This window comes from Lissotriton vulgaris, chromosome 1_2 (genome assembly GCF_964263255.1).
Source record: "Lissotriton vulgaris chromosome 1_2, aLisVul1.2, whole genome shotgun sequence".
Lineage (NCBI taxonomy): Eukaryota > Metazoa > Chordata > Amphibia > Caudata > Salamandridae > Lissotriton > Lissotriton vulgaris.
The window spans coordinates 135,493,495-135,637,673 of NC_141686.1; positions in this window are offsets into that span (position 1 = coordinate 135,493,495).

A 144,179-nucleotide genomic window follows, 5' to 3' on the forward strand; every position below is an offset into this window, starting at 1 on the left:
CCCGGCCGGTGTTGAGTGGTGGAGGGTGATCCAATTGGTGAAATTCTTGCCGGCTTTGGGAGGCTTTGTTCAGGTTAGTAGGTGTTGAAAACAGGGTAACAGTCCTTGTCAGTGATGCTCTTCCAGTTTCGGCAGGTTGGCTCTGTGGTGGCCAGTTGGTGGTGTGTGTGCATTACCATGGGGTGGGGATGATGAACTTGATGAGTATGTGGTCTGCCCAGGAAACTGGTGTGGGCGCATTGACTCTGATGCTATCAAATGTGGTAAAAATAGGGTTCAGAAGATGTCTGATAATGTGGGTATGTGTCTTTACTTTTTGAGTGAGGTCCAGACTTCCAAGGGGTGATGCTATTGGATGCCGCCGCTGGTGAGGTGAAATCTTTCACGATCACAAAAATCGCTTTACTGCTGTTGGTACTGGAGCCAATGCAGTGCATTTGGTGTTCTGGATCTGTTTGTGGCGGCAGATTTGAAGACTTCTTTTCCCCAATGCCTTGGCTCATTCTTTATCTGCACTTCAGTTGTTTGCAGTAGCACTTCGTCAACCTGAATTCCTCTGTGTACCAGCTGGCCTGTGGTCAGGACGTCATGGTTTTGCCTTGCATGGGGGGGGTGTTGGAACAGTCAGTGATCCAGCTGCTGAAGTTTTGATGGTTTCTGGCAGGCTTCTAGTGTGGTTGCGCCCGTGTGCGGAAAAAAGTGGTCCTGTCTTTTTCTGAGATGTTTTTCTGTTGTACAAGTCATACTTTCTAAGTAAAACTATGCGTTTGTTGGACAACATAAATGTCAAACTGTGCAAGACCAGCACAGAATCAGAATATGTTGGCCTGAATCCTGGCTAGCTCACAGTGCACCATCTGTAGCCCTAAGCCTAACAAGGTAACAGGTGGCATGTGCACATCAGAACAATGCAACCCTGACTCTCCAGGGAAATCGTGGAAACAGACCTAGAACCCTATAGTTTGATAACTCATGCATGCCCAAAGGAAGACAAAAGAAATACTTGAATTGGCATTTCAAATATTTATTGAGGCAATAAGATTCTGGTGTAAAATACCTGCTTTGCAATTATCAATAGAAGAAACCAAAACAGAGTAATCAGCATCACGAGAATGGTAAAGAAAGTAACCAATTCCACCATTGTGTGGTTACATAGACTATATGCTTGCATATAAGTACAATTACATTCTGCTCCTACCTAGCACTCCCTATCCTAGTGTGACTAGGGTGGGTGAATCTTCATGTTCCAACATGGCGGCCATCCTCTGGCATTTACACAGTCAACTCATGTTTTGCATCATACTCACATTCGGATTGCATCAGCGCTATAAGAACGGCGATTTATTTCCTTCCTTCACCGCTCCCATCTCAGATGTAATACGGACGAGTTTGCAACCCGGTCCAGTCATGACTCCTGCATTTTCCTTTTTCAGCTGGTGAGAATCTTGGAGCTTTACCACCGTTCTCCTTCTCATAACTTGTCCCATTCAGGAGGTTTAGGGGTTGTTCCCTTCCCTATGGGATTCATGACCGATGGAATGTGGCCCCTGCTTTTAACTCTTGCCTGGTTAGCAGAGTAGGCTACAATGGACACTCTGCCTCTCACTCCAGTTTGCTAATTATATTTAGGTTATCTGTCTGCTTCTCCAATATTGTTAGCTCTGTATCTAGATTGCTGTTACATATCAATCAGGGACACTTTGTTCTCTACTTGAGCCTGTTCTACATATACGAGGTCTCCCCTTGGATTTTATACAATTGATAGGCCTCTGTCTGAGTTTTGAGTGTTTGAGCACGTTATGGGGAATATGTTGCCAATTTCTCCCCAAAATTCCTGATTCCTCTCCGGTGGGGTGGTATTTGCCTCATTTTTACCTGCTTTCCCATGACATGGGCATGCATATCGTTTGTGTTCTAGAGCGTTTGGTATGCTAATGATTTGCAATTGTACTGTCGCCCTGGTACTTGACCTGAGGGACACCTATTTCTCCTCATTCCTTGGACAGGAGACTCCTTTGTCCATTTCTGCCACCAGTGTTATGTAGTTGGAACTTCATTTTCATTCATTGTGGTTTGTCAAGTCTTTGTATTATCTCATCTGGGGATTCTACCTGAACTGGCCTAGGCATTGGTTGCTCTAATACCAGTGTCCCTCTATTTTATCTAACAAGGTAGCCTCTGCTCTAGAAGCCCTACCCATGAGAGAAGCCTCCTCATTCGGTGATTGTCAAGCTTGTACTATCCCAGGCAGATTTTAAATTTGTACTAACACAACAGTGTGTGATCATGTAGCTCTTTGGGCAACTGATGTGTCTTCTTATCATTTTATTCCATCACTTTTTCAGATAGGACGTTTCCATTACTCACTTACTTAGGGTTATAAGGGTCATCTTTTTCTTCCTCTGCATGTCTCTGCTTCGCTGTCATCATGTGAGATTCTCCATTCCCGCCCCTAGGGCATCAATGTTCTTGTCCTTACCAGTAGTAGAGGTGCTTTAGCTGTGCATTTTATTATTGTTTCAGGTTTCCCAGGCACCTGCAGCCTCTGCATCATTATGTTTTTAGTGCCCTGAAGAAGGTGTGGCCCGTAACTTGGGTCTTTCATCAAAACTCGCGTTAGTGCAGGTTCCCAACTGATCAGCATGACCTCCTCATTATAATCATTATCTTATGTTTCCATTTTGTCTGCATTAAATTAAAAATAAAAATTGCTTTAAAAACCCTTCGGATAAAAATTGTTAAAACCCTGCAATTGTGTTTAATGAAACAACAATAATGGTTTTTGTATGAAATTATTTGTATTACACGTTGGACCATTTCTTGTTGAGGGTATTTTGTCTGATGTAGTGGGGTGCCATTGCGCAGTGTTGTTGTGTGTCAATGAGAATGGTTCTAAACGGATTGCATGGTTAGTTGGTAGTATGGTGTATTTGACATGTCTGTTTTTGCGCTTGGGTATCATAAGTATGTACAGCAGTTTATCGATTTTCTGTCATTGTATTTATTGTAATATTTATTAATGTAATATTCATATTTTGGTATATTATTATTTTGCATATTAAACTTAAGGCACATGGCCCAAAACAATTGCTACATGGTTTAGTTGTACAGTTTTCGCTCTTCTCTTCTGCACACGGTTTTATGCCTTACGTGGATGGGATATTTATTTTCCCTTCCTTTGATTCTTGATGTATAGCATAGTTAGGCAGTAGGTTTGTGTGTGATTGATAGGGTGGGTGAATCTGCCAGAATCCCTGTAGGGTGTTCTAACTTCCCCGTTACTTGTGGGTATGTTTCATCTGTGAGCCTGTCTTGGTGTAGAGCTAGGTGCCATTCTTCTCAGGAGGTAAACAGGATTCAGCCAGGCTGGAAATCCGGCTAGGGGCGACCTCGACAGTGTCAGTGAAATGCTCCTGTAACTAAACAAAGGAGTGATGTCAATTATTTAATAAACTTCACCCATTAGGCCATGGCTAAGTCCCAATCCGTCTGTCATCATTGATTCTATCCTGACAATGCTATTGCTGAGCGAACAATAACAGACATCAACATTTTGCGCAGTGAACTTTAGCTTTGGTACAGAATGTTCAACGCTATGATATATGTCTACGAAGAAATTTAAATGTAAGTAAAAGTAATTTCAGAGAATATTATCCATACAGGCATGCAAGCAGATGTGTAGACTAGTCAATTTGTTGCCGAACCTAGAACTAATTGCAATACAATTTCTGTGAGTGGATTCTTATTGAAACTTTTCCGTTGAAAACGATGGTGAAAAGTCTACCACTCTATCATGACGTGTTAATCCAATATGGTGGACTTTTTAAAATGGCTGCCCATTATTTGAGCTATAGGGTATAACTGTTTATATGCCCATGTGTGGTATCATTTTATATGTTTTTAGGGATGGGAAAGTCAAAAATAACATCAAAAATGGTTTCTGATGACCAGAATATCAAACAATCGCGGAATATGTCAGATAGACAAAGTTTGTATATTGTTTTCATTGACTTATATGACAAAGTGTGAAGGAACGTAAATATTACAATTAACCTTTGAAATAAGAAGTTTGCTATTGTTTGTGTTTTGTTCTGTAACTTTGTTTTTATTGTTTGTTTTTTTGTTCATCAAAAATGTTTCATTTATGTCTTACAGGTTCTTGCGAGTTGCTGTGAGATACAGTGAAAATGGACGTAGAAAAGAGTTTCATTTGTGATGTGTTGTTTCAAGAAGATGACAATGTATCTGTACTCACTGAAAGAGGAGTGACTGGAATTCAAAAAACATACAAGGAGATAAAAAAATTTAAGTTTCACGTTTGTGTTAGGCAGAAAGTTCACAAGAAATGTAGAGCGCGTTTTGTTAACTTGAAAACTCTGTTCCAGGAGACAGAATCAGGTCCACAACTTCTCGTGTTTCCATGTTGGCTGCACAAGAGTATGGATTGTTGTGTGAGTGGTTGCAGGATTGGGTGACTGCAAGAGAGAGTGGGGTGTTGGGTGTTGTCTGTGTGGGTGTCATCAGTGTTGGATGTGGGTAATTTTCATAAAAACGTGCAGGAAGCAGAGGAGAATTCTCCCTTGATGTTGTGTGGTGAGGTGAGGCAGCAGCATATTGATCAGAGGCCAGGGCAGAGAGCACAGTTGATCAGAGTGGGATGGTGGCGGGATGTTGGATGACCGGGTTTCCTGGTCCTGGGCAGGGTTCAGGCACCGATGGGCGCAGGCAGGCTTGCCTTTGGTGCACAAGTGGCACATCTGTTGCGCACACCCACAGTGCACATGTGCTGCCGCCACAATTAAGTATGTCCTAGTAGGGGAAAGGAGTGATGTCACTTCCTGTGACAGCAGCAAGAAACTATGGGGCATATTTACAAGCCCCTATCACCACCACAGCGTCACTTTTCATGATGTTTTGGTGACGATAGGGGCTTAGCCTTATTTACACGGCAGTGTTAAGCCACTTAACATGGCTTAATGCTGCCTTCCAAATAAGGCACCCTTTCATGCTACTCTTAACGTGTAAGGGGTAAGCAATGGGTGTTGAGGTGGGTGTTCCACCGCAATATCCATTGATTTTGACCCTGCCCCATATTTACAAGGGCGGCATAAATATTGTGCATCTCCAAAATTAAGACCAAGGAAAACATGGTTTTCCCCAAGCGCAAAGAGGAGAAATGTTTAATTTCTCCTGGATTTTGCTGCTGGTTCCATGTGTGCTGAGTTGTGCAGCACACATGGGAACAGAAAAATGCCATTTTGTGCAGGAAGGTGTCCCTTCCTGCACATAAACAATCATTAAAAAAAATGACTTTTTGCAACTTCTATGTGTGCTGCATTAAGCCATTTAAAAACACTTTCCTTCCTGCACATTAACAATCATACCCTGCAATGCAGGCACCCTTGCATTATGATGCAAGGGGGCCTGCATTGGCGCTAGACAGCTAAATGTAGCATCAACGCAGGGGGGAACACATGGCTGCACCATATTGTTTAAATGGTGTAGCCCTGATTTTCAGAAGTGGCGGAGCTAACACCGCACTCTGTCACATATTACTTCATGTTGAGATAATGTAAACTTACCGACTGTCCCACGTTAAGGGGCTGGCCGTCCGTGTCTTTTACAACATGCTTCATAACTCCCAAACTGGCAGATCTTTGAGCATGGTACCAGCACATTAACAGGTTCCTGTAGCCTGACTCTTCCAATGAAATGCTAGACTGGGCTGAAATTAGAGTCTAGTGCAGCTATGCCAGAATTATATTTATGTGCTCCAAGGACTTATGGGCTCATCTTCAGGAAGATGCAGACTAACCATGCTCTAGAAATTAACATGTGGAGAGCAAGAAGTAGTTTCTCCTCACTGAAAAACTAAGGGGCCTCTTAAAAAGAGTGATCTATTCTGGGGCAGTGCCCATTGTCTCAACTGAAAGAGAAGGTTCTATAGAAGTTACCCAGACCACGCCAGTGTTTTACATTCATATTTTTATTTTTAGTTATATACTTTTTAATTTTTTGCATTTATATTTTGTGATTTGCATACAATTCTGCCTGTTATCTTGGTGAAAGGTCATTGGCAAAGGGGTGAAAGAATCATACTCAGTGATAAAAACAAACGGTAATGATACCAGCACATCAATTGACTTGTTATTCTGTATATAAACTTGATTGAATACCATACAAATCGAATTGTTAGTTTAGTTTTCACTGTATAGTTAGTATGTTATAAATCAAAAAGCTGGACAAGCAATTGCAGTTTTTATATTTCAATCAGTTTTTAATGTATTTGTTATTTTAGACTTCGATGAGCAGATATTGTTCCTAGATCCTTACATTCAAATCTTTTTTGGTTTCAGAACAAGCTCAATTTAAAGATCCTTTCTGCTTTCCTTCACTTTTTGGCATGTATCCGCCTTGTTCATTTCTTCCTGTTGTGCATCCGTTCACCCTCGTGCATTTCTCCCTTCTTGCATGCCTTCATTTTCTGTATTTCTTGTAGTCTCCTTTTTTTGTCCCACTGTAGTATTCCTTGTTCTCTGTAGTTCTTTCAGTAGCTACATCTTCTACCTCATTGCATACCATTTTACAAACCGTTAATACAAGCATTTCTCCTCTTTTACATTCCTTAAATCACAGTATTTTACCCCCGTGCATATTGTTTTTCTTCTGCCACACTTTCATTCTTTTGCATTGTTTCCCCTCCTCAAGATATCACAGTCACACGTTACTTCTCCTTTCTCCGTCTATGTCTTTCTCTCCTGCTTTAATTTGCCTTTTGAATTTATTCCAGTCTTGCATTTCCACGTCTCAGGCGTGTTAGTCATATTCTTTTTGTCCTCTGCCTTTCTCTTTTCCATTCCTGCCACCAATCCCTTAATGCCGTTCCCTCCTGTGTTCCTTCACATAGTATATGTTGGCCCTACTTCCACTCTTGATTTCATTGCCCTCTTATCTTGTCCTCTGTAGGAACTCTTTAACATGTACCTCTGTTCTCTCATGCATTGTTTCACTCTGATGTTGTGTCCCCTCCCCAGCATGCCGGTCCTGCCTCCCACCATGCTGTGTTACTTCTAAAAGAGATGCAATTGGTGGTCTCGGGCGGCCAGGCCTACCCGGCCGTTCCCATCTCGCCTTCAAAGGCTTCTCTCGAAGATGGCTCTTTAAAGGTTCACGTGACGTCTTCCGCTTCCCGCCTTCCCCCTGACTCCAGCCCACTAGAAGAGCATAATAACCCTTTGGGACTTCGCAGAACATTACCAGTCCTCTCTTTGAATTAGCAGCACATGCAGGACACGACTGAAGTGTGGCCCAGGGGATGGATCCCACGTCTACCCTGGGCAACCCCCCCCCCTAAGTTATCATCAGAGTGAGTGGTGGGAAATGAGCACGTCTTAGAAACAAGCATTGAGATCAAATGCGCCATATGCCAGTGATGCAAAATAGAATCACTTATTTGGAGATGCAGTGAAGGAAAGGGAGAACAAGAATAGGTTGTATATGCATCATCTGTGTACAAAAGGTGTTGATTTATGTTGTTGATACTCATATTTTATATTGCATATCAAGCTGGTTTATAGTTGCACCAGTATCCCTAGCTATGGTGTTAAGAAACAGGTGCACTGGTCTCTCTGAGACCCACCCACTCAGTCCCAGGGAAGGAGATTCTCTGGACTACCCTCACCAGCCTTCCTTACCCCAGTGACCCAGTCGTATCTCCACCAGGGACTGGCTCAGTGAAGGCCCCAGATTCGATTGGCGTGCACACAGATATGCACCACCAGTGATCAAGATAGCTATCCCAGGCTTTTGTCCCAAATGCATGTCATTATTGTAGGGGTTTTAGGGAGAAGAGCTAAGGAACCTCATGGAATTGTTCTGGCTTATTAACCCAACATACATGCTAGACTGAGCCATCCCTCCAGCGGAGAGACCAGCAAACAGTTTCATTAGCACTAAAGCCCTGCTGAACAAGTCCTGGAAAACTGGAGTAAAGAAATTTGTCACTGCACGAAAATTGCCCCCAACTGTGCTCTGTAACTCCCCACAAATGTGATAGTGCTAGTTCACCCTCCTTTATATATATATTATACAGAACTACATTATATTACCTACGGACAGTCGGTTTATAGTTAGGTTGTAGTTTCCATAGGAAGAGTGTTTTTCATTTTCCAATAACTTTAGCGTTTGATGAATCCTCACAAAAATTTCAAAACTAGTTTGCCACTCACTTCAGCTGCTGTCTTGTAAGTTTCGTACTGATCCGTCAAGTTGAGGCCGAGAGCAAGGAGGGCCACATAACACGTTTTCCCGCCATGTTAATTTGCATAGGAAAATTTAGACACGGCTACAGCCCGAACTGCTGAACGAAATGACACCAAATTTGGCAGAAAGGTAACTGATGGTTCAGGGAAGTGCCTTTTTGTGATTTGGTGTAAACCCGTTCAGTAGTTACGGAGTCATTTAAAGAAATTTCCAATTGTATATATATGGGGATGCAGAGGATCTGCGACCCCTCCCGATCTCGTGCTGATATCTGATTGGCTGCCACCACTTCAAACCAGGAAGTGTTGGCAGCCATCTTTCGACTCGGCTTTAGCCAAGCCGGAAAAAACAGTAAAAAAAAAAAAAAAATGGGGGCAGGGTAGAAATACCTGGACCCCTAGGCCTCTTGGGGAATCCAAAGGGACCCCGCAGGGCCCCAAAAACGTAAGTTAAGAAAAATATATAAAATAAAGCATGAGCTTCTGTGCTTCGTTGATTATCGGGCCCCGGTCTGCCAGTCCCGGGGGCTTTTATTTAAAAAGGGAGGAGGATGCATGCCCCCCCCCCCCACGGGCTTAATATTGCCCCAGGATCCACCACCGCCTCGGTGTTTCCTAATAATATGAATAAATGAATATGGGGAGGCCATATGGCCTCATCCACTGCGCCCTGCCCAACCACCTCACGGGGCTTATTTACTTTTTAAATGGGGGGCCTCTTGGACCCGCCAGCCCTGGGGTTTGTCACCTCCCCAGAGCCTTACCTGAAAAAATACGGGGGCTGTACGGACCTCAGCCCCGGGGGCCCCATCTCCCAAGGGCTTCAATTTCTTTTACTGTGGTGGGACCATGCGGAACGCCTGCCAGAGTCCCGGGGACCGTCACCTTGATGGGTCTTTTCTAAAATTGAATGCGGGGCGTGTGGCCCTAGGCAGCCCCAGGAACAACCGCCTCCCTGGGGCACAATTCAAGAAAGGAGGGGGGCAACGGGCCCCCATCCTGGAGCCATAGATGGCTCTGGGGAGCATCACCTCCAAGGCCAGCTCCTGCTATGTCCCAGGGTGCCCATCTCTGGGACATTGCTGGGTGCTCTTTCTTGACTGTAACTTTACCACTCCGCCCAGCCATAGCAAACACTCCACTCCTATCAAGGCATTGCATAAGAAATGCTCTCACTTGCTAGAAGCGGAGTAGAATGGCTTTCACAGAAAGTGTAAAAGCAATGCCGGCTCCCGCAGGAAGTTGGAAGCTGCCAGCGACTGCAGGGGACTTCCGGAACCTCCCGGTCCCCAACAGATGTAAGTGGGTGCCCTGGGTGGGACCAGGGCACCCACAATAGAAGCCGGGCCCCAGGGGATGGGGTCCCTGGGCCCCAAATTGGCATGGGAGGTAGGCCCTGTGGCCCTCCTCTCCCATTGAAAAATGGCCTGGCCTCGGGGGATGGGGACCCTGGGGCTGTATTCAGCCCAGGGAGGGGGGCCACGCAGCCCTACTCCCATAGTAAATAAAAAAATAGAGGACAAGCAAATTGCCAGAGACCCTGCTCCCTTTCACCACCACTCTGCAAACACGCCTCAGCAAAACTGGTTGGGGATTAAGTTACCTTGGCAGCAGAGGGGTCCTTGGGAAACAACAACCCCTCCTGTTACCTCCAGTAAGTCCCATACAGCGGGATTGCTGAGAGGTTGTTGAAGGCTACTCAGGATTTCTTCACCAATCTGCAAACAATCCTCCTGCCTCAGTACTAGTGGGGGATGAATTCCCGTTGGCTCTTGAGGGTCCTTGGGGCACAATGACCCCACTTGTTAACTCCAGTAAGTCTCACACAGCTGGATTGGTGAGAGGATGTCACCCTTTTTCTCTACCACTCTGCAAACAATCCTCCTGATACAGAATTGTTTGGGGGATGTAGGCACCTTTAAAGATGATGGTCCTTGAGGGCCAACTTCCCCTCCTGTTACCTCCAGTAGGGCCCACACAGTGGGATTGCAGAGAGGTCTTCAGAGCCCATTCTCCTTTCTCCACCACTCTGCAAACATGCTTCTTGGCACACCACTGGTTGGGGAATTAAGACTTCTTGGATGGTAAGGGACTTTGAGGGCAAAGAACTCCTCCTGTTAGCTCATATTAAGTCCCATACTGTAGGATTCCTCGGAGCTGGTCGGAGACCCGCCCCTTTCTCCACCACTCTGCAAATAAGACTACTAGTTAAAAAAAACATAGAAATTCATTTAAAAAAACAAAGGTTACAGAGACATTATAGTTCGGAAATAAAATTTGAAAAACCTTAGAAATTCACTTAAAAAGCCAAAGTTTACAGGGACTTTATAGTTAGGAAATAGAGTTTCCTAGTTTTTTTTAACACTATTCTCTAACTATAACGTCCCTCTAACCTTTGTTTTTTCCAGTGAATTTCTATGTTTAAAATAAAATCTATTTCCTAACAATGACGCCCATGTTCCCTTTGTTTTTTTTAGTGAATGTCAATTTTTTATATTTAATTTCCTAACTCTTACTTGTAACCTTTGAGAGCGTGTGCTTGAGTGGCTGTATGAGTCTCTGGGTGGGTGTTTGAGCGGGTGTTTGTGGTTGTGTGAGTGGCTGTATGGCTCTGTGAGTGGGTGTGTGAGTGAATGACTGTATGGTTGTATACATGGATGTGTAAGTGGGTGTAGGAGTGTCTGTGTGGATCTTTGAGTGGGGGCATTATTGTCTGAGTAGGTCTATGACTGGATGCATGAGTGTCTGAGTGGGTCTTTGAATGGGTGTTTCAGTGTCTGAGTGGGCTTGTGAGTCAGTGTGTGAGTCTCTGACTGGGTCTGTGAGTGGGTGCAGAAGTGTCATTGAATGTCTGTGAGTGGTTGTGTGAGCCTCTGAGTGGGTCTGTGAGTGGGTAAGTGAATGTCTGAGTAGGTCAGACAGTGGGTACGTGAGACTTTGAGTAGATCTATGAGTGTGTGCATGAGTCTCTGAGTGGGTCTATGAATGGGAACATGAGTGTCTGAGTGGGTCTGTGAGTGGGTTGATGAGTGTATAAGTGGGTCTGTGAGAGCATGACGGAGTCTATGAGTGGGTTTGTGAGTGGGATCATGAGTGTATGAGTGGATCTGTGAGTGAGTGCATGAGTTCCTGAATGGGCTGTTGAATGGGTGCATGAGGGTTTGAGTTAGTGTGTGAGGCTCTGAGTGGTCATGTGAGTCTCTGAGTGGGTTTGTGAGTGGGTGAATTAGTGTTTGAGTGGGTGTGTTAGCCTGAGAGGGTCTGTCAGTGTGTGTGTGTGTGTGTGTGTGTGTGTGAGAGTCTCTGAATATGTCTGTGACTGGATGTGTGAGTCTCTGAGTGGGCCGGTGAGTGCGTAGATAAGTGTCTGAGTATGTGTGTATCTCTGAGGGGGTTGTGAGTGTGTGTGAGCGTTTCAGTGGGTCTATGAGTTTGTGAGTGAGTACTTGAATAGATCTTTGAAAGGATGCATGAGTGTCTGAGTATGTCTGTCAATGGGTGCGTAAGTCTCTCAGTGGGTCTATGAGTGGGTGCATGAGTGTTTGAGTGGATGTGTGAGTCTCTGAGTAGGTCTATGAGTGGGTGCATGAGAGTTTGAGTGGGTGTTTGAGTCTCTGAGTGTGTCTGTTAGTTTGTGTGTGTGAGGCTGTCAGTGGGTCTGTGAGTTAGTGCGTACATCTGTGAGGGGGTCTGTGAGTGGGTGAATGAGTGTTTGAGTGGGTGTGTGAGTCTCTGAGAATGTCTGTAAGTGGGTGTGTAAGTCTCTCAGTGGTTCTGTGAGTGGGTGCTTGAGTGTATGAGTGGGTCTTCGAGTGAGTGCATGGTAAACAAGCATTGGCATAGCCAATAGGTCTCACCTTTGGGACCTTATAAGTATTTAATTATGCAGCATAATATCCCTGGTGCAACAACATCAACTGTTGCATGGCTAAACACTTATACGGTCCCAAAGGCGAGACCTTTTGGCTATGCCAGTGCTTGTTTTTCTTTGTGCTACTTGCATTCCTTCCTGTCTCTTCTTGAACAGCACAGACTTCAATATTAAAGAAACGTTGGGAAATTAATAGCCTGCTCCGTTAGGTATCCTGTGAAATCATGCATCCCTGCACTCAGCCCGAGCAGAGATGGACTGCTTCTGTCTGATCCTGCCCAGGCTGAGTGTATTCTCCCTAAGAGCAGGGGATACACGATCCCACAGGGATACCAGATATTACGTAACACCGGAACCTAGCAACTGACTGTGCCTTCGCTGGGCTGGATTCGCTGTTTTCTGCACCCCGTGTAACTGTGAAGTACAGAGTCAAGTAAACATAAATGAGTCCAATCACGTTAGTGTAACGAAACTTGAGGGCCCCCTGCAAGGTACATGGCGGGGCATGCGAGGCGTATTTAATCAGAAGCCCTTAGTCGCCCCCCTCCTCCCTGCAACACAGGGGCTTGTGTTACGCCACTGCCACAATTCCACCTGGATGAGGTGGAATATAGTGGGTCAGGTGAATGTAACAAGTTCAAGCATTGTGATGCGGCCGCAGTGTCAGTGGAATGATTAAAGAGTAAGGGACGGTGATGAAGGACACCTCATGCTATATTTCCTCCGCCCAAAGAAGTTCTGTGTGCATGAGTTATTTTCAGGGGCCTGCCCTGGGATCCAAGCAGCAACACTACTCCCACTTCAGGCACAACAACAGCAAACATTGGTGTAACAACCAAAGCTGCCATCTTGAGAACTGGGGTTCCGAGTTCGAGTCTCAGCATCGCTCAACATCCTTTTAATGTGGGCAAATCATTTAATCTTCTCGTGCCTACAAAAATACATGAATAAAAATGTGCCCTTGTGTAATATACCTGGTGATCATGTAAGCGCTCCAATACCTTCGGGTCGACGTCATTCTAAATAAAACTGCAAAAAATATAAAAACATCTCTGAACTGCGAGGAATCCATGACGATCTGTCGGACGGCTGCAGTATGAGAGGACTCTACAACCAATGACCACCACTGCATTCTACATAAAGGCACTTGGATTGGTTGAATTGCCGACAAACTGCAGTACTAGTCCCGGTTTAACGCTACGAGCTCCACCTTCTTCCAGATGACACCTAGAGTGAGTAAAGCTATTTGATTGGCAGTCGTACGACCCGGAAGTTATGAAAGACATAAGTTTCGCCTCTCAAACAAAGGCTAACTGATAACTGTGGTCTGGCTAAATTTAAGGACAGACCATGTAATTAAAGAAAGATGGTGTCTTTAGTTCAGCTTCTGGTTAGCAATGGAGAGCAGCGGACTTCTGCACCAGATTCTCAGCCTTAGCCTCGTCCCCTTCATTGGAAATGCTACTGTCTGTCCCAACTCTGCTTCACTCTGCTAGTTCCCTGGTGAGACTTTGTTGCCTACAGCATTAGCAAACATTGGCGAATAGTTAGCTAACTCGATATCAGGAAGTATGTGCAGATAAAACAAGCACGGCTGCACGAAAGTAAAAGCGATCACGCTAAGGCCACGCTATCTAAAAGCACGTTGCCATGCGCATGCCGTGACGGGAAGACCAGGGCGAGCGCATGTTTGCGACGGGAAGACCCAAGCTACAATAAAATGGCGTGGGACTGTCCACTGTCCCACGGACACGACTATGCCGTCTGCATTTGACAGATGGTGTGTGCATGAGCCCAAGGGGAGAATCGATTGCAAAAGGTCCTCTCTGGCAAGAGTAGCGCATGCGTTGCTTTCGCCAGGCGAGACCTACAAAGTAGGAGGCACACTGGAGCAGGTCCGTGTGCCAGCTCCCCCTGTGATGGGCCTCCTGTCCAGCTTGCCTGAAGTCCGCTACCCTCTGCTGCCTTTGGCTTTGTGCCTCCTCTGCTTGTTTTCTGCCTCTTCTCTGCTCACTCCTGCCCTCTATGTTGACTATTTCTGCTCCTTCTGCCCATAATTGTTTCTCTTTCTTCTCCTTCTTGCCCCTTATTCTTCCTCTTGCTGATCATTTCTGATCTCTATTTTGCCTCTTGTTGTTCATTCCACCCGTTATGTAGGCTTTTTCTGTGCGCTCCTTTATTTTACCTATTCTGCTTGTTTTTCACCTTTATTCCTCCTCTTTCTGCTCTTTTCTCAGCTTTATTCTGCCTCTTTGTGCTCGTTGCTGACCTTTATTTTTCCTATGCCTGCTCATTTCTCACCTTTATTTTGGCTCTTTTCTGCTCATTTCTCACTATTAATCTGCCTCGTCCTGCTTGTTTATCACCGTTGGTCTGCCTCTTTCTGCTCATTGCTGACTTTTATTTTGCCTATTTTGGCTAATTTCTCACCACCTCTTTGTGCTAGTTGCTGACCTTCATTTTGCCTCTTTCTGCTTGTTTCTCACCTTTATTTTGCCCCTTTCTACTAGTGTCTGACCTCTAATTTACCTCTTTCTGCTTGGTTCTCACCTATATTTTGCCTCTTGCTCCTTTTTGACCTTTATTCTGCCTCTTTCTACTCATTTCTCACCTTAATCTTGCCTCTTTCTGGTTGTTGCTGACCTTTATTCTGCCTTTTTCTGCTCATTTCTGAACTTTATTCTGACTCTTTCTGCTCGTTTCTGACCTTTCTTTTGTCTCTTGCTGCGCTTTCCCCCCGGACTGTGTGGGGAGCCACAAGGCTCCGTGGTCCCAACCAGCTTCCTGACTCCTTTTGGGGCCAGTATTTCTCTCACACAAAGGAAGCTGCTGGAAATGCAGCTCCCTACGTGCAAGAGCAATACTTTATCTTTTTCCTTGACCGCATGTCTGCCGGCAAAGTAAGAGATGACATCTCCTTTACCAGCCAGTAGGAGCACTTTGACAGCTCCTGTTTGCTGGAAAAGGAGCATTTGCTTTTGCTTGGCGGAAGTTGTCAGCTCCCTCCAAGCAAAAGCAAACAGCTATGACCTGGCAGGAGCCGGCCTTGGGGGGGGCGGAGGGCGGTCCCCAGGGCTTTATTTGGCTTCAGCACAGGGGCCACATGCCCCCTCGGTCACCTTGGTTGTGGGGGTCTGTGCAGCCCCACGCAATAATATAAAAGTAACTTTTGGGTTGGTGAGGCTTTATTGCCCTGTCGGGGTCTGTCTAGGGCCCCACCTCTAAAGCTAGAGGGTCAGGGTATTCGTACCCTTTTCTTATTTTTAATGTTTTTGGGGGACTTGGCTGATGCCAAATCCCAAGTTGGCTGCCAACATTTCATGGTGAAAGTGTAGCCAATCAGAGCTCTGTAGATCTCTGCATGCGATCGTCATTACTCACAAAGTAGTGGAGATGTCAGATGTATACATTTTAATTTATTTACATTTTTTAACAACTACTCAACCGATTTACACCAAATAAATGAACCCGTGATCTGCGAACCAAAATCTGCCTTTCTGCTTTATTCGGTGTAATTCCGCCCAGTGGTTCAGGATGCAGGCAAGTCTAAGGCTCCTATGGGAATTTACATGAGAAACTCACTTTTTTTACCTCCTCCTTTTTCTTGGCCCCCTCCTGACAGATCGCCCTGAAACTTTCCATGTGTGACAAGCACAACCAGCACACTTATATGGGCACATTTCATGAAGATTCATCAACTGACGCCAAAGATAAAGGCAAGTGCAAAAATTATTTTCTTGTGGAAACATGGACCTAACTATAACTACCTACTGGCAATATCCAGTAGGTAAAATATATAAATGTAGATATAGATATTGGTCTTTGGCTGAATGAGGACTCCTTGAAGGGTTGGGGTATGAAGGCTTGACTTCCCCCCAGCATCGCAAGGATTGCAGGGATCTGCAATCTGCTCCCATGATTGCATGGTTGGGAAGTGGTGCCACGTCGCCCAGTTCAACCTTTTCCAGCATGTATATTCCTACAAGTGGATTTGACAAGAAATAACTGTTCCCATTGGGCGCAGGGTCAAGACTGATTTGCAAATGGCTGGGTCCAAACTGGAATGTCATGGTGAGCAAAAAACGATGGATTTAGGCCCAGATCTCTGTACTCGGGTGAATGTATGTATCATTCATTTGAAGTATCGCTATGTGAGGGTGACATCATTGGAGAGTGTCTCCAGCACCGCCTATCTTTCCAATGCCATAGCCAATGGGTCTGGTTTCAGTGCGCGCTCCATGCTCCGCCTCCCCATCACCTTCTGCCATCGCTCCATGGGAGTCATGCTCTGTGAAGACGTTCCTTCCTCCGACTGTGGAAGGTCGATGCCTAGGATCAGGCAAGTGTCCCGCAGTGAGCGAGGCTGGTGTAGTTTGCCCTGACACTTAAAGATTAGCCGGAAGGATTGTCCTCATGAGTATGGCACCCCCTGACTCTGAAGATGCACCATGGCCACCCTAAAGTCTCTCTGCTTCTGAAGTGTAATCAGGGCCAAGTCTTGGTATAGGGCAACCTGGTAATCCTGGTATGTAAGAGGGTGTTTATCTATGGCTGTGCGCAGTATACACTCTTTCAGTCGGAAGTCCGGTAGGTAAGCGAGGATGTCAGGTGGGGGTGCCGGCGCTCTTCGCTGGAGTCCCTCTCGATGATCCCTGTCGATACGAATTTCAAAGTCCTCAGGCTCTCCCAGAACCTTCCTAAAGAGGCCCTGAAGGTACAGTGTGACATCTGGCCCCTCTGCCTGAGATGGAACCCCCTTAACCTGTATGTTATTCCAACGTGAACGATTCTCCAAGTCTGTGGCATGTGACTGGAGATCGATCTGCTGCTCCTTGAGTAGGAGAACCTCTTGCTGTAGATGTTCTATGTCCGCAGCCCTAGCTTGATACTGATCTTTGAGCGATGCCACATGTTCGCCCACTGCATCAACATCCCTCAGCACCTCTCTGATCTCTCAAGAGATGTCATCTTCACAGAGGGAGCTGAAGAGTGTCTCCAGGAAAGCATGGGTAACTAGGGCATCCTGGGGATTGCCATCCGCCCCCGCATGTGCTAGCGGGGAAGCTCTCCCATCCCCCCAGCAGGCTGCAGCGGCTTACCCAGCATGTCCTTAAGGGACCTGTCCTTCTTCCCTCAGCCCGCTGTCATGTTTGTTGCTGGATCATCCACCCCGCAGGGGCTGCTGTTGGTGGGGGCGTTGGCGCGGGCTGCGGTACCTACCCAACCTATGTGGAGAGGTGTGGCTCACTGGTTAGAGGCGGCAGACCCGAGTGCAGAGAACGGCCCGGGACCAGGGTTCGATTCCCGACGCGGCAGGGTCTTGGACCAGGATCAGCGGACTGATAATTCTCGCATCGGTGCCTACTCCGACCAGGGAGCACTCTCGGCAACTCTGGGCATTAGCTTGCCTCATCTCCACAACGGCCCCACACAAACGCCGGGGATGCCTGGTTTCACCTTGGAGACCCCCAGGAGGGACTATCTCACAGGGAAAGCCAGGACGGGTTCCCCAGCGGTCTATAGCGCTACGAGGCCTCCGGGTAGCAGTGCGCTTTACAAGACACAACAATTTACAATTAATTTACTCTGCCTCACGGCTGACTCGGAGGCTAGCCACTCTCTGGGCTTTGCTTGCTGGGACCCTCTGTGTGCACCCCCACACTTCACTCCTCTGCCCATTAGGTTTACTCCACGAGGCACCTCCGGGCCCTGGTCCGCCGCTGCCCCCAGTCCCAGGCCACCAGCGCCAGCCTGACTCAGATCCGGGCCCCCGGCTCGCTACTTGTATGCCTCTGGGCCTAGTCGCGCATCTCTGGGCCCTCCTGGTATGGTCTGCTGAAATGTATCTTCCCCTGCGCCTAGCTCGGGCTCCGGCAGTCACCCCGGGGATTGGGGGATCACCATTTCTCACCACTGCAACCCAAGGACTTGGTGTGACATTCCAGACCCCCAGTACCTGCTCATGCGGTGAGTCCTCTTTTCTCCTCCTCAACGGGCAGCCTCCAGGACTCTCTAGCACCTCTCCGCTCCCCGGGACACAGGTGGGCTGGCCACCATCTCGAGTGCTCTGACTGTCTCTCCGTCTACTGCCAGTGGGACGCTAGTGCCATGCAGCACCTGCCAGACGGCGTCGCACTCCTCCCATCAGTCGCTGCTAAAGGAGGCCCTCCGCTTCGGCTGCCCGGCCGGTCACCTTTGGGCGGCCACCCGCTCTTCTGGCTCCGCACCACCGGGCAGGGTCCCGCCGCTTTGGAAACAGGCTCCCACAGTCCCTCCAGGATAAGGCTTCTCCTGTCTCATTCAGCCTCCGCAACAGTGGCGGCGTGCCTAATCACTCGGCTGGTTGTGGGACTGCCACCATTTTGCAATAGCCGGCCTCGCGCTGGACCGCAGCACTATGACCTCCGTAGGCAACTCTGGGGCTGATGGAAGCTGCCGCCAGGGTCTTTCTGGTCTGCCCAGTCGTGTGCTGCCAAATCCGCTCAGCTGAGAGGGGCAGATCTCACCTGGATGGCTGGAAAGGCGCTCAGAAGCGGAGAGATGATCTGGACATGTCTCACTCATTCGCCATCTTGGCCACGCCCCCCGAACGACCAATTTTTGCGGTCGCAAATGGAAAATTGGCCTGTTTATCAACTGCAAAATAGGTCTGCCCTATCTACAAACCGAATTTGCGACTCGGTAACCTATTACTGACTCACAAAATAGAGTTTGCGACTTGCTATTAGGAAGGGGCATGCCGAGGGCGTCCATTCCTATTAGCAAGTCGCACTTCAATGTAAGATTGCGACTCGCTTTCTTTTTTTTGTTTGTGGCCACAATACACCACAAGTTTACCACCCATTTCAAATGGGATGTAAGACACTCACAAACTGGAAGGGGTCTCCAGGAGACCCCCTTCCCATTGTGACTGGCATTGAAAATATTTTTTAAGAGCATGCAATGGTCCCACAGACCACTTCCTACTCTTGAAAAATGAAACAGTAACGTTTCATTTTTCATTTCTATATGAATCCCATTTTCCTTTAAGGAAAATAGGCTGTATTTCTTTATTTAAAATGCAGTTACAGACACGGTGGTCTGCTGCTCCAGGAGGCCACCATCCCTGGGAGTGCTAGTCATTCCCTATGGCGTCACAAATTGCATGTGCCTCATGAATATTAATGAGGAAGGCAATTTGCTACCCCATTAGGAATTGCAAACAGTGTCTGAGACAATGCTGTAAATTCCCATTAGTGAGCCGCAAGTTGCAAGTCGCAAAACAATGCAAATTGTGACTCGCAAATTTAAAGGCATCGGGCTCTACATCTTATATACCCTAGATGGATGTGAATTCCTCCTTCACACAATGTAGCAGGGCTTAGCAGAATGCAGTGCAATCTACGTACTGTGAGAGGGAATACCTTCTCAAGCAGCGGCATAAAACAGTTCCACACACACATCTCCTAAAACCGCAGTGGGATTTGTACATGCCTCTTGCACCTGCATGCTCACACATTTGAATTCCCCCTGGCCTTAGTCGTTCATTGATTTCCTCCCTGACGTACAGTATTATTCAAACTGCGGGAGCCAAGAATCTGCCGAAGCTTACAGTATTCTCATGGGGGCACCAGGCGAAGATGTCCCTCTCTTTGGTGTCAAGAACATGTGAGATTTTGTTTTGGACTAGTAATTGAGACATCATAAACCTCTTCTCCCAAGGGAGGAAAGAAATTATATTTTACAGAATCAACAACTGAAGAAAAAGATGGGGTTTGTACCTCCACTGGTGATTTGTTATTTACAGTAAATCCCACATGTGTTGACCATTTGGTCGGGTGTAAAGCCAGTCTATCAAAATGTGGAATACTTTTACAAGAGATGTATTATTTTGCGTGCTTTAGATATACTTCTTAGCTCCCTTAGGTACAGCCATCGGTCAATGGTTGATGGCTGCACTCTTCCTCCAGTACGTCTGTCAGCAATTAGCTGACACGAAAGAGGGTGAGAAAGGACCATTTGGTGCTTTGTACCAGAGGGTTTTCTTTTTTTACCCCCCACGGCTCAGGCTGCTTCCCTGGCAGCCTGACCTTTTTAGGTTTCGACTTTTGGCGAGGGGCGAAGCCCCTCCCAGTCGAAATCTTTTGTCTTTAGTAGTGAGGTTAGGACAGCCTCTGTTTCCAATTCGCTAGCTCCATAAATGGAGGCTAGCAATTGGGAGGCAGAGGCTGTCAATCGCGCTTTCTCACGAAAACGCGATTCGGGGGCGTTTCTGGTGCTTTTTTTAAGCCCCGCCCCTTTGTCCCGGGCCGCGCTGCGATTGGCTGCCGGCCCGGGACACCCCCGTGACGTCATTCCCGGGCCGCGCTGTGATTGGCTGCCGGCCCGGGACACCCCCGTGACGTCAGCCAATCACAGCGCGGCCCGGGACCTGACTTGTTCTGATTGAGCCGTTGCACTAAAAAGTCTAGAAAAATTAAAGCAAATGGCATCCGCATCATACTGCTGGTGAACGTTTGTGTTCGAATACAAGAATCCGTCAGAGGAAGGATGCAACTGCCTTGGCTCGCTCGTTTTTTTACGGTGCTGCAGAGGGTCCCAATGCATGTGGCAAAGCCAGTAAGTTCCAAAGTCGATAACGATTGGATTTGCAAATGCTTGCTCTAATTCGTGTCTCTCACAGTCTCTGCCTCCCCGCCCTCCCCGTAGCCCACTCCTCTTAGTACCTGCCCCTGTCCATCAGCCCTTCATTCGCACGCGCCCCTCCTGCTCGGGTCAGCCATTTCCATCACTTCATTCAATTCTTCTCCACATCACTCCACACTCTCCTGAGCACCAGTTACGTCACACTAGGACTCCTTTCCATGTTTCCTCCTCAATATCCCCTCCGTCTCGGCGTGCCGGTGCTTGCCGGTGCTAAGCACCGGCACCTAATTACCAGGGCCGGGTCTACACACTCTGGTGCAACGTGCACGTAAAAGTTGCTTCACTATCGCGACGCTACGGGACAAACTCAAGTGTTGTATTTCTCGTCCGACTCCTGACTGGACTCTGGAGACACTGTATGTCTGCAACTCTGTACTTTCTGTTCTCCTCTCACTCGCGGCTGGAATATTGATGCAGTGTCACCCCTGTCCCAGTGGGTGGGCCGCGGGACACTGGGCAGGGCTGGATTTTGGTTCTCGGGGGGTTGGGGCTGAGCGTGGCTGCGGCAGCGTGCGCACTCCGCAGATTTTTTTTCAGTCTGTGGCAGTTTTGATTGCGCACGCATTTGCCTCAATCAGTCCCGCCCCAGCATACCCGCCGCACCAAGGCTGGTCGGCCGCATCTTGTGATTGTCGTTAAACGGCCAGGCCGGACGACGTTGTGAGCCTTTAGTTGGTCTGGAAACAGCTGCACCAGGTGAGACAGGGACTTCTGGCAGGGGCAAGCAAGCAAGCCCTTCACCAGACAGTTAATTAAGCTGCGGAGCCTGCAGTTCACAGAGAGAGTCTCAGTCCCGAGTTCCACGGCCACCCACCCACGTCCCACTCAACTGGTCCCTGTCACTGTCCCCGGTGCCCGGCAGTCTCTCGTCCGAGCCATGCCATCTCCAACTCAGTCCCAGTCAGTTCGTGAAGTGTGTTGGGGCCTGGGCGGGCGCGCCTCTGAACCTCAGCCTGATCTGTGCCCTAGTCCCTGGCTGAGTCAGTGGAGACAGGCAGGCCTAATAGTACAGCAGTCACAGTTAATAAAGCTGGCAGAGCACAGAGTCCCACGGCCACGTGACACGTCCAGGTCCCACTCAATGTATAGTCTGGTCTCTGTCCCAGTCACTGCTGTCCTGTCCCCTTCCCAATTCCGATCCCATCCACTCATCCCAGCGCGAAGTGTGTTGTGGGCGCGCCTCAATGAACATGAATGATCATAACCATGAATGAATCTCGTGAAATGAAATGAATATTCTTTCATTTTTTTGACTGATATTTTGATCGTTGACTGGTGTGGCTATGGCGGCCGTTAGTTCGGTGTCAGGGGTGCGGGGGTTGGGTTAGGTTTGGTTGGGGCTGTGCGTGGATTTTTTTCAGATTGCACATTCGCCGAATGATGTGGTTAAGGTTTTGGGCTGGCCGGACCCTTATACTTTAAGGTCTGTTTTACATTTCTGCTCTGTATACTGCAGCATTTTGGTATTCTACTTTCTTTGTACAGCGCTGACGGTTTCAAGTGTTTGGTGGTTTAGGGCCCCTAGGGGTGTGTTATTTTAAAGGTTTCAGGCTCAGAGTCTCTGGTGTTTTGGTCTCTGAAGTACCCACGGACGGAGTTTACATCGTTATGATCTCTGGGGGCAGTAAGAGTGTGGCATCACTGATGCAATGCAACAGTCAGCAACACCACGTGACTTGAGGCAGGGCCAGCCGGTCACCGTGTGGTAGTGTAGTACAAATGATGAGTAAGCGCTACATAAATGCAATAACAATATTTGATGGAAGTCATTCTTTGTAATGGGCTAATGAACACTTCTCACAGCTGCATGAGGCAGCAGTAATCACGTATGCAGTGTAAAGAAGTGACAGTGTAATCACAAATACATATGTCACATTTATGTGGCAGCTGGAGTGCAGGAAATATTGACACTCAGTCAGCACTGGACTGGCACTGGTGTAGTCCGGGCTAAACCAAAGCGGAAACCCTTTGGCTTACACTCGCTGTTCCCCAAAGAAACATCCTATAACTAGGTATCCGAATCGTAAACATGATTATGAAACTCTATTGGAAAAATATTATGACACTAACAAGCATAAATATGCTTCAGAATGCACGCACCACTTTATAAGAAGATCTAAATAATTACCTTATATTGAACATCCACAGAGTATTTGGGGATGATATGGGGGTGGAGGGCAGAGCCCAAAAGACACTTACAAAACCCCAGCAGCGAAATAAAGACCAAAAGCCATGAGGCTCAAAGTACTTGAGAGATCTGATATATATATATATATATATATATATATATATATATATATATATATATATATATATATATATATATATATATATATATATATATATATATATATATATATATAGTGAATCAGACCCAGGACAGTTCTCTGCTGTTAGTGGCAGCTACCTCTTTATTGCAGCTGTGTAATAAGTAAGAGGCGACGACTAGGAACACCTTTATTTAATATATAGCAGCGCCCTGTAGGGCCTGGCCAGGGTCCCCGACCCCTCTCGCTTCTTCACTGTGTCGACGTATCCCCTCCACCATTCCGAGGGCTATGCCATCTCAGCTGTTTTCAGGTGCACCAATTGGAACCAAAAAAAAACTAGTGTCCCGGCGACATGGATCATTTGGTGAACCTGGTCTAAGAGGATTGTCCTCTGACGCATCTAACCATCTCAGTAACAGGCGCCCTCTCTGTCTAACTCCCGGCTGAGCCCTGCCCGGCAGGGGTTAAGAGGCTTGGAGCGATGTCAGACCACCTCAACCTCATTTCCTGCAGCTCCTTCCCCGCCTGTGCATTATGAAGTAAAAATGAAAACCCAAAATGTAACAACCGCCGACCGTATCTTTTCTTATGTGGAGAAGCCACTCCTCGTAGGGCTGGGGCAGGGCGTCTTCTGCACGGACCTCCTTCTGGACTTTGTTTTACAGGAATATCTGCTGCCTCTTTCCAAGAGGAAATTTTAGGAATTCCCGGAAAAGGGCCATTGCTCTTTGACCCCTGATTCCCCAGTATTGTCCTTTCCCCAAATCAGCACATGGAGCACTGGAATTGTCCCTTTTCAATGCATTAGTGATTTTATCTAATTTATTCCAAAATTGTGCTTTAGATGCACTTTTGATTTAATCTTTTTCAAAATTTTCACAGGGCAGGAGAACCTCCTATCAAAACCTTACTATGAGGAAGGCAGGCTCTCTTGTTACAATTCATTTGACTTTACGCAGTGCCAGTTGAGGATGTGGGTGGAGCTAATAGAGGAAGTGGGTGGAGCCAATGGAGGAAGTGGGTGGGACCAATGAAAAGTAGGTGTGGCCTCCGGCAAAGATTTGAGCACCTGCACTTCAAATTTTACAAATTAAGCACTGCGTCTCGCCCTCCGTCCCTTTCCCATTACTCTCTCTCATACCCAAGCCTTTCCATCCTTCTTTCTCTCACTTTCCCCTCTCCCACCTCCTCCGTGCCCCCATGTATTGCTCCTTACCCCCTCTGAGTCTCTATGCCTCCCCGGAGCTCAGGAGACCTCCCCGCCTCTGGTTTCACGCTGACCCCGGTGCCTGCTCCCCAGCCCTGTCTCCTGGATGTGTTTTGTTTCCTGCTGTCTGTGTTTGCAGAGTCGGGACGGGAGCCCGTTCCCCACGAGCATCATGGCCGGGCAGCGCCAGCATTGTGTGGCTGTTTATTTTTCTTATGGATGATGCATAGGTGCTTTCATTCCCCCAGTCGCTGAGCGCGAGCCGGAGGGGCTGCGGCATCGCCGAGTGGCGTTTCCAGTGCCTTGAAGACACTACCGCCTGGTTGCCTCGTTTTGGGACTTGCTGCAATATACGGAGCCTGGACTCATGGAGGCGGCTGTAAATCCAGAGACTACGGGCTACTGCTTACGACGAGGCACTTCATGACTTGTCCCAAGGCTCCTTGAGTATTTACAACGTGAGGACCCCTGGACTGACGCATTGGTCCTGTGATACGCTCTAGTCGTGCTCACAATGCTGGGGCACTTCCACAGTGTCCGTAATGCAGGGGTCACCGACCTCTTTCAACACTCTTAAAAAGCACTTTAGTGCTCACGACTCATGGACGCTTCCACGATGACCATCATTTAGGAGTGTCTGCAGCGTCTCAAGAAATCTAGGAAGCACTTAGGTGCCGAGAAAATGCGTGAACTCCTGTCCTGTTTCATGTTTTTTTTTTTTTACGTATGCAGTGCTTCACATCGCAGACGAAATTGGACTGTACCAACTCCAAGACTCCTATGAAACCTTCAGGTGCCCACGTGCAATGGAGCTTTAAAATGCTTCAGTACTCACAGTGCAGAACCCACTAACCTGTGCAATGGTTCATATAATTTTTTCAGTGCTCACAATGAAGGGCCCAGTGCGGCATCTCGCCGTTCCTTTGAAACACTTTAGTGTTCACAGTTTCTAAAGATGTCCTATTTGTAAACTGCAAATCTACCAGAAAGATGGCGGAGTGCAGGTAGGGTTGCACTGGCCTATGGGGCAATCTAGCAGTACCCGAAAGTATGGTCTGAAAGTCAATGTGTGGGCCTATTATTTTAAGCATTTGTGTACCTGTTTCTGTTAAGGTGAGCAAGATTTTACTGTTGATTTCCCTGATAGTACTGCAAGCATTGCCTTAAGCAAGCACAACTGCATGCAAAGCACCTTTACAGCAGATCTTTCGAAATTCAAAAATGGCCTCATTTGCAAATATAGTCCCCAATTGTAGCTGTCCGGTCCGCTAATGAGGGCTAATTTTATTTTGGAGCTCATGTCTAGTTTTTCTCTCAGTCTGACCCTGTGTGTTGGGGAGGGTCATAGGCAAAAGACAGAATGAACTAGTGATTGGTGGATAGCTTGTTTTGTTTCCATAAGCATGAGCGGAATGTAACTGCATTGTCATATAGTCGTCTTAACCCCTCCCATGCTCGTGACGGAACCGTTCCGTCACGAGCCTCGGGTGGGTTGTGCTGGTGACGGAACGGTTCCGTCACGGCCCGCTCGCCGCGCCTGCGCTGATGTTCTAAAGAGCAAGCGGGGCCGTGACGGAACCGTTCCGTCACAAGCACAGCTCACCCGCGGGCCGTGACGGAGCGGTTCCATCACGAGTACAGGAGCGCCGCGTGGCCCTGCCTCCCCCTTAGCGCTGCGGCGGAATAACCGCCGCAGCAAAGGGGTTAAAGAGGCATGTCTTCAGCTTTTTCCTTTATTGGATTAGAACTGGGGAAGTCCTGATGGTAGTAGGGATGTTGGTCCAGATTCTGGTTTCATGGAAGTGCATCTCTTGTCTTGTTTTTTAAACTTCTTTGTCTACAGTCTGATGTTGTTCTTGTCATTGGTGTCCCTGGAGCAAAGCTGCTGTAACAATATTTGGAGTGTGGGTCCTGCCTTCAAAACTCCCGTCCAGCCCCGTCCTGTGTGTGCGGGGGTGTTTGGCTGTGTGTACCTCCCGTCCAGCCCCGTCCTGTGTGTGCGGGGGGGTGTGGCTGTGTGTGTGTGACTGTGTGTGTGTGTGTGGCTGTGGCTGTGGCTGTGTGGCTGTGTGTGTGGCTGTGTGTGTGGCTGTGTGTGTGTGTGTGGCTGTGTGTGGGTGTGGGTCTGTGTGTTTGTGTGTGGCATTTGCGAGAGATTGGCATTGTAAATGACAATGCCATTTATTTATCTATTTTCAAAACCAGCACAAAAATAAAAATTTTGTCATTTACAATGCCAATAGCTCGAACTTTTTTTTTCTTGGTACAAAGAGAGAGCGCGGAAGGGTAGGAGGAAGATCTAGGACAAAGAGACAACACTACCTCAAAGGTGCCCTGTGTGTAGCCAGAAAATAGATTACCACTTCTTCTCTGATCTAGAGCTGTTTGACTTCTTTTTCTTTCCCCAGTCTTATTTTTTTTCTTTAAATTTTCAAGCTCCTTACTGTTTATAGGCGCCTTTTTTATTCCTTGAGTTAGTCACCCTCCCTCCCCACCTCTGGAGGTTTTTTTTATGTCTGACAACAGTCTTTGAAGATCCTCGACTTCAGAGTAAGCTACTGATGGGCTGGTTGTACTACAGAGGGAACAAGTGGCGCTGCACGGAGTGCGACCAACTGCTCCCGCCAAAGGCGAGTGCCGGCAGGGAGGATGTCGCTCCATGAGACGACAGGACGTGGATGATAAAAACCTGGTGCTGGCCATGCCCGGCTGTGCTCTCTCTCCGCTTCATCTGTTACGCGCTGGCTTGGCTCGCTTAGTCGCTAAGACTCTGACTCATGTGTTTGCTTCTTCCTCTGCTCTCACAGTTGTACCGTTAAGGCATGGCCTCTCTCTTGTGTCTCCCTTCTGCCGTCTTCAACCAGCGGACGTGGCCGCTCCGGGATGCCGGTTTGAAACTTTCGAGTTCGTATATTCCTCATGTAATGTACCTTTTGCTACCTCGTGTATTTTGTTTGCTCACAATTGTCACTTTTGCCTCATGTAACTTAACGTCTGCTTTTGTAATTTGTTCACTCGTAATCTTCTCATGTATCATTTCTGTTTCTATTGTGAAGCGCTGGATTTAGCAGTGTCACTGTTGTGTTATAGAACTCGTCTGCAAGTAATTGCTGTCTGCTGAGCTCGTCCAGTAGGGTACAATAGGTCTCACATTTGCGAGAGAAGAAGCTATTGGCAATGTAAATGACAATGCCATTTATTTATCTGTTTTCAAAACCAACACATAAATAAAAACAATTTCATTTACAATGCCAATAGCTCTAACTTTTGCAAAGGCGAAACCGTTGCATTGTAAATGCTTGTTTTTGTAATGCCGCTGTGCACTGACATAATTATATTCTTAAAGTGAAAGTAGCACTAGCCAATGGGCTCGGTTTACTTTCACTATATCAGTGCTTTCATGGCATATCTCAGCCTGATCACTGATTCTCATGGGAGAGGTATCGCTGGAAAGGGGAGAATCTCTCCCTCCCAATGGTACCCCTGCCCAGTGGATCCCTACTTTGGCTTTGTCACAGGAGAGTGACCCAATTAGACACCATGGTCGGGGGAGCTGTCGCCCCTTGGGCAAGGGCTTGTGCTCCCCCAACCCAACCTACACACCTTCAGCCATTGTGTGCTCCACTGGGGACCCGGTGAGGACAAGGGCCCTGGATCGGCCCCCTGAGGGTGGGGGGCAGAAAGCCCACTAGACATCGGGGATTCTTTTTCTTAATAATAATATAGAGGCGGGGTGCTCCCCACCCCCAGTACAAATGAAACAGTCTTTCTGACCCCATGGGGGCAGATGGGGTGATTATGCCCAATCTCTCCCAGGGTGGGAAGGAAGCCCACAAGACACCAAGGTTTTAAAAAAAACAATAAAATCCAAGGTTGGGAACTACCCAACAGGGCATGACCATGCTCCACCCCCAATGTATATGGAACATTATTTCTGCCCTAACGGGGGGGGGATAGGGAGGTGATTTTCCCCAATCTGCCACCCCATAAAAGGCACAGACAATGTTTCTGCTCCCATGGGTGGCAGTTGGGGTGATTGCCCACATTCTGCCCCCTTGGAGGCAGATGATTCACGCGACACCAGGGGAAAAACATAGGGGTGGGGGCGATGCCTAACATGGGCATGGTAATGCCCCACACTACACAAAACAGCTCAACATTCTTTCTGCCCCTCCTTGGAGGTGGAAGAGGCATTTACCCCCAATTTGCTTCCTCTGGAGGGCAGAAAATCCACTAGAGAAGAGGGCTACATTTATAGAATTATGTTTTGGGAGGGAGGGCCGTCTTGGGCATGGGCCTGAGCTCTCACCACCCCAAGACCAAATAGACTTTTTTCCCCCCGGCGGGATGGATAGATAGATGTATTCACTCCCAAAAACACACTAAACACCACAGATTTCAAAATGGCGCCAAAACAAACAAAAAGAAGTGGCTGCCTACTCAGGCATCAAACCATTCCCCTTTCTTCAAAGGGGGGCATATAGGGTAGTCTGTCACAATTGGGACGGTACCCCATATCTGCTTTCTGGAGGGATAGAAAGCCCAGTAGAGATCATGCATTTTGCTTTTGGGGCAAATGAAAGGAGTGTGGGCATTGCACTCTGGCATGAGCCACACCACCATCCCAAAAGGGACAACCCAATCTTCCTGTCCCTCCTCCAGAGGTAGACTGGGGGTTTGCCCCCGGGGGGAATAAAGCCCAGTAGATGACAGAACTATTTTAAAAAACATGGAGTAATGGAGTGGGTCTGGTCCATCCTGACATCAGGCCACACACTCACCCCTAAAGCCTCAGCAGTCTTTCTGCTCTATTAAGGACTATACCACCCCATCCCACAGACAAGAGAGAGGCCATTTGATGTTATTGTTTTTCCATATAGGCAGAAGAGTGAGGCTAAATTCCAATATCTTCCCAGTTGCCATGATGAATGGCGGCACTTTTTTTGGGCCTGGGTAGGCCACCATCTGGAGATAATTACCACACCTAGACAATTTTGGAAAACTAGACATCGAGGGAGTCTAGGGTGGTTTGCTTCACTTCTTACCCACAATGCCCTAACCACCTCAAACTTTGCATATAATCACAAATGTTCCCTGCATTTCTGGAATCAGGAGGTAACCACAAAATTGCTTCCACCTGGTAATGTAATTGTAATGTAATTGTGCTTTTCTATAGCGCAGCTATCTCTCCAGGGAGCATCTTGGCACTGGTGGTGTTACCCCACTTGGGGTGATAAAAACAATGTTCCACTTGTGTGGCTGAGTCTCATGCTTGCTGCAGGAACTGACCAAACCAAGGACAATGGGCCTCAGTTTGATATATTTATGTCAATGCACTAGGCCCTGCCACATAAGCGGTGCAGCATTTTTATTGGCACATGTGAAGTAACGTTGGGTGATAGGAATTTTGTGGATTCCTCTTGAATCGGGAAGTTTCCATCACAGAAATGCAAGGAAAATGTGTGATTTCAGTCAAAGTTTAAGATTTGCAGGGTATTGTGGGTAAGAAAACCTCATTGGTTCTTTGCAAGGATCCCGAATACCCTAGTTGTTTTGCTTTCAAAATGTCTGTGGTTCATAGGTTTGTGTGGGTGGCGCCAAAGCACTGCCACAAATACTGCATCTACCCCTATTGCTTATCTATCAATGTAGCGCTTTAGCACCTTTTGTGTCATGATCTTTTGGTCCACCCACATAAGTAAGGTAGATTTCTTATTGGGGGAAAATGTTGCAACTCAAAGTGGTAGGACATTTTTGGCTCCCTACATCCAGGACTTTCCATCACAAAAAGTTGAGAACATATTTCAGGTTTGCAAGGGATTCTGGGCAAAACACACCTGGTGAGAGCTGTGCAAGCCACCACACCATGCATGGCCCCAAGTATCTAAGGGCTGATTTACAAGAAACTGATGTATCTGTAGAGATGCGTCAGTTTCCCTGCACCAGCCTGCGATACCCTTGCACCACCATGGATGCACTGTATTTACAAGTATTGACAGATGCGTCAGAAATTCTGACGTATCTATTAGCCAAAAACGCACGCATTGCTGAAGTTGTGTCACAAGCACGATGCAACTCCAGCAATGCATGGTGAGGCCTATGCTTATTATACTGAGTCACTCCTGTGTGGGGAGGAGCAAGAGTCATTAAGCCTTTTCCTATTCTTCTGCCCTTTGTATACTGCCCCTAGATCGTTGTGGATCAAGCCTGTATGCAAACTATTAGGTATACAAAGAAACAGGGAGGCTTTAAGAATTTTATGTACAGACTCGACACCCCTAATTGCTTTGGCTGTTGCTAAATTTTTGAAATGGGCTTGGGTAATCCGCAGAAAACATATAGCGGTAGGCATGTGACTTTTAAGCTGTCTATACCCATAAATATTGGGGGCTATTGATATGAGATTTTTGTTTAATACTCCTCTGGCCCCAAATGTACTTTATCAGATTGTTTTTAGGACTCATGAATTAATGTAAAATGATATTCGGCATTAGTCTACTGTAGTTTAATATCTTTTTAATATTTATTGTATATGTTTTAATGGATTTTTTTAATCAAAACTGTGATTTTATGTACACTTTTATGACCTAAATAGTCAAATGAAGTTTATAAATTGAAATTGAGTCACTACTTACTTCTGCTTCAAGCAGGCGTAAGGTTTTGACACAGCGGCATCCTAGAAGTGGCGCAGTACAATCTTGTCAATTTCACTGTGTCACTTCTATGAGGCTTTCCTGCATGGGAACGCCTACCCTGCATACATTATACCTGACACTGGTATAATGTGACGCTGGGTTTTACAATGTGTCGCATCTCCCTAGCGGTGTGGCGTTGTAAATTGGCTGCATTGTTTACACCGCCACTGAGTCACAAAAGTGACGCAACAGCGACACAAAAGGGTCACAAGGGGCTTGTAAATCTGCCCCCTAATTTTTTAAAATGTGGAGGTTTGCTAGGTTTCCCTAGGTGTTGGCTGAGCTCGGGACTGAAAACCACAGCTACCCACTTTGCACAAAAGGGTCAGTTTTTTGTGGAAATATGTGATGTATCCATGTTGTGTTTTGGGCAGTTTCCTGTCACAGGCACTAGGCCTACCCATACAAGTGAGGTTCCATTTTTATCAGGAGACTTGGGGAAATGCAGAGTGGAAGAAGGTTTGTGGTTTCCTGCAGATTCCACAACTTTCCATCATAGACATGTGAGTCAAATGTGTTTTTTTAGTCAAAGTTAGAAGTTTGCATGGGTTTCACTCCTGCAACCATAGAACCATTCAAGACCAAACAATTTGACAAGCTAAAATCAGGAATGAAAAGGATAAAAACAAATCCATTGATGAACAAACTCTCCTTGGGTCCAATACCGTTGTTGTATGCTTTGCTTACGATTGAAATCCAGGCACTAATTGGAATATTGAATTCTAGTTGTAAGTCAGGAGCACTATTGGTTTAATCCTGAAACTCAGAGTATTATAATGAAAAATAATAGCAAATTCTTTACGAATCAGGCTCTTATATAGATACCTGAATCTCAGCCTATGATTCTACAGTGCAGGAGCAGACAGAACAATCTACTGCCACAACAGAGATAATCTCATTTTGACTCCCAGTAAAATAGAGAGCTCTATCATTCACCATGACTACTTGCCCAGGAACATGGGGGTATAGTATCAACAAGTAGCGAGATTTATCGCTAAATAGTCTTAGCGACAATTTTTTTATCGCTGCCTATCGCTGGATATGTTAGCGGAGAAAACCTGCTATTAGCAACGTTTTTCTCCATTGAGCTCAAATATCCAACGATAGCGGCGAAATGCGTGAATATCGCTGAGAATACGGAGATATTCACGCATTAGCGATGAAATGCTCTTAGCCATGTTATCCACCTCCCATTGGATAACATGGCTAAGAACTGGTCTGGGCAGGTGTTAGTATTCGCTTAGCGCGAATATTTCCAACGCTACGCCTGCCTTGCTAAGAGGCAATAGCGACGTTAACGACTGCTTTCAGTCGCTAACTGGTTGGGTACGCCCACTTTGCATGTCATTAGCGATAAACATCGCTGACATGCAAAGCGGGCCCCAAACCGCTCGCTAAAAGCCTAAAAGCTGTCGCTAACATCAGTTAGCGACAGCTTGCTAATAGGGCGATAGAATTATCGCTGCTTAGTGGCCAAAAACGGCCGCTAAATCGGCGATATTTGGCTATCGCCCCCCTTGGTAATATGCCCCATGATCTCCAAATCTGCAGTGTTTGCCTGGTGTAGTATTGTGACTCAGTATGGCATGGGAGTAGCAGCAAAGAAGCAAAAACACATGCTTTATTCAGTTGTACCACATGCACAAATCTCAGATCTACTTCATTGCAGTCAAATGCTTCAGAAGAGTCGCTAATTTTTTAGAAGTAAGATTCATTATTACTGGGAACTAGCATGGGAGGGTATTGATTCATTTAGTCAGTGGAGGGGAGTTTGAAGTATGCTGGGGCGAAATTTGACATAGGTTTGATCTAAAATCAATTAGCAGGAATTACATGATGAATGGCCATAGCTAAAGAATGTAAGCAGATGCTTGAAGATTCTCTTCATTGGTTGGAGGGCAAAGTATGAATATTGCCAAACCAATAGTTCACCTGAAGAATTTGAACACCATAGCTAGCATGGCCAACCTATAGCTGACTTTTCTCTCTCAGAATGTTGAAGAATCTGCTGGAAATTAAGCAATTTTCCTGACACTTTTTCTAAAATTTCCAGTGGATGTCACCATCTTGAAAGAGGCTTTAACATTGACAAATTCAATTTGCAGTCTGTTATGGGGTCCTAGGGCACCCCTTAAGGCCAATAATTATTTGACTACAAGGCAGGGACATGGTTGTAATGATCTAGAGGTGCTGCCATTCACTAGGAAAGAGCAGGCACACAGAGTAGGTCAACAGGAACACAGCAGAGAAGGTAAGACAACCCTAATGTTTACAAGCAGGGAGAGGAACCAATATATAGACAAGCACACTGGTATGACTCAGAACATCTCACATCAATAGGATAGTGTTGGACTTAGCCTTTTTTTGCAGGGTCATTCCTGAACTTGTTGCCTTCCTCCTGTAATTGGTCTGACCTGTTTTTGTTGGTTTTATGACTCTGGGCACTTTACCACTGCTGATCATTGCTAAAGTGCATATGCTCTCCCTATTGTAAATGGATGTATGGATTGGTGACTCCATGATTGGCTATTTGGTTTATTTATCAGACCCTAGTACAGTGCACTGAGTGTGCCCAGGGCTTGTAAATCCAAATGCTGCTGGTGGTCTTGCAGCACTGGTTGTGCCACCCACAGAAGCAGCCTTGAAAAGTGTGTCTAAGGCCTGCCATTGCAGAGCCTGTGTGCAGTCTGGGACCACCATGCTGACTGGGCAAGTGCAGCCACTTGCCAGTCCATAAACCTTCCCTTTTCTTCATATTAGTCACCCCTCAGACAACCCCATGGTAGGCCCAGGGGCAGGGTGCATTGTAAGTATAAGGTAGGACATGAATGTGTGTGGCATGTCCTAATAGTGAATTACAGCCATTTTCGTTTTTCACTATTGCAAGGCTACCTGTTCTCCATGTGCCAGAATGGGCAGTTAGATTATTACATATAATCCTAACTGACTCAGGGAACATGATAGAAATTCAAGTTTAGAATGCCTGAACTTGGAATGATAAAATACATCTTTTAGTGAAGTTGGTTTTAACATTCTGTGTCTGAAAATACCTCTTTTATAAAGCAGGTATTTTTTTAATCTAACCTTCCATGCCTACCTCTGCTAGTTTGTGTAATCCTTGTCTGGAGTTTGAGTGACAGGGCTGGGGGATTCCAGGGGACAGGATGAGTCCGCCCAGTGGTGAATAGAGAGATCTGCATCTAGATGGAAGGGAGGAGTTGCACCTGGTACCTGAATAGGACAGTGCCTGCCCCCATAGTGCTGGCTCAACCCCCTGTGGTGCGTCTGATGTCTCTGCCCTGCACTGTGAAAGAAGAGAAGGAATCATATCAACAAAGTGCTCCAGGGCTATGCTTTCCCTCTACAATGCTGGCTCCACCTCTGTGGGGCGTCTGATGTTTCTGCCCTGCACTGTGAGAGGAAAGAAGGAGTATTGTAAACAGAGTGCTCCAGAACTGGTTTGGACTGGGCAAAGGCCACTCTGCCCTCAGAGGACAAAGGATTTTGGGGTATAAATATTGGGACCCTGATCCCAAGAAATTAGATCACTTTTGGACAAACAAGAAGAAACCTCTGCTGAGGAGAGGAACCTGAAGAAACTGAGGAGAGGCTATTCCCAAGATGAAGTGTTGCTTACTGGATTGGCCTGCAGTGGTTGCCTGACTGCCAAAGAGAGGAGAAAGAACTTTGTGTGCTTTGCTTTCAACTTGTGAAGGATCTCCAAGGGCCTGGAAAAGAGCTTGCCTTCTGCTGAAGTCTCAGGGACAACAGACTTCAACCCCCAGCTCCCCAGAGTTCTTTGGAAGTGCCTTATGCAGTTTTGGGCCTTCTGAGGGACTGCCTGTCACAAGGAGCTGCAAGCGCGACTCAGCGAGGAAGAAGCGTGTCGCCGTCGCTGCTGCTGCCGTCGCATTGTGAATGTCGGCGCTGAAGCTGTCATATTGCACCGCATCGAGAGAAGCGTCTCGCCCCGAAGAGGAAGCGTGTCGCTGTCGCTGCTGCTGCCTTCGCAACTCCAAGGGAGGGTGTCGCCGCTGTAGCTGTCATATTGCACCGCATCAAGAGAAGTGTCTTGCAACAAGGAAGAAGCGTGTTGCTGTTGCTGCTGCTGCCGTTGCATCGTGGATGTCGCCGCTGTAGCTGTGGTATTGCACCACATCAAGAAAAGCTCCTCGCACCCTCAGAGAAGCGCTCCGCCGTAGGAGCTGCTGCCGTTGCATCTTGGATGTCGCGCTGTAGTTGTCGCATTGTGCGGAAGCCTCTCGCAATGTCGTAGAAGAGCGTCGCAGCCAAGGCTGTTGCCATCGCATCGCTCAAGAAGGGTGTCGCCGCTGCAGTCGATGCATCGAATCGAGACTTCTTGCATCATCGGAGAAGCGTACCGCTTCTGGAAGATCTTCACCTCTTTATTTCTTTGCACGGAACTTTGCTGCATTTCCATCGCTGCAGCATTACTTGTTGTGGAAGCGCAACACATCGTAAGGTACATTGATGCAAAGTGTTGCATCTTAAGAACTGAACTGAAATAAGCTAATACTACAATTTTTAAGTATAGTATTGTGGATTTTTGTAGTTTGTGGTCTTGTGTTAAGTCTATATAAAGCATACTTATTTTTGATATAAACCTTGTGTGGTGTCCATTTGTAGTGTTGTTACTGGGTTACTGTATGTGGTCACACATGCTTTACACACTGCCTCTGAGTTAAGCCTGTCTGCTTGTGCCAAGCTACCAAGGGGCTGAGCAGGGGTTATTTTAGGAGTGTACCCTTTACCCTGACTAAAAGCAAGGGTCCCTATCTGTCAAAAGTACCTACCTGTGCCTACTTAGAGACCCCCAAATCTAACAGATAGTTTCCACTCATCATTACTGTGAAGATTGTTCTTATAGATAGACACTCTGCAAAGCCTATCAAGGGGCCAGCAGACGTGGATCTGCATCTGAACGCTAGGGGAAAAATGAGGTTTGTATTTACCTACACAAGACAAGCCCCCGCCCCCTGGTCCAGATAGAAACAAACTGGAATGTCCTACAAAAATAGCAAAATAACACTGCCACATTTAAAACACTGAAGACTACATATATCACAAGAGAGAGAATGGGGCAGTGATTGATTCCTGGAATCCAGGAGCCAATATCTGTACAAAGTAACAGAGTAATACAAAGATGGAGACAACATTTACCCAGTTATCAAACCACCAACAAGGAGTACAAGCACACAACAGATAGCCCATTCGTTTAGGAACAAAACACACAGAAGACAGAAGAAACTGGAACTCTGGTGTGGGACTAGCATGACAAAAGAGCAACACTGGATACTGAATGGAGTACAGCAAGAGGAAGGAAACTTAGAACCATGGCAATCACACACGAGTAAGGTAGCATGAAAAAAGCTTCACAGCAAACAGAGCCTAGGAATTGTAACAAGTGAAATAAGGCAAACCTGGAAACTATATACAGCAGGATAGCATAAGGAATTCAAACCTGCAAGAACAAGGTATCGTAATAAAGCTGGAGAACAAACATGGGGGACAGCAGGAGAAGCACAAGGATACTGAAACTGTACTAAGCAAGCCATGGCAAAGTGGAGACTTAAATATGTCTATAAACTGTAGAAAAAGAAACATGGTCTAAAAGGTCATTTAGAGACTTTAAGAGAAGAAACACAATAAACTGAAAGATAAAGCAAGGAGCAAACAAAAGTGAATGGGGAACGCATACAATGGTGCAGAACAGAAAACGCAAGGAATATGTATTTATTTTTATTTATTTTAGGAGTTTTATATTGCTCTTACACGATCGAAGAGTATCAGAGCGCTTTACATCAAAGAACATGAATAGAAACATAAACCGTCACAGTGCATTAAAAAACCTAGCCTCTAGATCGTTCTCATTACAATATTTTGTGGGAAAAAGTTCCTTTTTAGGGACAGTAGAGGAGTTTGGCTGTGGAGTTGAGGATCAAATCATCGAGAGACTTTGTGGTGGGGGAGACCATCCTTAGTAGGGATTACGAGGAACGAAGAGCGACTATTGTCCAGAGGGATAGAGATGAAAGTTGAGAAGAAATTCTTTTAGTTGTCTCTTGAAGCTCGTGAAATAGGGGTTAGTTCTGATATTAATTGGGAGAGAGTTCCAGATTTTGGGGGCATTGCCTGAGAAAGAGCAGAAGTGGGATTTTTGTTAATGTCTTTTGGGTGGAATGAGAAGGAGCTTGTTGGAGCTACTTTGGTTTCTTGATTGTCCTGCTTTAGTGAGTTTGGCCGCGAGGTAATCTGGTTTGCCAGTGTGAAGGGCTTAATGTGTGATAGAGGCCGTTTTGGAACAGCAGCATGCTTCGTTTGGTAGCCATTTTAAGTTTTGCAACACAGGGGTGATGTGATCGTGTTTTTTGGATCCTGTGACCATTTTTGCTGCTGCAGTTAGGGTGGCTCTCAAGGGGGGTACATGTGTTTTAGCTGCTCCAGTTAGAGTGGCATTTCCCTAGTCTAGTCTGGGCAGAGCTACTACTTGTGTTGCGAATTTTAGGTCATTGGATGGTAGAAAAAGGCTTGATTTATTTGAGGACTTTAAAGCTGTAGTAGGTGCCCTTCGTAGTGGATCTTATGTGAGAGCGCATAGGTAGTCTTGAGTCCAGAGAGATCCCAGAGATTTCGCTGTTGGCGGGGTAAGCTTGCAGTTTAGGGAGTCTAGGTTGTTTAGCCATTATTGGACCTGAGGAGGTTGGTCACAATTGGAGAGGACAAGAAATTCGTTTTTTTTCTTGGTTGAGTTTGAGGTTGTTGAGTGATAGCCAGTATTCTAATTTTAGAAGTGTGGAGTTGAGTCAGTGAATTTCATTAAGAGAGGATATTTCTAGGTAGAGCTGGGTGTCGTCGGCATAGAGGTAATAGGAGATAATTGCTTGTTTTAGGATGGTAGTGAGAGAAAGTAGGGGAAATAAATAGTAGGGATAACTGTCAGAAAGAAGACTGCAAAACTGGAAGCGAAAACATATGTTATATGGGACAGAAGGAATAAACTAGGAGCAAATTAAAAGTGGAGTCGCTCAGTCATGCACCTTGCTGCCAACTAAAGACATAAAAGACAGCAAAAGAGAGTGCAAATGCAGTGCAGCTTGCCTTTATTACATACACAAAATGAATGGTGTTTATAATTAGGAGAGGGAGAAACATATACATTCTTTAGAGATGACTGCTGGTCTGTTAACTGATGGCAGTTTCAAGAGTCAGTTAAAAGGTAGGCAGGAGTTACTAAGAATGGACAATGTAACAGCAGTGACTTATATGGATAGGTCATAGGGAAGCAGGCCAAAGACATTGTCAGAGATTGTGAAAGAGTTATTGAAGTTTTGTCAAGAACAAAAGAAACTTGTACTTGCCGGGGAAGAAGAATCTAGTAGCTGATAGGAATTTACACAATTTGACAGATTGCACCAAGTGGAATAGAATAATTTGCTTCCAGAAGATGGAGTCACGTTTTGGTCAAATAGCGATAGATTTGTGTATTTCCTGGTGAACTTGTCAAAAGGACAAATGTTTCAGTTGACGTCCAGATCCAGGCGCAATGACTGTGAACATTTTCACTCAGAGTTGGCTTGGTCTCAAAGGTTATGTTTTCACTCATTGTGTGATGATTCAGAGGGTGTTGGTCCAGCTGAGCAGACAGAGATGTCAAATAGTATTGATGACACCTTTTTGGGTGATGCAGATTTGGTTTCTGTCAGTGATGGAGATGGCTGTGGAAGTTCCTCTTTTAATTCAGTCTTGCAAAGGAATGTTGGACTCTGTAGAAAGAGAGGAGCATCCTATGGTGGGATAAGGTATGATCAACCTTCTAGTTTTGAAGATAGCAGGAGTTCTGGAAAATTTGTTGGTCTTTCTGAAGAGTTTCTCAATGAATCATGGGCACCAGGAATTAGGAAGGATACAAGTGAGCATGGAATGTCTTGGTATGGCGGTGCTTGGAAAGGGAGTTGATTACCGCTGAGCTTGATGAAGTAGAGGTTGAAAACTCTTTGGCCATTAGTTTTTCCTACAGTACGAATAACTGTTATAGGTCAGCGATTACAGCAGGTCATTCTTTGTTGATTGGGTTGTCTATTAGGAAAAGTTCTTTGATCTGTTGAGTTTTGAAAGGGATTTTTATTTGAGGAGGGCACCAAGATCACGTTATGAGAGTCTTTGGTATGTCAGAATGGTTTAGAAGTTGTTTGAAACTTGGGCAGCAAATTCGTACTTACCTTTAAAGGAGTTGACATGGAAGTTAACAACTTTGCTTCATTCAATTTCTTTCAGAAGGATGTCAGAGGAACAAACTTTAGACCTTACAAGACCTCCCCTCCTCCCGGACCTTGCCAGTTAGAAACCTGCGAGTCACCTTTGGTAACGACCTATCTTTTAAGACCCAGATTCACTCAGTTGTTAGAAACTGTATGTGGATACTCAAGGCTCTCATGAAATTCCTCCCCCTTCTTTCATGGGAATCCCGCAAAGCCATTGTTCGACCTATGATCCTCTCTCGGCTGGACTATGCAAATGCCCTACACCTGGGTTTACCTGCATATTTAATCCGGTGACTTTAGTTGGTCGAACTCACTGTAGAGGGCCTCCTCTTCAATTTGCGAAAAGGTAACTGCACCTCACCCTTCCTTACCAAACTGCACTGGCTCCCGGTCTTTAAAAGAATCATCTTTAAAGCTCTCCCTTTAGCACACAAGGACATGTATAACAACAGCCCCATTTATCTGAACAATCCAAGCACTGAGCACCAGCCTAGTAGAAATCTACGTTTTAGTAAGGGCTGCATCTGAGCAGAATCACCGACAGAATATCAACTACAGAAATATCGACGACAAAAATATTGGAGCTGAAATATCGATGTCTGCAATATCAAAGTCCTATCTACATTATGGTAAGTACAAGAATATTGAGAAAAAAATATCGTTGTTAAAAATATCATTTTTTAAAAATGTTTATAAAAAAGTAAAATAAATTATTAATACATATAATTAATAGAAACACAGTTAAAAATAGTTTAATATGTTTAAAATTATAACTAATACATATGTTAAGAATAAATTAAACATATAGACGTATAAAATATTGTATATATATTTATGAATAATTATTTTAATAACGTATAAATTATTAAAATGTTTAAAAAAATATAAATACATATATACAAAAAAACAATAGTATAAATTAAAATATAAAATATATAATTATTTAAAAAACTACAATATTTTTAATCTTTTTAAAATAAATTATACACTACATTAACTAAAACAGTAGAGAAAATATTGTATAGCGGAGGGGATAAAATTACTATTACCACTCCAGAGAGTGCAACAGTAAGGAAAGTGTTGGATAGCGTAGGGGTAAAAATTACTATTCCCACTCCAGAGAGTGCAACAGTAGGGAAAGTGTTGGATAGCGTATGGGTACAAATTGCTATTCCGGCTCCAATAAGTGCAACATCAGGGAAAGTGTTGGATAGCATAGGGGTGAAAATTACAATTCCAACTCCAGAGAGTGCAACAGTATGGAAAGTGTTAGATAGTCTAGGGGTAAAAATTACTATTAGCACTCCAGAGAGTGTAACTGTTGGAGTTCTGGACTTTTTGGTTCCGTCCAGAGGTGTCAGGGAACAACACCCAAAGACCCCGGAGTTCCACCTGCCTTGGTGCACAAATAAACAGAAACACGGGCTTCTCGATGGTGGCGTCAAAGACCAAAGGTTTATTACTGCAGGGACACAGAAGTCACAGAAACTACACACGGGCAGAATCTAGGAGCCTGTTCGATTTGTACAAAGAGGGTTGCTCCTTATATACTGAATTTTAAGCTGGGGGCAAATTCTTTACATGTAATACATTCCCAAAACCTTTGTGTCTAAAACAATAAATATTTGGCGTTACACAGGAACCGTCGATAATATCTGATGCCAAAACATTACGAAGAGGGGTTCCCACTAGTTCATCACAATCCCTTGTCAATATTGCATTCAAGAGCCGGACCGCCTCATCGTAAATTTCGTTACCTCCCCCTAATAAAGATTCAGAAAGAAAAGGAACGGAGCCAGGTGTGGAAGATAGAAAAGTGGGATAAGGGATGTTTGTGGGTTGTAAATGGGCAAGGCTACCGGCTTCGGCCGCCTAATCATGATCGGGACAATGGACACGAGAACCAGTTCGGTAGGGCTGGCCTCGAGCAGAGGAGGCAGCCTTTGTTGAGTCATGCAGCTACAGCGTGTTCTGTTCCAAGGTGCACGTGTCACTTGAAGAGGTGAATCTCCGGCTAAGGCTACGTGTCCTTAATTGAAATGAAGTGATCAGAGGTTATTGCTTATGTGAGGGCAAGAAACACAAAATGGCTGCCATGATCTAAGATGGATGCCATGGGTAGATCAGAAATGTGTTTGTAACAGGAGTACTCTTGCTCGTAGCATAGCGAAAACACCAGGATATGCTAAATGGATCATTTGCGGTTCGCTGATACCAATATTATGCATTTCCGACAATATTGAAAACACGGGTTCAAATCGTCACGGAACCTCAGACCCTCCTTTTGCCCTTACATAGGCAATTACTCAGTCTATGTCAGAGTCTAATTCTATGCTCATCAGGTCAGTGACATGCTGTTGTATCATCATCCTTTCTCGCGCCTTTTCTCCAAACGCAGGTGGTTTCCTGAAACAGGTTGCAGCACAAAGACTACACAGAGCTGGACCACACTGGATAATCAGGCAGCATGAGAAGAGGAATACTAAGATGGCACCAATGACCATCAGAACCTTCCATCCCCACGCTGATATCAGAGTCCAAAACCACTCCATGAAGGACCAGTTTCCCTTGTCTACATGAATAGAGTCGAAAATCTTGTGTAGCTTCGAGATCGCCTCATAGACTGTTGGAGCATTATTAGGAATAAAGACACAGCAGCTCGATTGGATCATTCTGCATACCCCACCTCGATCTGCAAGTATAACGTCTAGAACCATACGGTTCTGCAACGTCATGAGTCTATCCGCCTGAAGCTCAGCTGTCAAATTGCTAAGGGCACCAGCAGTTTCGGTAATAGTAGATTCAACTACCCGTGTTAGCTGACGTATGTTTCTACTATTGGCCATAGGCCCCCAGAACGGAAGGAAGCCTTTGAAGAAGTCTCCAGCTTCCTGACCAGCAGTATCTTCCTTGCTGAAGACACCTCTCGCTACTCTGGTCCTGTGGTAGTCAGATGAAGCAGTGTATGTTGGAGGCAACAATCGAGCAATATAACATGACCCTGAAAAGTCGGCAGGCAACCATGTATAAGCTCTGTCTCGACAGATGAAGTAGGTACCCCTAGCAGTAAGAAAAGCAGGGGAAGAGTTAGCCGGAAACACGTAAGTCTCTACGCACTCACTCCTCCCTAGCTGAGCTCTCGGATTTCTCCCATTACCTTGCAAACAGACCTGACCTCGGTGAGGTACGACCCAGATTGGAGTTGAGCTTTTACGCTTGCTTTCTCCCAAACTAAGGCGATACTCTGAAGAATTCCAACTTAAATATACTCGCAATTCGTCTCTAGGGTAAGATGGAGTATTATTGACGTCCTTGATCATGTCAATAATTCCCTGGACTAAAGCTTTGTTGGCCGAGTTATATTTAGTGGAACGTGGTGGACGTGGAGGATAGGTTTCAAGGGCATAAGCAAAGATGGTTTGAAGGGCCTGAAATGATCCATTGTAGCTGAAAGGCAAAACCAGATAGGGAATGCCTTTGTCCATAGTGTGGGGTATCAAGCCACACACCCAGCAGTCTGTAGTGTTAACTACCAGTTGGTGTTGGTGCAAGAGTTGTACAAAAGTGTTATTAATGAATTCTGAGCGTCGAGCTTGCTCGTGTTCAGGAAACGAGTGAAAAGAGTGTATAGAAGAAACAGTAGAAGTAGCAGGATCAAGGGGAGGTACTGTGGTTACTGGCATAAAAATCAAACCCATACCAAAGACGATTCCACCCACCAACGTTATCAAAACAATCAAAAATGTAATGGCACATTGTATTAAAAAGCATTTGCTGTGAAGAATTCTGTAAAGTCTGTTTCTGCGAACATAAATCACATTTTCTCGTTGCAGCGCAGGAAGCTCCATCTTCTACAATCCGCTCGCGACCACTGATGATGTGTACGTAGATGAAAATGCCTCTATCAGCCCTGGGAGTTCCCAGAACCAACAGAAAGATCGACCTTGTGTCAGACACCCGCAGATTCAACTAGGCACACAGCCACGACCCTACGGCTACCCAGACGGCAAGGCAATTTTAAAACAATAAAACAATAGCAAACTTCCTGGCTGAAGGCAAAAGTTCAAAATTTCAAAATATCACAATGGGCAGTTGCCTGCTTTATTTGTCCATATTACGAGGTCGTAAATTGTATCTTTGCTTTGCAGGAACTGTTTGATCGGCAAATAGCATATCACTAGTAGTTGTTGCAGTGTTCAAGTTCGCAGATGACAGAGTTTTTTCTGATGCAGAGGACAAATGTTCAGAGTTCAAAGGAGTCTTTTCAGGAGGAGAGTCAGATTTCGGAGTGTCGGTAATCAATTCGGCATCGCTGAAAGGGATGAACTTTGGCGTTTTTTCAAATTCGGAGGCACCAATTCCCTTCTTCACCCAGTCGTCGTAAGGAAGTGGCAAAGGCACACGTTTGACATGAGACGCATGCACCCAATGCTTGCGACCAGCTACACGAACTGCTGTTCTCGTTGCAAGCAGGACCTGGAAGGGGCCGACGTATCTGGGCTGAAGGTTCTTCGTCCTCGCGAAGTTTCTGATCACGACTTGATCGCCGGGTTTCAGCTGATGCCCTGGACTCTCCGGAGGCTTTGGCAATGCATCGAAAACCTGTTGGTGAATAAGACTCAATTTAGCAGTCAAGTCGTAAAGGTAGTCGATCAACATAGGATATTCTAGAGAACAAAACTCCTTTGGCCTAGGCACACCCCACACATTTGCCGGGCGGCCAAAGACAATCTCATAGGGGCTAAGCCCTACTCTAGAATGTACAGTTGCTCTCGTTGATAACAAAGCCAAGGGAAGTGCATCTGGCCAGGACAAACCTGTGGATGTTTGAATTTTGGCTAGTTTTAGTTTGAGGGTGCCATTGTAACCCTCAACTAAACCAGCAGACTGGGGATGGTTCGCACTATGAAACTTCTGTTTTATGCCCAGACCGGCACACACACTCTGCATAACTTTCCCTATGAACTCACTTCCGTTATCTGACCATACAATCCGTGGTATTCCGAACCTAGGGAAATATTCTTTGAGAAGAATTTTGGCAGTTGATAGGGCAGTATTGTCCTTTAGTGGGTATGCTTCGATCCATCTGGAAAAAGCACAGACTACCACCAGGACGTATTTCAAATTATTACACCGATCCATGTGAATGAAGTCTAACTGAATCACTTCAAAGGGGCAGGAAGGAGGAGCGAAGTGACCAGCAGGAGTTGAAGTTCCCTTGCCAGGATTATGCATCAGGCATACCATACAATTTTTCACCACTCTCTCTGCACATTTACTGATCCCATCATTCTTCCAGACTGGAGCCAACATCTTACAGATTCCCTTAGAACTTATATGCGCTACTCCATGCGCCATCGTCACCACTGCAAGCACATACGCATCAGGCAACATCCAACGCTGTTGTTCTGACAAATCAATCCAACACCCACTCGAATCCAACTTGCCCGTACTTTCTCTCCATGCACGTTTTTCCTCCTCAGTTGCCTCTTTCTGAATCTCTTTCACACTTTCCATTGTATCCTCACACATTCCAGACTCAGCAATCCACCTTGCAGACGTAGCAACATACATTCTACTCATCATATCTCTAGCTGTCTGTTTAGCAGTTTCATCAGCAAAAGCATTCCCACGACCAACATCATCCGTGATTGCTTTATGAGCACTGCACTTTACAATCGCAACTTCAGTCGGCAAGGTTAGAGATTCCAACAGATCGTTAACTAGCTGACCATGTTGAATCTTAGTCCCATGGGACGTAATGAAACCTCTTTCTTTCCACAAACGGCCAAAACTATGGGCCACGCCAAATGTGTACTGACTATCTGTAAACACATTCACTCTCTTTCCCTTAGCTACGACACACACTCTTGTTAGAGCTATTAATTCTGCAGCTTGGGCAGAATTCTGACTCACTCTTGCAGTCTCCACAATCGTTCTTAGAGTCGTTACCGCATAGGCAGCAGTCACATCACCATTCTCCAATTTAAAACATGATCCATCCACATACAGCGTGCCATCTGGATCTGACAATGGAGTGTCCTTTAAATCAATACGTCCTTTTGTCTCTTCCTCCGTTCTAAAACAACAATCATGGGGCTCGGAATCACTCGACTCTTGATCAGCCGGCAACAACGTTGCTGGATTCAATACATTGCATCTTTTGATCTGAATATGACTCGCTAGTAATGTCAGCTCATAACCAGATAATCTCGCACTGGTAAGGTGTTGTGTCTTAGTTCGATTCATGAGTGTATCCACAGCATGAGGAACCATGACCACTAGCATGTTGTTCATCACCAAACCAGCAGATTGTCGAATGGAAGCCGCAGCTGCCGCTGTAGCTCTCAAACAACTAGGTAACGCTCTAGCTACCGGATCTAATGTTGATGAAAAATACGCACAAGGGCGTTGTTTATCACCAAATGTCTGTGTCAGAACACTCAACGCGCAACCTTCTCTCTCGTGAACGTAGAGCGTGAATGGCTTGCTGTAATCAGGTGTACCTAATACAGGAGCTGAACACAGTGCATTTCGTAACTCAGAAAAGCTCTTCTGACATTCATCAGACCATGGCACCGGACTCGGAACATTTTTCCCAGTCAAAGCTACCAACGGTTTTGCTAAAAGAGAAAAATTTGGGATCCACTGCCTACAGTAAGAGGTAATACCTAAAAAGGCACGCACTTCTCTCTGCGTGCGAGGAACACTCATCTGCATAATTGCTTTTATTCTTTCTGGGGTCAACTTCCTTCCCTCCTTTGACAAGAGATGACCTAGGTAGGTCACTTCTTGGCAGCAGTATTGCATTTTCGAAGGTGACACCTTATGATTCAAATTAGACAAATGATGCAATAACGAAATCGTAGCTGCTTTGCAAGTTTCCTTATCATCAGCAGCCACTAGAAGATCGTCTACATACTGTACTAGAGCAGAGCCCGGAGGAAGGACAAAGGAATCTAACTGACTTTTTAATGCCTGACTGTAAATTGATGGGCTCTCACAATAGCCTTGTGGAGCGCGTTTAAATCTGAAGCTTCGACCTCCTAGACAGAAGCCGAAAATGTCTCTGCTTTCTTCTGCTATCGGAATGCTGAAAAAGGCATTCTTCAAGTCGATGACTGAAAACCAAGTAGCTGTAGCAGGAATCAATGTTAACAAGGCAGTAATGTCTGGAACTACAGGAAACTGAGGAACTACAATCTTATTAACTTCTCTGAGGTCGATGACAAACCTATACACTGGAGGCTTTGTAGGATCAGTTCGTTTCAAAATCGGTAATACAGGACTGTTACAGACATTTCCTCTAGTTTCTTCAACCACACCCTTTTTAATCAAATCTTGTACAATCAATAAAAGTGCACGCTCACCCTCACTAGATATTTTATATTGAGGAATTCGTGGAAATTTTACATTTGCTTTCAAAGTGACTACATATGGTGGTATTTCTAAAAGGCCTACATCATTAGGACCAGTCGCCCAAAGAGTATCAGGGAGTGAACGCAGCTCTGGCGGGAGTGCATCCATTGACAAGTACATCGGAGAGGTGATTCTTTTACCCAATGTAAGCTGTACTCCTTCCGGAGAACAGTACAATGTCGCATATAGTCGTTTTAACAAGTCTAAACCAAGCAGATTTTCATTACAACCCGTTGTCAAAATCAGGGGTGCTTTCAATTGACATGGTCCAACAGAAATAGACAAAGGACCAGATATGGGGTTGTAAACAGGGGCGCCTGAAAAACCTACGGAAACATTTGTTGAGCCGGACAAAGGTGCTCCAGGGAGTTTCGCATGAATGATAGAACTTTTTGCTGCACCAGTATCCAACAGAAACGGTTCGACTACACCTGATGTTGCTACTGCGACATAAGGCCCACTCTGATCCACTGGAACTGATACTACTCCCTCTCTCTGTCCATGGCTGTCCTAGTACCCATTTTGCTGAAATCCTTCATCTACTTCACAATAGTCTTCAACAAGATACTGTTGAGATCTATTTTGCTGGGCAGACTGTCCATTTCGTTGATCAAAGTGATTGGAAGGACGATCATTCGTCTGTGGAGGCATAGCACCTCGCCCTCGACCTCTAGAATTTTGCACAAAACCACCACGACCTCTCTGAGCTGCTGCTGCGTTATTTTGCGCTAAGATCGGACACTCATTCTTGTAGTGACCCTCTTTCTTACAGTACGCACACTGATTCCACTGATATTGAGGCCTCGGTGAACTATAGTCTGTTCTTTGATACGAACCCTGTTGCGTATTAGTCTGATTCGTGCGAGGCGGATACGCCTGTTGCAAGAGAACTTTAGTCTTTAAATCTTTCGTTTTCTTATCTGATTTTTCTTTTTCCTCTTTATCCCTATTTTCATAATACTGTGCAGTTGCAAGTATTTGCGCAGTTGTAGAGACAGCCCACGCACTCTCGGAATCTGTTAATTGCATAGCTCAGGTAACAAATTATGCACGAACTTATCCACAAACAGTCTCTGTCCTCCTTCTGTGCTCATATCCTGACCACTATGATCTACAAAAGTCTCTTCGAACCTCGTGAAAAAGTCGGAGACACTTTCGTCTTTCTTTTGCCTGCATGCGGACAACTTGTCCCAATTAACACGCAATGCGGGCATCAGAGTCTTCATTAAGTCAATTATTCTACCTGGAAGATTAGCAATTAGAGGTTCGGGTTTTGCACCACCTACTTGCTGACCATCCGCTGCAATGATAGCTGCCCAATCACCACCTAGGGCAACTGGATGATTCTCTTTACGAATTTTAGCCCAAATTGGTTGCGGAACTACATTACCAAATAACATATCAATGTCCGCTAAGTTCATTATACAAGCTTCAACTGTCTGTGTTAATTCCTTATAGTATCCGGCAGGATTCTTACGCGGGTCTGGCAAGGCCTGTTTCACTGCTAGCACTTCAGCTCGTTTCCATGGAATGTGTATCCACACTCTTTGGAATTGCGCCGGAGCGGCTACAATACCATTGACATTATCAGCTTGTACAGCATCGCGCCAAATTGGAGGAACCTCCCTCATTGGATATTGGCGACTTAGCTTCGTCTTACTTTTCTCTAAATCTCTTGGTGAACGAAGTGATGGGTCATTTCTATAACTTAATATCAGTTCCATCGCTTCTTCTATATTTTGACCTACTATCATTCCTGCAGCAAACTCTTTCTGAACCTTAATTAAGTCTTCTAGATTCGATTCAACATCATCTTCTTCTATTTCCTCACGTAACAGCGAGCACATCTAATCAAAGACATACCGTTGCGTTGGTTCTTTCCACTGCATAAATGTATCTAGCACGTCTCTCGTACTGTATCTCCTACTCTTCGAAATCCATCTGAGAGCCGTGGAATCTAAAATTCCCCGTTCCTCAGTACTCGGAAGCTGACTACGTCTTTGAACAGTGTCAGAAGTAGGAGTCTTGATTAAAGTTTTATAGAAAGGGGTCAGAATGCTAGAAACAGAATCAGTGATTCTTCGACGAACAGAAAGTGGAGTCAACACACTAGCAGACGCAGAGAACACAGTAGAGGTAGGAACAGATAGCGGGACAGTAGGAGTGTCGAGGAAAATAGTTTGTGGAACAGTAGATGTAAGCGACACAGATACAGGTATAGAAGTCGGCAATCCAGGAGGAGGAGGAGCCGTAGGAACATTCACATTGACTACAGGAGGTACAGGAGCTTGATTCTGAGGGGCAGGAGCAGGAATACCAAGTTGTCCAGCAACCGGCAATTGAACATTCGGTAAAGGTGGAGCCGTAGCACCTTGTGCATACGGTGGAGGTGACCTTAACAAATAAGACAACAGAGGATCATTTTCGGGGTCCTCCAGTATCTTAGCTGCTTTCGATGGCAAGGCAGGATAGCACTTGTCGATCGCTAAATTATGCTCTCTAATGGCTACCTCTATGGCCTTTTCAGACTCGTTAACTTGCAGCTGCTTAGCCGCTTGTTCTAGAGTCAACTCTTCTTGCTCTTTCTGTTCCTTCTTTAATCTTTTCATTTCTCTTTGTTTAGATTCTTTTCGCCAGTAACGGAAAGAATCAAACATTGCCGGCCGGGCTTTCTTCCTAAACAATTTCGCTTCTAAATTGTCAAGAATTTCGGGTTCAAAACTACCATGCAGTGGCCAACTAAGGACACCATCTTTTTTCGTACAGCAGACCCACACCTCATTATAAGATATAGGACCCACACCATGTTTACAGTACAAATCATATAGGGGAGTCCCAATCGGAGGAACCAGACATGAGTCCTCCAATCGTGAATCACTGTTGCAACCAAAGCAAGACAACATACAATTTCTCCGACTTACCATTTTGCAATCCGGAACACAAAACAAACAAAACACGAAACAGATATGTGCACCTGAACCAAGAACTTTAGGCCTACCAAAAGCGAACTGATGTATCGATACCCAAACTAAACCAAATAGATTATCGCAACCAGAACAACCAGTGATAATCTTACGAAACCAAACCAAACCAAGAACCAAAAAGGATTTTTAACAACCCTTACGAAGTAACCAACTAGCAACCACTAAATACTTAACTGAGGCACTGAAGACGTCACCAAGGAGAAACCCGTCACGTTTCGCCGTACTAAGGACTGCACCTCGGGTCCAAGACAGGGCGACGGTCAAGGCAACGGCCCACTGCAGCCGTCCTGAACGGGAACCCTCGTGGAAGAGAACTTCGGGCCACTTTTGCGATATGCCGGGATCGATGAAGTGGGGCGCCTCCCTCAGGAATCTTCACACGAAGCTTCTCGAACTCTTCAGGCTTTTGGACCGGTACCGAATGACGTCGCCCCATGTTGGGCGCCAATTGGAGTTCTGGACTTTTTGGTTCCGTCCAGAGGTGTCAGGGAACAACACCCAAAGACCCCGGAGTTCCACCTGCCTTGGTGCACAAATAAACAGAAACACGGGCTTCTCGATGGTGGCGTCAAAGACCAAAGGTTTATTACTGCAGGGACACAGAAGTCACAGAAACTACACACGGGCAGAATCTAGGAGCCTGTTCGATTTGTACAAAGAGGGTTGCTCCTTATATACTGAATTTTAAGCTGGGGGCAAATTCTTTACATGTAATACATTCCCAAAACCTTTGTGTCTAAAACAATAAATATTTGGCGTTACACAGGAACCGTCGATAATATCTGATGCCAAAACATTACGAAGAGGGGTTCCCACTAGTTCATCACAATCCCTTGTCAATATTGCATTCAAGAGCCGGACCGCCTCATCGTAAATTTCGTTACCTCCCCCTAATAAAGATTCAGAAAGAAAAGGAACGGAGCCAGGTGTGGAAGATAGAAAAGTGGGATAAGGGATGTTTGTGGGTTGTAAATGGGCAAGGCTACCGGCTTCGGCCGCCTAATCATGATCGGGACAATGGACACGAGAACCAGTTCGGTAGGGCTGGCCTCGAGCGGAGGAGGCAGCCTTTGTTGAGTCATGCAGCTACAGCGTGTTCTGTTCCAAGGTGCACGTGTCACTTGAAGAGGTGAATCTCCGGCTAAGGCTACGTGTCCTTAATTGAAATGAAGTGATCAGAGGTTATTGCTTATGTGAGGGCAAGAAACACAAAATGGCTGCCATGATCTAAGATGGATGCCATGGGTAGATCAGAAATGTGTTTGTAACAGGAGTACTCTTGCTCGTAGCATAGCGAAAACACCAGGATATGCTAAATGGATCATTTGCGGTTCGCTGATACCAATATTATGCATTTCCGACAATATTGAAAACACGGGTTCAAATCGTCACGGAACCTCACTGTAGGGGAAGTGTTAAATAGCAGAGTGTTAAAATTAACATGCTTAACAATTACATTTTTTTAATATTAAATAACCAATTAATAATGAAATAACAATACATTATTTATGAATACCAATAAATTAAAATTAATAATACATGTATTAAAATCTTTTGTGATCTATTCTGTGTAAACCTTGTAACTTGCTCACCTAAACAGCCGAGGGACGCTCTTCAGCGCCGGCTGCAACGCTCGACCTGACAGACGCCAATCGGCGACTCCTTGGGCCACGCCCACCTCGCAGGCCACGCCCCCTTTACCGCCTACATCATGTGCTGTCACCGGAAGCGCAGCGGACGAGCGCAGCGGGAGCGCCGTTTGCGCGCCGAAGGCGCACCTAAGGCAAGCCCGTCTGCGCCCGTCATCGCCAGACCATCGCCTCTCGCCAGTCCCCCTGGTCATTCCAGGCCATACCCACTCATACGCTATGACGGTAAGGAACTCTTACACCTGAACCCTACCCAAAGATGTTCTGATGCTACTGGCATCTTGGGTCTCACGCAACTCAACTGCAACCGCTGCCATTTCTCCACCAACACGCCCACCCGCGTGTGGGGTGACCGTCTCAATACAACAACCCCGCTGCTGAAGATACTACAACTTAACTGCAGATCCCTCACTAAACACCACCTTGAGGTGAACTCGCTTCTTCAGGAGGAAAATCCCGACGTCCTGTTTCTGTGCGAAACATGGCTCCGAGACGGCATAACTACCATCCCTAACCTAACGCTCCCAGACGAGTTCCAACTGGTCGCCATTAACCGCAATTCTCGTGGTGGTGGCATAGCAATTATCTATAAAAAGCACCTGACCTGCTCTTTTACCAAAGAACCGCTCCTAGACTGTGAATGCGCCCAATTTAAAATCAGCGTGACCCCTCAATTTACGCTATCCGGCCTATACATCTATCGCCCACCAGGCCAGGCCACTAGGTTTATTGACGCCCTCCTCGAAACGGCCACAGCGCTTACTACCAAATACGCTAACTTCACCATTTTAGGTGATCTCAACCTACACTTTGATGCGACTGGTGACCATACAATCACCAACCCTCTTGCAGACCTCGCGGCATTACAACTTAACTCTTTAGTCCATGCCTCTACCCACATAGCAGGCCATACCCTAGATCCAATTTTTACTAACATTCAGGAGGCAGTTACAGATACCCCCACTCCGATGGGATGGACAGACCACCACCTTATTAAACTGATGGTTCCGACTCCTCAACGTCAGCATAAAACTGAATCCAACCAGCGTTTAAAAAGACCGTGGCATAAACTCTCCTCCCCTGCTCTTCATGAAACCCTTGGAGAGTTCCAATTCGAAGCTAACCAGGAGATTGACGCAATCTACACCTCGTTCACTACATGGATCAGCAATGGCCTTGACACTCTCATTCCGGCTAAACTGACCAAAGGACGTAATACACCTTCCAATCCATGGTTTGACGATACCCTTAAATCAATGCGTAAGGAGTGTAAAAAAGCCGAGCGCCAATGGAGAAAAAACTACAACAACTAAGCATGGGCGGAAAATCCGTTTCGCTCGCGGATTTTGCGGATTTTCGGTAAATTCGCAATCCGCGAGATTCGCGAATCTCCCGCAAAATCCGCAAATCCGCGAGCAGCGGATTTTGCTCGCACTGCTCGCACTGTTCGCGTGAGTTCGCGGCTTCCCAGTACAACTTCGCGCCCCGCGAATAAGTGCAAAATTGCAGAAATACGATCTTAGCAAAACTGAAACTACTTACCAGGTTCAAAAGTTCAGGCTCATCATTAGTAGCCATTTCCTGTAGTGCTTCCTGAGGGGCCCCTCCAGAGTTCAGTTGCCAGTTGCAACTATTATGTGACCCTGCTCTGAACCTCAGAATAGTTACAAATATGCCACAAAGGTCCTGAATTACAGCTAAGGGAGACAAGCAGGAGCCAGGCTGGAGGTTCAAATCCATTAATCAGCCCCTAATTCATTATTGTCAGTTGGGGCAGGGCAGGTGTTGTAACTAATTTTGCAACAATGAAAGCACTTAGCAAGTGCAAAAGATCACTAATCAGGAAGCACTAAGGAAGCAGGTGCCAGCTAAAAAAATATTCTGTGACAGATTAATCAGCCCCAAATTAATTCAGGTCACTTGAGGCAGGGAAGGTGTGCTTGCGTTGCCACAATAATGTACACTGACTGGACAACCAGAGGGTGCTGTGATGAAACAGAGGGTGGCATGGGTGGGCCAGAGGGTGGCATGAGTAGTCAGAGAGTGGCAGTGGTGACAGAGAGTGGCAGTGATGAAGAAGAGTGTCCCAAACAGGCTGGACACGTAGAAACAACAAGTTCGCGAAACTTGCGACCCGACAGGTAAGTTCGCAATTTGCGACATTGTACAAAACCCTCGCGAACTGGCAGAAACCCGCGCAAACACAAAAAAAAAATCCGCGAATTCGCGAGAATTCGCGGATTTTGCGGATTGCGAGTTCGCAAATCCGCAAAATTCGCGAACGCGAGATTCGCAAAATTCGCCCATGCTTAACAACAACCAGGATAAGGCAAACTATCTATCCAGGCTTAAAATCTATCATAAAGCCATTAGATCTTCCCGTGCCTCTTTTTATGCCAACAAAATTAGCTCCAACCCGAATCCAACTAAAACCATCTTCAAATTAGTTAAAGAACTCCAAAACCCTAGGGCGCCCCCACCTAAAATTTCTTCCAACGAACAATGTGAGCAGCTTGCAACATATTTCGTTGAAAAGGTCCAAAAAATCTACGCGACCTTTCCACAGATCCCTCCTCCCTCTGGATTACCTAAGACCCCAGCCTCTAAGCTCACTCCACTTTCCAAAATTCCTGCCATCACTGCTGCTGACCTGACCAACCTGTGTAAGAAAGTGAAGTCCGGCTCCCCAGCTGACCCCATGAACCCCTCTCATTTCCTGGACTCGATTGTTTTTTTTCTATCCCCCATGCTGAACATCCTTAACCTTTCTTTTACCTCTGGATCTGTACCCATAGCTTGGAAGCAAGCGTGGGTATCACCGATAATTAAAAAACCCACCCTCGACCCTTCTAAACCGGAAAACTTCCGGCCAATATCCCTCCTCCCCTGGATTTCCAAGATAGCTGAGGCCCATGTCAATGGTATCCTCTCGAAACATGTGGATTATCACGGAATTCTAGACCCTTCCCAAAATGGCTTTCGCGCAAACCATAGCACTGAGTCTGCCCTACTGGCCACCACAGAACATCTCCGGACGATTTTAGACTCCGGTCAAAGTGCTGCGCTGATTCTCCTAGATCTCAGCACAGCCTTTGACACGGTATCCCATGACATCCTTCTGAAACGTCTGGAGATGGCCGGTGTGACTGGCCTCGCTCTTGCATGGTTTCAATCCTTTCTCAAGGATAGATCCTTCAAGGTGTCGGCCCCTCCATTTCTCTCCAAATCCCATCCCATAGCTCAAGGTGTCCCCCAGGGTTCAGCGTTGAGCCCATCCCTCTTTAATCTCTACGTCCAGCCACTTACTGGCATGGCAAAAGAGTGGGGGCTCACGCTGGTCTCATACGCCGACGACACCCAGCTGGTTGTCACCCTCTCCGAAAGCCCGTCCATCGCGGCATCCAAGTTTAAAGAGGGTATGGCAGCAGTGGCACAACGGATGACGGACAACTACCTCCAACTTAACGCCGGGAAAACCGAGGTACTCCTCCTTGGCCGAAACACCAGCCTATGGAACGAGCACTGGTGGCCGTCATCCCTGGGCGCCACTCCACTCCCTAAAAATTGTGTTAAAAATCTGGGAGTCTGGATGGATGCCAACCTCAGCTTCCAGTCCCACACTAAAAAGGTGGCAGCCACCTGCATAGGTCTCCTAAGGAACCTCAGGCCTATACTTGGGCTCTTCGACTCTAAAGCTCGCCAGCTAATTATCCAGGCTACCATCTTATCACGCCTGGATTACGCTAACGTCCTCCTTCTGGGAGCAAACAAAGCGGAAACAGCTAGGTTCCAACGTATCCAGAATGCGGCGGCCAGAACGTTGGTTGGCCTACCACGTAGATGCTCTGCTAGAGCCACCATCCGTAAGCTCCACTGGCTGCCCGTGGAACACCGAGTCAAATTTAAGGCTCTTACCACAATCTTTAAGATCGTTAAACAAGGAAATCCCCCTCTGTTGCGGAATCTGGCCCGACCGTATGTCCCAGGTCGTGCACTCCGTTCTTCCAATCAACTCCTTCTGACCGTCCCCAGGATTAGGCTTTGCCGAACTGGAGGCCGCTCCTTTAGCGTCCTTGGTCCCAAACTATGGAACGATCTCCCCCTCAGCATTCGTTCCTTAGATTGCCTCTCAGCCTTCCGTAAAGCTATCAAGACCTACCTCTTCCCTGCTCCTTAAGCCCCACTCCCCCCTCCCCTCCTTCTTTTTCTGTCTTCTGGTGCGTGCTTGTCTCATAGCGCCGGGACGCCCCATTGCTGGGGTAGCTGCTGTGCTTCACCAAACCTAGAAATAGAAAATAGAAATAAAATTAAATTATTTCCCACCCTATTCCCCTATAAACCCACAACCCACTCCTGAAATAAATTGACAGAATTATTATAATAATAAATTAATAAATTAATAAAACATAATTACCAATTAATAGTTCATTAGCAATACATTTGTTAGAAATACCAATAAATAAGAAATAATAATTCCTTTATTATAATTAAATTACTTCCCATCTTATTACCCTATTAAACCACAACCCGCTCGTAAAATAAATTAACACAATTAATATAATAAACAATTAATCAATTAATAAAAATGAATCGTCAATTAATAATTGATTAACTAAAAATAAATGATCAATTCGAATAAATAAAAATTATAATTACTTAATTATAATTATTTACTTCCCACCCTATTCCCCTATAAACCCACAACCCGCTATGGAACTAAAACGGCAAATATAATTAAAAATAATTATTTATCTCTAAAACATTTTATTTAACTTACTATAATTGAATTATTTCCCACCCTATTCCCCTAGAAACCCACAACGCGCTACGGAACTAAAACGCTAAATTTACTTAAAAAAATTACTTACTTCAAAATTTTTTATACATATATTATAAAAAAAACAATACTTAACAAAAAACATCGAACACATACATATAAAATACATACTAAAATACATAACACTAATATCAACATCGATATTATTAACAGCAATATTTTTGCAAATGATATTACTGACTTCGATATTAACAAAAACAACATTTCTTACCCTCATGTCGATATTCTGGTCACCGATATTACTTGATTTCGATATTCTGTCCCTTCAATATTTAAAACTCAATATTTCTGTAGTTTAAAATAAAAAAACTCAATATTATGTGCACAATCTGAGCAATCCCCCGCTTTAAAAAAAAAACTAGATGTGGGGGACCTCTTTTTTTAGTTTGCCTTGCCAAAATCTGGAACCGCCTCCCCTTTCAGCTCAGAAGCACAGAAACTGAACCTGCCTTCCGCAAATCTCTAAAAACCGATCTGTTTAGCATATACCATCTTATCTCTCTAATTTTTCTCTTTATCTCTTCATTGGTAGCGACGGAACACTCAATTTTGAGTAGCTGTTTGTGTTATATAAATATTCATCATTCATTTATCATTGCAGCACGTTTTATCAACTGGATAGAGTGATTTTTGAAGTCTGGAGAAGGACCAAGACTGTGTCAGAGAACATTTCTTTCTGAAATTAGAAAGTTATCAACATTTTTGTGTGGTAGATTGCATGACAGAGTATGACTTAAGGGTGTAGAATTTCAGGAGCAAAGGTGTGAATCAGTTATTCATTTCATATCTAAAACCGCATAAAGCAGTTTCGTAGCTACTATTGCTAGATGGGAGAAAGAAGTTATGTAGGAGTCTGGAGTGGACATTAATAGATTTAAATCTCATTCAGATAGAGGAGCAATGGTTTCAAGGGTTTTTGACAGCAGGAGCACTGTTGGACGAGGTAATAAAAGTAACAGATTGGTCAAAAGCTGAACCTATTGGCCATGTTAAGAGCTGGAAAATACACAGAAAAAAAGACCCCGTTTACATCTTAACTGTAAATTAGATGTTCTTCCATGTTAGTATGGACACACTGGGGCCTATTAGGATGGCGGTCGGAAAACAACCCGACCGCCATGGAAGCGGAAAACAAAACTGGCAGCCAAATTAGGATCACCCGCCACAAAAAACCAACCGCAGCAGAACTGGGCCAAGAAAAAACGCCCGTAGCGGGCGGTGATGTTCAAAATCCGACCGCGGCGGGCAGAAATGCAGCAGAAAAACAACAACCTGCCGCGAGCATAGCGGAGGCAACGCACGGGAAATTAGTATATCATATCCCTGATGGTCCCGCGGTACGCTCTGCTGTTTCCGACCGCCGCAGTCGCACACTGGAATGAAGACCCAGCGGAAGAGCTCAGCATAGCTACCGCTGTGGACGACACGTGGAAAACATGGCAGGCGATGCAAAATCCCCACAATAAGGCCAAACAGTGCACACGGCAAACTACCCATGCCCCCCAAATACACAAAACACATCCCAATGACACAAACACATGCCAAAAAGAAAAATACAATTCTCAGGACAACACACACAACACACCTGACAGGAACACCCCATTTGGACACATCCACATAGCTGAGTATGAAACCAGCCCTTTCCTTGACACCAATCCTTTGCAACACTCTAGAAGAGAAGGGCATCCACCAGATCTGAGAGGAGAGGCAAAAGAATACAGCACACACACATCACCACCACCACCATTACACCTGCACCACTAACCACCGACCACATAACACACCATACATACCACTGCCACCCCACCCCTTACACCAGCACTCACAAACACTTTGCTCACAACACACCATGGCAACCCACAAAATGCCCAAATTCACAGAGAGTGAGTTGACAGTCATGGTAAATGAGATAGTCAGAGTGGAACCTCAACTGTTTGGTAGCCTGGTCCAACAGACACCATTAGCCACAAGACACAAATGTAGGTCAGGATAGTTCAACGGCTCAATGCAGTAGGGAACACCCCGTGATAGAAAAAGGAGATCATGAAGTGGTGGTATGATCTGAAGAGGATTGTCAAAGAGAAGCAAGAACCGGGAGCTGGCTGACAGAACTGGCGGTGGCCCTTCCATTCTACTAAAAACATTCACACCATGGGAGAAGAAGGTGCTTGCCATACTGCATCCAGAGAGTCTCACAGGAGTAGCCGGGAGAGTGGAGGCTGGTAAGTACAAACAAATGACTACCACAACACTGATGTGTACTGTCTTGCTCAACTACAAAGCCACACCACCTAGGACAAATCCCATTCAACTGCACCACACACTCACAAAAACATGTCTCACAGTTCCAACATTTACACACTCCCATTCACCCCAAACATAGCCAGCAACATCACCATAGGGGCATGAGTACAGGCAGCCAGCACTACAACTCCCACCAGGCATCCTTGTCCTTCAGCATCAGCAAGATGGAGCCCTCCCCACCCGCACCTGAAGCATGTGTCAGCCACTACATTACCCACATCAAACTAACAGGTACGTAGCCATCTTCAAAGGGAGGGCTGTCTGGGGGTGGGAGGCCTGCAATACAACTCCCAACAGTCCCCCTTACCCCACCCCTAAGCAGGATGTAGCACTCCCCCCACCCAGAAACACATGGAACCATTGCAGTACAACAAACAAACTTACAGCAGGAGCACTGTTGGACAAGGTAATAAAAGTAACAGATTGGTCAAAAGCTGAACCTGTTGGCCATGTACGGAGCTGGAAAATACATTGAAAAAAGTCCCCATTTACAACTCAACTGTAAATTAGATGTTCTTCCATGTAAGTATGGACACAATGGGGTCTATTAGGATGGTGGTCGGAAAACCACGCCAACCGCCATGGAAGCGGCAAACAAACGCGCGCCAGGACCGTGGAAAAACCGGCAGCCAAATTTGGATCACCTGCCACAAAAGACCGACCGCAGCGTAACCGGGCCAAGAAAAACTGCCCGTAACGGGCAGTGATGTTCACAATCCAACAGCGGCGGACGGAAATGCAGCAGAAAAACAACAACCCGCTGCAAGCATAGCGGAGACAGCGCACAGGAAATTAGGATATCCCTGAAGGCCCCGCTGTACGTTCTGCTGTTTCCGACCGTCGTGGTCGCACACAGGAATGAATGGTAGACCCAGCGGAAGAGCTGCAGCATAGCTACCGCTGTAGATGACCCGTGGAAAACATGGCAGACGATGCAAAAAACCCACAATAAGGCCAAACAGTGCACAAAGCAAACTACCCAGGCCCCCCAAATACACAAAACACACTCCAATGACACAAACACATGCCAAAAAGTAAAAAAAAATTCCGAGGACAACACACAAAACACACCTGACATGATCACCACATTTTTACACATCCACATAGCTGAGTATGAAACCAGCCCCTTCCTTGACACCAATCCTTAGCAACACCCCAGAAGAGAAGGGCATCCAGCAGATCTGAGAGGAGAGGCAAAAGAATACAGCACACACACATCACCACCACCACCAACACCATCACATCTACACCACTAACCACCCAGCACATAACACACCAAAAAACAGGCAGCCAAATTGGGATCACCTGCCACAAAAGACAGACCGCAGCGTAAACGGGCCAAGATGGAGCATTCACTCCCACCCAGAGGCAGGGGCATTCATTGCATTGTTCACCTTGACCTAACAGGTAGGTAGCCATTTTCCCAGGGAGGGCTGTCTGGGGGTGGGAGGCCTGCATTATAACTCCCAACAGTCCCCCTTGTCCCACCTCTGGGAAGGATGTAGCACTCCCCCACCCAGAAGCACTTGGAAGCCAATGCAGGTCACCAAACAAACTAACAGGTAAGTAGCCATCTTCCATGGGAGGGCTGTCTGGGGGTGGGAGGCCTGCAATACAACTCCCAACAGTCCCCCTTGTCCCATCCCGGAGAAGGATGTAGCACTCCGCCACCCAGAAGCACTTGGAAGTCATTGCAGCAATGCACATGTGCAAGAAAGACTGGGCTCAATAATGCACAGCACTCACTGATTACTGCATCACCATGGGGCCCAACCAACAGGGACCATTTCAAAAACGAGAAAGCATGTGTGGTGGTAGAAATCAAGATATGCACATGACAGGACAAAGGAATGCAGGAGAATACAATGGCTAGATGTGACGTCTGCCAGGTCAGACAAATAAACAATGTATCAAACACATGTTGTGCTGGTCCTTACACGGCAAAAGGTCCCTGTGAACATGAATTTAGCAAGAGTTGCATGGAATGCATTGATACCACACACCATGGACTAGTAATGTATGTACCACTGCATCATGTCAGGGGGCACAGTAGTGCACATAGCAAACAATGTGAAGACCAGTCAATTGTGTAAAGTACAAACAGCAGATGACACACAGCTAACACAAAGCTTGCGGAGTTCACCACAATGAGCATTTCCCATCTGATCCACAGGTGATCAAGAACTTACTGCAGAGGACAACACCAGCAACCGGCAGAGCCAGTCTCCCCCCGGTACATGGGTGCTTGGATGTAGACTCCCAGGATTCTCAGGACGATGAGCTAGAGGCCGGCCTATCTGATATGCCAGGGAGCAACAGGTCTCAGGACCCCATCCTCCCCACCCAAGCACATCTGCTGCATCACCAACTGCACAGCAGACCCCTGCTGTTACGGTCTGTGCATCCACCCCCACTACTACCACCACCACCAGTACCACCTGCAGCATCCTCCCTGTCACAGAGGATGACCACTCCAGACCACCAGCTGAGGACCGCAGGGAGAGTGTGCGGGGACCCACAGTGGCAAGGCAACAGGTCCGTGGCAGCAGGGTAGGTGGGAGGGCCAGGGTCACCCAAAGACACCAGGAAGCTGGGATCGAATCCCTGGACCACATCACCAGAGACCTTGGGGCATATGAACAGGCCCATGGACAAAGTGGCTGGTCAGACGACCTGGTGCGTGAGCTCATCCTGCTGATGAGGTCCATTGACACCCGCATTGGACAACTGGTGGACCTCATGGGGCAGCAAGTGGCGTTACTAAGAGACAGGCCTGCGCCACAACCAACACCTCCACCTCTCTCTGGTGGGCTGCAGGATGACAGTTCACCATTCTCCCCTGTGCCCACGGAGAGGGGTGAGTCCTCAGATGCCACTGGCGCCACAGCAGGGCCCTCACCTGCCAAGCGACCAAGGGGCCATCCGAAGAAGAGCCTGGGAGTATCTGGATGCAAAGCACTTACCAAACGCCAGTCACGGACCCAGCTCTGATGGCAACCCTCTTCACCACTGCATTGACTGTTGGGCTGTCCATCCCCACACTGCCTTGTGAATGGCATATGTCTGTTGGACTGGGTCACCACATCAATGTGGTAACTACTCTTTCATCTCATTTAGCATGACTGTCAACTCACTGCTCCACCACCACCTCAATGACATGTAGATCCCCCCTCACATGTCAACTTTAAAAAAAAATACCTTACACACATTTTTTGTGTCACCTCTGTCTTTAGTGCTGGATGTACAGTCTTCAACATGTCTACAATGTATCAGGAGTACGTACTGTATGTAGGCAAGGATAAGTTCAAGGCACCTAAGGAAACACAACAGAACAACAATAGCGGATGTGAGTGTGGCATCACAGACATTACACAAAACCTACCATCTACATTAGCCAACATGCAGACGTCACAATGTGCAACAAGTGTCAACATATACGTCCCGTATACGTTCACAAATGACATGTCCCAGTAACATAGCCAACCACTGCTGAGTTTACAACTGGCTGTTGTTACAATTCACACATACCCCTTCACAACAAAAGCAATATCACCGGACAATGAGTATGTTGTACATTGTCACTTACCTTCAAGTGAAGTAGCGGTGATGAGCTGTTGAAGCATGTCAACACCTTCCTCCTCTCCACTGTCCTCATCACTGGACTCAGGTTGTTGTGCAGGCGGGAGCCTTCGGTCCTCATCATCCTACAGAAGCAGGGGAATCTCCTTGCCCATGGCCAGGTTGTGGAACATGCAGCATGCCACTACGATCTGACTCACCTTCCTTGGTGAGTATGCCAGTGCACCTCCGGTTTTGTTCAGGCAGGGGAAACGTGACTTCAGCAGACCACAAGTACGCTCCACCACACGACGTGTCCTCCCATGGGCCTCATTGTAGCAGACTTCAGCCGAGATCCTGGGATTCCGCAGTGGCCTCAGCAGCCATGGATGGTTGGGATATGCAGAGTCACCTAGGTATGACAAATAGACATTGCAATGTTGCACAGGCAGAGGTCGGCAGTAGGTCACACACCCAGCACACCATATGACTAGGCATACTCACCCACAATCCATGCACGCTCGGGAAGCAGACTAGCCATCATCCGGGGCACAATGCTGTTACGCAGGATGTAGGAGTCATGGCCTGAGCCAGGGAATCTGGCACACACATTCAAGATGATCATATCACCCAGGCACACCACTTGCACATTAATGGAGTGGTAATGTTTGCGATTCCGGAATATGTGCTCACTTGCCTATGGTTGCACAAGACTGACATGTGTGCAATCAATTGTACCAACAACCTGGGGGATTTGCCCAAGGGGACAGAAGTCTCCCTTCACAGCTGGCAATTCAGCACCCCTGGGGAAATGGATATATCTGTCCTTGTATATCATCATGGCGGACAGAACATCACGCAGCACCATGCTGAACATGGTTGATACATCCCACCAGCGCTGACCACTGTCTCCTGGAACAATCCAGTGGCAAAAAAAATAAATAGAGGGCTGCCATCACTTTATAAGTTGGGGTGAAGGCTGTTGAATATGTCCAGAAGGCTGCAGGTGGGGCTCCAACATATCACAAAGTGTTTTCAGGGTGGCTCTATCAAGATGGAATTTGCGGATGATCGCCACATCCTCATGTCCTCCAGCACTGTTAAGTGATGAAGCAGATTTGGCCTCCTCCTAGTTGAGATGAAAGGGGACACATTTCAATGCAATACATCTGAGATGTGCACAGCAAATCATATTCTGGATGACAAGGGGAAAAAAACATTCTGAATCAATAATTGAGTGACACACCACCTTACATGTGTGGACGTTTGAGCTACACAAAGGGCACACCTCTCTAACTACAATACACAAGTACCTCAAACATCACATAGGTCCATGTGTATGTTCATTGTGATATGGCCACATTTCACATGTGCACGCCTGGGAGCATGGCATCCAGCAACTGTGTAACAAATCAACACCACTGGCTCAGAGCTGGCTGCTGCACCTGTCACACCTTAATGCATCATTTCTACCTGGCACACATCCACAACACAATGACCACAGTTGGCGCAGAACTGACAATTGTGTGCAACAGCAAACAAAAGAGACCCTGCAAGTGACTACATCATACAGTGAGACGAGCATTGCCGTGAATATCTCTGCAACTCACACATTGACATGTGCAAACATTGTAGAGTCCACAATAACACTGTCCTGCCTCATTGACCATCAAATTCATATGTGACATGTGAGGAGTACATGCCAATCTACCACACACATACACACACATGGCATGTGTAGTCACCAGTGGAGTCAATGGAACATTGGCATTGAGTGCACAATAAGGTGCCATTGACCATGTGGCCAGTGTGCACTGTTGATGTGCACCAGATGGCCATTGCCATTGTATGGCACCCAAATCACGGTAGCTACTGCCTGGCTCCAGCGGTGTGTCACCAGCACCCTTCGTTCACACAAGTGGAGTAGTCATAGCCATATACACATGCCCAACTAGCAGTTGGCATGCTCTGCCACCCATATTGCGGTAGCTACCGCCTGGCCCCGGCGGTGTGTTACCAGCACCCCCATTCACACAAGTGCGGTAGTCATAGCCATATATGTACATGCCCAAATGGCGGTTGGCATGCTCCGTCTCCCAAATCACGGTAAGTACAGCCTGGGCCTGGCGTTGTGTCACCAGCACCCCCCATTCACACAAGTGCGGTAGTCATAGCCATATACACATGCCCAAATGGTGTTGGCATGCTCTGCTACCCAAATTGCGGTAGCTACCGCCTGGCCCCAGCGGTGTGACACCGCCATGGAGCATGCCCTAGAGCAAATGGGAACGATGATTGCCGTGGCATGATGCAATTTTGAAAATCGCGGTAGGTGTGCTCCGCCACCGCGGAGGCGTTCATTGGATGCTTTTGAAAGATGCACCATCGCGGTAGTGCCCACCGGGCCCCTGCGGTGTGTCACTGCCATGGAGCATGCCCTAGAGCCAATGAGAACGATGCTTTTGAAAGAGGCAGACCTGGACCACCAATTGCTTCAGCTTGGCACCTTTGACTCAACCCCAGGGGGCTATATATGGGTGGAAGTGAGCCTCACATTTCCACTGCTCACAGAGCCTGCTGCCAGAGACCCCTGACCTGCTGCTGCCTCCAGGGACTGCTCCCAGAGACCCCTCATCTGATGCTGCCTCCAGGTACTGCTGCCTGGGGTCCCTCATCTGCTGCTGCCTCCAGGGTCTGCTGCCTTAGACCCCTCATCTGCTGCTGCCTCTAGAGATTGCTGCTTGAGACCCCTAATGTGCTGTTGCCTCCAGGGTCTGCTGCCTGAGACCCCTCATCTGCTGCTGCCTCAAGGGACTGCTGCCTGAGATCCCTCATCCGCTGCTGCCTCCAGAGACTGCTGCCTAAGACCCCTCATCTAATGCTGCCTCCAGGGACTGCTGCCTGCGACCCCTCATCCGCTGCTGCCTCCAGGGACTGCTGCCTGAGACCCCTCAACACCCAATTCTCCTGCAGTTGTTTCATGTCCACAGAGATGGCAAGGACAGAGAAGATCTGTGCAAGTCCATTCACAAGCGAGGAGCTGAAGGTCCTGGTGGACGAGGTGCTCACACAGTACCCAAAGCTGTATGGTGCCCCAAATGGTGTGGTAAGTCTTCAGAAGTGGAGGTGTAGGGCAGGGGGACACAAATGTAGTTGGACTGATGAGGTATGTGCCTGAGGGTGTGGGGTTGGGTACAGAGCGGGAATATCGACGGAAAAATATCGTGTGACATAAATATCCCCACAGAAATATTGAAAAGAAGAAATATCGACAACAAAAATATAGTTTGACCAGAATATCGACTGACAGGTAAGTAATATTGATAACAATAATATAATTGTAATAAATATCGTTTACAAAAATATAGATTACAAAAATATCGATTTTTTAATAATGATATGTATTTTAGTGTTTTTAATGAGTGTTGTTTGTCAATTTATTATATGTTGTAGAATTTTATTAGTTATTAATGTATTTTATGATGAATTTTGTGTTATTAGTTCCGTAGCAGGTTGTGGGATTATAGGGGAATAGGGTGGGAAGTAATTTAAATATATAAAATTAATTGATTAATTAATGTGATTATTTAATATTAATTGTTTAATAATTATTTGTTAATTAATTTCAATTAGTCAATTATTAATTAATTATGTTAATTAATTATGTTAATTGTTTAATTAATTTTAGGTGTGTGTAGTGGAGTTTATATTTGAAAATGGTGTGAAATAATTAAATGTTTATTGAATAATTATTAATTACTTTATAAATTATTAATTGTAAAAGAGTAAATAATTGTAGGTTTGTGTTGTGGTGTTTATAAGTGTATATGGTGTGAAAGCTGTCAATTAATTAATTGATTAATTAATTAAAAAATACATTATTTTTCATTAATTAAATAGTAAATATTAAATGTAATTGAGTAATTATTTTAGGTGTGTAGGTGTTTGTTAATAATAATATATTTAAATGTATATAATAATTATGTTTATATTCTACATTAAATTTTATAAAAAATTTGATAGTTTTTAGTTCCAGCGCTTTCCCTACTGTTGTACCCTGTGGAGTGGGAATAGTAATTTTTACGCCTACGCTATCCAGCGCTTTCCCTACTGTTGCACCCTCTGGAGTGGGAATAGTAATTTTTACCCCTACGCTATCGAATGCTTTCCCTACTGTTGCACCCTTTGGAGTGGGAATAGTAATTTTTACCCCTACAGTATCCAGCGCTTTCCCTACTGTTGCAGTCACTGGAGTGGGAATAGTAATTTTTACCCCTACGCTATCCAATGCTTTCCCTACTGTTGCACCCTTTGGAGTGAGAATAGTAATTTTTACCCCTACGCTATCCAACGCTTTCCCTAATGTTGCACCCTTTGGAGTGGGAATAGTAATTTTTACCTCTACGCTATCCAGCGCTTTCCCTACTGTTGCACTCACTGGAGTGGGAATAGTAATTTTTACCCCTACGCTATCCAACGCTTTCCCTACTGTTGCACCCTTTGGAGTGGGAATAGTAATTTTTACCCCTACGCTATCAAACGCTTTCCCTACTGTTGCACCCTTTGGAGTGGGAATAGTAATTTTTACCCCTACGCTATCCAACGCTTTCCCTACTGTTGCACCCTCTGGAGTGGGAATAGTAATTTTTACCCATACGATATCCAGCGCTTTCCCTACTGTTGCACCCTCTGGAGTGGGAATAGTAATTTCTACCCCTACGCTATCCAGCGCTTTCCCTACTGTTGCACTCACTGGAGTGGGAATAGTAATTTTTACCACTACACTATCCAACACTTTCCCTACTGTTGCACCCTTTGGCGTGGGAATAGTAATTTCTACCCCAACGCTATCCAACGCTTTCCCTACTGTTGCACCCTCTGGAGTGGGAATAGTAATTTTTACCCCTACACTATCCAGCGCTTTCCCTACTGTTGCACTCACTGGAGTGGGAATAGTAATTTTTACCCCTTCGCTATCAAATGTTTTAACTACTAATGTTTTTATATTGTTATTAAATGTATGTATTATTATTTTTATATACTTTTATGTGTTAAATATATGTATATGTACACATTTATTAAGTTTATATTGATTACATTTAGTTCATTTGTTATAAATAGTTAAAATATAAAAGTAATGTAATTTATTTTGTTATTAATATTAATATTATTTAATTATTTAATTTAAGTTATAATATTTATTAAAGTTGATATTTTTTACATCTATATTTATTACATCTATATTTTTGAGTCGATATTTATGTACTTACCTGTTTAAGTATAGGGAGTCGATATTTTTGTAATCAATATTTTTACATCTATATTTTTGTAAACTATATTTTTGTTATCGATATTTAAACATGGAACCGTGGGGTTGTGTCATGCACTGACAAACATGCTGTCTCCAGGGGAAGGGAGTGTGTTCCAAGTCACCGGTTTCCCTGTCTGCAGTTGCAGGTATGAGTGGACTGTGTTGTGTTGTCAACCATACAGTGACACAGTAGGTTGGTCATTCAGGAGTCAGGACAGTGATTGCTTGGATGAATGGCAGGGTCCGCCCACAAAGACAAGGACACATCACTTCACTTGCTGTGTATTTTCTACGTTTTTTCTCAATGCACTCCAGCTATGCGCCATCTCAGCCCTGTAGATTGCACACTAACGGCCTTGTGTTGAGGAATTTCTGTATGTGAGACCATGTCCCTCAATGTGATACCCATGACACAGTTATTGATTCACAGGGCAGGGACATTTAGTGCTGCACAGTTTTGGACACAGTGAGTCCACCCCCAGACACAGGTCGATATGTGATGTATGTGTTGTTCTACCAAAAAATGGACTGGAGATGTGTGCAGGCCACATAGGGGCTTCAGTGCTGCATCCTGCACATGTGTGAGATGTGCATGGACTGTGTTCCCCTCACAACTGCATGCAATCAAATCGGCTTATCCCATCCAGATGTCCCATGTGAGACGTCCCCTAGTCTCATATGGACATATCGTTGAATTTGTAATGAGTTAGTATCTTGCTGCTACACTGATAGATGTCGGAACATAAAACTGTGTCACTGATCATTTCCCCCTCTTGTCTCCCATTCCTGCAGTTCAAGGTACACCAGCGTAAGGCCATGTGGAGGGCCATTACAGCAAAGGTGCGAACTCTGGGGGTCTCCAACCGACGGCACCCCCACTGCCACAAGAGGTGGGATACCATCAGCCGGCTGGCAACGAATGTGGCAGAGATGGCCTTGGGGCTGATTCCTCGCACTGGGCGGTTGGCACGGTGCAGCACGACACCGCTGATGGGCCGCATCTTGGTGGTGACTCAGCCGGAGCTGGATGCACGTCTGAAGGAGCATCAGCAGCAAGGCAGGGGTGAGTATATGGGGAGGATGACTTTGGCTGGGAGTGGCTGCATGTTTACAGGGCCTGTGCCAGCGCTGTCCTATTTGATGTTGATGGAGTGATACAGTGTCATGTAAGTGGCTGCTGGGCTAGGTGCCAGTGTCATGCATTTGTCCTACATGTTCTTACAAAAGTAATTCTCCATGTTGTGCATTCCCATTGCAGTCTGAGTTGTGCTCTTCAGGTTTCTTCAGCATTGGGTTAGTCTGGGGAATCACATTGGGAGTGAACAGCAGTATTCCCAATCTGAGTGTGACTTCATCAATGCGTCCATTGCATACACTCAGAACGTTGAAGCCTAGACATCTGACGACAATGTGCACCAGTGTTTGGGCACCAGGCTACAACATGGTGGTTGGCATGGGCTCTTTGCCATTGTGGACTGTCATTTTGTAGTCTGTGTCTGTGTTGTCCCCTCCTGTTCCATCCAGGTCTGACAGTGGCAAGAAGTGGTGTGCCCCCATCATGTCCCTAGGTGTGCGCAGAGCTAGTTGTGCGTCTGGTAGGCTACAGCCACAGGCAAGGTGTTGTGCTGTATGGCCATCACATATATTTACAACAAGGGGTGGTGAGGGACAGAGTCTCTGAATTAAACAGAATACTCTCACCCAGTCAAGAGATCAGGGCTAGATCCAACACCGTTTTTTAGCTCACTGCACCATCCCAGTTTCAGAACCTGGCTGTATGCAAATTAGTCTGTTCCTGTCCCAGTGCATGATGGGAACAGGGCAAACCAAACTACAAATGCCAATTCTTACGCTGGGAAGGAAACAAGCTACCGGGGACCGGTTTCTGGCATTTCAGCCGTCTTCGGCCCGGCTTGCTTGAATCCTGATGGTGCAATGAGCAAGGGACTCACATCTGAGTATACCCTTCCACGCTTAGGGTGGACAAAAATATTTACAACAAGGGGTGGTGAGGGACAGAGTCTCTGAATTAAACAGAATACTCTCACCCAGTCAAGAGATCAGGGCTAGATCCAACACCGTTTTTTAGCTCACTGCACCATCCCAGTTTCAGAACCTGGCTGTATGCAAATTAGTCTGTTCCTGTCCCAGTGCATGATGGGAACAGGGCAAACCAAACTACAAATGCCAATTCTTACGCTGGGAAGGAAACAAGCTACCGGGGACCGGTTTCTGGCATTTCAGCCGTCTTCGGCCCGGCTTGCTTGAATCCTGATGGTGCAATGAGCAAGGGACTCACATCTGAGTATACCCTTCCACGCTTACGGTGGACAAAAATATTTACAACAAGGGGTGGTGAGGGACAGAGTCTCTGAATTAAACAGAATACTCTCACCCAGTCAAGAGATCAGGGCTAGATCCAACACCGTTTTTTAGCTCACTGCACCATCCCAGTTTCAGAACCTGGCTGTATGCAAATTAGTCTGTTCCTGTCCCAGTGCATGATGGGAACAGGGCAAACCAAACTACAAATGCCAATTCTTACACTGGGAAGGAAACAAGCTACCGGGGACCGGTTTCTGGCATTTCAGCCGTCTTCGGCCCGGCTTGCTTGAATCCTGATGGTGCAATGAGCAAGGGACTCACATCTGAGTATACCCTTCCACGCTTAGGGTGGACAAAAATATTTACAACAAGGGGTGGTGAGGGACAGAGTCTCTGAATTAAACAGAATACTCTCACCCAGTCAAGAGATCAGGGCTAGATCCAACACCGTTTTTTAGCTCACTGCACCATCCCAGTTTCAGAACCTGGCTGTATGCAAATTAGTCTGTTCCTGTCCCAGTGCATGATGGGAACAGGGCAAACCAAACTACAAATGCCAATTCTTACACTGGGAAGGAAACAAGCTACCGGGGACCGGTTTCTGGCATTTCAGCCGTCTTCGGCCCGGCTTGCTTGAATCCTGATGGTGCAATGAGCAAGGGGATGGGGCAGTGAGATATATAACGGTGATGGATCAAGCCCTGATCTTTGGACTGGGTGAGAGTGGTCTGTTTAACTCAGACACTCTGTTCATCACCACCCCCTTTTCTAAATCGTTTTTGGCCACTATAGGTGTGGCAGGGTATACTCAGACATGAGTCCCTTTCTCACTGCTCCATCAGGATTCAAGCAAGCCGGGCCGAAGAAGGCTGAAATGCCAGAAACCGGTCCCCGGTAGCTTGTCTCCTTTCTGGTGAAGAATTGGCTTGGTAGTTTAGTCTGCCCTGTTCCCATGATGCACTGGGCCAGGGACAGACTGATTTGCATATAGCCAGGTTCTGAGCTGGGATGGGGCAGTGAGATAAATAATGGTGATGGATCAAGCCCTGATCTTTGGACTGGGTGAGAGTGGTCTGTTTAACTCAGACACTCTGTTCATCACCACCCCCTTTTCTAAATCGTTTTTGGCCACTATAGGTGTGGCAGGGTATACTCAGACATGAGTCCCTTTCTCACTGCTCCATCAGGATTCAAGCAAGCCGGGCCGAAGAAGGCTGAAATGCCAGAAACCGGTACCCGGTAGCTTGTCTCCTTTCTGGTGAAGAATTGGCTTGGTAGTTTAGTCTGCCCTGTTCCCATGATGCACTGGGCCAGGGACAGACTGATTTGCATATAGCCAGGTTCTGAGCTGGGATGGGGCAGTGAGATAAATAACGGTGATGGATCAAGCCCTGATCTTTGGACTGGGTGAGAGTGGTCTGTTTAACTCAGACACTCTGTTCATCACCACCCCCTTTTCTAAATCGTATGGCCATCACATGGCTCAGTCATGACAGATAATTAGGGTTGCATGCACTGTTGGTGTCTATGTAGTGAGTTGCGGCAATGTGATTGCAGAGTGTGGATTGCAAAATGTCGATTTGGTCCTATTTTGTACTGCATTGATTGCATTGGTTTGTGCTGTTGCTGCCACAAACATAACCCTGCATTTCTCTCTCATGCAGATTCACCAGTGGTCACGGAGGGACAGGAGCCAGACACCAGTGGGGTGAGACTAGCACTACAGTTGCACAGGAGCCCAGTGACACAGATGTCACCAGCACCTCAGAGGGGGATCGGAGTCTGCGGGAGGAATCCCAGCCTGAGACCACATCATCTGATGACAGCAGGGATGCATCCATGTTGGCGGGCACAGGGAATGGAGATTCTGTATCATCTTTAACCATACAGTGGCCAGTGCCCACCCTCCCTGCCACTTCCTCTGGTGCTGCCCGTGTCCGGGTCAGTAAGAGGGGACGAGTTTCCTTCACACCTGGAACTGCTGCCCCTGCCCCTGTCCCTGTCCCACCTGCTGCCCTCAGTGCTGAGTCTGTTGAGCTTTAGCGACAGCTCTCCTCATTGCCTCCACTGACCATGACAAAAAATTATCCCAAGTGGTTGCTTAAATGGAGGGCATGCATTCCGACGTGGGCGGGCTGCAGCGTACTGGCCAGGCTTTGTCGTCCACAGTGAGGTCTGCCCTTCAACAGGCACATACTCCCATTCATGCTCCAGGGCCTTTGTCAACCCCCCAGGTAGTGGCCACTTCTGATGATAGTGACCACGGTTCACATACGTCAAAGTCACGATACAGCACACAAAGCACACAGCAGAAACAACCCAAGCAGTCCCGCCCGCAGACACCATCCCCACAGAAGAGCAATGCCACCCCAGAACGCAAAGACAAAAAACCGTCAGGCAACACCAAAGCCCAAAAACTAAGCAAGCAGACCTCAAGCTAACTCTCCTTTCCCTAAAGCATCTCACAAAGAGAAACATACAGTTTCTGTACCCACCGAGAAGGTGGTGCATGGCAAGGGTACACCTAAGAAGGGCTCCAAGGCCGATTCACCCACCACCTCGACTCCCATTCCAAGCCCAGTGAAGCAGAGAAAGGAGGGCACTAAAGGGTTAACACCTAGTAAACAGGTGATGGAGGGGCAAAAACGAGGCCAGGGGAAGCGTTCCGCTGGTTCCATCACATCCCCAGAGGGTGTTTCAGTGTCTGCACCTGATGTAGCTTTGGTGGTGAGTGTGCCTATTGTGTCCACACCGCCTCTAATTGATCCCAAGTAAGGGAAGCCATTTAGAATCCTCAAGAAGTGGAAAGGCACACCGCCACAAACTCCCAGCCACACCGTGTCTCAGGTCTGCATGACTCCACCTCCACGTGCCACTTCCGCTACCTGGTCCGATACAGCCCTCTGGCTTGCCAAGCCACTGATAGCACTACCTCACCTGCGCCGCTCTCTCCCCAAACAAGTGCTCCAAATGTCCCAGACACACACCAAGCTCCCAGTCCGCCTGACAGCCAAGTCTGAGTGGTAGTCCTCCTCACACGCCTGTCTCTCACACAGGTGGCCCTGCACTGCCCATTGTTACCCCCTGACTGTGTTGCTGCCCATGGAAGGGTACAGTCACGCACACTCCCTGTGCAGCCTCTCATGTACTCACCCTGCAATTTGCCCTGCCCACTGGCCTTCCGGTTTTGCCCTTGCCTGTGCAGATTCTCATGTACTCGCTCTGCACTTTTCCATGGACACTGGCCTTGTTGCTCTTTGCTGTGTTGGACTGTTCTCTGTGCAGCCTCTCATATACTCGCCCTGCACTTTGCCATGGACACTGGCCTTGTTACTCTTTGCTGTGTTGGACTGTTCTCTGTGCAGCCTCTCATATACTCGCCCTGCACTTTGCCATGGACACTGGCCTTGTTACTCTTTGCTGTGTTGGACTGTTCCTTGTGCAGCCTCTCATATACTCGCCATGCACTTTGCCAAGGACACTGGCCTTGTTTCTCTTTACTGTGTTGGTCTGTTCCCTTTGTAGCCTCTCATGTACCCGCCCTGCACTTTGCCCTGCCCACTTGCCTTCTGGTTTTGCCCTTGCCTGTGCAGATTCTCAAGTACTCGCTCTGCAGTTTGCCATGGACACGACTTGTTGCGCTTTGTTGTGTTGGACTATTCCCTGTGCAGCCTCTCATTTACACGCCCTGCACTTTGCCATGAACACTGTTTTGCCCTTGCCTGTGCAGCTTCACATGGATATGCTCTGCATTTTGTGCCTTGCTCTTCTCTGCTGTTCTATCTGTGCAAAATGTGAATAAAGAAAGTTACTCCTGTTGTCTGTTTTGTCAGTGTACTTAATAAATAAAGTTATATTGGTGTGTGCATATGGTTGCCTGTGCCCCACGTTGTGTGACACTTCAACATTGCCAATGTCTTTGCTCGCCTACTCTTTTTCACAGGGGTGACGGGACTTCAGTTCTTTCTGACACTGATGCTTGTGGTGTCTTTGATGTAAATGTTACCTGTAATGCAGTTGATATTTTCATTGTTTGTAAATGTGGGCTACATTCTTCACATGTCAGGTTGGGGGACACTTCCAGCACAGAGTGTGAAGCTATCCACAGGTTTGCAGGCAGGCAGGCTGGCCAGTGTCATCATGTATGTGTGTTCTTTGTTTATGGATGCCCAGCAGTGTATGTGTGTGGTCATCTTGTGATGGCCAGCCATCCTGGTCACATGGCCTACCTTAGATGTGTGCTTTTGGGTAGTCAGGAAGGGTGCAATGTGAAGGGTATGACTTTGTCTGGAGTGTTGATGTGTGTGTGCCCCTGCTTTGTCAACTACACTCATGTGCCACCCAGGAGTTGAGTGTCTGTTGTTTGGATTGTTCAGCCCTGTGGATGTGGTTATATGCACATGTGTTAGTTGTATGTTGTGCACTGTGCAGTGTGTTGGTGTGTCCATGCAGTTCTGTCTGACTCCTACTTGTTGTTTTTGTCACTTGTGAGTGTGCAGTGTGTGTGATTGGCACGTCAGTGTTGTGTTTGGTTGAACATCCATGTGTCTTGGTTGTGTTTGTGTAGACTGTGCAGACCTGCTGTCCCACACTGCCATTGTGGTTGTGTTTTGTCATGCATTGCTGTCACGTGGTGCCTTTTTACCTCCAGTATGGCATGTTGTGTGGTGTGGTGCCATCCCCTATGTGTGCTTCTTATGTCTACACTTTGTGGGTGTGGGCTCCCTATGTTTATGTTTGGTGCATTCCTGCCATGTCCACTACTGACGTGCAGTACACTTCACTTCGATTTTGGCTGTCCCGTTGATTTGTATGTGTGTGTGTGCCTCCTCATCACTTCATTTGTGACATTGTGCTGTGTGGTGCAGTTCTTTGGCCAGGAGCTATGTGCCACTCAGGATATTTCCCCAATTCTTTATTTATGATGTTCTTGTGCAGTTTGTCAGTCATGGTCGCTCATCTGCTGTTCAGCTGTGTGTGCTGCCCAGTCCTCTGGTCCAGTTGATTCCACCGTTGTGTCCCAGATTTGTGTATATGTTGTTGTTGTGTTGGATGTATGTGTGTTGGCTGTGGTATTGCTTCACTTCCTGGTTGTGCTGTTGTGTTTGTGCTGTGCTGATTTGTGTTGTGTGGGTTGATGTTGTGCCACTCATGTCTGTGTGTGACTGCTATGCTTGGTGTGCACAGACTGCTTGTTGTTCGTACAGTGCTGTGTGTATATTGCCTTGTCATTGCCTGGTGTGCATCCCCTGATGTCCTGCAGTGTTTGTTCTGTTTTTTGCCGTTGCATCTGTTGTTTGTTTGATGTGGCTGTGTTGTTCTGGGATGGTGCACTTCTTGTGGGTTTTGTGGTATGTTGTGTGTGCATTGTGTGCACTCCTGTTGTGTCTGTCCTTCCATTGCCTTTCCACCATTTGGCTAACAGGGTATATCTGTTTTTGTTGTGGTTCTGTGTGTGTTTCTGTTGTGTTATGTGTTTGTGTATTGTTTTTATGCAGACATTTGTTGTGGCATCCCTGTGTGTGTCTGATGTTTGTTGCTGCACCCAGGGTGTGTGTTTGTTTGTGTGTATGGACTGGCAAGTATTGGCAGCCTTCAGTGTGTTTGACACTGGTGTCTGTGCTGCTCGTGTGAGGGGGGTATGTGTGTACATTCCTCCTGGTGTTTGGCAGTCATGGAGTGTGTCAGTGGACCCTGTGTGTTGTGCTGTTGGTGTACTCCTGTGAGGTTGTTGTATGTGTGTGTGGCTGTTCCCGGTTTAACTTCCTGGCCTTCCTTTCATCTTTGTGCCTATATCTGGGTTGCCTTGCTGTCTTCCTGTGCTGTTGCACTGTGGTTTGACTTCACTGACTGTAGCAGCCATGTTTTGTTTGATGGTCTGAGGGGGGTGTTCTGTGTTCCTTGTCTTGCATGTGATGTGCACATGCTTGTTGTGGGTCTCCACGCCCTTCCATTTGTGTGTATCCCACTCTGGCTTTCCTATTTATTGTGCTCCATTGCTGTTGGTATTTTGGGTGTGTATGTGTGTCAGTCTGTGGTATGTATGTGTGACTATGCAGGCTGTGTGCCCATTAGTATGTTTGTTTCTTGTATGTGTTCATTTGGTGCTTGTACTCATGTTTGTTTCGATGAGTGTGGTGGTGTTGTGGTGTGTGTGTTTCCCTGGCCCTGTTCTAGTGTGCTCTGTGTTGTGTGTTCCTGTGCAGCCACTCCTGCTGTGGCTATCTCCCCTGTTGTTGTGTGGTACAGGGTGTGGTTTGACCTGGCTTGTTGTTGTGCATGGGAGTGCACAGGATGGGCACATGGCATGTGCCTTCATGGGGTGTGGTATGAGGAGGTATGGCTCTGTGGTCTTTGTGCCCTGCCCATGACTTGGACTGGCCCTGCCTTCTGGTTTGTGCGCATGTATTCCCTTGTGTTCTCCGCTGCGGTGACGTGGCCTGGACATTGCTGCAATATCGTGGAAGATGTGTGTCCAGGATGCAGAGGGGTCACTTGGTGGCAGGTGGGTCATGTGTGGGTGCCCTTGTGGATGTGTTCCTGTTCCCACCAGAGTGTCTGATGTAGATTTGGACCCCGTGTCAGTCCATGTGTTGTGTTTGTGTAGTTGCGTACCTGAGGCGGCGTCCGCGGCGGTCCATGAGTTGCTGGTGATGTAGCTGGTACAGCATCGGAAAAACGTGTAGAGCTGGATCCATGGTGGTCATGACCGGGTGGTGTGACCGGGACTATGGTTTCGCGCTCCGCTGTTGAGCTTTCGCCGTCTCTGGTTGGACGGTGTCTCCGCTGCGGTGTGTCTGCTTGCTTGAGGCATCCTAATTTGTGGAGCGGGGCGAACGTCATTCCGCACGGCGGTGAGTCTCCATTGGCTCCCACCACTGCCGCTGCGGGTGCACTTTGATGGTGGTGGGCGTCGCACCGTGGCAGACGGGAAATGGTCTATGTTTGGCCATACTAATATGGTGGACGTGAGTGCTGCTGCTCGCGGAGAAAAATACATTTTTCCGCATCGCCGGCACCGCGGTGGTGCCACAAACTGACATCTTAATGGACCCCAATAGTTTTTTTGTATTTTGTGTGCATTTTCTATATTTTTACTCGCTTCACAATAGGAATTTGTTACCGCCTTAATGGTAACACATAGGCTTTGTATAGAGTCTGATGACAATGGTAACTTGCTTATGTAATCATAAATAACCCATTGGCTATGTTTTTTTAGTAGCTCACTCATAATATTTTGTTAATATTTTGGGGGGTTTTTCATCGGTTGGTGTCTTGCCCTCTTTGGGGATGGACGATCACCTCAATTAAACTTGAGTTGAGTAATCAGGGCATTTTGTATTGTCTAGCCCTTATGAAGTCCTGGTGAAGAGGATGGACGAAGCACATGTTGGCCAGGAAGGTTTAGAAAAGATTTATATGAAGGACTAAAAGAAGAGACTGCTTAAAGGATAATTTCAAATCCTGCAGTGTGCTTTTAATGATATTGGACTATTTGCTAAATACAGTTCACTGCACCACATCAAGAGGGTGCTCTATATCTGGCACATCAGGAAGCTAGGAGGAAAAAGGCCCTTACTGGTACTATCATGCCTTTTGTGTTATACTTCTATGCCTGTCATGTAATCTCCTGGAATGGTTAGCAGTACTATTGGACACAACAAACTGTCAAGGGGGTTATAGATAGGGAAGCGTGTTCCTGGAAAAGCTAGCAAACCCTGCCATGACCCTAGCATAAGCCCTATATATCATGCTGGCTCATTTATAGGGATCTTGTGTAGGTCTGCTGGCTCATTCTAATTCAAACCATGCAGCTCTTAGCGGTTTCTCAGCAACCACTCACTGCAGCACATCAAAAGATTGCCTTCCTTTCCATACCTTTCAAAGAAGACTTAGAAACAGGAAGTTGCCAAGATTGAACAAAACCAAATGAAATTATTGATCATGATCTGGAAAGACTGTCAGTTTTGCATACTGTGAATGAATGAACGAAGCATATTTGTAGAGCGCACAGATACTCAGCAAGAGTGTCCCTGCGCTAATAGTCTCGAACTAACAGACCTAACAACCACACCTAGCACTGGAAGAACCAGGTTTTAAGAGATTTCTACCAGCCATAGTTCTGAGAGAAGCCTTAAACTTGATCCTTTTACTCTTAGGGAGCCATTGTAATGCATTAAGGTGAGGGGGCATGCAAGTCCTGGGCTTAAGCCTAAGGACCAGTCTGAGGATGCAAAATACACACAATTGATGGTCTGGCCATGGCATTTTGAACCACTTGGAGGCGCTCGAGCAGATAACCTGGAAAGTCCAGGTACAGAATGTTTAGGTAGTCCAGTTTGGAAGTAACCAGAGCCTGGACCACGGTGTTCATGGTGTCGAGTGAGAGAAGAGGTAGAAACGTTCTCAACATACGCAGCATGCCATAGCAGATGCCCACTACGGACTGGACTTGAGGTCTCATGAGAGAGCACTGTTGATATGAATGCAGAGATTTTTTACCGTGGATTGAGCTGAGAGAGGCGTGGACATCTCCTCAGGCCATCATTGTTTCCAGTCCCCCACGGACAGAGAGCCAAAAAAGACAATTTCCGATTTCTCAGAATTACATTTCAGTTGGTTCCTATTGAGCCATTATATAGAGGCATGATCTGATCCTCTCAGCATCAAAATCAGCCTTCTTCTCACAGGTGAAAATCAGCTGCGTATCGTCGGCATATGATATTATTTTGCCCCCACAAGCTTCTGCCAGAAATGCGAGGGGCGACATATATAGATTGAAGAGAGTTGAGCTCAGAACAGCGCCTTGAGGGACCCCACTTTCAGGCTGGGCATTGGGGAAGCAAAAGGAGGTGCACAAATATCCTGGCGTCTATCCTCTAGAAAGGAAGACAGCCATTCGAGCACAGATCCGCCTACACCAAGATCACTCATCCTCTCTAGGACCCTGTCATGTGGGACCGTATTGAAGGTCACTGACAGGTCCAATAAAATAAGGATAGCTCTGCCACCTAGGCCAAGCTTTTTCTTTATGTGCTCAGTCACCTCTAATAGAGCCGTTTCAGAACTATAATTAGCCCTGAAGCGAAATTGAGTGATGTGCAGGAGATGAATATTCTCTGCTTAGTCCAAAAATATTCTATTCACATACTTCTCCAGTGTCATAGAAAGAGAAGCTAGAAGAGAGATGGGTCTGTAGTTAGCCAGCAACTTCGGGTCAGCAGAGGGTTTCTTCAGGAGTGGAAACATTTTTGCATGCTTACAAATGGAAGGCATGAGGCCCGTTGAGAGAGATGAATTCATCACCTTATTGACCGAGCAATTTTGCTGGACATGAATCTGTGGGTGAGCCAGACTTTAACCCCTTCGCTGCGGCGGCTATTCCACCGCAGCGCTATGGCGGAGGGGGGGCCGCGCGGCATGCCCAAGCTGGTGACTGAACCGCTCCGTCACCAGCTGCAGTCACGCTGTGCTCATGACGGAGCCGTCCCGTTATGGTCCCGCCCGCTTAATGGAACGCTCAGTGCAGGCACGGAATCCGCGCCGCCCAGGCGTGCCGAGCGGGCCGTGACGGAACCGCTCCGTCATCAGCACAGCGCGACCGCGGCTGATGGCGGAACGGTTCCGTCTCCAGCAGGGGAGGGGTTAAACCCTTCTGAATCTCGAGAGAAGTCTCAAGGTGCAGAAAAGGTATCTGCAATAACACGGGGGATTACCGGGTGGAACGCTCCCTGGCAAGGCCCTGCCCCAGTGCTAGGTCATCCTTAGGCCCCACTGAAAAGGATTTTTGAATCGTAACACTCATCTCTTATAGGAACGATGCCAGATGGCTAGTCCATTCAGCAGAGTAAGAGGACACCTTGATGGCAGCCTTAGGGGTTGGGATGTTAAAAATCTCTTCTCCCTTATTGTTGGCGGTCTCGATCTTATTCTGCAGACAGCTCTTCTTAGCGGCCTTAACATAAATGTAGTGGAATTTCAGGGCCGCCTTATAAACCAGTTTATCCTCAGGTTTATAGGTTTGCCACCACTTCCTCTCCAAGCATTTACATGTTCTTTTACTAGTTCTCAAATACTCATTAAACCAGGGAGCTGACGGCTAGCCTTCTTCATATACATTCTATTTTCCTTTCTTTAAATTGCCTCAGCACTTAGTTTAGCCCATTTTATTACCTGTACCAATGTATATGGTAACTTCAGTTCCAAGAAGCCAAAACTTCCCATTTTCAGTAGTTCTTGCCTGAATCCTGTGAGAACACCACAATTGGCCAATCTGCATTCCACTGGAGTGAAATAGATCAGTGAGTGTTCAACTTAAAGGGGCACACTGGAATTACTTGATATAATTCCTCACCCTGAGGCATTACTGCCCAGATAAAACATTTACGGCCCGCATAGGCCAGTCCTAACTATGAAGCAGACATATTTTTGTAGAAACCTCCAGAAATAAAATATCTCGGGTCCATAACATCTGCAAAGTGAGCATTATGGAGTGCAACACGGATGATGAGAACTCCACTAACAGCCATTTATTGACATCATACACACAAAGGGTAAAATGGAATTGCAAAACCCGCAGCCTTGAGTTATTCACCAAGAAAGACGGCGGCGCACCTTTAACAGCCGACCCGCAAAGTATTGATGACGGCTAAGGCATGTCAACACACCACTCCCAAGACCCAGCAGCGCTTCACTAATGCCACAGGCTGCTTCCTTTTCAGTGGTGTGAGGAAAGCTTTGACAGAAACTCACACCTGGTGTCTACCTCCAAATTGTGTTCCCTGGAGCTGCCTATTAATTTAAGGAAGATGCAATTATCCCTCCAGCTAGGGGGTCTCCACAATTAGCTTTTAGAATTACGTGTTCTTCAATTTTTAATTAAGTTGACATTCTGAGAAGGTAGGCATTGCATGCAGAGATTACTGCATCCTTAAAATTCATGATAGGAGAGGGTCACATTCGCGGGGCTGTAGATAGCAACATCCCCATGTTACCTTCTTCCTTGTCACAGTCCTTTTGTATTTAAGGTGCATGCCCTGGAGACAGACAACCTGTGTTCTACATTCCACACGTCATTTTTAAATAAACCATGTTCGACTGGGCCGATGAATACAACATTTTATCTCCTTTCCAGGCTGGATTTCGCAGGGCAACCAGTACTGTGGATCAAGTCTTCCGTTTCCAACTGATACAGTGGAAGACCGTGGTGCTAGGCGGAGGCAGCCTGTATGCAGCTTTTGTTGATCTGCGGGCTGCCTTCGACCTGGTACCTAGGGCAAAACTGTGGGAAGTTCTTGAGACACTAGGGGTCCCTGGGGATCTGTTGATTTTAATTATGCGATTGCATGAGGGCAACTATGCCAAAATAAGATGGGGAGGATATGGGAATGACACTGCCGAATTTCCTGTTGAGCGCGGGGTTCGGCAGGGTTGTTCAATGGCCCCTACTTTGTTTACCCTTTTTATCAATGGTATTGTTTCCCGCATGCAGTCTCAGGTTGTGGATGCCCCTTCTCTTGCCGGTGAGAAAGTCCCTATTTTAATGTTCGCCGATGATACTTTAATTTTATCAAAAACCCCTAGTGGTTTACAAAAAGCATTGGCAATATTTGATGAGTTTTGTGTTGACCACGGTCTTGAGGTAAATGCGTCCAAGACAAAACTCATGGCTTTTAACCCACACAGAAATTTTAAATCAAAAATTACCATGAGTGGTCGCATCCTGGAAGTTGTAAAATCCTTCACTTATTTGGGGATCTTGATCTCCAATGACAATAAGTGGCAGCAACATCTCAATATTGCGACATTAAGGCATAAGCAGCTAGCAGGCACTATAATCAAGGAGCATAGGAAGTCACTGACAAAACCCATCAAACCACCCTTGATAATATACGAGGCAATCGGGTCTGCTTTGTATGGTGCGGAGTTATGGGGGTACGAAAATCTCCATGAACTCCAACTGTCTGAAAACAAATTTTTGAGGTTGTTGATAGGTACCCCACAGAGCAGTCTGTTATTGCCCCTACGTTACGAGTTAGGTAGAAGAGAAATTACGGAAAAGGCTAAACTCCGTCCAATACTTTTCTGGCGTAGACTCTGGACTACGCCAGAGCTCTCCCACTACGCGGAAGGGTTCATAGATGTTATTAAAGCTGACCATTATAATAAAATCAGATGGTTTAAAACACTAAAGACGGCACTGTCCAATTTAGGACTGTATGCTTTATGGACCGACCCCGCTGGGGCTGCATTTCCCTCTAAGCTTGTTTTAAAAGACATCTTTTGGGAATATGTTGCCAATAGGAGCATGCTTATTAGTAACAGTGGGACCATGGCCACTAGTTACCTAGAAATTAAAATGTACCCCATTTATGAAAAGTATTGGGATTATATAACGAACCCCTTGGATAGGAAATTGCTATTCCAATTGAGGGTAGGCTCACTCCCCCTTCGTAACTTAACAACTAAATGGAAATCTGGGGGGGGGGGGGGTACTTTGTCCAGCATGTGGGGTAGGAAAAGAAACTCTAGGTCACTTTCTGGCTTGTTGCCCTGTATATTTTGCCCCGAGGCGAGCCTGGTTGGCTCCTATGTGTAGGAACTTAGGTACAAAAAGTGGCATGGTGGCACTGCGTATTGTAAAATCCACTACTGAAGAATGGATTAACATTGCAATAGCAAAGTATTTGGGGTGGGCGTGGGTCTTAAGACAGAGACTGCTGGTAAGTTAATTACTCGCCATCAAGTTGATTAGAGACTGCTAGACAGTTGTCTATTCTCTGTAACTGCTTATTAATAACAGAGACTGCTAAACTAATGTTTATTCTCTGTAAACCTTTTAGCTGACCAGAGACTGCTAGACTTTGTCTATTCTCTGTTTATGCTTATTAAATGTGTCATCGGCATGAACTATGAATTTTTAATGGAATGAATTCTTGAGGATTTTTACATCGCTATTATGTATATCATCCCTCTGGTACTTTTTAAACAGTAATGATTTTTGCACCCGTATATATGATGTGTTATCGTTTTTTAACTGTCTAAATTGTGCAATAGTTTTTAATTGTGTAAATTGTATAATGTGCGTTGTCTGACTATGTAAATTTAATTGCTTTTTAGTATATGTTTGTATGTTTTGCTTTTATGAGTAATACTCGAATAAAGCACTTTTTGAATTGAATTGAATAAACCATGTGCCTCATTTATGAGGCCTTGCGTCAGTTTTGCGGTGCTGATGCGTCACTTTTTGTGACGCATCGGCGGCGTAAAACATGCGCCTTGTTGCGCCATATTTAAAAAGTGACGCATCTAGGTAGATGCGCCACTTTTTAAACCCCTTTTTACAAAAGGGGGTGGTGATGAACAGAGTGTCTGAGTTAAACAGACCACTCTTACCCAGTCCTAAGATCAGGGCTTGATCCATCACCGTTATTTATCTCACTGCCCCATCCCAGCTCAGAAACTGGCTATATGCAAATCAGTCTGTCCCTGGCCCAGTGCATCATGGGAACAGGGCAGACTAAACTACCAAGCCAATTCTTCACCAGAAAGGAGACAAGCTACCGGGGACCGGTTTCTGGCATTTTAGCCTTCTTCGGCCCGGCTTGCTTGAATCCTGATGGAGCAGTGAGAAAGGGACTCATGTCTGAGTATACCCTGCCACACCTATAGTGGCCAAAAACGATTTACAAAAGGGGGTGGTGATGAACAGAGTGTCTGAGTTAAACAGACCACTCTTACCCAGTCCTAAGATCAGGGCTTGATCCATCACCGTTATTTATCTCACTGCCCCATCCCAGCTCAGAAACTGGCTATATGCAAATCAGTCTGTCCCTGGCCCAGTGCATCATGGGAACAGGGCAGACTAAACTACCAAGCCAATTCTTCACCAGAAAGGAGACAAGCTACCGGGGACCGGTTTCTGGCATTTCAGCCTTCTTCGGCCCGGCTTGCTTGAATCCTGATGGAGCAGTGAGAAAGGGACTCATGTCTGAGTATACCCTGCCACACCTATAGTGGCCAAAAACGATTTACAAAAGGGGGTGGTGATGAACAGAGTGTCTGAGTTAAACAGACCACTCTTACCCAGTCCTAAGATCAGGGCTTGATCCATCACCGTTATTTATCTCACTGCCCCATCCCAGCTCAGAAACTGGCTATATGCAAATCAGTCTGTCCCTGGCCCAGTGCGTCATGGGAACAGGGCAGACTAAACTACCAAGCCAATTCTTCACCAGAAAGGAGACAAGCTACCGGGGACCGGTTTCTGGCATTTCAGCCTTCTTCTGACTGGGTGAGAGTATTCTGTTTAATTCAGAGACTCTGTCCCTCACCACCCCTTGTTGTAAATATTTTTGTCCACCCTAAGCGTGGAAGGGTATACTCAGATGTGAGTCCCTTGCTCATTGCACCATCAGGATTCAAGCAAGCCGGGCCGAAGACGGCTGAAATGCCAGAAACCGGTCCCCGGTAGCTTGTTTCCTTCCCAGCGTAAGAATTGGCATTTGTAGTTTGGTTTGCCCTGTTCCCATCATGCACTGGGACAGGAACAGACTAATTTGCATACAGCCAGGTTCTGAAACTGGGATGGTGCAGTGAGCTAAAAAACGGTGTTGGATCTAGCCCTGATCTCTTGACTGGGTGAGAGTATTCTGTTTAATTCAGAGACTCTGTCCCTCACCACCCCTTGTTTAAATATTTTTGTCCACCCTAAGCGTGGAAGGGTATACTCAGATGTGAGTCCCTTGCTCATTGCACCATCAGGATTCAAGCAAGCCGGGCCGAAGAGGCTGAAATGCCAAAAACCGGTCCCCGGTAGCTTGTTTCCTTCCCAGTGTAAGAATTGGCTTTTGTAGTTTGGTTTGCCCTGTTCCCATCATGCACTGGGACAGGAACAGACTAATTTGCATACAGCCAGGTTCTGAAACTGGGATGGTGCAGTGAGCTAAAAAACGGTGTTGGATCTAGCCCTGATCTCTTGACTGGGTGAGAGTATTCTGTTTAATTCAGAGACTCTGTCCCTCACCACCCCTTGTTTAAATACTTTTTAAACCCCTGCGCCACATTATACCTGCGTCAGGTATAATGCATGCAGAGGGGGCGTTCCCCCGCAAAAAGCCTCGTAATAGTGACACAATGAAATCTATGAGATTTCACTGCGTCACTTTTAGGACACCGTTGCGTCAAAATCTTGCGCCTGCCTCACAGCAGGCGTAAGACTGACACAGGCCCTTTCACATGGGGCTTGCCCCATGTGAAAGGACGCATTGCTGGAGTTGTGTCACTTTTGTGACACACTCCATCAATGCGTCACTTTTGCGCTTACAGATACGTCAGAAATACTGACGTATCTGTAACTCCTTGCGACATGATGCGTCATACATTAAATATGACGCATCATTGGCGTCGCAAGGAGTGCGCAGTGAAAAGTGACGCATCGCTGTTTTCACGCAGCGATGCGTCACTTTTCATAAATAAGGCCCCATGTGCCTCATTTATGAGGCCTTGCGTCAGTTTTGCGCTGCTGATGCGTCACTTTTTGTGACGCATCGGCGGCGTAAAACATGCGCCTTGTTGCGCCATATTTAAAAAGTGACGCATCTAGGTAGATGCGCCACTTTTTAAACCCCTGCGCCACATTATACCTGCGTCAGGTATAATGCATGCAGAGGGGGCGTTCCCCCGCAAAAAGCCTCGTAATAGTGACACAATGAAATCTATGAGATTTCACTGCGTCACTTTTAGGACACCGTTGCGTCAAAATCTTGCGCCTGCCTCACAGCAGGCGTAAGACTGACACAGGCCCTTTCACACGGGGCTTGCCCCATGTGAAAGGACGCATTGCTGGAGTTGCGTCACTTTTGTGACACACTCCATCAATGCGTCACTTTTGCGCTTACAGATACGTCAGAAATACTGACGTATCTGTAACTCCTTGCGACATGATGCGTCATACATTAAATATGACGCATCATTGGTGTCGCAAGGAGTGCGCAGTGAAAAGTGACGCATTGCTGTTTTCACGCAGCGATGCGTCACTTTTCATAAATAAGGCCCCATGTATTCTTTTTTAGAAATCCTCTAGTCCAAAGTGTCCTATTTCCTATTAAGGTGGGGCATTTTGCGTGCAAGCTCCTTAATTTGCCTGGGTCCCAAAGACAATGGGCTGCCTTTAAAGCCTAAATAGACGAGATGCTATTTGTAGCCCAAATGTAGGGTTTTGGCTGGTGCCATTAGAGTTCACACTGCCATTTAGGCTCTATGTAATGATGCGTGTGCCATTCATGGAAAATTATTGGATACAATACATATCCAGGAAGGGACTATGGGGCTAGAGTCAATGGTTGGTCTGTAAAACTGCTTTGTGGTTGTTTAAGACTGAGAGGTATGTAAGTGTGAGCAATCAAGATCTGAGTTTTTGTTTTTACCTGTTAATTCATTAGTTAATGTTTTCCTTGCTGGTCCTCCAGTGCTGGTTGAAACAATGGGGCATATTTATTAGAAACTGCAGAGCGTGGTGTTACATTAAAATTGGTACCACCGCACTCCGTCAGTCTCAAACTGCAGAGAGGCATCACATTTACAAAAATGCGGGGCATCCCTGCATTTCCCCTAGCGCCGAAAAAGCTGCTTAGTGCCAGCGCAGGCACCCTAGTGCCATTTTGCTGCACATAAGTATTCTTTACAGGTGGTTTGCTCTTACTATGTATGCTGCAGATTGCAGGCCACGTGGAAAGAGCAAAATATGAGGAGAAATAAAACATTTCAAATCTTATCGCCCGCTTAAGACCAGGTATTCCCTGGCTATATTTTTGCCGCTGCCCTGTACCTCGTTAATAAGTGCCAGCATCAAAAAGCAATGGGTGTTGCGGTGGATCGTCCACAGCAACACCCATTGCACGCCCCTTTTATTCTAAGTGCTGCATGAATATGGCTTAACGCACTCTTGTAAATAAGGCGAAGGAGTTAACGGCAACAGAACATTTACAAAAGTGAAGTTCTGGTGGCTTCATTTACTTGTAAATATGCCCCAAAGTGTGTTTGCACAGAGAGCAATGTGGAGCACTATTTCTTGTGATAGCTTTCTGACCCTAAGTTTAGTTGTTCGTAACATTTCCTTGTTTCCAAATCTGAGCTCTCCTGATGACATTACAGTGACCAATGACTTGAAAGCCATCGTCATCAAATAACATAGCTGCACACGGTAAACAAATTAATAAGAACGGATGCAGTGATTGTAAATAGCTTTGCAAATGGCAAAAACATTGTATGAACAATACAAAACAAATATGAACACAATATCTAGCCATCGCAAATGTATGTTTAGCAAAGTAAAAATCACATACGATTGTGTATTTATTTTTTACGTGAAATTCCATGAACCATTTAATTTGAAATCAACAATGTCGAAATAGCTTGACTTTAAGCTAGTTTGCTCCATGTGCACTTGGCACAATGCTCTTAGAACAGGGTGTTCACTTCACAAATAAAAATATTCTGGGAAATGCAGTCTTCCTTTGATTCAATTACCATCCACTTGATAACAGTGATTTATAAAGGGAAAGTCTAGGACTGGATGAACAATGATTGGTATTGATGGAGCAGCCCGATAAACATAGATGTGCTATGGTAGTGAAGCAGCATCATTTAATGTCCAACACTTTGCATGCAACATACATACTTAATGTTTAATGTGTGCTTCACTGTATTAATCTGTGTGCATTTTAATTATCAATGGAGGTAAGTTGCTCTATATTCATTTAAATGAGAGGCACCCATACATTTAGTTGAATTATGATAAATGCATGATTTATTATGAAAGATGTATTTTTCTTAAATTGCATTTGATATAATCATTAATGTTAACAGCTTTCATGTAGAACTTAGTTAAACCTAACCTGTAAGTAGGTCTTAGTGTACATGTTACATTTTATAAAATGTTTTACAAGGGTCGTGTTTTCTCTACTATGCAGATGTCTTATCAATGTGCTCTTTAAGTTAGAACAACCATATTATTCAATTTGTTAGATTAGGGAGGACTGGCATTTTGTACTACACTTTGGCCGCTGTTAGAACTGGGAGTCTAGTTGGCAATGGTTTGCACCTTTGTCCAAAAAGGGACTCTTGCTACTAGTCAAGGTAAGGGGGATACACTCCTAAAATAACCCTGCTCACCCTCTTAGTAGCTTGGCACAAGCAGACAGGCTTATCTCAGAGGCAGTGCATTAAGCATTTGCGAATACAAACAGTAATACAGTGAAAACTATGCAAATGAGCACCACATCAGTTTAGAAAAATAAGTAATCTTTATCTAAACCAAAACAAGACCAAATGACAAAAATCCGCAATACAGTTATCAAGATATGCTTAAAAATAGGGTATTCACTAAAATACAGTTTGTAGCAACAAATAACTCCACCTGAAGTTATAACGATGTTGTGACAGATGAAAATCCCAAATTAGGGTACCGACTGCGAGGAGCCCAGCGTTGGGCCCACAAAGAACAGTACCTTGGAAACTAATAACCCTAGGCGTAGTTTGCGAGTAGCTCCACGCGTAGCTACGCAAAATACACTTCGCACTATGCGAGCTACGCGTAGCTACACGAACTGCATAGTGCACTGTGCAAAATGCTGTTTGCACTGATTGCACTGTGCGGGATGCTTATCCGCACTGTGCAATCAGTGCAAACTCCATCTTGCACAGTGCAAGCGGTCGTTTTCTGCCGCTCAAGTAGATTTCTACTCGAACGGAAGCTTTCTCAAAGTGGACTGGTAGTTTCTCATTGTGAGCGGTCACGACCATACGCGACCACTTGCAATGAGAAACCTGACCTCCCGCATTGAGAATCTCGCCAGGAGTTTTATTTTCCACGCTCGCGATCGGCAACTTGATGTTGCTGATCGCGAACGAGGAAAAAGTCTCCCCGGGATGTCATTTTGCTTGCTCGCGGTCGCCAACTTGACATTGAGGACCGCAAGCAAGCAAAAAATGACTGCTGCGCTACGCGTGTTTGCACTGTGTTACGTGCGAATCGCGTAGTGCGAATTAGCTCAAACTTCGCAAACTTTTTAAGTGTAGCGTGGTGCTTTGCCCGGGGTTAGAAACGCTGAAAGCAAAGACGGTGCACAGAGTCGTGGATGTGATACTCCATTGGCGCTGAGCGGGGTTGGTTCCTTACGACCCCAGGGGAGGTGAAGTCTCTGTTCCGTACTGCGGTGTAGGGGATGTGAGACGTTGGTTCCTTACACTTTTGGGAAGGTGACGTCATGGTGAGGCGTCAGTCCCTTATGACGGTGCATTGTCGATGGATCCGGTGTAGGTAGCGGCTTAGATGTCGGCTTCTGAGTTGAGGCAGCTCAGCATCAGCAGCGTCAGGCCTACGGTGCAAGTCGAGGCAATGCATTGCGCTCTTCACGAGCGGTGCCCATGGTTTTGGTGCAGGTTACAGCATTGCTCGCCAGCGTAGGTGTTGCAATTTCCTTCTGTGGTAGCTGAAACAGCAGTTCTAGATGCAGAGAGACAGAAGGGGTGACGTCTTTGTGTCCTTGAGACTTCAGAACAGGAGGCAAGTTCTGTTTCAAGCTCTTGGAGCTCTTTTCCTTTAGCAGGTAAAAAGCAAACAGCAAAGTCCTTTTCTCCGTTGCTTGGCGGCAAGCAGCCACTGCAGGACAACCCCAGACAGCAAACATCACAGGGGCAGTATTCCTTCTCAGCTTCTCTGGCTCTTCTCCTTGGCAAAGGATACCTCTTGATTTTTCCAGAAGTGATCTAAAAGTCTGGGGTCTGGGCCCCACTTTTTATACACACAAATAATTTGTTCTCTGAAGGCAGAGAGTGTCTGTACCCAGCCAAAACCAGTTCTGTCCACAATGGTGCAGCTTCCTGGAACGAAGTTGAGACAGCATTGTTGAAGGCAGACCAGGACCATTCAAGTGAAAGGAAATCTCCTCCCCCTATTCAAAATGCAGCCCAGGTCTATTCAGCATAGCCCTGACTCATCAGATTTCAGGAGCCACTGCCCCTCTCCAGCCCCTGTCATCCAAAAGCCATACATCCAATACACAACCCTAGCAGAGGCACAATGGATGGTTAGGCAAGAAAATACCTACTTTCTAAAAGGGATATTTTCAAACACAGAATGTAAAAATCACCCTCACTAAAATATGTATTTTAACATTCTGAGCTCAGGCATACCAAGCTTTACTTTCTACTTTTTTCTCAGGGGCAGATATGCTTATAAGATGTTGGTACGAAAAGACAGCAGCGGACCCTACAGTGCCGCACCTATAATCCAGTTCCTACTTATGTCCAATTTTTTGTATATGTTCTTTTGTGCCGCCAACCCATAACGCCAGCTGCTGTTTGGCGCTGCTGTGCTCTCCAGATCAATTAGATGGTTTGTTTAATGTACATGGGGCGCACCAAATAGAAGTCCAAAAGATAGTAAGTAGAAAAGTTCTTTATTTATCTTTATCCATTAAGAATACAGATCAACAGTTAGTGTACAACGAATTCAGCCAACGCGTTTCACTCCCTACCAAGGAGTTTCTTCAGGGCGCTGCAAGCTTTTCTCTGGTATCTTGTATAAGGGGACTTCCACTGATTCAAATCCTAAATTCTTGGTCGGTTCTGTTCCTTAGTTATTCCTATGTCAATCTTTTATCTATGCAGGTCGAGTCTTCCCTTTATAATTTTCCACGTTTCCAAAGTTTGTAGTTGTTGTACCCCAAAACGAATCAAGAAATCCGGGTTCTTCCCATCCCTATTCGTGATTGTAGAGGGTCGTTCTGATACTGTATTTCTTTCGGCGTTGGTGTTACTGTACCAGCATGGCTGAAGAAACTCCTTGGTAGGGAGTGAAAAGCGTTTGCTGAATTCGTTGTACACTAACTGTTGATCTGTATTCTTAATGGATGAAGATAAATAAAGAACTTTTCTACTTACTATCTTTTGGACTTTTATTTGGTGCGCCCCCATGCTTCTAAGATGTTATAAACAAACTCCCCATTCTGGCCTATGGGAGCATGTAGCCTTGCATTAGTGAAAAACGAAATTGGCACTAATACACTATCAGGACATGCCACAAACACCAGGGCATGTCCCACCTTTCACATACAATGCATCCTGCCCACAGGGGTACCTTGGGCCTACCTTAGGGGTGACTAACATGTAGAAAGGGTGAGGTTAGGGACTGCCAAGTGTGTGCACTTGCCAAGTCAACATTACAGTCCCACACCACACACAGGCTCTGCAATTGCAGGCCAGAGTTACATTTTACAGGCTGCTTCTGTGGGTGGCACAATCAGTGCTGCAGCCCACTAGCAGCATTTGATTTACAGGCCCTGGGCACACACCCTGCACTGTACAAGTGGTCTGACTAGTAAATCAAATAGCCAATCATGGAAACACCAATCCATAACACCAACTTACAAAGGACGCACTTGCACTTTGGCACTTAACAGCAGTGGCAAAGTGCCCAAAGCAGCTAGAACACGAAAACAGAGTCCACACACAGCAAAAACCATAAGAGGCAGAAGGGACAAATAGAAGGGAGACTCACGCCAATAGTGCCAGGTCTAACACGTGTCCCCTCCAGGTGAAATGTGGGGATATCTACCCACCCTCTTGCGAGTTCTCTTCACTAAGGTGGAAAAACTTGGACAGACCATCAACATTGACATGTTCCGTACTAGGATGGTGTTCCACCGTGAAGTCCATCCCCTGTAGGGAAATGGACCACCTCAACAGCTTTAGACTCTCACCCCTAATTTGCGTCAACCACCTGAGGGGCCTGTGGTCAGTCTGAACCAGGAAGTGGATCCCAAACAAGTAGGGCCTCGGCTTCTTTAGCACCCAGACCACAGCAAATGCCTCACGCTCAATCGCACTCCACCTCTGTTCCCGTGGAAGTAACTAATGAAGGCTACAGGTTTGTCTAGGCCCTCTTCATTCAGCTCTGAGAGCACAGCCCCCACACCATGCTCTGATGCATCTGTCTGCACAATGAATTCCCTTGAGAAGTTGGGCGCCAGAAGCACAGGCGCCATGCACATAGCAGATTCTCTTGTGCCGATTTTTGCTTTCTTAGAACAAACAGTGACGTCACATTTGGACGCCTGTACTATTTTGTTTTACTATTTGGTCAGGCCACAGATGTTTCAAACCTATTGGTAACTATTCAATGAAAATTATAACAACCTTTGGGAATGCCAGAGGAGGGGTTTGTGCACAGGGCACTTTTTTCACATTTCACTTACACTTCTTTAATACCACAGTAGCATGCAAATATATTACTGTATTGGCCATACCAATACTTATATGATTGGGTGATCCCAGCACCTTGGGTTATTTTGCTTCTTTTTCTTTATTATTTTTCTGTTCATCCATTTGAACATTCTTTTTAAAGGTGAAGGTATTCAAATACGGAGTTTTAATTCCTTTTGTATATGTTAAGATATTGTAAATATTAAGATCAGGCTGGAGAGATGGTATGCAATGTTTGTCTGTTCATATTTACAGACAGTACCTGCATCTGAGGTGGCTTTTCCTGAAGAAAGCATTTTTATGCCGAAATGCGCAAGGAAACTACCCGGGAGCTGAAGTCGCTTCACAACACAGATACATGCTTGTGTATTAAGAGCCTACACGGCTCTTAACTCTTACATACTTGTGTATTAAGAGCCTCCACAAGGCTCATCTATGGAAAGAAAAAAACAAATTGGCTCAGCACACATCTATTGTTATACATAATTTGAAGAGTTCACACTAACATTCAATAGTCAATGATTAAGCTTTTAGCACGTCGTCTTTCAAATTAATCAAATAAGTCATCAAGTTTTAGGAAATGTATTCCTCTTTAATTCCTTTATTCTTTTGTTCATGATTTTTTCAAAAAAGAACAACACAGAATTTATAGCCAACTCAACGCGTTTCTTCCCAATGGGACAGGGCTGAAGCTAGATTACAAAGACTGGTCAGAGTCTGACCAATCTTCAAAATCTAGCTTCAGTCCGTGTCGATGAGCATGCATGCTCTTGAAAAAAATACTCCCCATAGTCACCAAGTCGGGTGGGCAATAGCCATGTGGATTATTTAAAAACATTACAGCCCTGCAGAAGTCCTATTGGGACGAAACTTGTTGCGTCGGCTATGAATTCTGTGTTGTGCTTTTACGAGAAACTCATGAACAAAAGAATAAAGGAATAAAAGAGGAATACCATTTCTTACAACTTGATGACTTATTTGATTCATGTGGAAGACAACGTGCTAAAAGCTTAATCATTGACTTGTGAATGTTATTGTGAACTTTTCAAAGTGTGTGTAACAATAGATCTGTGCTGAGCCAATTTGTTTTTTGTTTCTTTTGGTTTCCCATTTAGTGGGGACGTAGGAGGGTCATGTTCCCGGCTCCTTGCACTATATTTCTGTTTCGACTACTCCACACTAGACTTACTGGTACAGCTCTTTAGTGTCTTGAACTCCTGCTTCTTGGTGTGTTCATCTATGGAAAGCGTTTCAAGCAATCATCTGTGTAACAAAAATAAAGTACATCAGAACTTATGCAGAATATCTTGATTGGTGAGTTTTCAAGGTTTGATCACATTTGTATATGTATATGTTTTGATTGTTGAGTACAAATGCTGAGATGAATGTGGCATGTATGTAATTTGCTTAATTTTTTATGTTGGAACATGGAATATGTTATGGTTAATAAATAAAAAAAAAATTACCTTTCCATCTATATGTGTTTCTGTCTTTCCTGATATTTAATTTGTTTTTCTCATTATAATTGCTGAAGTTGTCCTAGGAATTTACATTATACATAGCAGATTTCAGGGCATCAAAAGCCTTCTGGCAGGCGTCAGTCCAGTTTACCTTCCTAGGCTGCTTCCTGAAAGTCAGCTCTGTCAAAGGGGCAACAATGGAGCCATAACCCTTGACAAATCTCCTGTAATACCCTGTGAGTCCTAAAAGGCTCTCACCTCTGTCTGGGTCTTGGGGAGTTTGCAAGCCAGATTGGTATCAATCTTGGGCTGTAGGGGTGTCAGCTGGCCGCTCCCTACCTGGTGTCCTAAGTACACCACAGAACTCTGCCAGATCTGGCACTTACTCACCTTGATCGTGAAGCCTGCCCTCTGCAGAGCCTTAAACACTTCCTAGAGGTGGTGCAGATGTTCCTTCCAAGTGGCACTGAACACTTCTGTGTCATCCAGGTAGGCAGAACTGAAATCCTCCAGTCCAGCTAGCACCTTGTTCACCAACCTCTAAAAGGTGGCAGGGGCATTGTTCAACCCAAAGGGCATCACCCAGAACTGGCAGTGAGAATGTTGGCCTCTCTTTTGCCCCATCAGTTAAGGCAATCTGCCAGGACGCAGACATTAAATCGAATGTACTTAGGTACCGGGCAGCTCCCAACCGATCAATGAGCTCATCAGCTCTGGGGTTGGGGTGCGTGTCAGTCCTGGTGACCGAATTGAGCCCTCGGTAGTCCACACAGAACCGGAGTTCTGGTGTAGCACCGGGTGCGGCAGCCTTTGGGACCAAGATGAGGTTCCGTGACGATCGTAAGTGGTGTTTTCGACTCGCACGAATATGGTCGAGTCTGGTATCTATGAACCGCAAATGACGAGTTTAGTGGGTGTACGCATTTTCGCTGTGCTAGCCTAAACCGTTCGTTTGTTTCGTGGGTTTCTACATCCGAGCCCACGGGTTCCATCTTAGATGCGGCATCCATTTTGTCTCTTGCCCTCAAGTAGCCAGCGAACGGACGCTGTCCTCTTCGCGACCCTGGGATTCCCAAACTCTTGCGGAAGACACGTTTCCTTTGAAAGTGTCTTTATGATAAGGGGGATGACACTGTAAGGCAGATGGCCCCGCTCGAGGCTCATCTTGCCGTGCCGGTCTATTGTCTTAGCTGTGCATTCATTAGGCACGTCCCCTTTGATGCCTGCAGCTCGTGTTTCCCAATACCACCCCCTTTTACACCCTTTCCGATCTCCCCACTGTTTCTGTCTTCCTCTGCACCTGTTTCTGTCCCTTCCTCGATTTGTTTACTGCTGATTGGAATGTACTAATGGTGGGAAGATGGGCTTTTACAGTTGGGAACTACCAAATGTTTCTGTACTTATGTTCCGGGCCTTGAATACATGAAAGCAACCCCTTATGGTCTTTACGATGGGAACCGAGTTGTAAACCTTTGTGTACTATGATATCCTATGCATGAAAACTGTATAAAAGGAGCGATCCACAGAGGCAAGTCGAATCAGACTCCTCGAACCTACACGTGTTGTACTTCCTGTGACTTCTGTGTTCCCTGCAGTAATAAACCTCGAATCTTTGACGCCGAAGGAAGTGTCCCGTGTCTCTGTCATATGTACGCCGGAACAGGTTACCCACGAAGGTTTTAGGTGTTATCCCTGGCACCGCTGGGTCTTAAGAAAACCCAGTCCTTCAGTTGGCGCCCAACGTGGGGCTGCATCAGTTGTACCGGTCCAAGCCCGACGATCGTGAGGGACTTCGTGTGAAATCTCCGAGGGAAGGTGCACCCCGCTTCATCGATCCTGTTGTCGAAACAAGTGGCCCGACGACTTTTCCCGCGAAGATCCCCACCTCCTGACGGCTGCGACGGACTGCTGCCCTGACTGTAGACCTGTTTTGGCGCCTGGCGTAGACCTTGGTACAGCGAGACGATTGACGGGCCTTCCTGGTGACGCCATCGATCTTTGAGTTAAGTATTTGTGGGTCGCTCCCAGAGTCCTTAGTTGTGGGTGCTTAGTTGTTGCATGGTTCCATTGCATTTGTGGTTCTTAGTACTTGGTTCTTTGTTTTGATATTTGACATCTGCAGTCGCCAAAAACCGAGGGTTTTTGCTCTTTGCAGGGACATTGTTAATCCTATAACCCTTGACGTTTGTGAAACTCGGTTAGTGTGCAAGATGCCTGGCCGTAGTACTTTGTTCAGTTGTTTTAGACGTTGTGGTGCGGATTCCCGACTGGAGGACTCGTGTCCGATACCTCCGGTTGGAACTCCAACTTATGAGCTGTATAGTACAAATGGTTTAGGTCCGATTACATTCAATGAGTGTTGGGTTCGCTATACTAAAAAAGACGGTATCATAAGTTGGCCACCTCATGGTAGTTTTGAGACCCCGATTTTAGACAATCTTGAAGCCAAATTGTTCCAGAGAAAAGCAAGGCCGGCCATGTTTGATTCCTTTCGGTTGTGGCGTAAAGAAGCCAAACAGAGAGAAATCAAACAGATTAAACGTAATAAGAGAGAAGGAGTTGTTACCACGGTAAGAAACGCAGAGCAGTTCCAGCGAGATAAGGAGGAAAAGGAAAAGGAAGTTTTCAATAGATTGCAGCGTATGTCTGTAGATAAGTGTTACCCCGCTTTACCGACGGGTATGGATAAGAAGGAGGAATCGGTAGAGGACCCCTTGTTGTCCTATCTCTTGAAGTCACCACCTCCGTACGCACAGGGTACTGTAACTCCTGTGGTTCCTCCTGCCCCTGTTCCACCTGCTCCTGTTCCACAACCTGTCCCTGTTCTTCAACCCGTTCCTGCTCCTCTACCTGCTTCCGTCCCTACTGCTCCTCCGCTTGTACTTCCTCATACTCCTGCTCCCGCTGCTCCTGCTGTTTTGGTCACTTCTGCTGTCTCTTCTGTTCCTGGTACTTCTCTTGTTACCCCGTTGTGTTACTCTTCTTCTCCATCTGTTCGACGTCGTACCCATTCTGTTGCTGCTAACTTCTTCAATTCTCTTGGACCTATTCTTGAGTGCGCTGGTTCGGACGGTCCTCAAAGACGAAGTCAGCTTCCCGGTAGTAGGGAACGTGACACACTGTATAATATGGCGATGGGTTGGATGAAATACCCCCTTAGAAATCCTCCACGTGTGGTGTTAGATACGTTTTGTCAATTCAACATACCGACACAAAGGTTCGTTTTTGAAGAAATGTGTAAGGTTCTACGTGACCAAATATCGGCTGATGCATCTGACGATGTCATGACCGCTTTGACTGATCTTCAGCTTCAGTTTGCGAGCGGAATGTTGGTGGGCACCAATGTTCGACGTGCTGTCGAGCAGTTGTTGTCTTTTCGTCCTTCTATAATGCCTCGGGCATTGTTTCTAGAAGACATTGAGGGACCGCTTGCAGCGCCTGGTCAGTACCCCATGCGCGAAGTTCCACCAGTGTGGATGCCAGGTGATGCTACTCAAAATCCTGCAGTCTTGCTGCACTTTCAGAGAGTGTGGATACATCTTCCATGGAAACGGTCGGAAGTTTTGCAGGTAAAGCAATCTTTGCCTGACCCTCGCAAAAATCCTGCAGGGTACTATAAAGAATTATCGCAGCTTGTGGATGCTACGATAATGAATCTTGCTGATATTGATATGTTGTTTGGCAATGTCGTACCGCAACCGGTATGGGCAAAGATTCGTCAGGAAGACCATGCGGCGGAATTAGGCGGTGATTGGAATGCATTGGGGGCTGCTGATGCATTGCAAGTCGGTGGGGCCAAGCCCGAACAGCTAATTACGGCTTTGCCCCAGAGAATTATCGCTCTAATGAAAACGCTTATGCCAGCTATGAAGGTGAATTGGGACAAACTGTCCGCTTGCAAACAAAAGAAGGATGAGAGTGTCTCTGATTTCTTTACGAGATTTGAGGAGGCATTCATTGATCATAGTGGTAAGGATATGGGTACTGAGGGAGGTCAGCGATTGTTTGTGGATAAGTTTGTCTCAAATTTGTTGCCTGACTTGAGCAACAAATTGCGAAATTCAGAAAGTGCGTGGGCTGTTTCCACTTCTGCTCAAATATTGGCCACGGCCCAATACTATGAGAATAGAGAGAAAGAGGAGAATGATCGTGCCGATAAAAAGACGAAAGAACTCAAAACTAAAGTGTTGTTGCAGCAGGCGTATCCTCCCCGTTCGAATCAGAATGATTCGCAACAACGGAATTGATCGCAGTCTCAGTCGAATAGGTCACAATCACGAAATGACTCCTCTTTGCAGAGACCTTCGTTAGGGTACAATCAGTGTGCCTATTGTAGGGGAGAGGGTCATTTGAAATTCGATTGCCCAGTTTTGCGTGATCGTAATAGTGGTAATTCATCTAGAGGAGGTTGTGGTGGTCCTCAACAGACATCACGTGGTAGAGGTCGCGGTGCTCAAAATGATCGTTCCAACAATTCTTCTGATTCTAATAATTGTTTTGATCAGCGCGGATCATCGCAAGGGCGATCTGCTCAGTACAATGTGGACGATTATTACGTTGATCAGGATGCTGACGACGGTAATTACTAGGACAGCCATAGACAAGGAGAGGGAGTAGTATCAGTTCTGGTTGATCAGAGAGGGCCTTACGTCGCAGTTGCCACCTCGGGCGTCGTTGAGCCTTTTCTGTTGGACACTGGTGCAGCGAAAAGTTCCATCATACATTCGAAACTCCCTGGCGCACCTTTGTCTGGCTTAACAAATGTTTCCGTTGGATTCTCTGGCGCCCCTGTTAGCAATCCGGTTTCGTGCCCTTTGCCTCTTACAATTGGGCCTCGTGAGCTGAAAGCTCCATTGATTTTGACTACTGGTTGTGGTGAAAATCTTTTGGGCCTGGATTTGCTGAAACGTCTGTATGCGACTTTGTATTGTTCTCCTGCGGGTGTAAAGCTTACGCTGGGTGAGAGAGTTGTCTCTCCTATGTGCTTATCTATCGATAAGCTTCCACCGGAATTGAGTTCTCTTCCTGCATCTTTGTGGGCAACAGGTCCCAATGACGTGGGCCTGCTTGACATCTCCCCTTATGTTGTTCACTTGAAATCTAATGTGCGATTGCCACGTATTCCCCAGTATCGTATCTCCCTTGATGGTGAACGAGCATTGTTAGCAATCATCTACGATTTGATTGAGAAAGATGTTATCGAGGAGACTCGGGGAAACGTGTGCAATAGCCCTGTACTGCCCATTTTGAAGCGTACTGATCCATCAAAACCCCCTGTTTATCGTTTTGTTATCGATTTACGGGAGGTGAATACAATTGTGATTCCTCAGTTCCCTGTGGTGCCTGACATTACGGCTCTACTGACTCTGATTCCAGCCTCCGCATGTTGGTTCTCAGTGATCGATCTGAAGAATGCTTTCTTCAGCATTCCGATTGCTGAGGAAAGTAGAGACCTTTTCGGTTTCTCTCTTGGTGGCCGCAGCTTCCGGTTTAAACGCGCTCCTCAGGGCTACTGTGAGAATCCATCGATATACAGTCAAGCCTTGAAGGGCCAACTTGATGCGTTTGTTTTGCCGGCCGGTGCGGCCTTGATCCAATATGTCGATGACTTATTGGTGGCTGCAGATACTCAGGACATTTGCAAACTTGCTACGGTATCGTTGTTGCAGCATCTCTGTGACTTACATCACAAGGTGTCACCTTCTAAACTGCAATATTGTTGTCAAGAAGTAACCTATCTAGGTCACTTATTGTCAAAGGAGGGAAGAAGGTTGACCCCAGAGAGAATTGCAGCCATTGCTCGAATGACTGTGCCAACAACTCAGAGAGATGTGCGTGCCTTTTTAGGTATCACGTTATACTGCAGGCAATGGATCCCAAATTTTTCATTGCTAGCGAAACCATTGGTGGCTCTTACGTGCAAGGATGTTCCAACTCCTTTACCATGGACGGAAGAATGTCAGAAAAGTTTTTCTGAACTACGTGATGCGTTGTGTTCGGCTCCTGTGTTAGGGACTCCTGACTACAGTGTTCCGTTTACACTATACGTTCACGAGAGGGAAGGTTGTGCGTTGAGTGTTCTGACACAACAATTCGGCGGTAAGCAACGTCCATGTGCATATTTTTCCTCGACCTTGGATCCAGTAGCTAGAGCATTGCCGAGTTGTTTGAGAGCAACAGCGGCAGCTGCGGTGTCCATCCGACAATCTGCAGGATTGGTCACCGATAATATGCTTACGGTGATGGTTCCGCATGCAGTTGACACTCTTTTAAATCGTACGAAAACTCAGCACTTGACGAGTGCAAGGTTGTCTGGTTATGAGTTGACGCTTTTGGCAAGTCATATTCAAATAAAACGTTGCAACGTCCTGAACCCGGCGACTTTGTTGCCAATCAGTATGGAATCAGACGAAGTAGCACCTCATGACTGCTACTTACGAACGGAGGAGGAAACAAAAGGTCGTGTGGACCTGAAAAACACTCCATTTGAGGATCCCGATGGGACCTTGTATGCGGATGGGTCGTGTTTTAAGTTGCCGAATGGCGATGTAACGACTGCGTATGCTGTGGTGACATTGAGTACTGTTGTGGAAAGTGCGAGATTGAATCAGAATTCTGCTCAGGCGGCAGAGCTGATTGCTTTGACTAGAGCGTGCGTGTTGTCGAAAGGGAAACGGGTGAATGTGTTTACTGACAGCCAATACGCATTTGGCGTGGCCCATAGCTTCGGACGTTTGTGGAGAGAGAGAGGTTTTATGACATCGCATGGTACAAAGATTCAGCATGGACAGCTCGTGAATGATCTTTTAGATGCACTTACATTGCCCAAGCAGGTGGTGATTATTAAATGTAGTGCACACCGTAAGGTGACGGATGATGTTGGTTGTGGCAATGCGTTTGCAGATGAGGTTGCTAAGGAGACTGCCCGGAATCTCAGTACTAGAATGTATGTGACGAGTTCGGTTAGGTGGCCTACAGAGACTGGTATGTGTGGAGGACACCATCGAGAGTGTGAAAGCGATTCAGAACGAGGCCACTGAGTCTGAAAAGACGAAGTGGAAAGAGAGTACGGGAAAGTTGGATGCGAATGGCTGTTGGATTGATTTGTCGGAGAATAAGAGGTGGATGTTGCCGGATGCATATGTACTAGCTGTTGTGACGATGGCACACGGCTTGGCACATATTAGTGCAAAAGGTATCTGTAAGTTGTTGTCCCCTGTATGGAAGAATGATGGTATTACAAAGTGTGCTGAGAGATTGGTTAAGAATTGTATGATGTACAATCCTGGAAAGGGAACCCCTACACCTCCTGGCCATTTTGCTCCCCCTTCATGTCCCTTTGAAGTGATTCAGCTAGACTTCATCCATATGGAGCGATGCAATAACCTGAAATACGTTTTAGTTGTGGTTTGCGCGTTCTCCCGATGGATCGAAGCCTACCCTCTCAAAGATAACACTGCTCTGTCCACTGCGAAAATCCTACTGAAGGAATACTTTCCTCGGTATGGAATGCCACGAATTGTATGGTCTGATAACGGAAGTGAGTTTGTGGGGAGTGTGATGAAGAGTATGTGTAAGGGCCTTGGAATCACACAGAAATTCCACAGCGCCAATCATCCTCAGTCAGCAGGTTTGGTTGAAGGGTATAATGGCACCCTTAAATTGAAGTTGGCGAAGATTCAAGCTACGACTGGTCTCTCGTGGCCTGACGCTTTGCCTTTAGCTCTTTTGTCAACAAGGGCGACTGTACACTCCCGAGTAGGGCTTAGCCCCTACGAGATTGTGTTCGGCCGCCCTGCAAATGTTTGGGGGGTCCCTAGACCGAGTGTGTATTCTGATCTTGAGTACCCAATGTTGATCGACTATCTGCATGATCCGACTGCTAAACTGAGGTTAATTCACCAACTGGTCTTTGAAGCACTGCCGACGCAGACGGAGGGTCCAGGCCACCAGCTCCAGCCAGGAGACTGGGTGGTAACGCGAAACTTCGGACGGAAGCGTAACCTTGAGCCCCGCTTCACTGGACCCTATCAAGTGCTTCTTGCCATGAGGACTGCTGTTCGTTTGGAAGGACGGAAAAACTGGGTGCACGCCACCCATACTAAAAAGGTACCTATACCTTTACCGGCAGACTCGTGGGTGAGGAAGGGCATTGCCTCGTCCGAAAGTGAAACTGTGCAGACCTTCGCCCCTTTTAGCGACGCTCAGCCTGTTGGAGAGCCCTCAGTGCAGCAGAACGACATTGTTGAACACTTGCGATCGAAAAACTCAAGATCTGAACAATTGACTTTTGACGTTTGAAAGCGGAGACTGCTGCTGCTGTAGCTCGAGGGCATTTCTGGACCCGTAAATCATCGCCTCTTTGCCTTCACAACTTGCGGAACCCGCTTCGCGGGTCCCGCTGCGCACCAGGGAGAACAGGAACCAGGTTAGAAGAACGTGGACTGGACCAGGGCTGCGAGCGCGCGGAGCAGGACTTCAAGGACCAGAAGCCTCTGCATACCGCGCCCACCTACCAACACCTGGCCGCTCTCCCTGTCCACCACGCCCCGCCTGCAACTCTTTAATAGGGCAGAGTGGAGAAATCGTCGTGGGACGTTTGAAAGCGGAGACTGCTGCTGCTGTAGCTCGAGGGCATTTCTGGACCCGTAAATCATCGCCTCTTTGCCTTCACAACTTGCGGAACTCGCTTCGCGGGTCCCGCTGCGCACCAGGGAGAACAGGAACCAGGTTAGAAGAACGTGGACTGGACCAGGGCTGCGAGCGCGCGGAGCAGGACTTCAAGGACCAGAAGCCTCTGCATACCGCGCCCGCCTACCAACACCTGGCCGCTCTCCCTGTCCACCACGCCCCGCCTGCAACTCTTTAATAGGGAAGAGTGGAGAAATCGTCGTGGGACGTTTGAAAGCGGAGACTGCTGCTGCTGTAGCTCGAGGGCATTTCTGGACCCGTAAATCATCGCCTCTTTGCCTTCACAACTTGCGGAACCCGCTTCGCGGGTCCCGCTGCGCACCAGGGAGAACAGGAACCAGGTTAGAAGAACGTGGACTGGACCAGGGCTGCGAGCGCGCGGAGCAGGACTTCAAGGACCAGAAGCCTCTGCATACCGCGCCCGCCTACCGACCCCTGGCCGCTCTCCCTGTCCACCACGCCCCGCCTGCAACTCTTTAATAGGGCAGAGTGGAGAAATCGTCGTGGGACGTTTGAAAGCGGAGACTGCTGCTGCTGTAGCTCGAGGGCATTTCTGGACCCGTAAATCATCGCCTCTTTGCCTTCACAACTTGCGGAACCCGCTTCGCGGGTCCCGCTGCGCACCAGGGAGAACAGGAACCAGGTTAGAAGAACGTGGACTGGACCAGGGCTGCGAGCGCGCGGAGCAGGACTTCAAGGACCAGAAGCCTCTGCATACCGCGCCCGCCTACCAACACCTGGCCGCTCTCCCTGTCCACCACGCCCCGCCTGCAACTCTTTAATAGGGCAGAGTGGAGAAATCGTCGTGGGACGTTTGAAAGCGGAGACTGCTGCTGCTGTAGCTCGAGGGCATTTCTGGACCCGTAAATCATCGCCTCTTTGCCTTCACAACTTGCGGAACCCGCTTCGCGGGTCCCGCTGCGCACCAGGGAGAACAGGAACCAGGTTAGAAGAACGTGGACTGGACCAGGGCTGCGAGCGCGCGGAGCAGGACTTCAAGGACCAGAAGCCTCTGCATACCGCGCCCGCCTACCAACACCTGGCCGCTCTCCCTGTCCACCACGCCCCGCCTGCAACTCTTTAATAGGGCAGAGTGGAGAAATCGTCGTGGGACGTTTGAAAGCGGAGACTGCTGCTGCTGTAGCTCGAGGGCATTTCTGGACCCGTAAATCATCGCCTCTTTGCCTTCACAACTTGCGGAACCCGCTTCGCGGGTCCCGCTGCGCACCAGGGAGAACAGGAACCAGGTTAGAAGAACGTGGACTGGACCAGGGCTGCGAGCGCGTGGAGCAGGACTTCAAGGACCAGAAGCCCCTGCATACCGCGCCCGCCTACCGACCCCTGGCCGCTCTCCCTGTCCACCACGCCCCGCCTGCAACCCTTTAATAGGGCAGAGTGGAGAAATCGTCGTGGGACGTTTGAAAGCGGAGACTGCTGCTGCTGTAGCTCGAGGGCATTTCTGGACCCGTAAATCATCGCCTCTTTGCCTTCACAACTTGCGGAACCCGCTTCGCGGGTCCCGCTGCGCACCAGGGAGAACAGGAACCAGGTTAGAAGAACGTGGACTGGACCAGGGCTGCGAGCGCGCGGAGCAGGACTTCAAGGACCAGAAGCCTCTGCATACCGCGCCCGCCTACCAACACCTGGCCGCTCTCCCTGTCCACCACGCCCCGCCTACAACTTAACGGGCCACCTACATAAGGGAAGGCCAGTACCCGCTAGCGGGAGCGTGCGGGAGCGTCCCGGGAGAAGCCCGGGACAAGGGCGGGACCGTCTGTGGCCGTCAGTGGACTGCAGTGGACGGGCGGGCAACCCCTCTGACAACTGTTCTAAAGGTGAGCATTATTAAGGATACTAAAATGGGCGACAGTGAGAACTTTGATGTAGAAAATAAGATCGCTGAGACTTCAGTCTCCCTAATTACTTCCTTTGAGTCAATGATAGACTCTGCCTTTAACGAAATAGTTGAGACCGAGAGAAGGTTCTCTATGGGTTCTTTTTCTACTAATAAACAAAACGACTCTCACAAGTAGCTCCAGCTGTACCAATGGAGATGCACACATAAACCCAGAAATAATTGTGGTAAAACCATCACATCCCTTTGTTGACGTGCCCACTATTCTGGATGATGAAAACACTGTCACCTATATAGCACAAGTTTCTGCTTCCTCAACATCAGTGGCAGCAATGCCAAAGCCAACACTGTCAGCGACATCCCCGGTATCCCCTCAGATAGAGAGTGTTCCTATAATTGTAACTGCCTCGCAGGATGATGTCATTAATGTGGACATCATTGACTCTAGTAGCAACAAGCCGGGCAGGGAGAAACGCAAAAGAGGCACATCCAAGCAAAGTGCGAATAAAAGAAAACAGCCTGTATTCCACAGAAACCAACCAACACCACAAAGTTTGTGGAATAAAAATAAATCATCGGGGGTACAAACCGCCTTGACCGAGGATAAAGAGGATAAAGACTCCGCGGACTTGGATAGCATTTCTGATGTATCCATTATTAACCCATGTGGGAATTCTGAAACTACATGGACTCAAACTACTATAATGGGTGATAATTATAATCTTTCCAAACAGAACGGAAATATGATAGAAACCATAGTTGATACTATTTTTAACCGGATTGAAAAACAAATGATCAGCCAGTTTAATAATGTTTTTAAAAGACTTGATAGATTGGATAACCTGGTTAAAACTGGTGAAACAAAAAGGAAAGGGTCAATCATCTTGGACCAAGTCAGAGCAGATCGCCTTTTGAAGGAATTGGAAACTGCAAACAATATATTGTCATCAAAAAAACAGGTTAACATCAGTACCGCGGGAGGGGCACTAAGCAATTCTGTTTCTGCTTCTCCTTTGACGGAACAATCATCAGTTAAACCCACAACCACTAAAAAGGGGCCAGCCATGAGTAAGGCTAATACATCCACGAAACCAACCCCTATACCTGCCCCTAGGAAAGTTGTTATTCCACCGACTTCCAACACCTCTGTTCCAAGCAACAATAATGGCCCAACCAATCTAAGCGCAGCTCCAAAATCGACTGCTGCTAACAACAACGTGGGTAATGGCCCCCAAGGGTCTACTAAATCTTTCAAACATCAAGGACCTGCATTACATCTGCCACCGGATGCCTGTCCTTTTGTTCTGGTTCTAGCAGGTGTCCCGCCATTGAGAGAGGATCAGGGGGAATCGTGGGTACAATTGAGGAATAAGAGCATAGACTGGCTAACCAAACACAAAGGTGTTGCTTTTGACATCTCTAGAGAAATTATATCTGCACGTAGGGTATCGTGGGTTGGCCCCTTACTCAAGGACAAGGAAGGTGACTGTGTAGTCCTCAACTTTAATAATCCTGGGACAGTAAGAAACCTCCTAAACAGAAATTGTAACTATTCAACCATCCCAACTGTTGCAACTATGTTACCCTTGAGTTATTTTTATAGACAACCGGCCACACACCTCGCCCACCTCCTATGCAATTCACTGTGCCATTAATGCACCCACAACCAGCACCATTTATGCATTTTCAACCACCATCTGTGCATTTTCGTCCACCACCTATGCAATTTCACCAACCTTATCTTCCACTACAAATGTACAATAGATATGCACCACTTTCGGATCTGGACATGCAAGACTGACCACCTTCGACTACCTTTGTCAATCCTTCTCCGGAACCCGAAATCCCGATCGTCCCAGAAAACTCGCCTCAAAGAACCCTGAGCAAACCACTTCAGACCCTTGCTCATTTGCCTCTGGACTCAGTACTGTCTATTGTCAGTTGGAATATAGCAGGTTTAAATTCTAAATTGAAAATTTCAGAGTGGTACAAGTGGGTTGATAATAACTGTGATATATTGTTGCTACAAGAAACATGGAGTACAACGTCACCAACAATTGAGGGTTTCTGCTGTCACAATCTTAAGGCTTTGCCGTCTCCCATGGGTCGACCTAGTGGGGGACTATCTATTTGGTCCAAGATAAAACATGGGGTGCATACTAAGCATGGGCGAATTTTGCGGATCTCGCGTTCGCGAATTTTGCGGATTTGCGGATTCGCAATCCGCAAAATCCGCGAATTCCCGCGAATTTTTTTTTTTTTTGTGTTTGCGGTGTTTCTGCCAGTTCGCGAGGGTTTTTACAATTTCGCAATTTGCGAACTTACCTGTCGGGTCGCAAGTTTTGCGAACTTGTTGTTTCTACGTGTCCAGCCTGTTTGGGACACTCTTCTTCATCACTGCCACTCTCTGTCACCACTGCCACTCTCTGACTACTCATGCCACCCTCTGGCCCACCCATGCCACCCTCTGTTTCATCACCACACCCTCTGGTTGTCCAGTGTACATTATTTTCGGCAAAGCAAAGCACACCTTCCCTGCCTCAAGTGACCTGAATTAATTTGGGGCTGATTAATGTGTCACAGAATATTTTTTTAGCTGGCACCTGCTTCCTTAGTGCGCCCTGATTAGTGATCTTTTGCACTTGCTAAGTGCTTTCATTGTTGCAAAATTAGTTACAACACCTGCCCTGCCCCAACTGACAATAATGAATTAGGGGCTGATTAATGGATTTTAACTTCCAGCCTGGCTCCTGCTTGTCTCCCTTAGCTGTAATTCAGGACCTTTGTGGCATATGTGTAACTATTCTGAGGTTCAGAGCAGGGTCACATAATAGTTTCAACTGGCAACTGAACTCTGGAGGGGCCCCTCAGGAAGCACTACAGGAAATGGCTACTAATGATGAGCCTGAACTTTTGAACCTGGTAAGTAGTTACTTTCAGTTTTGCTAAGATCGTATTTCTGCAATTTTGCACTTATTCGCGGGGCGCGAACTCACGCGAACAGTGCGAGCAGTGCGAGCAAAATCCGCTGCTCGCGGATTTGCGGATTTTGCGGGAAATTCGCAAATCTCGCGGATTGCGGATTTCCCGAAAATCCGCAAAATCCGCGAGCGGAACGGATTTTCCGCCCATGCCTAGTGCATACTAAGTTGATCCCAACACCAGGTATCTGTTGTTTTATGGCTATCAAGTACATTAACAGACTGAAATTATGTATTATCAATTTTTATAATAATGATTTTGTAAGTCGCCCAAATGGCAATTTCACATTATTGTTTAATTTTATAGATGAAATTATGGGGGGACAAAAGCATGGATCTTTCGATGGTATTTGCATCGGAGGGGATTTTAATGCACACTTGTATCGCCATAGCCCAATATGTAAGAATGGGGCAGAATTGAAAGATTTTATAGCTTCCTATGACTTAGTTAAAGCTATGGAATTTGCAGGTACAAGTATAAATAATGTAACAACCCCCACTTTCATAGGTCAGGGCTGTGCTTCTACGATTGATTATATTTTCACATGCCCTGAGTTAAGTAAAATAATTTTAAAAGCTGATGTCGTCTGCTCCGCATATAGTGATCACTATCCTCTTAAAATTAACATACACAATCCCCAGACCTCAAGGGTTGCAGTGAAATCAGATGTAGGTCCCCTAAATCTAGCATTATCAACTGATAGATTGAGACTAGCATGGAAGGGAGCTGACAATAAAGGGATACTATCCAGAGTAATTAAAAAATACCCCGAGACAGTTGAGACTTGCCTGTCGTATATAAGTCCCAGCAAAGAGGTGGTTGGCGCTTTCGGGGATTTATGCAGGGCAATTAAAATTGAATCCTCTAAACCTGTCAGGCAGAACATCTCCCAGGGACCCCGTTGGTTTGATACTTCTTGCTCTAAGGCCAACAGGGATTTGAGGGCTGCACTTAATACCAGCCCGAGGGACCCCCAACTTGTGAGAGTATTAAGATTACAATATAAAAGGGTCTTACGTATTAGATCTGAAGCTCTAGTAATCAACCACTGGGAATCACTTACGCGCACCGCCAAATTGAAGGACCCAAAGGGTTTCTGGAAAGAAGTCAAGTCGCTAAGATCCTTTGGTTCTAACATCAACCAACTTAATAGTAATATAACTGGCGAGGCGTGGGTAGTGCATTTCTCCCAAATCTATGCCATATCAACTACCCCTTCAGACACTGTCTCTCTATCCCTCAGCGATGAACCCTTGACCTTCTCATTACTTGAGGTCAAGGATGCTATCATTGATAGTGCTAGTAATAATGCCCCAGGTCCTGATGGTCTTTCCATTGACCAAATAAAATCAGAAATCAACTTCTGGGCCCCTCTTTTATGCAACCTATTTAATAACCTAAAGGACAGCTCAATTCCCGAATCCTGGTCGAACAGTGTGATTGTGCCCATATTCAAGAAAGGCGATAGGTCGGACCCCGCCTGCTATCGCCCGATCTCACTGATCGACAACACGCTAAAAGTTCTGGGAAGAGTAATCTTCAGACGGATAAGGGATTGGGCTGAAGATAACAATATTCTTCATTGTAGCCAATTGGGTTTTAGAAGTAAGGTGGGCACCACAGAACAATGCTTAAATCTAAACCTGATTATGGCTAAATATATTATTGTTAAAAAATCCCCTCTTTATTTAGGTTTTATGGACTTGAGTTCTGCGTTTGATTTTGTTAATCGTTCTAGGTTGTGGTCACTTTTGCTCGATTATGGTTTAGACGATTCACTGGTGTATTTCCTTTCTTACTTACATAGGGATTTAAAAGCACGAGTACGAATCAACAATGATGGTGATTTGTCTGATGATATCCCTATCAGCAGAGGAGTTAGACAGGGCTGCGTACTCGCCCCACTGCTTTTTATTTTATATATTAACAGGTTAAGCAACACTTTGAGTGAGATTATTAAGGATGTTCCCATAATAAACGGCTCCCCCATCACTACCTTACTTTATGCGGATGACGCTGTATTGATGGGGCGTACACCGAATGCACTACGTACTTTAATCTCTGGTTTTGTTACCTTCATGTCCGATCTTGGCTTAAATACAAATTTTAAAAAATCTTTTATAATGAATTGCGGACCAAAGAAGTATAACATTGCATCCATTAAATCGGGTAATAATATTTTAAAATGCACAAGCACTTTTCCTTATTTAGGGTTGTTATTTTCCAACTCAGGCTCATGGCAGCAACATGCTGCCTTTGCAAGCAACAAAATTGGCAAATCAATTAACTCGATCCTATCTCTTCGCCAACCGAAATTAGCTGATGTTGTCACCCCTCTCCTTACCATCTACCGTACCCAATGTCGACCAACCGGGACTTACGGTGCAGAAGTATGGGGATATTGCAACAGCTCGGCCCTTCAGGTGGCGGAAAATAGATTCTGTAGGAGGGTGTTAGGGGGAGTCCCTTGTGCTCCCACTCTGATTTGTCATAATGAATTGAGGCTGCCATACATTGCTGATTTTATAAAGTCAAGGCCTGCCCTATTTTGGATTAAAATCTGGTTAAACCCAGCAGCAACATTGACTCGTAGTATTATATCTGATTGTTTGTCTAGTGACAGATCTCAACACATACCTTGGCTAAAAGCAGTCAAAACCAGTCTACAACAGGTGGGATTAGGATCCTTATTTAGTTCCCCTGACCTAATTGTTCCCGCACACAAAAACAGTATTAAACGGGCACTTATGGAAGTATATACTGAGGAAAGGATGAGATCAGAATCTAGTAAACCAGTGGTCATGAAATATTTGCGCATTTGTGATCTAGATGTTAATAACTCTAATAATCTTATTAGATATTTAACAATGCCGATAGGTAGATGGAATCGGAGTCTTTTATTCAGGTTCCGGGAGGGAAGCTTAGTTTATTTGCTTAGCTTCCCCATTGGCTACAATAAAAACTTAGAAGAACTGGATTGTCCCTGTTCCCTAGGTGGACGACAAAACCTATTGCATTATTTCTTCTTCTGTGGCCATTATAAATTGTATACCTATCAATATTTAAGACCAATCTTACGCAAATATAACCTACGTGAATCTATTCCTGCTCTGCATTTTTTGCAAATGATGCATATGGATGATGTTATTTATTCTGTCAGCTGTTTCATAAAAGCCTGTGTGAAACCGAGGGCAACTATGGAACATGGATAATGGATAATAGCACTATGATGGTTTATGTACTTGAGTACCAGCTATATTAATATTGAATGTCTGTAAGAGATACTTCTATAGTGGGTAACTGTGGACATTGATGGATTTATATTCCTTAGTATTACGCACCATGCACTTTGTACTTTATATTGTGCACTTTAAGTCATCTTGCTGCTTAACCTAATTGGATCACTGTTTATAATTTTGTAAGAATCGTTTTTTAATGTTTTTAATGTATTTTCATTCTGTATGTACTTTTATGGATGTATCAAATCCGAATAAAGATCATTTGAATTGAATTGAATTGACTGATCAGCAGAACTCTGTCCCACCATCGGATCAGTTGTTTGACGAACAGACACGTCCTGGGAGAAGCCGCTATTTTCTGCGATCCAATACCAAAGACTAATAAAAGCTTTGCTTTCTCCCTTGATATCCACGTTACCCCATTGCCACTATTCAGTCTGAACACACTCGTATAATTGTGGTTTTTGTAATATTGTGAGTTTGTTTCCATATATGTGTTTTGCTTCCACAGCTAGGAGATTTTGTATATATTTGTAAATAAAAAATACCTTACATCCGGGTGGACCGTAGGGCCGCGCGGGTACTTCCTTCTGGTTAGTAAGTCTTGACACTAGGTCGAAGGCCATCAGTTCCTGGGAACTCCTGGGGATTGACTACTGCTACACAGAACGAAGTGCGTCAAAAACGTTGCGGGCGGTTTTAGAGGATGCCATTCTCTAAGCTGGTGGATTTGGAAAAAGCTCAGGCCCAAAGATTCAAGTTGCAGCAAATTACTCGTACAAAATGCTTCATGTTTCAGGTGTTCCTTCTGTTTTTAACTGTTTCTTCGCTATTGGTGGGTGGGGTGTATTACCTGATACAGTCGTTCTCGCCTCCTGCCTCACCTACCCCTTCTTCTGAACCTAAACCTACATCCACTGTTTCTCCTCATTCCTTCCACATCCTACCCCAACACGAGCAGGTCAGACGTGCGGAATTTATGAATAATTCCTTTGTTCAGCTCCTTCATCAGCATCAGTTGGTGGTTAACACTACCAATTGTTGGGTGTGTGGGTTAATGCCACATACCACCGATAAGGGAATTCGGTACTTGGTCCTTCCTTATAGTTCCCAGGGTTCAGCTCGAGCATTCCAAACAATGTTTCGAAGTGCACTAGATTCCTACCCCAATCGAGAGCCACGTCCTCCACACTTTGGTCCCGGTCCGTACCACAAGCCTTTGGCCATAGCGATTGCTGATTTAGATAGGGATATCTATGAGCCGTCGCTCATCCCAGAGGAAGAGGTGCGAGCCTATAGGGATCTGAGTGAGGCTGAGTATAGTGCGCTCGTGGGTGAAAGACAGCTTAAAAGCTCGTCTCCAATATGGATCGTACCCCACCTTGGTAATTTCTGTCTAAAAGGTCGTGGCCGAAGCCCGAGAGCTCACCTTGGAGAGAGTGCTTGCTCCGAGACGTATGTCTTACCAATGCTCTCTTCCCCTGTGTTTCTGACTGCCAAGGGTACGTACTTTGTCTGTTATGATCGTGCATATACATGGTTGCCCCTTGACTTTGCGGGCACATGTTATATTGCAAACTTGTTGCCGCCGACTTTTACAGTCGCCTCCGATTACCACAAGACCCGAATTGTGAGGGGCGTGATTAGCGAAGAGGACACTGCCGGTCAAGAGGCAGGAGACTTTTTCAAGGGGTTCTTTCCGTTTTGGGGACCTATGGTCAATAGTAGGAACCTGAGACAGTTGACCCGAGTGGTGGAATCGACAGCTAATATCAATGCCAGTGCTCTTGGTAATATCACAGCAGAGCTTCAGGCGGATAGGCTTATGACGTTACAAAACCGTATGGTTTTAGACGTTGTCTTAGCAGATCGAGGTGGAGTATGTAAGGTGATCCATTCGAGCTGCTGTATTTTCATTCCAGACAACGCTCCGACTGTCTATCAAGCCATCTCAAAGTTGCATAAAATCTCTGAGTCCATACACATGGACGTAGGGGATTGGACACTACTTGGGTGGTTTTGGGGCCTAATGTCGACTTGGGGTTGGAAAATTCTGATGATCATCGGGGCTGTTGTAGCATTCCTGTTCACGTGTTGCCTTTGTGTGCAGTGTGGTCCTGCCTTATGTGGCCTCTGTGCTACGATGTGTATAAGACAGCCGCCTGTTGCCAAAGGAACTCTGATGGATAGAATTATGTTACAGCAACATCTAGATGGTCTGATGAATATCGAATATGATTCCGACTAGTGCTTGCCTACATGAGGGCAAAAGGAGCGTCTGAGGTTCCGTGACGATCGTAAGTGGTGTTTTCGACTCGCATGAATATGGTTGAGTCTGGTATCTATGAACCGCAAATGACGAGTTTAGTGGGTGTACGCATTTTCGCTGTGCTAGCCTAAACCGTTCGTTTGTTTCGTGGGTTTCTACATCCGAGCCCACGGGTTCCATCTTAGATGCGGCATCCATTTTGTCTCTTGCCCTCAAGTAGCCAGCGAACGGACGCTGTCCGCTTCGCGACCCTGGGATTCCCAAACTCTTGCGGAAGACACGTTTCCTTTGAAAGTGTCTTTATGATAAGGGGGATGACACTGTAAGGCAGATGGCCCCGCTCGAGGCTCATCTTGCCGTGCCGGTCTATTGTCTTAGCTGTGCATTCATTAGGCACGTCCCCTTTGATGCCTGCAGCTCGTGTTTCCCAATACCACCCCCTTTTACACCCTTTCCGATCTCCCCACTGTTTCTGTCTTCCTCTGCACCTGTTTCTGTCCCTTCCTCGATTTGTTTACTGCTGATTGGAATGTACTAATGGTGGAAAGATGGGCTTTTACAGTTGGGAACTACCAAATGTTTCTGTACTTATGTTCCGGGCCTTGAATACATGAAAGCAATCCCTTATGGTCTTTACGATGGGAACCGAGTTGTAAACCTTTGTGTACTATGATATCCTATGCATGAAAACTGTATAAAAGGAGCGATCCACAGAGGCAAGTCGAATCAGACTCCTCGAACCTACACGTGTTGTACTTCCTGTGACTTCTGTGTTCCCTGCAGTAATAAACCTCGAATCTTTGACGCCGAAGGAAGTGTCCTGTGTCTCTGTCATTTGTACGCCGGAACAGGTTACCCACGAAGGTTTTAGGTGTTATCCCTGGCACCGCTGGGTCTTAAGAAAACCCAGTCCTTCAAAGACCACTGGGACAAGGACTGGTTGAGGGCTCAATGACCCCTAGGGCTAACATCTTGGCCACCTCATCCTTGATGCAAGCCTTGACTCTGTCAGTCACTCTATAGATTTTGTGTCAACATCATGGACACCCCACTGAGTGACACCAGGGGTCAGGTAGAACAGAGCAGCAAACTTTCCCAACAGTTGGCAACAGTCACTCTGCTGTGCAGGAGTTAAGAAGGGTGTTAATGATGCATCGTCTACTGACCCATTGTCCTCTTTTGCAGACAGGAGGTCAGGAAGAGGCTCAGTCTCCTCCGTCATTCCAGCATCTGTTGCTAGGAGCATGCCCACTTCTGACCTCTCCAAGTGGGGCTTCAGATGGTTTACATGCAGAACTCGCAATTGGTTCCTGGGAAACTGCAAGTCCACCAAGTAGGTGACCTTATTCTTGCGTTCCACCATCTCAAATGGTCCGGACCACTTATCCTGGAGCACACAAGACTCCACTGGGGCCATGAACCATACTGTCTGTCCAGGCTGAAACTCAGAGTGGCATTCTGGTCATACCAACCTTTCATTTCCGCCTGGCTGGCTACCAGATTCGCCTGAGCGAGTTGTCTGAAGTGCTTAGTCTGGTTTCTGAAGGCCAGCTTGTAGCTATATACATCCTGGGGAGGTTAACTGGGGGCTTTCTCTCAACCTTCTTTAGCCAAACGCAGAGGTCCTCCTACAGGGTCCCCATACAGGAGCTTAAGGGGACTGAACCCTAATCACTTCAGTGGTACCTCTCTGTAAGCAAACAAAAGGCATGGTAAGAGGACGTCCCACTTATGCGTCATCGGTTCACCAAGGCCCATAATCGTGCCCTACAGGGTCCGGTTGAATCTCTTTACCAACCCATTACCTTTGGGGTGGTAAAGAGTGGTGAACTTGTATGTAACACCTCACTCCTGCCACAGGGACTTCCTATACTTAGCTATAAAGTTGGTGCCACGGTCGGACACCACCTCTCTGGGGAACCCCACACAGGAGAAAATCCCCATCAATGCCCAACCCACCCTCCTCCCGCTACCGCCTCCCAGCTGCTGCCCCTCCCACACACGAATAGAGGGCTCCTCAACTCTCCTGACCAACTGTGACCGCCCGGACTTGCTCCAGAACGGTCGCTCCCTCTCCCACTCCCTGGGCCCACGCTCTAAGACTGCTACTGACCGCATTTGGGTATCGTTGCTAGCGCTGTGGATTACTGTGTTAGCGCTGTGTGTGCATTTAAGGCTAGCTCTCTCTGTATAGCGCTGTGTATCAGTGTGATAGCGTTGTGTGGGCATTCATCCTAACTCGCTCTGTGCAGCGCTGTGTGTTATCTGTGGTGGCGCAGTGTTTTACATCACATCGTGGCACTTTTTGAAGACACTGTAACTGACCTGTATTGGCATTCAGCGCTGCTCGCTCCGCTCCGCATTGCTGTAGGCGCTCTGATCCCATTTACTGCCCCTGCCTCAGTTTCACTTTCACCCTCCATCTTGTCTGTGTTGGTGCTCCCTGGGCCGCCCCTCCTCCCCGCTACCGCCTCCCAGCTGCTGCCCCTCCCACGCTCCGCCCCCTTCACCATCCATTTATGACCAATGACCTAACGCGCAGCGTCTACGCGCAGCGACCGCGCCCAATCCGCGCCGAAGGTGCGCCAAAGGTAAGCCCGTCTACGCCCGTCCGCGCCTGGACCACGCCCAGCGCCAGACCCCCTGCCCCTCGCTCTGCCCAGCCCCCCCGCGTTACCTACGATGCCGCCACCCTCCTAGCCCTTAACCCCGGTCGCGCCCCCAACTGCGTCCAAGCCGCTCCTGGACGCACCCATGGACCGTTCTCCTGCCTCTCCTGCAAATTTAGCGGCACCGACAACATCTCCGCTGCGACCACAACACAGATTCCCGACCCCAACCACCTAGAATGCATCCTTCTCAACACCCGCTCGGTCCACAGGCACGCCATTGACCTTTGGAACCTACTAGACACCATCTCTCCTGACGTCGCCTTCCTAACGGAAACATGGATGAACGCTTCCTCCGCCCCTGACATCGCCATCGCTATCCCTGATGACTATAAGATCACACGCAAGGACCGCACCGACCATACAGGAGGAGGAATCGCTATCGTCCATAAGAAATCAATCCGCATCTCAACCAGCTCTGACGCCAACCTCGCTAACTCCGAACACCTTCACTTCCAGATCCACACCGACCCCAAAACCACACTTCGAGGCACCCTCCTCTACAGGCCACCAGGACCCCGCGCAAAATTCAGTGAAGACATCACGGACTTCATCACCCCACACGCGCTCCCCTCCAAAGACTACATCCTTCTGGGAGACCTCAACTTCCACCTTGAAAAGATCAACGACCGCAACACCGCCACCCTCTTGGACAACCTCTCCAACCTCGGACTTAAACAACTGGTCACTTCCCCCACCCACATCGCAGGTCACACACTCGACCCCATCTTCACCTCCAGCAACCATGTCTCCTTCAGCCACACTACGGATCTCCTCTGGACTGACCACAGCTGCGTTCACTTCACCTACAACAAGCCGAAACCCATCATCCACCTCCAACCAACTCTACAAAGAAACTGGAACAAAATCACCACGGAGCAGATCTCTACATCGCTCCTTCAAACCTCCCCAGCCCTCTCTTCTAACGCCAACGAAGCCGCCTCCAACCTCACCCTTTGGTTATCCAACACCGCCGACACCTTAGCACCACTGAAAAAACGTCAACACAAACTTGGCATCAAGAAGGCTTCATGGTTCAACGATGACCTCAAGAAGTCCAAGAAACTGTGCCGCTCCCTTGAAAAGGCCTGGAAAAAAGACCCATCCACCAGCACCAAGGACGCCTTCAAAAGCGCCATCCGTACTCACCACCAACTGATCCGAAAAGCCAAGAAAACAGCACTCAAGGATCGACTTGACAACAACGCCCACAACAGCAAGGAACTTTTCAACATCGTCAAGGAATTTTCCAACCCCTCGGCCAACTCCAACGACATCACCCCCTCTCAAACCCTCTGCGATTCCCTAGCCTCTTTTTTCCACAACAAGATTGCTGACATCCACAACAGCTTTGACAACCAACCCGGAAGCCAACCCACCCTACCATCAGCTGACCATCTTCCCCTCGTTAACACCCTTAACGCCTGGAACCCAATCTCCACTGAGGACACCATCCGCCTGATGAATTCCATCCACTCTGGATCCCCCACAGACCCATGCCCTCACCACATCTTCAACAAAGCAGACTCCATCATAGCTCCGCACCTCCGAGACGTCATCAACTGCTCCTTCAACTCCGCTACCTTCCCAGAAGACTGGAAACACGCTGAACTCACCGCCCTTCTGAAAAAAACAACAGCAGACCCCACCGAACTCAAAAACTACCGCCCCATCTCGCTTCTTCCATTCCCGGCCAAAGTCATCGAGAAAGCTGTCAACAACCAGCTCGCCGCCTTCCTCGAAGCCAACAAATCACTCGACCCCTCACAATCTGGCTTCCGAGCCAAACACAGCACTGAGACCGCCCTCATCGCAGCAACAGACGACATTCGAACTCTACTGGACAATGGAGACACAGTCGCCCTCATCCTCCTCGACCTCTCTGCAGCCTTCGACACAGTCTGCCACAGCACCCTTTTACAACGCCTCAGAAACATCGGAATCCAAGGAAAGGCACTGGAATGGATCACCTCGTTCCTCACCGGAAGAACCCAGAGAGTCCGCCTCCCACCATTCAAGTCCGAGGCCTCTGAAATCATCTGCGGCGTACCACAAGGATCCTCACTCAGTCCCACCCTCTTCAACGTATACATGAGCCCCCTCGCGGCCATCGCCCGCCAACACAACCTCAACATCATCTCTTACGCGGATGACACTCAACTGATCCTATCTCTCACCAAGGACCCCAGCACCGCCAAAACTAACCTACACGAAGGAATGAAAGAAGTCGCCGAATGGATGAAACAAAGCCGTCTGAAACTGAACTCAGACAAAACAGAAGTCCTCATCTTAGGTAAATCCCCCTCTGCATGGGACGACTCCTGGTGGCCGGAAGCCCTCGGAAATGCACCCATCCCGACAGACCACGCACGGAACCTTGGCGTCATCCTGGATTCTTCACTCTCAATGAACAGACAAGTCAACGCCGTATCCTCTTCTTGCTTTAACATTCTTCGCATGCTCAGAAAAACATTTCGCTGGATCCCCTCCGAAACAAGGAAAACAGTCACCCACGCTCTAGTCACGAGCCGACTGGACTACGGAAACACCCTCTACGCAGGTACCACCGCTAAACTCCAGAAGAAACTACAACGAATCCAAAACGCCTCAGCCAGGCTCATATTAGACATCCCACGCAACGAACACATCTCTGGTCACCTTAAAGAACTCCACTGGCTACCCGTCAATAAGAGGATTACTTTCCGTCTGCTTACCCACGCACACAAATCACTCTACGACATCGGACCAGATTGCCTCAACTCTCGACTGTCCTTCTACACCCCCTCCCGCCAACTTCGCTCTTCCAGCCAAGCCCTCGCCACTGTACCTCGCATCAACAAGACCACCATGGGAGGCAGATCCTTCTCATACCTGGCTGCCAAAACATGGAACTCACTCCCCGCTTACCTTCGCCTCACCCAGAATCACCTAGTGTTCAGAAAGCAGCTTAAAACGTGGATTTTTGACAAATAATCGTCCTCCCCTTCCTAAGCGCCTTGAAACCCTCTGGGTATGTAGTGCGCTATATAAATTTTATGACTTGACTTGACTTGACTTGACCATGGGGGCCGTCACAGTCTGCAGAGGGATGGCTTCCAGATACCGGGTAGAATGGTCCACCAAGACCAGGATGAACCTGTTGCCCATGGCTGTCTTGGGATCCAGATGTCCCACAATGTCAATACCAACCCTCTCAAAAGGGCTGCTGACCACAGGGAGATGTTGGAAAGGAGCCCCACACGTCATCCCACTCTTACCACGTGCATGGAAAGTCTGGCAAGACCTACAGTGAGTATGAGAACTCGTTCGCATTTGGGGCCAGTAAAAATGGGTGACAAGCCTTTCAAAGGTCTTGTCTTGCCCCAAATGTCCTGCTAAAGGCACATCATGAGCCAGACCCAGTAGGAAGGCTCTGAAGCGCTGGGGTACCACCAGCACATGAGCGGACCCAGGCTCAGCAATCTTAGGCTCGCTATACAGGAGACCATTCTCTCAGTAAATCCAATGTGATCTAGACTGATCACCTGTTGCCTGGTTTGCAGCCTGTTGCTGCAAACCAACAAGAGAAGGGCACTTCTGCTGCTCCTGGCAGAATTCCTCCCTGGAGGGGCCTCCTTCCTGCTGCTAAAGGGTTAGCTCAGGTAAGTCCCCCAGTTCATCCACTTGTTCCACTCTAGGCTCCAGGGCCTCCCCCTCAGGGTCTGCCTCCTCCTGGACCGTGGGAACTTCAGGGGTCATGTTCTCATGCCCCCACCTCTTCTCTTCCTGGCAAGCACCTGGGTCACTCTTTCAGGCTCCAGGTCCTCTTGAATGCCCTTACCGGCTGCCATTTGACCAAGTGATCACACATGCCCACTCTGGCAGATTCAACATCTCTAAATTAGACCTCCGCTCCAACTTCGCCCAAAGGGAGCTCTCCAAATCATTGCCTATCAGACAGTCAACTGGCATGGCTGGCCTCACAGCTACTTTCAAGGTACCTGAGACCCCCTGCCACTCAAAGGGAACCTGTGTCACTTTGCTGAGGCACTCTGAATTGTCAGCGTCAACCACTGCGTAGAATGTATTGAGAACCACCTGCTCCTCAGACACCAGCCGACAACTGACAGCTGTCACACTGGCTCTGGTGTCTCTCAGAGCCTCCACACTAAGGCCATTGATGGTCACCCACTTCCTGTACTTCTTAGTGTTATCAGGCAGGTGAGCCCTTGGGACCATCTCACTGTCTCCTAAAGAGACCAGGGACATCTCTGCGGGATCCCATCCCTCCTGGACTCCCAGCTCCTACCCCAAGGCTACACTAGCCATTTGCCAGGGTGGTGCTTCAGTGGGTGCAATGGTAACCTTCTTGGGACACCTAGGATCTGTTTGGAAGTGGCCCACCTGACCACAACCATAACTTGTCCTGGAATCCCTATGAACAGGCTTACCTGTCAGGACCCATGGCTTCTTTTCAGTGGGAGCCTGGGAAACCTTACCTTGGTTCCCTTGAGGATTACTTTGGGGCCCTTTCTGGAACTCCTTTTGTTTACTCTTGTCCCCCCACTCTTCTGCTGGGGACCCTGCCCACCTTTGGCAAAGTCTCCCACATGACAGTTTTGGACCCTGATACTGACCCAGTGGCCACCTCCATAGCAAGCTTCCTGGGGTCAGTCAGCTTACTGTCAATTAAATGCTGACGTAGCTCTGGAAAACAATTATCTGACAAGTGCTCCCATGCAACCAAATCATAGAGCACCTGAAAATCATTTACCTTGCTACCCTTCACCCGACCATTTAATGCTCTGCAAAAGTAGGACACATACTTCACCCAAATACTGGACTCCAGCTTCCTACAGTTTCTGAATTTCTAACTGTACAGCTCTGGGGTCAACCCATACCTGGCTACTAAGGCTTCTTTCATAGGGGCGTAGGACATCTGATCCTCAGTGGGCACGTCTAACAATGTGTGCCTTCCTTCAACCATAAAGTAGCCCCACAACCGTGCTCTCCAGTCTTTATCAGGGACCCATTGGGACTTCATCTCTACTTCAGAGGCCTTGAACTAATGACCAATATCCTCATGCTTCATGAAATCCTTAATGACATATTTGGGAAAGTAAACTTTTCCTTCTCCAGGTATTGATGGTGAGCTGCCACCAGAGGGATTGATTTCTAAACTTTTTGCTTTCAGATCCAAGTCCCTCAACCCTCTCCCATGCTCTAAAAGCATATTATTTTCCTCCATGGCCAATTTCTAGCTCTCCAACTCCAATCTCCTATTTTCCAAGTCACCCTGGCTCCCCAGTTTGGACTTAGCAAGCTTCAATTCATGCACTCTGCTTCTCTCTCTGTCTTCCAACCCCTCTGGAGACAGACCCTTTGAAGAAACACTGCTGCCCACCCTGGAAGGCAATTACCCCCCAGTCAGGCCCAATAGCCCCTCCTGCTGTCCATCTAAATTCTCTCCCTTCTCCATAGGCTCTTCAGGATGCTCGCTGGCATTCCTAGATTCCAACCGGGCCTTCAGCGCCTTTGGGAATTCCTCCTTTCTGGTGAGGCCTCTCACAGAGATTTTACATTTTTTGCAGACAGATTTGAGTTGTGGCACAGTTTAGGTATCAACCCTCTCTTCTTCCAATTCAATATGCACTGATGTAATGGATGCTGCCTTGCTCATGGGGACAATTGGCAGTTCTCAAGATGCAAAAAATTCCAAGGAAAAAACTCTACCAAATTTATATGGGTGCGTAAAAGTCTGCACTATACTAGTAGTGTAAACCAATCACTGTAAGTAAGTCACAAATGCAGGTCCGGATCCTCACCGCTGACCACCAATGTTAGAAAAGGGGGTCTCTAGTTGGCAATGGTTTGCACCTTTGTCTAAATAGGGACCCTTGCTTCTAGGCTAGGTAAGGGGGATACACTCCTAAAATAACCCATGCTCACCCCCTTGGTTGCTTGGCAAGAGCAGATAGGCTTATCTCAGAGGCAATGTGTAAAGCATTTGTGAATACATACAGTAATACAGTGAAAACACTACAAATGGACACCACACCAGTTTAGAAAATAAGGAATCTTTATCGAAACCAAAACAAGACCAAACAACAAAAATCCACAATACAGTTATCAAGATATCCTTAAAAATAGGTTATTTACTAAAATATAGTTCGTACCAATAAATAACTCCACCTGGAGTTATAACGACGTTGTGACAGATGAAAATTCCAAAGTATGGCGCCGACCGGGAGGTTTGCAGCGTCGAGCCCACAAAGAACAGTACCTTGGAAACAATGAAAGCAAAGATGGTGCAGGTCGTAGGGGAGGTGATGCTTCGTTAGCACCGAGCTGCGTCAGTTTTCCTTACGACCCCAGGGGAGGTGAAGCCTCTGTTCCTTACTGTGGTGCAGGGGAGATGAGATGTTGGTTCCTTACAGTGTTGGGGAGGTGACATCACGGTGGCAGTGAGGTGGCGGTTCCTTACAACGGTGCGATGTCAATGGATTCGAGAGTCACCCATGTCGAGGATCGTCTCTGCGTTGATGAAGCACCGGCGTTCGTGAGGTCGGGGCTACTGAGTGAGTTAGGACGTTGCGTCATGGATGTCACAAGCTGTGTTCTCAGCTCCAGTGTAGGCAGTGGCACGGCGTCAGCGGCTTCGGGCCTACAGTGCAAGTCGGGGCGATGCGTTGTGATCTTCACGAGCGGTGCCCATGGCTTCGGTGCTGGTTATAAGTTAGGAAAATTAACAATAGCAAACATACATTAAATGACTTAACTCTATGGGTGCAAAAATGGATAGTCCCCAGTTCAATATTTTAGAAAAATATATTTTTATTCTATTTTCTGATAGTTTTTTTTAGGATATTCCTAATTTCTTTACCATTTGTCAAAATGTCAGATGCATTTTATCACATTATTTACAGTTACTATTTACATTCATGATTCTGAACACAGAAAGCGAATACATATGATGATGGCTAGAGGCAGAATAGAGACTACGCACGTTTCGGCACTGCTGCCTTCATCAGGACTCCGTCTTTTAGCATCACTACCAAAAAGGAGACATAAATTACTTATTACATATCGGATTTTGAAAGCACCCAAAAGTTTAAAGATATGTACAGATATTTCATTGTATACATGATTACATACATCTAGCACGGACCGATCTTACTTTTTCTTTCGTGATATTGTTCTCAACATTTATTTACAGAATCAACATCATACTTTTTATCATAATTTGTTTGGATATATGTAGAGGTTGGGGGGGCAAATCACAACACAATATATAAAAAGAGCTATATACACACCAAAACAGCTCATAATTATGTATTTCATTCTTATAGACTTATTTACAAATATATACAACATATTTCATTATTATATCTTCGTTACACTTCTAGGCAATAGTGCTTTACACTGAGGTTGATATAGAAAGGAAGGAAGAGAGGGGAAAAGAAGAGAAGAAAAGAAAAGATGAAAAGATAAGGGCCAGGATAAGGCGAGACGAGAATAAGAAAGGCTCTTGATTTTGTCATGAGTAAATAGCATTGTAAGGATAGAGGTGTCTAATAGTTCTGTGATATATATATACGATGGTCCATTATATATTTCCTATTAGAACATTGGAATGTTGGGAGCTCCATTGCAGACAATGGAGTGCCCCCTGCTTCTACGGGCCGGTAAAGGCCCGCAGAGCAACATTCCAATGTTCTACAAAGGCTTCTCGAAGTTCGAGCGGATTTATATCCCCTCGAGATTCGAGAACCCTTTGTTTAATTTGTTAGAACATTCTGCCCTCTAGTGGCGGAATGTTCTAATAGCCTTATAGCCCTTCGTAGCAGGGCTATACGGCTATTAAAGTCCCGCTGTTTCGTTAAAGTCCCTCGCCTTCGGATCGGGCCTTTAACGATTCAGCGGGCCTTTAATAGCCGGTAGAGCCCGCTATGGCGGGCTATAAGGCTATATTATTTTAGTATTCGGCATGAACTTTAAAGTCGAGTACCTTGTGTGAACATGTACATCTAGTTTTTCTGCGACAGTATTTGTTTACGGGTCATTCCATATCCATCTCATTACTGTTAGGCCCACACAAAATAGACGGTATACTCACTTTCTACTCCATAAAACAATTGTTTTGTCTGTGTTAAAAGGCAAGAGATGGGATAGCACATATGTTGATTTACAGTATAGTTGAATGTTCAGTACTGAAAAAGATTGTAAAGAGTTTATCTATTATTATTAACCTATCTTGTATTTTACTTTCCTAATTATCAGTTAAGGCTCTGTATTATACTTACATATTCGATAATTCAGTTGTTTTGAGTTTTTCGACAGTCCCGTGTTTATTTTGGGGTGGACTTCAATTTTTCATATACAGATTGGCTTATAAAGTCTAAGGGGAAATATATTCAATGCATTTATTAGTTATTTTGCCCAATTGTTCTTGCTTTTAAGCTTTCCAAAGAGCGAGCAGATTATGCTTCCTACCTGAACATTTTAACAAAGTTTTCTAATATGGTCCCTATATTAGTATCAGTAGATTTCTCTGCATCAGCGTTTTTAGTTCCTATTCTGAAAACAAAAAATGCATAGCATTTGTAACATCGTAAGATAGATTGCAGATCGATTGGTCAGGCACATTTATATCTTAAATATAAGTATTTTAAGTATTTTCTTACTTAATTTTATCGATTAATGGATCATCTACGTTAACTCGGGGACGCCTGACAATATTTTCATATATTTCATAAATTTACCGATTCGGTAATTCCTATTCATTCCTATGGCCCTGGAGGCCCATAGGGATGAATGGGAAATACCGAATCGGTAAATACCGATTCGATATTTACCGAGTCTTAACGATTCGGTAACAAATACCGTATGGATACCTACATCCCATTTACCGATTATAAAATACCGAATCGGTAAAATTCGGTATTTTAGAATCGGTAAATCTGGATTACCTACATCTGACCCTAACTTTGTTAATAAACTCCTTGAGGTATAACACCGTCCTCCCTGTCGTTCTTGTGGAACCTTATTGGTTTCACTGTAATTAAAATGTTTTGTTAAAGATATTGCCATTATGACACATCAAGTGGACAATAAAAGGTCCATATGACCACTGAGGTCACCTGTTTGATGACTTCACTAAGAGTTTGAAGACCGAACCCCCCCCCCCCCCCCGATCTGTAGTATTAAAGAAAAAAGGTTTGGGTCATTCTATAGACTGCAGTGATTGAGTTGATTTTAAACCAAAGTAGTCCATCACCAACTGTAAAGGTCAGGAGAGGCCAAAGATTGATAAGGCATTGACATTGATCTTTTCTCATTCTGAAGCAACCAAAACTTAACACAAAAACAGATCTGGTATGGAGCCTAATTGAAGCGTGGGGAAAGACACAGATGTCTAATTTTTCTACTTGCTAGCAACACACTATAGTGGATGGTAGCTGCAGAAATCATCAGTTAGATGGGGAGGTCAACAATATATTTAATTGAGAATCCATTTTCATTGGGGACACCTCACTGGAACATCATTACAGGCAGTATATTCTTTTTACTAACATCTCCGGATCTTGGGCTACTGAATCTGCATGTGATTTATGTTAAATACCGTTCAGAAAGTTTATTTAAGTTTTCTTGAGTTCTAACACAATATCTTTATATGTGTCATTTTGATTTTAGTGGGTACTTGCCCACTACGAACAAATATCATTTTCTGGAGCCAGACACATTTTTTAACTTTTCGTTTAGACTCTTCCACTACATGCTGTAAGGAGCATACTAGTCAGCTACTACAGTACTGAGATGGCGCATTGCCCATCTTTTTGAAGGAGTAAGCACCTGGGACAGTTTCTATCCTTGTCATAAAGTCAGTGTTGTGCACACTGATAATAAGAAGCCTGGGAGGTTTTCACCAACTTCTCTGGACCACCATTTTGGATGTTACCATGAAGTGTCTACTGTGATTTTTTTTCAGTCTAGCTTATGTTTTTCTCAGTCAGTACAAGTAGCCTTTTCTGGCTATTCTCTCCCTCTTGATTAGGTGAAAGATTTGCTCCTTAGCAAACTCCAAGGACTATAAAACTCTCTTTCTGAGTCTTCAGGCAAGACCTAAAGACTCTCAACCCTTCCACAATGGACTCTGTTGGAACGAAGTGTCCCATTTTGCTGGGAAGACAGGGAGTACAAGAAAGGAGTCCTTGTATCTCATCTTGGTCACTCTGCATCTTGCAGGACTTTGAAAATCACGTGAGATCTCCCTGAAATCTTGGGTAGAGTGTGTCTATTAAAGGGAGCCATGTCTCTTGAAAACAACTAATCAATGCGGTTATTCCAAACAATGTATGTATAGGCATTTATATAGCGCACTACTTACCCGTAGGGTCCCAAGGCGCTTCGACCGCTGCAAAACCCTTCCTGGCTTCCCTGAGAGATGGTCCCTTAATGGGTATCTCCAGGGTGAGACCAGGCATCCCCGGCGGTCTGGTGGGGCCGTTAGTGAAGATGAGGCAAGCTAATGCCCAGAGTTGCCGAGTGTGATCGCTGATCAGAGTGGGCACCGAGGCGAAAGAATTATTGAGTCCGCTGACCCTGGTCCAGAAACCTGCCGCGCCGGGAATCGAACCCTGGTCCCGGGCCGTCCTCTGCTCTCGGGTCTGCCGCCTCTAACCAGTGAGCCACACTACTTCACTCAGCAGCAGCGTGTTTGCAATGGTCCCATTTTATTTGGGTTCTTTAGCCAGAACTAGGCACTTCTTATATAACAGAGACTGTGAATCTTTAGATTTAAAGACTGTAAGGGCCGGTTTGGAGTTTGAGTGCCAATTTCATGTGTCTGGGGCAACTGAGTTTTCCCTGAGTGAAGGAGAATCTTGGCACAGGATTTTGAGAATATGCCTAGAGAATTTGAAAAGCGTGACAGCTGAATTAATCTAATATTTTAAAGGTTTCATGCTCATAGCACACAGAGTGGGAATTAATTGAAATAAACCAAGTTGCTTTTTGGGATAATTTCCTAAAGAGCGTGGCCATAGAACATTTTTCAAAGGTTTCAAGTAAGAGAATTATAACTGAATATCTGATGGTAGATCTCAGTATGATCATTAGAGTGAAAGTGGACTTGAGATTCACAATGTCTAAATTCAATTGGCAAAGATAAAGACAATAACCACAGAGGAACAAGCAACATTTACAAAGGTTCTTGGAGAAGGAATATTCAGATGTATCTCAGTCTATGTGTTGGGATAATTCTTTAAAACCTCAAATTCTCCAAAATATCATTGGGTGATAAATCTGAGTCTAGATTCTCTGCCGCAGAGAGCAACACTGATCCCTTCATAATAATGTATATATAGGGGGGTTTACCCAAACATAGTCACTGGGACCTGGGTTCGATAAGTACTGAGAGGGAAGGGTCCCAGCGTGAGTGTAACAATAAACCTACAATTTGTAAAAGAATTTAGAGAAACTTAAGAATTGAACAATTCTACGGCGATGCAGGTCCTGTCCGTTATTTACAAGATGAGCATTAACTAGAATGGTATGCTCTTTGGTGTGCTTATGATCTTTAATTAATCTGTGTTGTGTCTCACGACCAGTTGAGCAACCATTAAAACAATTCTCTTTAATATATATTGATCAATTTGCCTGCCCCGCACCCTGTCCTGATGAAGACCCCACAGCAAGGGTACCACTAATCCCTGCGAACTACTGAGGGTTGAAACGTCGACAATAGCTCCTTGTTTGTCAGCTTCACGCCAATATTTTGACATTAAATGTAATTTGTGAAGTATGATACATGTTGATTAATGCTTTGAACCGATGGTCTTTTGTTTTGTATATGAAACTCATATACAAATGCATCTTTGATATTTGGTTGATTTTACTGTCACAATTCCCCTTACTGCACTATCCTCACCTAATCACCTCCTCCTCCCCTTGGGGCACAGTACAACCGTTTATAATCTGTAATCATTTGACATTATATTTAATATACCCATCCCCATTGTGAATAAAAACAATGCAGATTCATTCATTGTTTCTCTAAATTCGTTTACAAATTGTAGGTTTATTGTTACACTCACGCTGGGACCCTTCTCTCCCTTCATAATAATATCAGAAGAATAAGTGAGTAATTCAAGAAGCATCTTTAGGGATGAAAAATGTTCATTAACAGGATCTGTTCCCTGGTGACACTGCCCTAAACCCCTCTCCCACATTTTCCTGTGTCTCACCACAAATTCATCCAGTGGCCGCTATTTCAAGGTGCGGGCAGCAAGTAATTGATTTCTGCTCTCTTGTTAGTATTTGGGCCTGACTGAAAGTCACACAAACCGATCCTCCACAGGACTGCACTTCACTTGGGATAAACCATCACTGGCTTTCAAACACCAAACAAGGTCAAAAGTCTGATGGAAATGACGATTGATGCTCTATTTGAAACAGCCTAACATATCTAAACGTAGATCAAATGGGCTCATAATATATATTTTGGTCTACATATGCAGTGTAAAGTAATGGCAGGAAAAATGAGGACCTCGTCACAGTCCCTTTGCTGCCAAATAGCCTTCTGTCACACCTTCAAGCGGTCCTGGCTTTATATTCAGCAGCACATTTGGATGTAAAGAATACTTGTCATAGCAAAAGCAAAAGTACAAGTTCCAGAATGCAAAGTATTGTTGGCTAAAAAAAAATAGTAATGTCCAGCTGGAGGTGGCAATCTGCCAAGCAGCCACAAGTCAGCTATGTGATCCCAAGCCGTGTGATGAGATTCCAACTTACCAGCAGAAACTCCCCATCCAGTGCGCCGGCAAGCCCCATCACTGAACATAGATGATAGCAGTTGGTCTTTATGTCACATGACACCCACATCAGTTTACACAAAGGCAAATGTACAAGATGGCAACTCCCCACCAACACTGTTGTAAAGTTCAACCAACAAGTTCTCTCACTTCAAAATCTGTAAAGCTCAATGTGACCAAAAGACCATGTAGAAGTTGACACCTGCCAATAACTGCTTCCCATCAGCCAACTTGTTCACCCCCTTCCAGCTAGTACATTGGTAAAGTCCACTTTATCCAGAATCAGCAGTACAGTTGTGAATTCCAAATGCCCTATATTCCATGATTACTCAGAAACTCCCCTCCCCTCTAACTCATTTGGTCCCTCAACCCATAGCACTGCTGCACCTTAATCTTTTTGCAATTATTTGATGTCACCTACCTCACTGGTTTACAGGTAAATGGGAGTCAGGGGAACAGAGAGCTAATCTGTTTGAGATTGTGATCTGTTGATAACAGCGACATCCTGGGAAACTAGTTTGCAGTGGATCTGCGACCTGCCACTAGAGAAATACTGGCCAGAATCATAGTCATAAAACACATCAGACTGTCGTAAAAGTAATGATTCTCTGTGGAATGAGGGCCTTTAAAAAGATCCAGTAGGTAGAGTTTTACAAGGGGCACACAGAAAACATGAAAAAAATGCCTATAAGGATACAAGGGGAGGACAAGGGCAGTGCCCAAGGAAAAACAAAAAATGACATCTCAAAACTAATATTTTGCTGAAAACAGCAGATTTCTGACATTTTTCAGGTTTTCTGCCAATTTTTAACATTATGGAAATAATCAACACATTTTCTACCTCTGCCTAAATATTCAGGATTAGGGGAGAAAGCGCATCAGAAAGGAAAGGAGGTCAACGAGGCAGAGGCATTGTGCCAGTTATTTATTAAGGCTAGCAATAGTGTATGTAAGTATATATGTATGTATGTTATACTTCTATAGAGCAAACTTAGCCAAAAGCCACTCATTGCCTATAATAACAGATGAGCGTTGCTGCAGGTTGGGGTGAACAAGAAGCACAGTAATAGGCGTAATAGGCGTTGTGTCGCTTTTGCACCACAAAATAGGTGCAAATGCAACACAAATCTAAAGATGCAATTTATCAAGCCATGAAAAGCCCCCTTTGCATGGTCCTAATTGACTTGATAGATCCAGAGGAATAAAAGGCAGTGCAAATCGTTGTCTTGCATTACTCTGCCCCAGGAAGGCGTTTCATGGGTAGTTTGTGGGTGCACCCATGCAAAACCCATGCCTTTTGATGCATTCCCAGTTTACCATAAGTGGTAAACCTGAGAATGTAACGAAACCGCTATGCATCTCCTGTGTAGGCATAATGAGGAGAGATATCTCTATTTCCCCTCGTTTTTTCCTCTTTCTATGTATGCTGAATTTTGCAGCACACATAGAAAAAGGAAAAAGGCCTCTAAGGATTGTTTTTGTACAGAAAGGTGTCCCCTCCTGTATACAAAACCATGTTGCATGCAAAGGAAGCACCATGGAGCAAGAGTGCCTGTACTGGCGCAGTGCAGCACATTGTGTACCAGCAGTGGTAAAAGGCAGCATATTCAATGAATCAATCAATGCAACAAGACTGCAATTGGGCAAATACTGTGGACTGACCAGTTAGATGATTGGTCACACATTCTAGTCCACATTGTAATGAGCATACATTAGCCGAGTTTGAACTCAAGGTCACTGTATTTCTCAGGAAAGTGCAAAAAAAGAAAAGGGACACTTGCACCCTGTGAAGCATCATAAATCAACAGAGGATAGTCTAATGAAAGACATGACACAATAAAACCGATTGATCAGATTAACATCAGATACAGCTGCCCCTCACTGGTGGACAGGTAAGAAAAGCCCTACTTACGAGAGAGTACTGTTATCACCAGAAAAAGAGCATAAAACATCTCCCTTCCATCTTTGTGGCTAACTTCCATTTCATTTTCTCTTTTATTTCTCGTCTTCATTCACTGAGAATTCTATAGCTTTTGCTACCCCTGATGACGCTTTAAACTACTTTGGGGCGAGTAGCACCCTACTCCTGAACCTAAGATTAGAGTTGTGAATGCAAATAGGTTTTCTCGGAAAAAAAGGCTGAAAGACAACTCTGGCTTACAATGCCGTCCCCGTAAGTAAACAATATCTAGTTTGAGGAATACCTATGCGGTGGATTTTAATGTTTATACTCCCCAACTCCCCATAATGATGTGTGCCACTGCAGACCAAAGGACAAATTATGGGGCAGATTTACGAGCCCAGTATGCCACTTTTGCGCCGCCGATCCGTCACTTCTGTGATGCAGCGGCGGGGTAAACCATGCGCCTTGTTTGTGCCCTATTTACCACATAGGGAGATGTGTCACTTTGTAAAGCCCTGAGCCACATGAAAGCTGCTTCAGGTTTCATGTGGGCGTTCCGACGCCGGGGGGGGCGGCGTTCCGGCACAGTAAAGCATCGGTAAAGTGCCTGAGTGACATCTACAAGATTCCACTCAGTTTCTTTTCCGACTCCGCTGTGTCAAAACCTTGCGCCTGCTTGAAGCAGGTGTAAGGTGTAACGCACCACGTTATGTACTGGCAGGCCACAAGCACTGCTGGAGTTGCATCGAGGTTGCGCCACGACTCCAGCAATGCGCCACCCTTCCGACGGGAGATGCGTCACACATCTGTTTATCCTTGCGCCACGATGCGCCGCATAGTAAATGCGGCACTTATTTGGTGGCGCATGGGTAAACTTTTGGAACGCATCTTACCTGGCGCATCCCTTCTGGTTTGCAGGGGTGTGCCAGTCATCATAAATCTGCCCCTATAAGTTTATTGATCCATGGGACCGCGGAACCATAGGTGGCGGTCCCTGGGCTGCTAGGGTGGCAGTACACCCACTCACCATATTACAACTATGGCAGTGGGACCGCCACAGGACCGCTGCAACCGTCAGGGATCCAGAGGTGGTGCAGCGGTGAGAGACTGTGATATGCTGGCGGTGCCACTGCATCACTGCCAAACATATTATGAGTTTCCTTACTGAGAAAGGTGGCAGTGAGGAAACCTTCAGGGTCTTCTGTTGCCCCTGTGCATGGAGTGCACGCAGGGGGAGGCACATGTTATGTCCCCTGTATTTTTGCACCCTCTATCCATGCATGGACAGCAGGAATGGCCTGCGGCGCTCCTACGGTGGTGGTTTTCTCAGGCTCTCTTAGAGCCTTAGAAAGGCACCAGTGTGGGACCGCAACCGCATGGCTGCCCACCAGGATTACAACTTATAATCTGGCGGGCAGACTGGCTATGGGTTTGACGGTCTTGGAGTGGGGCGCTGGTGTGGCGGCCTGCTCCAAGACCGCAAAATTAGTTATCAGGCCCCTAGTCAGCTTGCACCAACTCCTGTACCCTGTTCACATTTATGTAAGGGGATAATATGTACCAACCCCCCTCACCTTGCTTAAACTGATGATGTAATTTGCCCCTCCCTGCTTTCTTGCCCAGGGATGAGGGGGTTGGCCGAAAAAGAGAGAGGGAGTGCTAACTTGTGAACTCTCATGCACCCTGTTTACAATTAGGAACAGGTGTGGGATCCGGTGCAAGGTAACCGGCTCGTCCGCGACCTGTACCATTCTTGCTTCTTACCTGGCCTGCAACAATATGTAGTCCGCACCACAGCAAGCCAGCATGCACTTGCTCCTGCCTCCTGTTGGCAAGGCAGGCCCAGAACCCATGAAACAATCTGCCTGCTCTTTGAGAGAAAGTTGTATTAAATCCTACACAGCCCACATTTATTTATTTTTATACAGTTCAAACTTTACCCAGAGGTGCCAGAGCACTTTACAACCGAATGAGGTAAATTATCTAAGGATTGAGAGTAGCATTGAAGTAGGTAAAACTACTTATAGGTAATCATGGTGGAATTTACATATTAGCACTCTACAGATACAATCACGATTATAAAAATGACAGGTGGTACGATAGGGTAATACAAGTACAGAAAACATACTTACAAAATTGAGCTCCTGTGAATCTCATGTGGCAATCAGGGTCATGGCTTGGGTTGAGGCAAATTATTCAAAGAAGTGTCTTTGGAAGAGAAGAGTTTTAAAACCCGGAAAAAGGTCAGAAGAATTGAAGGTAGCAAATTCCTAATTCTAGTCGCATTACCTGAAAAGGATTACGCCATAAGTCTTTCCCTTTTGAAAGTTGAAGGTTCGAGCAAGGTAGCGAGAGGTGGACGTGTATATGGTTTTATGGGTGATGCATGTAGTCACAGAGTGACCTAGCTTCAATGGAAAGCCAGCGAAGAGAAATCAGTATAGGTGTGATATGTTAATTTATTTTGCCCCGATAGACGAAATGTGCAGGATTTTAGAGGGGATAGGTGGGTTTGGGGAAGGCCAGTAAGGAGAGAGATTTGCAGTAGTCTAATCTGGAGAGAACCAATGAATGGATCAGGATTTTCAGATCTTGATCAGGATTGTATATTTGTCCCTCAATATTTCAATAGTGACTTATAGATACAGATAATATACTCATATGTATATATTATGAACAGATATGCTATTATATGAAAATAACATCACATTATATGCTAATGGGTGCTGATCTACTTATATATTGATAAAGTATTAAGGTAATACATATATGTATGCATATATATAATTTATTTAGGATTTTTTTAGTATATGCATTCTTTATTTTTCATTTCTTATGTAATTATAAAAATATATACAGAGAGATGCATACCCATATTACTTTTGTTCGTTTTTTCCCATTCATTAACAAGTATTATTTGTTTTTATTATTTAAATATTTTGATTTATGTTTTTTTAAGTTTTTTAGGTAATAAGTGTATTAAATCAGTAACATTTACCCATGCTTTCTGTATAATCATGTTTATATGTTGTGATATGAATGATCGTAGAGACCCAAAGCATGATATGGTATTTATATCATGACCTATAAACATTTGAAGCATAAATATTAGGAGTGTATATGCTTTAATCGTAAGTGATATATACATTTGTTAAGCATAAATATAAGGAAGTATATATCTTTTTATTCATTATTGATATGTGCATTTGTATGGAGAAATGCACACATCTGAACACATACACATAATCAAAGTACATATGTTTACAAGCACACATATATGTAACATTGGTGCCTTGTGCATACTATTGCTATATGTTTGTATTTTGAATAGGGTGGTCATGTAGGGAAGAGCCATCTCTTGAGTAATCTTCTGGAGATAATATGGTTATCTGTGGATCTAATATTTGGGGTAATGTATTCCATAGTTTGGCGGCCTGAACAGGGAAAGATGTTCCACCCATATTGATTTTCTTGTATTCTGAGGTGGGATGCCACTCTAGAGTGGAGGCTTGTTTGTTGTATGTATTTTGTGGTACTGTGCCATGTACTGCTTCATGGGTGATACAAAGACACTTCAAAGTGGATCTTCTGGCACTTGGTAACCAATGTAGGGCCCTTATCGCAGGGAAGATATTCTTTACATAGTTGGTAGAAGTGATATATAATAGAGGCCATTGGCCTAATCAAGTTTAGACAGTACAAGAGAGATAGTAGTTTGAACTTTGCATCGAAATTCTAGGTGGGAAAAGATGCTTCGCAGAGTTTTCATTGCAATGAAACTTGACCGTACTAACTTATCCACTTGGGCATTCATCAATCGCTCAGCGTCCATGCAATTCCAAGATTTCTTACTTCTTTAGATACTTTAGGAGGTGGTCCAAGTTTGTTAAGCCAAGTGGAGTGGTTCATAAAGTTTCCAATCGCCACAGGTATTTCAGCTTTGGACGCATCCAATTTGAGATTGCTCCATGTCATCCACTGATCAATGGCTCGGAGGCAACTGAAGATTTTTTCGTTTTTAATGTCTTTGGGGATTTCCAGTTTAAGAAGTGTTTGTGTGTCATATGCGTAGTTATAGCAGGTGAGCAGGAAAGTCATTGATTATTGCAGGTAATGACTTCATGTAGATGTTAAATAGCAAAGGTTAGAAGATAGAGCCTTGAGGGACCTAGGTTTTTAGGATGTGGGGTTTGCATAACAAAGGAGAAGTGTGGATGACATTCTTTCTGTTTTGAAGGTAGGATATGATCCAGTTGAGAGCAGTCCCCTTTATGCCCGCTTCATGGAGTGTCATGATCAACTATGTCGAAACAGATAAAGGTCCAAGAGAAGTAGTGCAGTGACCCCATTGTAGTCTACATGATGACATTGGTGTATAAATGATTGGAATACTTGGTGTACTGGTAAGTCTCTTGTAAAGTATAATACCATACACCCAGGGCATGTCCTACAAATGCTACTAGTTGGCTGCAGCACTAATTGCGCCACCCCAAGAAGTAACCTTTCAAAAACCTGTCTCAGGCACTGTAGTTTACTGCCAATTCGACTTGCCATTTACAAACACTTGCAAAGCCTTACACTCCCCTCTTCTATCACAAATAGCCCCTAAGGTAGGGCTGAAATTCTACTTACTGATGAGGTTGGATTTAAATTTACTATTTTAGAAATGCCACTTTTAGAAAGTGGACATTTCTCTACACTTTCTGCTCTGTGTGCCTGACAGCCAATATATGTCTATGCTGGGTGAGAGCTACACTTGTGAATTTCTTCTAGGCAGCCACAACAAAGAGAGATCAGGGGTATCTACATTAATCTGCATAGTCATGGATCATCCTGGGCATGAAGGAAGTGAAGAGGGGCTAACACTTCCCCAGAATAGGCAGTGTTCTGTACCCCAAAAGACCGATTATCCCCCACAGCTATGCTGGCAGACAGGAATGGGCTGAAAGGGATCTGTTTGCAATTCAGAGAGACCTTTTGAAGTCATCACCCACATCAAAGGCGTGTTTGGGTATAAAATATTGGGTTTCTGATCCCATCATTTAAGACACTTCTGGATCTTGAACTAAACCTCTGTCAGAAGGACTGCTGTGAGGACTCATCTTCGGACTGCAGACTTGGAAGGCCTGTTTTTTTCTTATGTTCCCCTTCTGCCTGCTGCTCTATGACTCTGCTGAAGGAGAGCTGGACTCTGCTTTCACTTCAAGTGATCTCCACTGACTTGTTGGCTGGCCTCCTGTTGCTTGAGACTCAGGGATATCAAAGTCTCTACCCTTGCTCCTGTGCCTGGCTCATTGGAAGTGTCCCAGGTACTTGCAACATGGATTTTGTCACCTCTCTTGTCTGTGTGTAACACAACCGGCGCATCACATCTAAATCAGCACCTTGCCTCCAGATATAAGCATTGGGCAGCGCATTGCTACTGCCTTCAGCTTGGTGATATCTACACTGCCCCTTGACTGTGTGGCAGAACTCATTGGCTGCAACAAGGAAAGGTGCTTTGCTCACTGGGGCCTGTGTGGGTCCTGTAGCTCGCTTGCACTGCCACAAGGGCAACCCAGACTTTGACATTACCCCAGTCCAGCACGACTTAAAGCAACCTTTTTAACGCTACTTACTTCTAAGCGCTTTACTGCATCATTCTTTTGAATTTATTATCTCAACTGCTATACATTGTTTTTTGTTGTTTTGGTCTTGTTTTGTTTATAATATAATTATCTATTTTTATAAACCTGTGTGGAGTCTTTTTGTAGTGTATTCATTGTGTTACTGTGTGTGTGTGTGTATATATGTGTGTGTGTGTGTGTGTGTGGGTGTGTGTGTGTGTGTGTGTGTGGATGTGTGTGTGTGTGTGTGTGTGTTGCACAGATACTTTACACATTTCCTCTTTAGATAAATCTGACTGCTCTGTGCCAAACTACCAGAGGGTGAGCACACATTTTCTTTTAGTGTGTATCTAGCTTACCCTGACTAGGAACCTTATTCTTGAATGTACAGGGTACATACCCTGACAACCAGAAAGCCCATTTCTAAAAGAAACTTTTTGTTGTAGCAGGCAATTACAGGATGCCAGGCACAGAAGTTTGAGGGGGATATTCTCAAGAACGAGTGATAATTTCCGCAAAGTTAGCTTAACGCAACTCTCCATATCGCCGTCTATCGAGGGCAAATAACGCTGTGTTAACTTATTCACAACACGGCGGTACCATGCGATAGGCCTACGACAATGCGTCAAATGTCCGTGAAAAAGTCAACGCAATGCCGCAAAAATGCAAAACACAAACGCAAAAAAAGTTGCTATGAGGCCAAACGCGATACAAAATGCAGCGCAAACCAGCAACAGGCCTGCAAATCCCATGTGCCATGTGGGAAAATGCCCTGTAAAAGCTACAAAAAGAACACACAAAAACAATTCAAAGTGCGTAGCACCATGGATGCACCCAGACTGAGTGCAGAGGTCAACGCAAACCCCACAAGCCCCAGAGACCATCAGCACAGAGGTTGGGGAAGGCCAAGGAGAAGAGGGAGAGGAAGACGGGGTGCAGTCCGCAGGAAAACCAGATCAGCGTCATGGAGGTGACAGAACACTACCATCAACTGACACACAATTACACTAAAGTGAATGCAGTTGGTGTGTCGAGGAGGTCAATGGAGGAGGCCAAGAGGCAATGGCATGATGTGAAAAGCCAAACCAAGCAAACCATTGCTGCCAACAGGATGGCAGCAATGGCATTAGGAGGTGGGAGTACTGCGCCACAGGAGGAGCTGGAGGAAATGGAGGCCACAGTGAACAGTGTGGAGATGGAGCAAGGAGTTGGGAGAACGGACAAAGCTCAATAGGACCTGAGACAACATCAACAGGGTGAATAACGACCAGGGACTGGGGGGACGGAGGGAGATTGGCACAATGGCACACACTCACAACAATGTATAGCACACAGCACACCCACAATGACCCAAGATCATGTCCCTGATCCCCGTGACACACTGCAGCAAACACACATAGCAATCACAACACATCCCACGACAATGTGGTACTAAGTGCAACACCAACACTGCAGAACAGAGGACAATATTGAGTTGGCTCATGTGCAGAAACAGGCTAAGAATATCTAACATAGCAGGAAACTGTGAGATTGAAAGGTACATGTACAACCTCACAACCGTCATATAATCCAAATGTCCACTGTCCCGCATCAAATATTCAGCACTTCCCAAACAGTCACAATGCACATTGTCATACAGTCTGCGTGTAAACAAGAACAATGCGCCAACATACATGTCAACACAATGTCAACATGCATCTCCCTTTCACATTGCAGAGGTACAAACAACATCTCCAGAAGAGCAGACCAGTCAACTCATCATTGATGCTGGAGAGGATCACTACACCTTTGACACTGACACCCTCCAACAGCTTATGAACATGTTAGGCAACCCACCCCCAGGAGCAGCCAAGCCACATAGAGGAGACCCCAGCCCCTGCACAGACTACACAGTAGGAAGCACCCGCCACCAGAGCTGGCGCCCAACACTCCACCGAGGCTCACATCACATTCAAAAGCCAGGTGTCAGAATGACAAAAGAAGTGGGCCAAACAGGTGTGGGTGGGGTCAGAGCACATGGAGCCGAAGTACATCAAATATGTGGGTGTCTAAATCCCATCAGGGACCACCTATACCCCACAAAGAAGACCCACACTGCGACAGAGACACACGCATTTGCACATTAGCTGTACTGAACCACGCCCAGAGCCCCGGAATTACCATTCCCACACCCATGATGGACCTCTGTACGACGGCCCGGTCCAATCGTCTTATGTATTGAGTGGGTGATGACAAAGGTCACATGCACATTGATGCCTGTTCTGGATGTGTGTGGGGTGAGTGTAAGCCATCCCGCATGGAGTTGTTGATGCTGGCAACAACTGCAACAGTGAATACTATTAAACCTGAAACAGAAAACACGGGCATTACAGAAACAACTGCGGAGCATCATGGTGGTAGCCAGTGCAAGTACAGAGGTGACCCAAAAAGCAAACATAGGTGTCCATGAGTTGCAGTGCACTGAGGTTGGGGCACTAGAGCTGAGCACGCTCATGTTAAGAAAATGTCTAGGATTGTGTCCCTTCAGGATATTCCTGAGGCAGCTGCAGTGGGGTGTGTTACACCTGCATCATCTTCCTCATCATTGGCCCAGGTCTCCCACACTGCCTGAGGTGACATTGCTGAGTGAGCTCTCCACAGCACAAAACTCTATCAGAAATGGACGATGAGTCGTGGTGCACTGAGTTAGTGGCACCTGGAGTGCTGAGCAGGGTATCAGGCAGATGATGGCATCCATGACAGGTATGAGCAACTCTGATAGTCTGGCAGTAAGACACTTTTGACTCTGGCAGTTGGCGTTTCGAGGTGGTTCTGGAGGTGGTGGCGTGTGCCTCCTGCGGTGATGACACGTCCGGGCCGGTCAGGACTCGATTTGATGTGTGAGCCCTGGTGGACTGCAGTGTAGGCCGGAGGCAGCGGACAGCGCAGGGCCACATACACATGGCGTCAATGACCCCAAGGCCATCGTCTCAGAGGCCATCCAATATCTCAGAAGACAGGGTCCCTTACTTGAGCTGCACAGAGTTAGTGTCCCAGGATGCACAGCGGCCAGGACAGGCACACCACCACGGGGCGGTGACTTGCGGTGCACTGAGGTAGGGCCACACGGATTGAGCGGGTCCTCGTCGATGTCCAAGGGGAATGTGGCAGAGTGCTGCAGGGGACAGTGGAAGGTGTCCTCCAAGGCATGATGCAGAGGGCAGAAGCCATCCGGAAGTGGCAAATTGAGGAGTGGAATGCTACTGCCTTGTTATTACCATCAGGTTGGTATCAGCTACATGAGGATGAAGACAACCCCCAGTCCGTAGACCAGTCCATAGACTCAGACGCCAACAAAGTTCAACCAGAGAGTGTCCATGAATGTGGGAAACAGACTTAGTGGCACCGAGGCTGAGAGGATATGTAGTCTGCGATGAGGCTGGTACAATGATATGAACTCTGCCATTGCTAAATCAAGACTCAGTTCCAACTGTGTGGCCTACTGGACCACGGTCTACACCGAAGGCATTGCCAGCAAGGGGCCCCAGACACATGTGGTTGTAATGCTATGCCCAGAGTGGATGGCACCACATCAAAGGGAGTATAGTGATTTGAACTCTGTATTGACATGCATATTCAGCTATCGCGTAATCAAGACTCAGTTCCAAATGTGTGACCTACTCAAGCGCAGTGTGGCTCGAGGGCAGTAGTCTGCGTCGGTCCACACACACGTATGGTTGGAAAGCTATGCATAGACCTGGTGGCACCATATCAAAGGGAAATATAGTGACATAAAATCAGCCATAAATAATGTTGTCTGCCATGGTGTAATCAAGACTCAGTTCCAAATGTGTGCCCTACTAGTCCGCTGTGGAAGCCAGTGGAAGCCAGTGGAGTACTTCAATGAGAAAGGAGTACTGCGTGCCTTGCTCACGGAGGCTGTGATGGTCTGAGTTCACTGCCAAGGTCGTGGGCCTCGGGCTTGGAGCTTGCACCTGCACGTGGTGGGCCCTCTTCGACACACGCCAGTGTCGGCAGGTGAGCATTGAGGCCTGGGTGCGCAGGGGCGGGCAAGACTGGTTTAGGGACCAGTAGCCCAGGGTGCAGCAGGCACACAGGATTGCAGGCAACACCGCTCACTGCGACGGCCTCGTGGCAGAGTGAGAGGCACCACCCTGGCAGACTCATTGGGCTTACCAGAAGAGAACCATGCCCAGAGCTGTGTGCTTTTTATTCACACCCCTAGGCTGGCCTGGCATACGCCCGGTCAGCCTACTCCGCACACGCTTACAGGGGGGACGTAACAAGCTACAGTTCCGCGAGCTTCCCCGACCTGCAGGGGTGACATGGTTGCGTCCACTGTCCACTACACTCCAAACACCAGTGGTGTATGTCGACATAGATATGTGTGTGGTCTGCATACTGCAGTCTGGCCATTACATCCAAGCCACACTTGGCATTGTGTACATTCTTATTCATCGGGCACTTGCCTCCTTCGCACATGCCTGGTCCCACAATCTGCTATCATGAAGCTGAGGTGCATGCCGTAGATGGCTTATGTGCATCGCTGTCCTAGGTTCCTACAGTAAGTTGTGCTGTCGTGTCTGGTGGGTGGGCATGTTGTTTGGCATGTTGTATGTGAGTTTCTAACATGTGCATTCCCAGTGTTGTGAGTTGCATGATTGCGGAGAAGAGGTGTGTGGTGTGTTAATTTGGTACTTGCCAACGAGCAGTGCATTTCCCTAGGTGCCATCCTGGTAGCGCTGGCTGATGATGGACTGTCGGAAGATGTAGGAATCCTGCACACTGCCTGGGTGGTTGGGGTTGACCATTCCCCGGTGGCCCACTATTGCCTGTACATTGATGGAATACGTGTGCTTAATGTTGCGGTTATTGTATGCAGTGTTGCCAGGGGGCACAAGTAGGACATGTGTGCAGTCAATTGCCCCCAACACATGCAGGAAGCCAGCTATGGGGTAGACGCCTTGCTTGGTCTCCAGCTGCTCCTGCACAGTGTGGGGGAAGTATAGATAGTGGGATACTAAGGTGATAATGTCATCCACTACCGTTGTGAGGAACTTGGATTGGGCTGGCTGTGAGACTCCTCTGACTCTGACAGTTGTTGTTTGGAAGGTACCAGAGGGCAAATTGTGCAGCACGTCCAGCAGCTTTGTCTTAGGTGGCATGTTTAGTTGTCTGCTGAGTTGGTACCATCAGCCTGTGGCAAAGGTGGTCAGAATGCTGAGGATGGTTTTCCCTTTGGGCCTGTAGTGGGCAATGACATTCTCTGGTGTCGGGTCTGTGAGGTTGGTGCGTTTTCAGAGAGTCGCTGCCTTTGTCTGTGCTGCCTCAGTGTTGGTCCGGGGTGGGGGGGTGTCCGGGAGGGCTGGGGGGGGGGTACAAGTGGTAGTGACCGTGGGTGTTGTGGCCCTCTTGGTTGTCCGGCCTGCATGATCAGTGGCTCCATGGCATCTGTTGGCCTTCAGGTGTGACTCTGGGCTGGGCTCCCTTTTCTGGTGCAAGGTGTCGTCTGACTTTACACCAGGTCAGAGCAGGTGTTAATTTCCTGTTGCTAACGTGCCTTGTCGCCTGTTTTGGGATCTTATCGCCAATCTGACTGGTCATTGAGAATGTTGTTGTGACATAGTGTTGTCGCTGCTTTTTGCACGGGGACGCTTACTCTACATCTCATTAGCGATAGTTGCCGGGGTCATCTGTGGCGATGTTTTTTGCGACTGCTATCGCAGGTAAACTGGTGATATGGGCTGTTATCACCTGCTTGTGAATGGGTTGATAGTTTTATTGCCACTTTGGCTGCGATAAAGTGAGTGCCGATAACTCGGCGATAGCTCCTTGAGAATATGCCCTAGAATCTTCTAAAAATTACCACAGGGCCATAAAGAGGAGGGGCATCTCATGACACCAGACTTGATGTAGAGGTGGTAAACCAGTGCAGATAATGCTCATAAAAATTATCTTGGATGTGTGCAGTTGATATTGAGCTCCTGGGACTCATTGGCGGCCACCACAAATAAAGGGTTATGGGCGGGTGGTGGGAACGTGGGAGGGGAGCACAGGGGGGTGGCAGCATTGATATATTTTAGAAATTATCTGAAGCTGCGTCGCACCTCCTGTCCTCTTCCTGGTCCCAGCAGCCCCTGGTACAAACTCCCATCCAATATATGTGCCGTTCTCATGCTATGAGAGCGGCACGGGGATTGGCCTGAGCAGGCTGAAAAGACACGCTGCTCAGTTCCGTGTGTCTGTGGGGTTTCTACAGTCAGGCTGTTCAATGAAGCCAGGCTGGGGAAACCAAAGTGAGCATGTGTGTTTGGCCAGCCTGAGACAGCCGAACAAACACATATGCACACTTAGGGACTGCACATAGCGCTCTTCTCCTCCCTTCCCCTCCCTACACAAGCTGGCTCGGAGCAGGCAAATGCTAGAACATTGTTTTATTTTTCATTTTCCGGCTCTGAGTCAGTGGGGTGACGCTCCTCCGCTATTGACAAGGCCAAAAACTCAGCGCTCAGCGACTGAGCCCAGTGGCAGAACAAATGGCCAACACTGTAGTGTTAATTAAACAACAGGGAGTGGTGATGGACAGAGTTTCTGAATTAAGCAGAATCCTCTCACACAGTCAAGAGATCAGGGCTTAATCCAACACCGTTTTTTAGCTCACTGCACCATCCCAGCTCAGAACCTGGCTATATGCAAATTAGTCTGTCCCTGGTCCAGTGTATCATGGGAACAGGGCAAACCAAACTACCAAGCCAATTCTTTCACTGGGAAGGAAACAAGCTACCGGGGACCGGTTTCTGGCATTTCAGCCGTCTTCGGCCCGGCTTGCTTGAATCCTGATGGTGCAATGAGCTAGGGACTCACGTCTGAGTATACCCTTCCACGCTTATGGTGGACAAAATAATTAAACAACAGGGGTTGGTGATGGACAGAGTTTCTGAATTAAGCAGAATCCTCTCACCCAGTCAAGAGATCAGGGCTTAATCCAACACTGTTTTTTAGCTCACTGCACCATCCCAGCTCAGAACCTGGCTAAGTGCAAATTAGTCTGTCCCTGGCCCAGTGTATCATGGGAACAGGGCAAACCAAACTACCAAGCCAATTCTTTCACTGGGAAGGAAACAAGCTACCGGGGACTGGTTTCTGGCATTTCAGCCGTCTTCGGCCCGGCTTGCTTGAATCCTGATGGTGCAATGAGCTAGGGACTCACGTCTGAATATACCCTTCCACGCTTATGGTGGACAAAATAATTAAACAACAGGGGGTGGTGATGGACAGAGTTTTTGAATTAAGCAGAATCCTCTCACCCAGTCAAAAGATCAGGGCTTAATCCAACACCGTTTTTTAGCTCACTGCACCATCCCAGCTCAGAACCTGGCTGTATGCAAATTAGTCTGTCCCTGGCCCAGTGTATCATGGGAACAGGGCAAACCAAACTACCAAGCCAATTCTTTCACTGGGAAGGAAACAAGCTCCCGGGGACCGGTTTCTGGCATTTCAGCCGTCTTCGGCCCGGCTTGCTTGAATCCTGATGGTGCAATGAGCTAGGGACTCACGTCTGAGTATACCCTTCCACGCTTATGGTGGACAAAATAATTAAACAACAGGGGGTGGTGATGGACAGAGTTTCTGAATTAAGCAGAATCCTCTCACCCAGTCAAGAGATCAGGGCTTAATCCAACACCGTTTTTAGCTCACTGCACCATCCCAGCTCAGAACCTGGGTATATGCAAATTAGTCTGTCCCTGGTCCAGTGTATCATGGGAACAGGGCAAACCAAACTACCAAGCCAATTCTTTCACTGGGAAGGAAACAAACTACCGGGGACCGGTTTCTGGCATTTCAGCGGTCTTTGGCCCGGCTTGCTTGAATCCTGATGGTGCAATGAGCTAGGGACTCACGTCTGAGTATACCCTTCCACGCTTATGGTGGACAAAATAATTAAACAACAGGGGTTGGTGATGGACAGAGTTTCTGAATTAAGCAGAATCCTCTCACCCAGTCAAGAGATCAGGGCTTAATCCAACACTGTTTTTTAGCTCACTGCACCATCCCAGCTCAGAACCTGGCTATGTGCAAATTAGTCTGTCCCTGGCCCAGTGTATCATGGGAACAGGGCAAACCAAACTACCAAGCCAATTCTTTCACTGGGAAGGAAACAAGCTACCGGGGACTGGTTTCTGGCATTTCAGCCGTCTTCGGCCCGGCTTGCTTGAATCCTGATGGTGCAATGAGCTAGGGACTCACGTCTGAATATACCCTTCCACGCTTATGGTGGACAAAATAATTAAACAACAGGGGGTGGTGATGGACAGAGTTTTTGAATTAAGCAGAATCCTCTCACCCAGTCAAAAGATCAGGGCTTAATCCAACACCGTTTTTTAGCTCACTGCACCATCCCAGCTCAGAACCTGGCTGTATGCAAATTAGTCTGTCCCTGGCCCAGTGTATCATGGGAACAGGGCAAACCAAACTACCAAGCCAATTCTTTCACTGGGAAGGAAACAAGCTCCCGGGGACCGGTTTCTGGCATTTCAGCCGTCTTCGGCCCGGCTTGCTTGAATCCTGATGGTGCAATGAGCTAGGGACTCACGTCTGAGTATACCCTTCCACGCTTATGGTGGACAAAATAATTAAACAACAGGGGGTGGTGATGGACAGAGTTTCTGAATTAAGCAGAATCCTCTCACCCAGTCAAGAGATCAGGGCTTAATCCAACACCGTTTTTAGCTCACTGCACCATCCCAGCTCAGAACCTGGCTATATGCAAATTAGTCTGTCCCTGGTCCA